Raw genomic sequence first — 107,316 nt, 5'->3', positions numbered from 1 at the left:
AAGGATAAAATTCGAATTTCTAGTCATAGAAGGTTTACACATTGGAAGAATTTCGATAACCCCTTTTTGAATATCAATAGATTGTACATGTATTAATTAACATACGACCTAACAAGTTTTACTGAATGATCATGCAATCAAGATATGCATAACATTTTTATTAATAATATTCGATATCCCTTTGTTTATCGATATATCAAATAACAAGCATTTATTGTAAATTATAAAATGACATTCATAGACTCAATGAGTAGACTGCAATACATTTTAATATCGATACTTAGATTCAGAGACATAAATATTTATGTCTCTGCTAAATAATAGCCCTATAAATAGATTTACAATAATAATATATATCTGCTAGTATTTTCCGTCAATGAAAACTCGTTAAAAATCAAATCATAAGTACATAGTTCGATTTTTCCGTGTTTTAAACAAAATACAAAGTATTTCATTGGTAAAAAAATGTTTAATTTCACAATGTTAAAATGATAACCATCGATAACGATTGTTTAATCATTATAATAGATAAACGTAAGATAAAAATCTAAAAATCATTAGACAAAACTATATAGTCTGAAAAATCAATCAAGATCATTCATTATTTATTCATGGTCGTAACATTTATTAGCGACAAGTTTATTCACGATTTATTAGACTAAATTTCACGACCAAGCTTTGATCAGAAAAAAAGAAAAATACAACAGAGACAACAAGGACTTGTTTGCGCTGAGAAATATTCGCGATGACGAGGAACTCGCGAACTTAGGGGTATTTTCTCGCTCGCAAATAAAAAGTGCTTCACAGTATAGTCTGAAAAATCAATCAAAATTACCTGTTTAGTTTAGTACATATATTATTGACTGTAATAAATAAAAGGGAATTGATATGATGTTGTGGCTTGTTGCAACGCACTTTGAAAAAAAAAAGTTCAGAGTGCGTAAATTTTGGGACAAGGTCAACGCACTTTGAAAAAAATATGGGTTTTTTTTTTCAAAGTGCGTTGAAATGGTCGGTATTAAAGCACTATGAAAAAAAATATGTTCAGGGTTTGATCGAAATAATTTTTACTTTTATATATAATAAATAATTGTTTTAATTTTTTTAATTTCAATGGGATATATTTAAAAAAAGAACTCCAAATGCATTCTCAGATAACTTGATAAACAGTTTCTCGATCAGATTTTTTCCTTTTCTCATAAGAGCAGTTTGACAATTTACACATAAAGATCAACTCCGGGGGCTTGTTTCATTAAAAGGCATAAATTTTGGGCCTAATTGTTGTCTAGTCTGAGGACTTACACCGAAACTTAGTCGGGCGTATTTTGCATTTCATAAAGCGGCGTTGTTACAACGCACTATGAAAAATTACGCACTTTGAATTTTTTTTTTCAAAGTTCGTTAATTTTGGCACCAAGTCAACGCAATTTGAAAAAAAAATATAGTTTTTTTCAAAGTGCGTTGATATCGTCGATATTAACGAACTTTGAAAAAAAATGTTCAGGGTGACACTCGGTGTAGTAAAAATAGTTGATAGTTTTATATACAATAAATGATTGTTTTAACCTTGTTTAGTTTAATGTGATATATTTAAAAAAGAACCCAATGCATTCTCATCTAACTTTAAAAACAGCTTTTCGGTTAGACTTTTTTTTTCTTTTCTTACAAGCTTACGTAGTTTGAAAATTTACATAAAGAACAACTCGGGAGATTTGAATTATCCAAATATGACATAAACTGCATCGCTTAATTAGCAACTGCATTTTCCTTTTTTGTATATACAGCAAATTTACTTCTTATCTGGTACTTTGGGCTATGCCAGAAACAAAATTGATTTAATTTATTTATTGTTCAGGGAGATAATGTATAATATATTTCAACTGGCTTTAATTGCATGTGCTTATAAACAAACATGATGTGAAAAAAGGATACGTTACTTACAGGGTTGGCCGGGAAATACCACTGCTGGGAATTACCGGTGGTAAATACCGGTATTTCCCGTCCCGGTCAATACTACTGTTTTTCACTAATCTGGGAAATACTGGGAAATACAAATTTTTTCAATGCAAAACGTATGTTTATGATAAAAGATATTAACAATAAGCATCAAAAACCAATTTATCCTACTTTCCCATTTCATTGCCAGTTTATGAATCTTAAATTCACCAATCACATATTCCCAAAGACTTCTATAGCTGCTAAAGAACAAATTTTAGTCCAGCTTTTTGAACTTCAAGTTTTCTGTTTTACAGATTTATAATTCAAAGCACAAAATAAACTGTTATAATTACTGTAGGTGTTACAAGTAACAATTAAATAGGCACACATGTTGTTGTAATAAATGACACTTAATTAACAGTTTTGTGCTCCTGTTTTGGGGAGATATATACTATGAGTGGGGCTGATTGGCTTCTTCTTAGGTGTGTTGCATACTGAGGTAGTGACACAGTCACACTTTATTTTTCACAATTTTCTTGCACCATTTTCACATTCACCAATTAACCAGAAAATGGAACTTTTGATATCATGTTTATGATAACTGTATAGATTCACCTATACCTGACTAGTCTTAAAAACAAAATAACAATGTTGTCAATGAATGACCCATGTTTGGAGTATTCATAAGAAGATAACCAATGCATTACTGGGCAGTCAAAACTTGTTAAAATCAAAGAACATTATAAAATGTCAAAAAGCTGACAAGGTGTACTATTGTCTACATCCCTACAGATTTGATTAAGACTAATGTCTAAGTTTGAAGTACTATAATATGTAGTTGTACTTTATTTCCCAGACAGTATTTCCCGGGAAATTCCAGTAATTCCCGGGAATTACCAGTATTTCCCACCGTCCTGGGAAATATGAGTATTTCCCGCTTTTTTGCCAACCCTGGTTACTTATGTATATCAAAAACAATATGATCTTTAAAAGGATCAGTGCGAGAAGAAAAACCTACACCCTAATGCTTATTATTTAATTCATAATGATTTAATGAAGTCAATGTACAAGTAATTTTTTTTTATAATGAAGTGATTTATTTGATTAGAATTTGAAAAGAGGGTTTATGTTGAGACTTTTTACATACCATAGGAGGAAATATTGTTTGACCAGCTCGTTTTTTTTTTCAATATCACTGTACTTAATTTACAACAAAGCGTATTTCTTTTTCCGATCTTAAACATTTACTCCAGGTTGCTTAATATCATACCGTATATGTTTTGGAAAGAAAGAAAGGGGTAGGGGACCTTCTTCCTATTATCAATTAAATGATGTACTGGTTATTGACCTGTATCTTTGGTTAATCCCAACCTCCACCTCCATTCCCGTTCTCAAAGACAGTAAATTAGATTTATTAGTGTTATAACAAATCATCATACTATCAACAAATTAGGAATAAAGTTCCAGAATTTGTGATTTATACATATATTTTCAGAGTGCGCTATAAGTGTCTCGATGCTAAAAAATGTTGATGTACCTTTATAACGCACTTTAATTTTTTTTTCAAAGTTGGTCAACTTGGTCCCAAATTTAACGCACTTTGAAAAATGTTTTCAAAGTGGGCTAACTTGGTCCCAAATTTAACGCATTTTGAAGAAAAAATGTTTAAAGTGCGTTGCCACATCCGTTCTTATACGTTTACTCCAAGTTGCTGAATTTCATGTTTTTGAAGGAAATATGAGGGGTAGGAGGCCTTCTTCCCGTAGTCAATTAAATGATGTACTGGTAATTGACCTATACATGTATCTTTTGGCAATCCAAAATCACATCCCCGTTCTCAAAAACAATAAATTAGATTCACTAGTGTTATCAAATCATCATATTTCAGACTTTGTGATTAATACATATTTTTTCAAAGTGCGTTAAGTGTCTTGATAAAAAAATGTTGATGTACCTTCATAACGAACCTTGATTAGATTGAAAGATTGTAGAACATGCATTTGGTCCATGTCTGTTTATATTTTTTTTTGACGCACAAATTTTTTTAGAGTGCGTAATGTTTTCAAAGTGCGTTGCCACAGTGGCTTAACACTAGTGTCAAACAATGACTGATAAATCAGCTAATACAGAAATAGTTAGAAACTAGAACCGAGTTCGTTGCAAAGCAACGAGAAGGTCTTTCGTTGCAGCTTCAAGTCAAGAAAGGATTGTCAATTAGTCTTGCTAGTTTATTTTCTGATAAGATCTGTCTGAACCAGCAGCCAATCAGCGGTAGGCTGAATCAACCGATAAAAAAGTTTGTGGTCAAAGTGTGGGTATTAACCCAGCAGGCATGCAACGTTGTGTATGCATGATGCAGCTGACAGAATTGAACGCGATGCCATCGGAAAAAAGTCAGTTAAATGATGTACTGGTAATTGACTTGTATCTTTGGTCAATCTGAAACCACATCCCCGATGCCATCGGAGAAAAGGTTATAATAATAATTCAACCCAATTACGTATACCATTATCCTATGTGGTGGAAGAATTCATGGCAACAAAATGTTGCCTGGTGATGACCTTGTGGGACACAGAAGATGACAGGTTAACCAGCCAAGAAATCCATACAAAGACAGAAAGGAAGTGGTCAGCAAAATATAAATAAATAAATAAATGAATAAAAATCATTATAACAATCAGAGTATCCCATTCATTAGCCGAGTTGAGTCGCATGATGGTCCATGTGAAAGTAATGCGCAAAGAAGACCCAGAACAATTGAACTTGGTAAAGTAAAAAGAGATTTACCAGATAAAGAATATCGTTTCTACTGAGTGCAGCGTATTTCACACTACAATCTCATTCAAACTTGGGCTGGGAATTAAACGAATCACACTACTGATGACATTCTGCAACTGCGGGATAGTGGTTGTTTCTTGATGAGGTCAGGGAATTTTTAGCACCATCTACAAGACAAGGAGTATAGTATACGGAAAAAGGGAAGTCAGCTATAAAACGATTGGAAATAGCATTCATTTTGTCTTGTGTGGCTTGGTTTTTAAATAAAATGATAAAAAGATTGATGGACCAAATACGTTTTCTACAATCTTTCAATCTGAAAAAAAATCCAAAGTACCTATCTATTCATTACAAAATAAAAATCAGTCTGTCGTTTTTGAATCTGGTAAACTGATTTACTGTATATATTGTTTGCTTATTTTTCATACTTCATGCTATAATATTTTTAGATTTCATTTATAACTGTAAATCTTTGTAAAGATATCCACCTTTTGCAATTATATCAATGTTATGCGTGAAATATTCAAAATGAATTAAATCGAATGATTTCTTTACCCATCAGTTCAAACAACGTTTATGGAAATTTAATCTTAGAATTAAAAATACAACGCATTAATATACTTTATAAATTCTTAAATGTTGACACACCAAACGATTTGATTCAGTTTAAAACACAATATTCAAATGGGATAAAGTATTAAAATTAATGTCAATTTTACTAGGTGCAATGAAGCATTACAAATTAATAACGCATTTATTTATCAAAACATTCTATATTGTTGAAACACCAAGCAATTTGATTCAGTTTAAAACCCAATCTTTAAATGGGATGAAGTATCAAAATTCATTTAAATAGTATCAGGTTGCAATGGAGCATAACAAATCAATAACTTGTGCGTTCGTCATATGTAAGTAAATAGCTGTATATAAGTGTTTATTACAGATGATATATATTTATTTACAGCTGATTTACATTTTGGTGCACGAATTAAAACTTTATTAATTTTCTATATGTGCTGGTTAAGTACAGTACAACTGAGCGCATTTTTATATGATCCTTAGTTTTATTTATTTAATACTTTGCAATATTTTATAAACATTTTGTAACAAAGATTTGGCTAAAATGTATAGACTTGTGTCAACGTTTTATTTGATTTTCAAACAACGTATACATAAATGAATCTAACATCTAAAATTAATTTTTTTCATACTGGTTACAATTTGAATAAAACAAGAAACCTTGGTCACAAATAATTCATATTAAATAAAATAAGCAAGGGTTTATTCAATGACATTTGTGTGTAATACAGTCAAATATTTGATATAAAGGTGTGTTTCCCATTACTAAATGACATGTATGTACATGTATGATCGGAGTATAGATACATTACTACGTCTAATGCATCGCAAAATGCGTAATAAAGTTGTAACAATTTTCAACCGAATGTATTTTCAAAAGATTTAAAGTTCCAAAGCATGCATTGATATTCAAAAGCCTATTTTTTTGTTATGTATTCAGGAACCTAGCGCATAATGTTTCCATCCCGTTTAATTATTCCAAAAAAAGAGAAGCCGACCGCTCCTCGGAAAACAGTTCGAACCAAAAGTATAGGTGGTTTTTAACCGAGAAAGAGGGAAGTTTCTAAACATGAAGACGCAACAAAAGTTTTTAAGTTTTCTGATTGTAATGTATCTTCTGAAGATTTCGTGTCTCTTATATGGTTTGCTGACGGACTACTGGGTGGAGACAGATGGCTATCACTATGGACTGTTTGAGTATTGTGTTGACAATACAAGTTCTTGTCTGGATGTCACACCTCAGCTTCAAACAATTGAAGGTATACCAAGACAATGCGACAAGGTTTACATAACTTATGAAGTATTCTCTTGGTGAAAAATAATTGTAATAAAATGAATATGTATAAATCGAGACTGTATGCAAGTTGTTCATTCGAAAAAAAACTTCTTTAACCAGGAGTGGATATTTTGAATATTTACCCAAATGGTTAACGTAATTTACACCTTCCACTTTCAAAAACATTTGGTTAGTATAACGAGAACTGCTCCACTACGAATGTAGCATAGTTTTTGATACGGACAGACTTGCATGTACTCGAAAATAGAATCGTTAATCTTAAAAGTTTTACTTGATGACACTTCATTAACACTTTTATTACCTATTAATATGATAAAATGCTGAATGTGTTGAACCATAATTTTTTTGTTCATTTTTGATTATACTCTGTCCGAAAATTTTCGGACACAGTGTTTTTTCTTCTTCTAAAAGTCGAAGAATACAGTTGATTCAATTCTACGGTATTTGTAATAAATTTTTCCAAATAACTTCGGAAGAGACGTCCGTCGATTTAATATTAGTCTCGACTAATCTTGCTGAGATTACTTTATGACAGCGTTGCATGCCCAAACAGATTAATTTTACAAATGTACATCGAATTCTGTAACTTTAATTTTTCTATTTAGTCTGCAACTTTTTTAGGAAAAAATTAAATCCTTTAGGAAAAATAAATATAAATTGACGTCCGTCAATTTATTTAAGTCTCAACTTATCTCGCTGAGAATACTTTATGTACAGAGTCGCATGCCAAAAAAGATTTACATCGAATTCTGTAACTTTGATTTTCCCATTTTGTCTGCAACTTCTTTAGGAAAAAATTAAAGTATGAACTGTGACGCATTCTTTACTTCAATATATCAACATACAAAACGTCTTTGTTCTCGACAAACAATACTTTTTTGAATTATTGCTGACTATCAATGGACGTTCTGGTATGTCGGATTGTTAAATTCCACAGAAGGTTATGTTTGCCTTGCCTTATTTGGACTTTAACAACCCAACACACAGGTACTAATGTTACGAGTGATGTACAATATGTAATCCAATGGCAGAGCTACATTCTAGTCCAGAACCAAATAATAAGTTCCTTTTTTTTCAATGTCGTATCATTTGTTACCTGTCCCTAATTGGCTTAAATCTTTAAAGTACTTTTACTTCCTTTTCTGTACTTCCAGATCATATATTAATGACCCGTTATTGTTTGATCAGCGCTTGTATACTAGTCTTTGTCTGTCTGGTATTTTGTGTGAGTTTATGCTCTGAATGCAGCGATCGGCTGAAGGAAAAGAAGATGCATACGAAGATCAATGTGACTGGAGCATTTTTCCAATGTATGTTTCTTCGTCCTATATTTAATGTATTTGAGTCAAAGTTAAGCAATCTTGAATTATATGTACTGAAGGATGCCTAAATTCTTATAAAAGCCTGAAATTTATATTCATATATTTTATGCATATTAATTGTTATACTGTTTAAAAGAGCACACTCTAACAACTGTGCATTTTCTTTGTTTTCAAGTTGTACTAGAGGCCTGTACAGTGGTTACATTTGTTCATGGAGTCACTGACCATGAACTCTCACGAGTTTCTCAACTCAGCTGGTCGTTTTTCTTAACAGCTTCAACGACGGGTTTCACATTTTTTTTCCTGATCATACTTCTTCACACAACCTTATACTGTAAGTATGTGTCTTGTCTGTCCATCGTTTTGTGGTGGCAATTTTCACCTCAATTCCCCTTTCTCTTCTTTCTAAAGTTTCTGTTACAACACTACTCCATACAATGAAGTAAGTTAACGATAAATCATGTATTGCAGAAAATGCTAATAACATGCCTTATGAAGATGTTATGTAAATAAAAAAAGTTATTTTTTCAAATCTAATCTAAGTATAACACTTGTAGGCAACAAAAGCTGCTGTTTGGATACGTCATCCGTTGGTAATTCTTCTGGTGAGTACACAAACTGGTTGAGAATGTCACAGAAATTACACAGCATCATCTTTTACATAAGCTTCAACTTGGCTCTCCGAATATGTTAAGCAAAGATCGATAGGTTCCAATCATAACTGGAACGCACAGGGACGCAAAGGGTTGTAAAAAGAATCTAAGTATTGTCTTGTAATTAATATATATCAAACATTAACGCACTTCGCTCAAACGCTTCTGATAAAAAAATATTTAAATAAATTATATACTTGTACATTTGTTGTGTTGTGTTGTTGTTTTTCAAAAATTGATACTTAGCTTCTCTGCTTTAATGATAAACTGCTTTTTTCTGTGTGCATTTTGGTCAATTACATTATTTTTTTACTATGTAAATTTCAAATATCAACATTTTGCAGGAACAGAGCTTACATTTAAAAATCCTCCGAAGAGTGTTTCTGTTAACGCTGGTCAGGCAGTCTCTATTGTTGCTTACGTAACAAATGCAAACCACGTTTATTGGTGCAAGGGTAGAGACCATGTGATTCGGATATCCACGTCATTTGAAGAATGCTATAATAATTCTAAAGCTGAACTTACCTTGAAAAATGCTAGACTTCAAGACGACGGGGAATATACTTGTGTAGCAGAGAAATATGGAAGGAATAGAAAAGAAATCAGAGAATCGTTCTTTATATATGTACACCACGGTAATTATTTCTCTTTTTCACATCTCTCCGATTCTGTCTCTTATGTCGTATTCGTCATTACATAATATTCTAATGTGTTTTCATTATAAGTTTAGTTTTGTTCATGTATTCTAGTAAAACCAGTATTTAAAACAAAACCAAAAGATGTCACCGTGCACCTTGGAGATGCAGTAAATCTAGAGGCAATTGTCGTAAACGCGGAAGCAGTTTCGTGGTTCCATGAGGACCAGATTTTGAGTAACTCTAAAAGTAAAATCGCCCTTAAGTTTTTGAATGGAAAGGCATCGTTAAAAATCGACTGCGTAACAAAGATTGATGAAGGAGACTATACCTGCTTGGCTAAATCAGGAAATGACCCCATCAAAGCGAAGGAGGAATCTGTTTATTGTCATGTCAAAGTTATTGATGGTAATAAAACCATGAAGAAAATGAAAAAGAAAATCTCGACATTAATGTAGACTTACAATCGAAACCAGGAGAATTGAGGTTGTGTAAACTGACATCAATTTGTTAAGCGTCATAAATGCAAAACGTGTGCCCAAGTCCACTTTGCTTTGCAAAATTGTTCCATCTAGATATAATTGAATAAATTTTCTGCATTTTTTTTTATAATTATTTTAAAAAAGGTAGAATTATTTCAAGACTGCATACGGTTTTTATACTGAGATTACAATAAAACTACGTCGCATTGTTTATTGCTGTTCCTGTTTAAGATATAAATTATATGGACACGAAATTGAAGTGTAAAGTGTCAAACGTGATATCATATGTTTTTTTTTATCTAAAAATTAACTTGTTCAAATTAGTTCATTTACGTTGTCAGAATTTTCATGTAGTAAATTATCTAAAAATTTAAAATCTGTTTACAGCTGAACTGCCTTCATTTAATGATGTCCCAAATTCCTTGAATGTCAAAAGTGGTTCAACTCTGGAAATAGCGATCAACGTTTGTGGATATCCAAAACCCAAGAACGTTTCATGGTACAAAGAAGGGACAGTTCTCGAGAGAAGTAGACGGGCTATTATGCAGTATATGGAGGGAGACTGTAGACTTCTAATCCATGATACAGTTCCTGCCGACTCAGGCATGTACGAATGCTATGCTGAAAATGCACATGGAAACAACAAGTGTAAGATACCCGTAAAAGTTACAAAGGTAAGGAAAAAATGAATTATCAATTTAAGCATTCCAACAGTCTTGCTTTTTTATAAAAAAAATTATTATACATGTAAATAAGTCAAATTAAAAAATCTTTATAAACATTAAATGTCAGCGAGTCATGACTGGAAGCATGTAAAGTATAAGAAAAATAAAATTCAGAATACCAAAATAAAGTGTACATGTTAATTAATGTTCAACGCCCTAAACTTGATTATTGTTTCTTAGTGTTGCAGTGCCGTTAATATTTTAAAATCTAAAAATCGAAGGCATTGACTCGAAGTAAATAAAATGGTTGGTATATAAATAAATCTGACTTTTACAATGTTTCGTTTGATTAGGAGGATCAAGAGCCTATTCAGTGTACAATTTGCATGGATCGCCGACCATCTCACGTGTTACGTTGTGGCCACGCCTTTTGCTTGGAGTGTATTGAGGGGTTTCAAAATGGATGTGGAATATGTCGGGCCCCTTCTAGAGAGCGCACACGACTGTTTTTGTAATTCTGTATGTGCCTATATCAATCGCCGTCCAAATATCAATCGCCGTCCATGTTTGCAGTCCATAATCTTTTTTGTTTTTGTTTATACCAGTACATGTATATGATTGTATTGTCAGCTTGGAAATTTCAAAATGTAAAAAGTGTTTTTAGAATCACAGACAAAAAGAATATGAAACAACACTTTGCACTATCCTAAGATTGGGTCTGCGTTGAGTTTTATTCTTTTCTTACTACAGCAGAGTTTAGCCAAAAGCAGTGGCCATTTAAAACAATGTGTCTCATTCAACAGAACATATTATTCACTTTGTTGTTTTCATAACTGCTTTACAGCGTTTTTAAAGCCTATTAAAAACACTAAAAACCAACTCTTCGACTGGTTTTGAATTAAATGTTTTAAGTTCATTTGAGCTCAAGGCTCAATTGAGCTTTTCTGTCAAAAGTCCGATGTCAATTGCAAACGATATGGTACGATATTATGCGCATTGAATCGTTGGTTACTAGTACTTACATATAATATGGCAATGTAATCGATTATCTTGATGTTTCTTATGATGTTTGTACCTGTATCATATGCGATTTATGTCACTTTTTGCATTATTCAATTCTTTTGCAAAAAGAAATTGTAATACATTTGGTTTTAAAATCAAGCACTAAAAAGTTTGTCTCATTGACTGTTTGGCGGAAATAAGCAATATAATGATACAAATGCCCTTTTGTAATAAATTTGAACAAAGTTAGCATTATTTCATGGGCGGTGAAAGGGTAAAACGGCGTCAATGCAAAACAAACAATTTATTTATAAAAACATGCTGAAATACAAAACAGACAAGCTTAAAACAAAATTAACTGCCTTTTTTTGCAAATTTAATAGATACCGATGCAAAACAAACGATCACCCATGCAAGAGCCAAATACTAAATTATTGTTGATGGCATGCAAAGAGGTATCAAGAGAAATCGTACCCTACAGAAATCGTTACCCGGAGAAAACGTACCCTTGATATGCAGGGAACGTTTTTATGCGCAGATCCAGATTTTTTTCAGGAAGAAAGGAGGAGTCCGAGCGATGTATAGGTTTGCCAGGGGTGGTGGTGGTCCGGGCCATATATATGGTAATTTTGCGATGTTAATTTAAGATATGTGAGTTTTCCAGAAGTGTGTGTGTGTGGAAGGAAGGGGTCCAGACTTCAGCTTATCTTCATAATAAAGACTTTAAAGCTCTGTGTTTCGTTTGTAAATTGACTTTCAAACTTCGATCAAGCATATAAAGCATTAATAGATATAAGTATTGGATGAATAGTATATTTTGGATGGGGGTGTGGGGTTGGATCGAGCTTATATTAATATTGCCAATTACTGCTGATTAAACAAACCCATATATTACTAGTATACATGTATTACAATACTAAATCCCGACCGGGTACTATAGACCGGTTGAAAGCAACTTTTATTGATAGATACATGACTTGTATAGACGTAAAAATATACAGATACACATAAGATAATTATATGAATAATTAAAATACACATAATACACATAAATTATTTACCCAAACCATTACATTATTAATACCATTATATTAATTGTTTATTTCTCAAAATTATAATGCATTCAAAACTAATAGATTTTAACCGATCTCAGATATACTGTATCGATTGGTTAATTATCGACTGGTTTAACTGCTCGGGCCACGCTTCACTACTGAATTCAACATCCACTGATGTTCCCGAAAATTGAATGACATTGTCTGACATGTACTGTATAATCACTCTTACTAACTGTAAATCCACTCTTTATCTTCTGTACAGAGCTACTGTACCCCACTGTATCCCACCGTACCCCACTGTACCCCCCTGGGAAGCACTGTACCTACTCCTTGACCAGAACTTTTTTATTGTTATAGTACTTGGAATGATCATATTGTAAAAAGAAATATTTCTAACGCCAGGTGCCTGTGTTCGTTATCGGTATACATTAATGTTAACTTTGTTCGGTAATTCAGCAGTTTGAGAGTTTTCGGAGTTTTCGTAAACCTTGTATAACAGATACCGTCCGACTTGTAGATTTTCCCTTGGATCACAAAATTAATTACATCTAATGATTGAAATTATCTACCTAAATATAGTTGTTTTGATTTCCCCGGTTAGTTGTGGTTTTTTAGAATTTTTCTTGGGGTCTTATTTTACATACATGTAAAATACCGTTGTGTCAATTTTCTACAACTATGAGGAACAGTCCCGGTGTAATGAAGAATAATGACCCCCGTAGAATAATGACCGGGGGTCATTTTTCTACGTAGAATAATGACCCCCCTAGCTGAAGAATAATTGGATTTTTCTGAAGAAAAAAGACCCAGGGGTTATTTTTCTTCATGTTAAACATGAAGAAAAATGACCCCCATAGAAAAATGACCCCCCCCCCCGTAAACATGAATAGAAATTGGTTACCCCGTATCCAAGAAATGACTTTGAAGTTACTTAATTTTTCACTCTGTTCAACTGATTTTGAAGTTATAAACACCGAACTTGTAAATATATCGCTGTATATAGTTTTTCATATCCGTAGCAAGGACACGCAAAACATTCTGACATTGCCACAAATTGCATGATTGTTAACAGTTACGTTACTTCTCTCGTCGACATACGGCGGGAAATGACGCAAATTAAGAAAAAATTCATACACAATGAGGATATGTGTGATAATGAACGAACAATAATCATGAAAGAATAATTGTTGTAATGATATAAGCAATATTCATTGATGAATGAATTGTCAATCGAAGAATGATACATATATATATCTTTATGGAAAAAGACTAAGGGGCAGGTAACGTAGGAATATGAATACTTCTTATTTACATTTGTTGGGGAAAGTGATTTTTTAAAAAATCATTCTGCGTTAGTTTTGTTTTCTTCTACGTAATACATGAACATCAATATTCTAAACATTTTTGTAATGTTGTTTTGTGATCATGAATAGACTTTATTCTTTTGGAGCAAATTTGTGAAGAGTATCTGACTATAGTAAATCTAAATAGATAATAAACACTGATCGATTATAATAAGAAAAGATTGTTTCTTAAAGCGTTGATAAGAGGTTAGGGCCCATGTTAGGGGTTTATATCCCGCTTGATTTTGATCACACGATCTTTATTGTATCCAAAGTTACCAATATGCTCATACAAACTATTGAAGCATTAATCATCTTGATATTAACTAAACTAAAGTATGCCGAGGATAAAGAAAAATATATTTTCTGTACGAGTACTCTCAGTACTTTGACGATTTTTCTTATTGGCCGTTAACCTCTATTGGCGTAATCGCTGCTGTCTGTGCCTACTAACTTCAGCTTGGTTATAATGCCTAACAGTGGAGTAAACTTTTCATAATTTTGGTTCATCATTAATTCTGGGTGATGAACTTATATACCCAGAAGTTTGTATTGTGGATATCCTCAATGCAAGTATGATTCATGAACAATATGAAAAATATAGAAGATGCGACGGCGAAGCGCGAAGATACGAAGACGAAAGTGCTAAGTTGCGAAGGCGAATAAGTGATACTACTATTGCTTCTTCGCCTTTGCAACTTCGCACTCTCGCCTTCGAAACTTCGCGCTTTCGTCTTTTTAGCTCACCGAGACGAAGTCAATGGGAGCATATGCTATACCCCCGGCGTCGGCGTCCGGAGCTGGTTAAAGTTTTAGTTGCAGCTCCTGTATCTAAGCTATTACTTGTCCTCTCTTTACCAAAATTACATGAATGATGCATCTGGACCTACTGAATCTGGTTCCTAACTTTCAGATGCTGGAGGCGGTATAGGTTTTTGGAGCAGGTTAAAGTTTTTTGTTGCAGGTGCCCTTTAATAGCAATATCTAAGTTACTGCTGGTCCGTACTTCACCAAACTTGCATGGATGGTGTGTCTTATGATACTGATGCACCAGACAGGCTTGAGTGCTGAATCTGAGCTATAGGTTTCGGATCATGGAGGAGGTTAAGGTTTTTGGAGCTGGTTAAAGTTTTTGTTGCAGGTGTCCTCTAATGATTATATCTTAGTTACTACTGGTCCTAACTTCATTAAACTTGTATGGATGGTGCGTCTTATGATACTGATGTACCTGACAGACTTGAATCTTGAATCAGAGCCATAGGTTTCTTGATGAGGTTTAGTTTTTTGGAACAGGTCACATGTTTTATAGATGATAGCTTGCATAGTTGATTTAACTATATTATAAATGAAACGTAGAGGTTGCTTTAGATGCAGAGCCTGATCTCCATTATCAAGGATGCTAGAGAAATCTCCTACCTCACTCAAACCTGCTTGATAGATAGATGTGGTTGTTGTTAAATGCTTTGACATGATTCCTATGATATAGTATTGTATGATTTAAAACACTATTGTTTAATAGGATGCAATATAATACCATATGTTATCAAGCCTTCGGCATCGGGCGACATAACACTCCAGGGCTTTCCTGTCACCTCGGGGCAAATATTCTGGTATTGTCGTCCGAGAAGACATGTAATATATGTTATATAACATTTTTAAACAAATCAAACTCAGGTTATCAACATATTTATTTAATTCACAAGGCAGAGGCAAATGTTTTTAAAACACTCACGCTTGAGTTTATCACTTTTGTCGTATTTGCCGAATTTTTTCATTAATTAAACTATCGAGTTCATCTGAATTTAGATGAACAAACCGCAGACATTGGCCTGACATGTTGAAAATTCGCGGATCTGTTTAGTACGTTTGCTTAGCAACTGGCTCGTTGAATTTCGAACCCGACGTAATTAATATGCAGAATTCTTGCACGCGATGGTGATATTACAGTTTCAGGAGGGCAATATAACTATTTCCTGTGAAATATAACTGTTTCCGGGAGGGCAATATAACTGTTTCCGGTGTTATTCAGCAATTTTCAGGGCATAGTAATAAAATTATCTCATTTGTGACATAACGAGAAAACTTCTTCAAAAATGGTATATTATAAAATATCGTATCATACGATATTGTATATTGTTATATTTAGTAGTATATTCTCACTATATTACTCTATATAGACGAATAGTCAATAATTGTAATATTAGCTCGTCCGAAAAATATTGACCGGTCAATATTTTTTTAATATTGAACGGCTAGGAATAATATCTCGAGAACATTCCCTCTATTTCAAATAATCGCCTCTGATTTGTTTATTTGTAAACGATGACGTAAATAACTCTTCGCGACTCCAAAACAAGGTGACGTCATAATAGACAGTCAGTCAAGGCAAGTAAACAACGGACGCGCAATGCGACGGTTTGCTATCATAACGGATATAAGGATTTGCGAATTACTGTGAAGTAAAATCAGGTAGAACATCTGTATGTTAATTCTTACGGTCGGCGGAATTTCACCAGTGACCGTTTGATGCAGACTGAGAGGATATATAGGAAATGAACGATGCACAAAATTGAATTCGTGAATTCTTTGTTAAGCTGAGAATTACGGCGATCTGTTTTCAATTACTTTCTTAAATTTTGGTTTTTTTCTTCATATAACAAAACTCCGCTTCGTGTCGGGCAATATTTCGTCCCTCGGGGGCTAATATAATCAATGTTGCCCTCAACCCCAGTCAATATTTGTATAATATGATATTGGTTTATATGATATATTATCATATCACATGAAATTGTATTTTATGATACTTTAATATATATTATTGTATCATATGATACAATGTGTATAATATGATTGTGTTATATAATATTTTACTTTATCCCATGATATTGTATCATTTGATAAGATATCAAATTATATGTATTATACAATACAATATCATATTATTTATCAAATATGATACAGTATCATACAATGCAATATCATACTATAATATTTACATTCACTTTCTTTCCCTCTATTAAATTGCATTGGTTGATTTGAGTGATATTTACGCACAGCACAGAAGACCCAATCACCAAATCTGGTGCGTATGAATACATTATGTATTTCTTCAGTATTTCTCGAAGAACAGGAACTGACTCTTCTCGTGACTTCAAACCGGATAACGACCTGTTATTATACTTACGCTGATAAATATTTCATTGATGTAAATATATGTTGACAGTTAAATGAATTCAATTGATTAATTTCTTAGTTTACCAAAAGTAAATTCATTAATTCACAGAAATAAAAATAAAAATGTGTTATTAGAATTTAAAACGCTGTGCACTATTTTTGTCAGCATATTTCGGCTGTTCCAGTGGCCATTCCGTTAATTTCGCATACCTCGTTGAATAAGATAGAGCTTTTTAAAAACAAATCATATTTTCGGGAAGGAAATACGTGTTTAAAAAACGTAAATAAAAGCATTGATTCATTCTTTTTTGAAACATGAGGTCTTATAACTGCAACGATGAGTGCAAACAAATTTTCATAAAAATTTTATGCACACACCATTGCCGTTATGAGACAACATCTTTCAAAAAATAATGATTCAATGCTTAATTATACAATATAATATCATATGTTTCAATGTTATGATGTATATTGCAATATGATATTGTTTCATATAATACTAGATTGCATTATGTTTTATGATATTCTATTTTATGATCAAATACAATTATAATGTATAACACAATACAATGTCAAATCATACGTTACAATATCATATCTCACAATTTTTTACGATATTTTATGGTTTTATATGATATATATTGTAAGTATGATTAGATGCACTTTTAATTGTATATTATTGTATTGATTAACATATGGACATATGATTATTATACAATTTTTTAACAGATGATATACGATTTAATTTGTGTCAAAACAGAATCCATGAATATCCAATATCATAAAGGATGGTTTTCAAATAATATGATAAAGGTGGTCTCATAAAGGTGATGCCTCATAAAGGTGATGCCTCGTCTCGGTGCGCTTTGTAATCTGTGATTACCTATGTTTATAATTGCGGAGCACTCCATCGTTTAAAGGGTTCCAAGGCATATTTTTGGATTTTTTAAAAATAAAATTAATAAAATTAAATTATCCAGGGGGATAGGGTCCGGACTCCCTCTCTTTGACTGCGTAAAATTATTAATATTGAATTTGCAGGTGGGGCGGACCCCCTCTCCCCCCTCTAGATCCATGCATGAGCAAGGAGTGTCGCATAATGAAATTAGAATGTTATTGTGTTTGGTCCACGGTAATCAGACGGCTGGTAAGTGACAGGAGTCTGGAAGTGCATATGTACACATAATGGCGGACATTACATTTTATGTGGAGTATATAATGATTAGGCATAGTCAGCACTAGTAAACATATGTGTTACATGTACACTTTAAAATATTTATAAACATCCATAGTAAGCGCGATGGCCTAGCGCATGCGTACCAATAATAGCATAGATTAATCGGAAAACCTTGGCGAGTACAGTGCCTGTATTAAATTCTATGTAATCGACCGAGACTTACTGAATGCAATAAAAAAAGGCGAGGGCGAAAGTGCGAAGATGCGAAGGCCAGAGTGTAAAGATGGGAAGGAGCGATAGTAATATCGCTCCTTCGCCTTCGAACCTTCGCACTTTATGCATCACATCTTCGCGCTTCGTCGTCGCATCTTCGCACTTTTGCTCCTTCGCCTTCGCACTATCGCCCTTGCAACTTAGGTCGAAGTGGCCCAATCGGAACACCATAGATATATGTAAATGTAATTGTTAAGATGACAACCATACCCCGATGCAATACCTCAATACCTTGTTATAACGGAAGGATTTTTATTTTCTAAGATATACCCCTTCTTTCACTTTAAGTTTATTTGAATATGAATTATAATTTCTGTTACTTTCTGTAAACTGCAGCAGTAAAAATTACAATAGTGTAAAGACTATTTCACAAATAATAAAATAATATACTGAAAAACTTTAATCTACAAGGGGGTCATTATTCTACAGGGGTCACTTTTCTTCATGTGGAGTGTGCTCATTTTTATGAAAATGACACTTATTCTTCAGGCAAAGGGGTCATTTTTCTACGTAGAATATTGACCGGGGGGTCATTTTTCTGCGTAGAATAATGACCGGGGGTCATTATTCTACGTAGAAAAATGACCCCCGGTCATTATTCTACGGGATATAATGACCGGGGGGTCATTTTTCTGCGTAGAATAATGATTGGGGGTCATTCTACGTAGAAAAATGACCCCCGTTCATTATTCTACGGGGGTCATTATTCTTCATTACACCGGCCGGAATTCAGTAAAATTATGAAAAAGTATCAGGTAATTGCAAAATAAGCCGAATTTTAACATTCTAGATTGCAACAACTAATTCAAACTCATAATTTTTGGAACATAATCGAGGAAAACGTTGACAATTTCAAATTCAAACTTTCATGACCCCGTCTTTCAGTACCCTCAGTACTTTCATTTTTGCAAGCTGGTCTGTTAGCTTTGTATTTCAGCATTTAAAAATAAGTTGTTCGCTTTGCATTTACGTCTTTTTTGCCGTTTCTGCCGCCCACAATATTTCATGCTGTTTCAAAAAATATGCTTATTTTTTTACAAAGAAGCAGATGGCCAGTGCTATATTGTCTTGTTGCTGCTTTAGATTAAGGAGAGATAGGAATAAACCGACTTGAAAAAAATCAGAATCTATAGAGCCATATAATGGATTCAGTTGCTCCAAAAAATTATACGCTATATCTATGGTATGTTAAGTGATTAGTAATTGATCAACATCTGATCTCCGAAAACGGAGTCTTTGGATCCATCATTGGCATTGTGGTAAAACGGCGTTGTTTTTGTTTTGGCTTGTCAATATCAATGTGAGTTATGCCCCTTAGTTCTGAATATATAATTAAAATTAGCCAAAAACATGCCAATATTTTATTCTTAAGTTTCAAAAACATTTTTGAATGTTTATGGGTCATATTTATGTCATATGTTCATAACTGTTTACTTGTATAGCTTAAGATTACTTTTTAAAATGAAAAGTTCACCCATAACTTAGATCGTGCACAACTATTACTGTTTAGAAATATATCAAACGCTTGGATATGTTTATTTTCCATTGTTTGTGTCAGTGTAAGCTCATTTTAAACATTTTAGGGCTTAATCATTTAATCATCTTCAGTAAGAATAATTATGAATTTAACATGATTTCCTAACATTGGAAACGCCACAAGTAATTATCAAGTTTTTCGCTAAAATCATAGGTTTCATAGTCCTTTTTTGAAAGATTTCAGGCAGTAAGGTGGTCGTCATTACAATATTTTATTTTATTTTATTTATTTTTTTTTTTTACACCAGAATAAAACTTAATTAAATGCATAAACGAGACTCCTCGACACGTTTGTATATAGACTATGATACTCAGGTGACCGTTAAGTTAAGACCTATTGGCTTTTTGTTTCGTTTACGCACTTATTATTTTGTACGTTTGGTGATTTTAAATTGTAATACTATACAAAAAAGTAAAATTCAATGCAATTTAATCTTTATTAACGATACAATTCCATGAAAAAAATAGCACTTCTCAAGTATCGTCCAAACATCAAACTTTGGAGGAATAATAGTAAAAATATATTCGCATGCAGCACTTTGCAAGATGATTATAGACCCAACGTTTACATCGAAAAATCGCCATGTTCTGTAATAATGCGCATGTGTAGACTCCGAAAACGGAGTCCAAATTGCTTTTGAAGTCCGACTAGACTGGTCAAATACATTAAGTGTACAGAACAATTCAAACAAAGAATAAAATAATTTATTTGATCTTTTCAACATAACTTTCAGCTTCGATTTTCATTCACAACGAAGTGCACTGACTTCTAAGTTTTTTTTTAAAAATGAGCTTGCTAAATATTTATCAATCTTAGATTTAGTTTAAATGCCTTTATTAAATTTTTATGTGAAAGAATTGTTCATCTAACAAGAATAATATTGAATTTTTTTAATATATCAAGCTTTAGTAAAGGTATAAAAAGTTAAAAATAAATTTAACCGAATTGAAAACATGCTTCCTTGAGTCTTGTGACTTGAAAATAATCAAGATTAAAGGTATATCAAAACCTACATTTCCGAGTATGGAGAAGCGGCAACGGTTACTCAGCTCTTTGGATGTGGTTTATATTATCAAGTTTTCTTGTCTCATTGGTGCTTTAATTACGGAATATTAGGAAGATGAATCACTTCGAGTTATATAAATTTTGTGTTGACAAGATAAGCACTTGCCAAAATGTTACATCGCAGCTTTAAACAATTCAATTCTGAAATTTGGTCAGAATAATAAAGCCATCAAGTAACGAAAATGAAACAATTCTTAACCATTGTATGTATGATCGGAGTAAAGATACATTAGTGCCTGTAATGTATCGCAAAATGCATGTTGTATTTTTTTTTTAAGCTGTAAGATTTTTCAACTGCGCGTATGTTCTAAAGATTTAAAGTTCCAAAACATGCAATGATATTTCAAAGCCTGTCTTTTGTTGTGTATTCGGGAAGTTAACACACAATATTTATAGACCTTCAATCATCAAAAAAAGAAGAAGACGCCGACCAGTTTGAACCGAAAGTATAGACAATTTTCCAGCCGAAAAAGAGGGAAGTTATTAAACATGAAAAAGGAACGACAGTTTCTATGCTTTCTGGTTGTTATGTATCCTCTGAAGATTTCGTGTCTCTTATATGCTTTGTTGACGGACTACTGGGTGGAGACAGATGACTTTCACTTCGGGCTTTATAAGTACTGTGTCGACAACACAAGTACTTGTCTGGATGTCACAATTCAGCTTCAAACTATTGAAGGTATTCTATGACAATGCAAAAAAGTTTACACAATCTATAAAGTATTTTCTTGGCAAATAATAATACATACATTTTAAATGATTTGAAACTGTATACAAGTTGTTCCTTCGAGTAAAAGTAATTTTTTTATAAACAAAAGCGGATATTTTAAATACTAACCCGTAAACATAATTTGATATTTTTACTTTCAAAATCATTTAGTTAATATGAAGAAAACTTCTCACTCAGGAAAGTAGCGTCGTTTTTGAAACGGAAAGAACAACCCGAAAATAAAATCGCTAATCTTAAAACTTTTACAAGATTATATAACGCGCAAGGGCGGGAATTAACATTTTACACATTAATATGTTTAACCGTATTATTTGGTTCCCGAAAATATACCAGTATTCACTATTTATGTAATCATTCAATATCATTTCGTTGCAAAAAATATACCTTGATGCAAATTCATACTGACTTAGATCCGCCAAGCCGTGTCCACTACCTTATTCTCATTTTTGCCATTTCCGTTTGGTTAATCGAAAATGAAAGTAGGTTTTTACTTAATTTACAATATAAGGTAAAATTAAACTAAATTATAGTTTATGGACATCATTTCACGTGTTGAAATACCAAAGGTTTAAGCAGTTTGAATACTTTTGTGTTGAAATTCAAAAGATTTAAGTAGTTAGAATGAATTCAAAACCCACCTTATAAGTATTTATCTTACGAGTATAAAAATATGTTGTGGAATGGAACAAAATTTTTTCCAATGGCAGAGCGCAGCCTTAGTCCAGACAAAAATGATATTTGTGTCGAGTTAACAACCCTAGCATTTTGATATGCCTGTTGATGTTGTTCACTTAAAAAACACACCAAATTAGATCTGGAAAAAAAAATAAAAAACGCGGATCGCAAAAAGTTAAAATAATTGCATGTTCTGCGGTTTATCTTCCATAGGTTAGTCACGGCGCAAACGTTTAAAGTTTGTTAAAATAATTATTTCATTTTAAAAAAATGTTACTATGTCACTTGTTATCTTTGTAAAATTCTTTCAATCGTATGACACAAAAGTTGCTGTGCATGCTTTTGTGGATTTTCAAAAAGATTACAGGTTCATTTATTCATAGAGGTTAGTAGGATTATGAGAAATCAAACTTTTTATCAGTAAATACAAATTTATTTAAATACGTAGACTGATTTCAGTCAATGTTTTGTTTTGTTTTTTTTTTTGATGCAGTGCATTTTGATAAACCTTGAAGTCATTGCTTTTCCTTTGTTTTCCAATGTTTTATCATATTTAACCTCAATATTTGGAGTACTTTTACTACCTTTTTGTACTTTCAGATCATATCTTGGTCACCCAATATTCTTTGATCATCGCCTGTATACTAGTCTTTGTCTGTCTGGTGTTTTGTGTGAGTTTATGCTCTGAATGCAGCGATTGGCTGAAGAAAAAGAAAATGCATGCCAGGGTCAATGTGACCGGAGCATTTTTCCAATGTATGTATACTCTCTCGGCCTTATATTAGATATATTTGAATCTGAGTGAAGCAATCTGAATGATATGTATTGTAGAACATTGCTACCCTAAACCCCTTAGTTCCTATTAAATCCTGAAATGTATATTCACATATCTTATGTGTGTTAATTGTTATTTTTATAAAGAAAACAAACGCACTCCAAATAATTAACCATTGGCTTTGTTTTCCAGTTTTACTAGAGGCTTGCACAGTGTTTACATTTGTTCTTGGAGTTACTGATCACGACCTCTTACGAGTCTCTCAACTTAGCTGGTCGTTCTACATAACATCTTCAACGATGTGTTTCACGTTTTTGTTTCTATTCGTACTTCTCCACAACACCCTATATTGTAAGTATCTGTCGTGTCTGTCCGTCGTTTTGTGTTTTTATGTCTCTTACTCCCCCTTTTCTGTTTTTTATTGTAACAACATTACAAAAAAACAATGAAAAAATTCGTACGATACAATCATGTAATGCAAACATAGTACCAATAACATGGCTCACTATGATGTTATGAAAAATTAAAAAAAAAAAACTATGCATAACACTTGCAGGCAATAGAAACTCCTATTTAACGACAGTTGTTGATTCTTCTGGTGAGTAAACAAACTGATTGAAATTGTAACAGAAATAACACAGCCCCATCAATCACGAAGGCTCTTCGGATATGTTAAGCAATGATCGATGGGTCTAATCGTATTGACACGAACAGTGCTGCAAAAACAGTTTACTTCTTGAATCTAACTTGTGTCTTCTAATTAATTTCTATTAAACATTGACTCCGAAGCTTCTGATAGAAAAAATAATTCAGGTGGCTCACTGCACCGTGAAATATTTTCACAAATCAGCAGAAAATTACTTAAGATAGATATCATAATGGATAAGAAGTATTTAAGTCTAATAGGCAAACAAATGTGCAATTTTGGATGAAAAATTACATTTTCAAAAATTTAAGTCAGTTAACATTAATAAAACCTCCTGGCGGATTCGAACTCATGATCTGCGGTTCAGAAGCCCAAGACCTACGACTATATACATGTACAACTTAATCGAACGATAATAACAGTTTAAAAAACATTTAGATCGCCATCTTGTGACGTAGTGTTTTAAAAAGTATAAGTGTAGGTGTAGTGAGGTACCTTGAATATCTTTGACAGTCCTGTTTGCTGTTTTTTGAAAATTGATAGTTGGCTGGCTTATCTGCTTTATAATAGAATTAATTGTGTATTCTGTATGTATTTTGGATTACATAATAATTTTTTTTAAAAAAAGGATTTTGATTTCAAATATTAACATTTTGCAGGAACAAAACTAAATTTTCAAACCCCTCCGCAGAGTGTTTCTGTCGACGCTGGCAACACAGTCTCTATTGTTGCTTACGTAAGAAATGCAAACCGCGTTTATTGGTGCAAAGGTAGAGAACCCGTGGTTCGGATATCCACGTCTTTTGAAGAACGCTTTAATAATTCTCATAAAGCTGAACTTACCTTGAAAAATGCTAGACTTGAAGACAACGGGGAGTATACTTGTGTAGCAGAGAAATATGGAAAGAATAGAAAAGAAATCAGAGAATCGTTCTTTATATATGTGCACCGCGGTAATCATCTCTCATTTTCTCTCTCTCTCTCTCTCTCTCTCTCTCTCTCTCATGCCGTATTCGTAATTACATGTATATAATAATCTGATGTGTATTCATTACATTATGTCATATTTTGTCTATGTCTTCCAGTAAAACCAGTGTTCTACACAAAACCAAAGGATCTCACCGTGCATGTTGGAGAGACTTTAAATCTAGAGGCAATTGTCAAAAACGCGGAAGCAATCTCGTGGTTTCATGAAGACCAGATTTTGATTAACTCCAAAAATAAAGTCACCCTCAAGTTTGTAAATGAGAAGGCATCGTTAAAAATCGACTGCGTAACAAAGAATGATGAAGGAGACTATACCTGCTTGGCTAAGTCAGGAAATGACCCCATCAAAGCGAAGGAGGAATCTGTTTATTGTCATGTCAGAGTTATTGACGGTAGTTAAACAATTTTTATAATTTAATGAAGAAAGAAAAAAGAAAACTAGATCTTGACATAAATTTTAAATGCAAACCAGGTGAAATGAGGTTGTGTAAACCGACAGCATTTTGTAAAGCGTCATTAATGCAAGTTGGGTTGGATGTAGCGGTGCACTTGTAAGAAGCACTGCAATTTTTTAAAATCCAGGTATAGTTGAATAAAACCTACATTATGATTTTTACCAATTACAAAGAGAGGTAGTACACGACCTAAAAATTGTAAATTATTTCAAGTTTGCATGCGTTTATTTTTTCATAATGAGACTCAAATTAATCCAGGTCGTTAGATTATTGTTGCACCCTGTTTGACATATAACTCATTTGGACACGAAATCAGTGTAAAATAACAAACACGGAATCTTTTTTTTTTTTTTTTTTTTTTTTTAATATCAACTCAAACTGGCTTATAGTATTAACACTGTCAGAATTTTCATGTATTAAGTTATTAATCTAAAACTTTTTTTCAAACATCTGTTTTCAGCTGAACTGCCTTCATTTAATAATGTCCCAAATTCCCTGAATATCAAAAGTGGTTCAACTCTGGAAATAGCGATCAACGTTTGTGGATATCCAAAACCCAAGAACGTTTGTTGGTTCAAAGATGGGAAAGTTATCGAGAGAAGTAGAAGTGTAATAATGCAGTATATGGAGGGAGTCTCTAGACTTCTTATTCATGATACAGTTCAAGCTGACTCAGGCATGTACGAATGCTATGCTGAAAATGTACATGGAAACAACCGGTGCAAGATACCCGTAAAAGTTACAAAGGTAAGGAAAGAATGCACTCTCAATCTAAGAATTCCAACTTTCTTGCTTTTTGAACATAAAATTATCATACTAATACCTGGAAGTCAGACAAATTCAAAAATCTTTATAAACATAAAGAGTCTTGATTGGAAGCAAGAACACTATTTTAAAAAACCTTATAATACCAAAATATATTGTGTACATGTTTTAAAATGGTCAACGCCCTAAATTTATTATTGTTTGTCAGTGTTGCATTGTTTCGTTGATTTTTTAAAATCTAAGGCAATAAATTAAAGTGAATAAAATGGTTGGGGTATAAGTAAATCTGGTTTGAATTTTATCATTACTTCCATAATACTGTTTACAATGTTTTGCTTGTTTAGGATGATCAAGAGCCTATTTCGTGTACACAAGTTCTGATTGGAGTTATTGAGGGGTAAACAAATGGATGTGGAATAGTCGGGCCCCTTCTAGAGAGCGCACATAGTTGATTTTGTAATAATGTATATGCCTACTAGAATATTAATCCTGTCATTGTTTACAGTCCAATCAAAGTCCTTTGTGTGTCATCGTCGTTGTCTTCCTTGTAAACTTTTTACATTTGCTGTTCATAACCAAAGGGTCTTTTCAATCAAATTGTGCAGTATTTATCTATGAATTAAACGCATTCAAACTCGTTAAAATTTACCCTGCATGCATAGAATACCGAGTTAATATAATAAAATTACCGAAATTGCAAGTTTCTACAGAATGCTTGTAACTTCAAAAGTTTTCAGTGCTATTTTGGCCGTACTCTGCGAGACTGACATAATGTGGCCAATCAAATATATGTAAAGGATTTGTCTTTTTCGCTTAACTAGCAGATCGTCTATTGCAAACGATCTGGTACGATATCATGCGCATTGAATGGTTGGTTACTAGTACTTATACATGTATATACTCTAGTGGACGCTGCGGTAGATCAATATGAATTATCTACCCTTTGCTGTAAAAGTCTCTCGTGGTCCATGGCAAAGAAATCGATTATCTTAAGCCAGCTTATTATGTTTATATCTGTATTATATGCGAGTTATGTCACTTTGTGCATTATTCAAATCTTTTGTAAAAAGAAATAGTAAAACATGCGGTTTTACAATGAGCTACTAAAAAAATAAGGATTTATTGCCTTTAAAAATGCATAGATTTAATGACTGCAAAGTAGGTAAAATATGATGCTTAGTATAGGTCTAGACGAAGCCTCATTGAAAAAAAAATTTACTGCATTATGTGCATAAGTGGATGATAAAAGCGGTGAAAGGCAAGTCACAGACGGCAACATAGCGGCTGTAAAGTTTTTTTGTATCTCTTTATTCAAATAATATAACAAAAAAGTGTTGGTCCTCGACAGAACAAAACACTTCTAAGGTTCTTTGACCATACTGTCTACGTAAAAATATGTTTGTTTCACTGAATGCTACGCGGAAATATACTATATTATGTTAGAAAAACTCGTTCTATATCAAATTCGAACAATATCAGCTTTATAATATGTTGTTTCAATAAATACGCATGTCTTTTTTACTAAGAAGCACAAAACCGGTGCCATATTGTCTTGGAATTGCTATTGACAGAGAAAGACGGGAAATAAACCAACTTGATATTATTCTAAATTTTCAGAGCCATATAATGGATTCAGTTACATAAAATATCAATGTTAGATTTACAAAAACCAGTAACTTTATATTTTTAGTTATTTTGAGATGATGACATATCATATGATGAAAATACTGTACTATTGAAATTAGTTCATAACTATATTGTAAAATCTAAGAGATTTAGCTTAATGTATTTATCTTAACTATAACTATATATATCTAATACATGTACACAAAACTAGTATACTTATGCCGTAACTGTACTAATAGGTTTAAAAAAAAAATTCTCTTTCTTTTTTCCACAAACCGGGTTTTGCCAACCTTCTTTTTTAGCCCATCTGAATATTATATTTATTTGCATATATTTTTATGCTTCATCATTCACTATTCTATTAATAAGTGTATTATTAATTTGTCATTTATATCTTGCACATTATATGTATTACCGTGCACCCTGTGGAGAACGCTTACATAGGCATTGCCTGCTGACTAATCAGTTTATGTAAATATATATTTGCATAATAAAATAACTTCAAATCAAATAAAAAAATATTCGCTATATATGGTTGGTCTTTGGTCAAAGTAACAAGCAATGTTGTATAAAAGGCATTGGCAGGCATGTTTGGCCCAAAGCCTGATAAAAAAAAAACCAACGCAGAAATAAGCAAGAAAACCGAGTGCGTGAAATGGCGTGTGCCTACACTGATGCAACAAAATTGTTAAACACAAGAGGCAAGTAGTTCGAGTATTTTTTTATCAACGTTGGAATCTTAAAATTAACATCATAATTCTTGGAACAGTCATAATTGTACCATAGCAAAAGTCTATAATATGAAATAATGTCAGACAAGCAACTTAATCAGCTACATGTAAGTGTGGATATTGTGATTTATTGCACATACACTTGTATGCTGTAATCAAGAAGTGTAGTTTTCTGTTCGTAGTATAATAACAAGACTTCTTAAGAGCAGTTATACGATATGTGATGATAACAGTGTTCAAAATCAAAAGCCCAAAGACAAATTACAAAACAGGAGCAGAGCAAACACAGACTTCTAAAAAAATTAGAGGTAGGATTAGGTGCCATGGAGGAGTAAATATCTTCGGCTGACTGGTCACACCCGCCGTGTACTCTTTGTGGTAATGGGGAAGAAAGGAAAAGAACGTATCTAACGAATCTATCTAACCAGGATGGTATTGCATTCATTATAAAAGCTCATTTAAAGGTATTGAAAGGTAAAAAAAAAAAACTTAACCGATTTGAAAAAAAATTCTTCCTTTTACGAGTTTAGTAGATAAAAAAATATGAAGATTAAAGTTATAACAAAACTGCATGGCAAAACCTACATTTCCGAATATGGAGAAGCGGCAACGGTTACTCAGCTCTTTGGTTGTGGTTTATATTATCAAGTTTTCTTGTCTCATCGGTGCTTTATTTACGGAATATTGGGTGGATGCAGATGGTTACCACTTCGGGGTATTTAAGTATTGTGTTGACAACACAAGCACTTGCCAAGATGTTACGTCTCAGCTTCAAACAATTGAAGGTAAACATTATCATTTTAGTACATCCTTTTAGATAGAATACTGAACCAAGTTTGTGGTTTTTAGTTTATAATTTCAACAGTCTTCCACTAGACTCGGTTCCATATGAGATATCTAGTCCTGACAAATAAAGATGTTTTCTATTATCAAATCAATTATTCCAAAGGTTTTTTTCAATACAATATATTAAAACGGCATAGTAAAGATAAGTAACGAAGCCCAAGTTGCAAACTTTATATCCCCTAAGCTAGGGGTAATGGTGTGAAGTTGGAGTTAAGTATAAATGCATTTAAAAACAAATGATATACAACTCTTATTTCTTAAAGAAAGATTGTTTGCAAGTGTTTGGCTTATTATTTAGCTAAATTTCTTTCTTCAACCCCAACATGTTTTACTTTTTATAAAGTGTCAAATCATAAAATACTCTATGGATTGAGTTTTTTATTATATTTTTATCCATGTATCATAACCAAATAAATAATGCAATGGGCAATGCCTTGCGAAGATCAAAATAATTTTGTATTATTGCCCAATCTGAATAAGCAAAAAACCATAAGGAAGTTTTTATTTCAATTTTTACAGGTAAGAAGACCCATTTAAACTGTTTTTATCAACTAATTACTTCCGCTTATAATGCTTGTGAACCATGAAGACTTGTTGTTATATGATGTCTAATAGAATCTCTCTCTCTCTCTCTCTCTCTCTCTCTCTCTCTCTCTCTCTCTCTCTCTCTCTCTGTGTGTGTTTAAAAGGGCAGGATGACCGTGGCCCTGTTTAGACTATAAGACTATCTTTAAAAGAAAGAGATCTAAGTAACAATATAGGAAAACATTCAAATTTTGAAGTTAAAAGAAATGATATTTTTCTTTACTAAATAACGGTTTATAGCTAAACTAATCATTTTTGAAATAAAGATGGATATGATGATATGTTGATCACCGAGCCTCCTTAAGGAATTGCACAACTGTATTTCAGACCTTTTGTTGGGCACCCGTTATTTGTTGATTAGCGCCTGTGCCTTGGTATTCATTTGTATGATGTTCTGTGTGACGTCAATAAGTAAATGCTGCGGGACTGACAGAAAGACAAAGATACTAGCAAGAATCAATGTTACAGGAACGTTTCTTCAGTGTAAGTGTAATATTTGAAAAAAAAAATTAAGTTTAGTTTTATTTGTTTTGTAAACAATAGGAATATTTGCCAGAGTTTATTAAACACATTACATGAATATGACTATCATACTTATTTGTAATGAAAAGAAATCCAGAATTAAAAATAGTATAATCGTTAAGATTGTTTTTTTTAAGTTATATTAGAGACTTCGACGGTGATTACATTTGCCCATGGAGTGGCTCAGCTACCGCGTGCTCCACAGATTGGCTGGTCCTTCTACATAACCATCTGTATGGCAGTTTTCACGCTGATGTTCTTCTTTATTCTTCTGCTCACCACCTTTTGTTGTAAGCTCCTTATCACTTACTTATCTCTGTCAAACAGGAAGCCAAGATGTAAACATTAGGTGTTTCTATATGAATTGATTCGGCATTATATGATATAGCAAGAAACATTGTACATGTACAGAAAAGATTTTCAGAAAATTTTAATATACTGTTCTATTGTGTTTTCGAATTCTGGTGTCATTTTAAACTATGACAAAGTTTGTAACTGAATAACTTTTTTTTCAATTATGCCATATCTGCATGCTTGGATCCAATCTTGATAACAAATATACAGCCCCACTTACCTTAAATACATGTAGTTTACAAATCCAACTTGTTTGAAATAAAATTATATGTATACCGGTAATCCATTAAGTTCTTTCCGAAACAATTTTTATTTTGATACCGTAAAAACTCTTCTCAAATCATCACTTTCAAATTTACATTTATAAAGTAACGTTCAATCCAATAAATATGTATGTACATGTATAAACATCCTAATTCGATTGAAGCTTTGGGTCATGTGCATTGTATTCTCAAAATTCCCACCAAATAAATCCAGCTAGTCTAAACTGCAGAAATAGAATAAATCAATAAAGTCTGCTAAAAATAGAGATGACTTAATGACTTATCAAGAACCTTTCCTAGTTACATTTATGTAACAGAGTAGAGTGAGATGCATATAACATACAAGGGATTTAAAGGCAAAGTAACTTTAATTAAGAGAAAAACTGTAGATAAATTCAAAATAACAAAACAATAGAAAATTTTCTTAAACATCTATAAGGCAATTCACAATGATTTTCTAAATATGGAAATTATCAGTACGATTTAAGGAATAATAAGTCAATACTTCAGCCAATATAAGGACCACAAAGCGTGTACAACTGCATTCATTGAATACAGAATCCAAAATATATTGGCTGCCCGATATGGACTCAAATAAATTTTTAATCACACTGCACGGTGAAAAGAAAACATTAAAAAAAGTTTCAATGCAACCATGAAAACAAGATCCATAATATAACAGTCTTAAAGATTTGAATGATGAAGACTAACTTCCCAATGTAAAGTGCATTTAAAGTAGTTTAAAATTTTTATCTTATCTAATTTAATCTGAATATTTGTAGGTAACAAAAGATGCTATTTGGATACGTCATCAAATTTTTCTTCAAGTAAGTATTAATTCGCTTAGAATCACGATACTGTATTCTAATTGTTGAACACCACAGAGTTTTATTTATAAACGTTATGTGAGTATAGGTAAACTATGATAATACAAATGTTTTATATTCTAGAAGGCCTACAATTTTTAGTAGGTGTTTTTGAAAATCCCTAACAGTGAATTTTGAATTCAGCTGACTGACTTACACTATGACCAAATACGTTTTATATTCTTAGTATTGACAGTTTCAAAAATAGTTTTTCCTTCTTTATTGCACTTTGGTGTCTTCTGTGATGAATTTTTAAAAAGAACCTGTGATGGGCGTTTTCTCTCAGAACGAAAATAAAAGTTTCGATAGAAATGAATAAAAAAGACTATATTTTTTAATGAAACTTCTGTGGAATCATTCAAAGTCGAGGGGGCCAATTTTCGTGGATTACTTCATTTTTACGGGTTTGTGGGGACGTAATTTCGTGTATTTTATTTTGCCTACAACAGAAAATATGATTTTATCACCATAATTTATTTATTCGTTGAGAATGTTAGTTTTAGGATGAGAGGTAACCAAGAATTCCACAAAAATTGAGTCCACAAAAGTTAATGATTTCACAGTAAACTGTCGATACTTTCATTAGACTGTAAATTTTTTTTTGCAGAGCTTACTTTCATAACACCCCCACAGAATGTTTCTGTTGATGTTGGTAAAGTGGTGTCTGTTTTTGCTAATGTAAGAAACGCAAGCAATGTTTATTGGTGCAAAGGAAAGGACCAGGTAATTCGGATATCATCGACATTCCGCCAACAGTTTGACGAGTCCAACCAAAAAGCTGAGCTCACATTGAGTAATGCTAGACTTCAGGACGACGGCGAATATACTTGTGTAGCAGAGAAGTATGGAAGAAATAAAAAAGAAATCAAAGAATCATTCTTCATTTATGTGCATCACGGTTGTATATTTTACTTTATCTCCCTTTTTCACGTTTTATAATTGAATACTAAGTACGGTGTCAACAGAGAGTATCTGGTTAATGTATAACTGTTTGTGAATTTTAGTGAAACCTGTGTTTACAATAAAACCAAATGATGTTACCGTGCATTCAGGAGACGCATTTTATACAGAGGCAGTCGTCAATAATGCGGAAGTGGTGTCGTGGCTTCACCAAGGCAAGATTTTAAGCAGCGCCAAAAACAAAATAGCAATCAAGTTTGTGAACGGAAAGGCTTCGTTAAGAATTGATGGTACAACAAAGAAAGATGAAGGTGACTATACCTGTTTGGCTAAATCGGGAACTGACCCTCATAAATTAAAAGAAGAATCTGTAGATTTTCACGTCAGCGTCAGTGACGGTAAGATGACAAATTGTACTAATGTGGGGAAAAAGAAACATATCCTATACATTTTCTATACTGTTTCTTTGCAATATGCGAAGTCAATGGTTGAACTGGGCTTGTACAAATAATGTAATACCATCATACTAGTAATATGTTAATGTTTTAATTGAGATTCTAGAACTTTTTTACAGCTGAGCTGCCATCATTTGAAAACGTTCCGCAAGCGGTAAATATTAAAAATGGTACAGCCATAGAGATGGCGATCAAAGTAAGAGGATTCCCAATGCCAAAACAAGTCGCATGGTTCAAGGATGGAGAACCTGTAGTGAGAAGTAGAAAAACAATGATGCAGTATATCGATGGAGCCTCCAAATTGGTAATCTATGATACTGATCTTGCTGATGCTGGTTTGTATGAATGCTATGCCGAAAACGAACATGGAAACGACAAGTGCACAATACCTGTTAAAATTAAAAGGGTAAGAAACGTCTAGTTTGTTTTTCCTTGCAAGGATAAATGAGCCTCACTTTTTGGTATATTCCGCTACAAAACTTCAGATTAAGATTGACATTAATTGTTTTGTTTAGGTTGACCATGATACCATTGAATGTTCAATATGCATGGATCGGCCACCGTCAAATGTTTTGCCGTGTGGTCATGCCTTCTGCTTGGAGTGTATTGGTATGATGAATTTTAAGTGTGGCATGTGCAGGTCTCCTTTTAGAGATTACAAACCGTTGTATTTAACTTAATACGACATAAAAAATGCTGCACAAAATTAGCAAAATATGTTGGAGGGAGAGAGACACACAAACAGAGAGAGAGAGAGAGAGAGAGAGAGAGAGAGAGAGATGAATTATTAAAAAACATAAAAAATTGTCTTTTTATTTTCTTTATGCATATTTACAAGGTTCTTTAATAAAATATCAAGTGCAAATTTTCAACAATATTTAAAATCGGATGACTTGTGTGTACATTCAATTTGTATTGCCAGTTGTTTTGATAAAATAAAAAACCAAGAAAATTACACATATGTATTTAACTAGCTCTAGCAACGGTCGATTAAAGATCCCATTCTGTGCAATCTTTTAACACCGACGAATTAAAGTTGAAGATCCCGAGGCTGCAAGAGCCGCTTTTGGCCATCCTGATACTCGTGCCGACATGGTAACAAATTACATATACATAATATGGTCTTGTGTACGGTTGGTGCCGGTTAGGAGAAATATTTATTTTCTGACAGCCGCTGCTTAGAGATATCTGCACTATTATTGGCTTGGTGGGTAACTACGTGTGTCAATTTTTGGCAAAATGAAACTTATTAAATTTAAAATGATTGATGGCATGGATTTTCTGTATCTTAAAATAAATCAAGAGAACAGTTGCAGTTGATATCAAAAACTTCTCCAAAAAAGTATAATACCTCAAATGACTAAAGAAATGAAATAAAAACCAACGGAATTGTGATGGATTTTCTATTTCACTGCACCAAATGAGGTTGCTTGAGAAAAGTTGAAGCTTATGGTATTTAGAAATTTAAGATGCTAGATGCGCTTATTTGCATTGTTAGACTATATTGATTCCCTTCGGAAGAAAAGTTCTGTATGAAGATAAAAATATACAAATCTAAATTTTACAGGTAGATATGATGGGTAATTTGTTGTAAATTTAGCTTTCTTAAACTAAAAGGAAACAGAACCTTGTATTGTTCATTGTAAACGCTAAAAACAGGTCACGTACTTCTAAATAAGATATACATAACTACGAGGGTCAATCAAAAAATACGAAGACTTTTGTCATAGCTATGTTACTTAACGTCATATCATTACTAAATTTGGTAGACATAATTTAACAACAGTTTCAAACAATTTGCAAGAAAAAAAGTTAATAAATACCTTTATTTCTAAGAATTATTTAGAATCTAATCCTGCAAAAATGAGGTCACGGCGCACGGTCAAAATTTGTGTTATGTCAACAATAAACCATATAATGTTGAAAGTAATATCTCTATAAATTGGGCTTAAAATCAAATAATATTGAAACCTTAAATTAAGTTTTGTCTCGGTATTCTATGTTCCAAATAAAGACGGGATATATTGTTTTGTCGAACAGATATTAGTTACTAACGACAGATAGTCCTCTTTAGAATTGACTAAAAACATCGACGTCGCCGGACGTCACGGCGCAACGAGAGGTACAAACAAAATGGATTTAACCCAGGAAAAAGCCGACACAAGCTGTGAAAATGCTCAATGGTGCAAAAAAATAAGTCAACAATTATTTGCAAGTTTGTGTTTAACTGTAAAAAATTTTGTGGGAGTCGTGGTAATTGTATTTTGAATATAAAACAGTCCGAAAGAGAGTCGAATATCTGTAAATATTTGTTAAAAAAATAAGTAACGTCAACCGACGTTCAGGGTTATCGTTACAGTAAACCAAGAGATAGACTGTTAGAAAATGAAAACTTTGAAGAACTAACTTATGATTCTCGAACAAATGTGTGCAAATAAGATGTTAAGTGGTTCAGTGCAATTTTAAATTGTAAGAAGAGAGGCACAAGAGACTAAGCGTGATATAAAGATGGGGTTTATCTATAAACTGTGTGTGTTTAATATTGACGTCATGTTTTGAACGTTACCGTGCGCCGTGGTGACAAAACATGTTGTTTTTAAAAAGGGGTAACAAAAATACCGTTTCATCAAATGGACTAAAACTTCACACATCAATAACATAAGTGTTGGTGCACAGATAAATCTGATAGTGTTGACTTTAATGAAAAATATATGATTGACAGCCACATTGTCTTCGTATTTTTTGATTGACCCTCGTACTAGTAATTATCTGAAGCTGTTACAGTGATGGCATCGACGATGTCAGGAAAGACATGGTCCTTTCCCACCGTTTCCAAAAGTTCTGATCTTTTCATCAAGGCCAAGAGACTGTTTGTACATCTCACTAGTAGAACCTCGATTCCAACGAGTCTGTATTCCTTGACAACTGCAGAAAGAGCCGACATCCCTGTTAGGTCTACATAGTTGAATGACGAACAATCTATAATAACGTACTTTGTTTCCATACGCTCACACTCTAGATCTGCGGTTTGTTGGCCGTCAGGGGCAGGGGTTTTGTTGACTGTCACCGTTACTTCCTCTGGGTCCTTCCCCATCCCTCTGGGATCCCAAGTAAGTCTATACAAATTTTCTCGGAATGATTCGGCTGTAGCAAAATAAAGTGATGATTCCATCTTGAAAATTTTCACGTTCGGATATGAAGTTGTTTGTTGTGATTCCTCCACGTATAAGTCCTCATTCTTCAATTTTCCAAGCAGCCCAAATTTCCCTCTCTGGCTTTGATAAACAACAAGGAATATACTTAAACCCACGCCACAATACAAAGCATATGGAAAGTCGATGAACACACCACTAAGAAGTGTAGCTATCCAGACGGTAAAATCATATTTGTTAAGTTTCCACAGCCTTGGTAATTGTCGAAACTGTAAGAGGAGGTTCTTGATTGACATTATGATCATGATGGACAAAATAGGTAGAGGTAAATATTGAAAATATTCTCCAAGGAACAATAGAATGAGCAAAATAATGACAGCAGAAAAGATTCCATTGAGAGTGGACTTTGCTTCCATGGTTTTCAGCAAAATAGTTCGAGGTGGTGCAACGCAGGATGGAAAGCATCGAAAAAAAGAACCACCTAGATTGGTCATACCGTAAGCCACTAGTTCTTGGTTCGTATTGATGGTATTTTTTGTCTCGCAGACTTTTGCCATCGAGATGGTGAGAACAAACACAATAATAGCAATTACGACAGAATCTCCTATAATACCGGGTTTGAGTGTCGGTAACGATGGAGGAGAGAGTCCAGCTTCTATACTTCCTACAACAGGAATGTCAAACGTGGGGTTTAACTTTCCAAAGTATGACACAACAGTTCCGCAGATCACAAGAATTAATTCGATGGGAATAGGCATATACAATTTTGATTTAAACTTTTCGTTTATAAAATCTTTTACAAAAATCAAGACAATGATGCAAATAATGGACGTTACTACTGAACCTACGTTAGCAGTGGTGATATTTTTAAAAATTTCAATATAGGTAATGACTAGTTTCCCTGTGCCACTGATTAATGGTATATGAACACCGATTGCCTTTGGTATTTGGCTTGTGATAATATGGATGGCTGCAGTGGTCGTGAATGAACTTACAAATGGGGTAGACATATATGATGAAATAAATCCAAGTCTGAGTAATCCCAAAACCAGAAGTAAAACACCGACTATGAAGGAAGAACCTGCAGCGAGAGCCGCCTTGGCCTCCACAAAGTCTACATCGTTCACTTGTACGAACGTCATGCTGTCGTTAGTACTGTTTGTGCCCCCTGTGTGGGATGGTGGCATCGTCACGTGACTCTCCACGAGATTTGCCGTGAACAAAGCAATCACAGCGTTGGTACCGATCGACACAAACGGGCATGTACCGAAAATAACGTACAAAACAACGGGGTAAAACGAAGTGAAAAGTCCGTATTTAGGAGCAAGAGAGGAGAGTATTCCGAATGCCATACCCTGAGGAAAATGGAGACAGGCGGTAGATAAACCGCTGATTGCGTCTTTGAGGAGATCGTTCTTGACGTCATAATGACGTAAGGTTCTTACGATTGGAAACAACGATAAGAAATAACTAAGGAGAGCAGTTCTTGTGCATTGAAAGTCCGCACAGATATCTCCACATTTGACATCCTCGTATTCTTTTTCTGTCAGATTGTCCAAACTGTTTTGTGTCTTTGGATGACGCAACAAAGACGCATTTTCAGTAGCGTCATCTCGGCGTTGAATTCGGCAGTTCCTGTCTAAACCACTATTTTCCTGACTAATGTTCCTTAAAGAGAAAAAATGAGGAGGATTTAACTCAACAAAAAACTTGTATTAAACAAAAAATTAAGAATTTTGGTTTTTAAGCGTTCTTGAAATTTTGGCATTATAAAGATACTTAGATCAAGTAATTTCTCCTCTATTTCTTGTGAATAATATTGATAAAAGCAAACTTATGAACATACGAATTTAAATCAATTTTGTCTCTATATTATAATCAATCAAGAAATGCATTTTTTCTTAAAATACAACAATATTCAAACTTTTGAACTACTTAAAAAATATTTTGTTAAGATCAGTCGATTTGGAAATATTATACGAAGAAAAAAGTACTGTTATTTACTCCCGATACAATTAACATTAACTCTCTCTCTCTCTCTCTCTCTCTCTCTCTCTCTCTCTCTCTCTCTCTCTCTCTCTCTCTCTCTCTCTCTCTCTCTCTCTCTCTCTCTCTCTCTCTCTCTCTCTCTCTCTCTGGACTTCACTGATTCAGTAATTCTTGATGTTTAGTTTTTAATTGGCCAGATAAGTGTTTATCCAAAGCCAATATAAAAAACCCAAACATCGTTTTCAATCAATGCATATATGTTTCAAATTTTAATAAGAACATAACATAACATGCCAATAATCCCTACCCCGGCTTACTCAAATACACAGAGCTGAGTTAAATAGGCTATTTAGATAACCTTGAAGCAAACTTGCATGACTATCTGAATGCACACGTTACTCAAACGGAATGTACAAGTGTTTTTTGTGTATTTACATAAAGAACATAAATGTATAGTATACTATAAGAGATATGAACGTGTGTCCAAGTTTGTATTCAAGCAGCATAGAGAGATTAGCTATATATCGATTTCCATCTCTATAAATAGTGCGGCAAGTAAACAAACAAAACATTAATATCTTACTTTGACATGGCTTCTGTCGCCGATTTCTTTGTTGTAATGTTATTCGCTGGTTGTACATTGACCCCTAGCCTGTTACCATGTGACCTTTCCTATTTAGCTCACCCGAATATGTATGGTTAGGTTGAGTAAACCTTACGGCGCTTCTGTTCAAGGGACATAACTTGCTGCTACCTGTTGGATGCGCAGTGAATTTTAAAAAAAAACAAACAAAAAAAAAACAACAACAAACAGGGAAAACACCACCCTCACTAGCCAAGTGTTCACGATCGTAAACCTGTTGCTAGCGAAGATGGAAAACATAGATTAAGAAGAAATGCAAGTACATGCATATTGCTTTTGGTGTGTTGTTCAAACTATACTGGATGCATGAGCTTAGTGCACCTTCATTATTGTAAGTAAATGCTTACAATGAACATAATGTTTTACTATATATTGCATTTAGAATCGATCGTCTTACGTTTAGCTTTACTTTAATTAGTAGTTAACCCCAAAATGTATTTGAAGAGACTAATTTCGGTCACACTTAACATTCCTCTCACTGGGCTCTCAGTAACATATCAAAGTATATATACGCACTGCAGTTTGGAGAGAGAGAGAGGGGGAGAGAGAGAGAGGGTTTTTTTTTTTATATAGAAAGAGATATATATTATATCTACATGTATATATTTTCTTTTCTTTTCATTTCAATTTTTTTTAATCATAAACGATGATTTACATTTTTTAAAGTTAGACTAGTACTGATCTTGCTTATAATAGTTCTTCGACCTATCTATCTATCTATCTATCTATCTATCTATCTATCTATCTATCTATCTATCTATCTATCTATCTATCTATCTATTAATTAGCTGAAAACAGTCCTTTTACTTATTTTAATGAGAAGATGACAAATCATTTTTGACTTCAGACTAAAATAAGTAATGCTCATTAATTTGAGTAAATTAAATGAGAAAACTGAAAACTCCAGAGTGACTATGTTTACGGCATACATTGTAAATGACGTAAATTAGGCTGCTTGAAAATTGGTGCAAGAGAGCCGATCATTATCTATAAAAGGGTGTACATTTGTCCAACCGAGTTTCTTGAAACAGTTGTAAAAGAATCAAGAAACACAACCATGTGGGATAGTATAATACAAACACGTAGTGGCGGAAGGGGGGGGGGGGTATTAGGCCAAACTTTTTTTCATTTGTGAAAGTATTTTTAAAAAATCAAAGGAAAAACTGTCGGCACTTACGTGAAAACTGTGTTTTTAAAAAATGTACCTAATTTATGGGGGTAATGGTGTTACAGTTTTTCAATGTGCAATAAAGTACATGTAGGCATGGTAATAGTCTACTCATAACAACGAAAAGCATACAAACATAATTAATTGACATTCAACAAAATATCAAATATATATCAATTTCCTTGATTTATGAAATTGCATCAATTTGACGGATCTTCAAAGACTTATCGACTCTGTTAAATGTTTTTGATTTTAGCAGGTTTCACAAATATAAGGTGTTCTTTAAAAAAAAGTCGTTTTTTCTGCACTGACTGATGTTGATTTGCGTAAAATATGACATGCCCTTAGAAATGTTAAAAGTTGCAATACTCTGTCTGGGTAATTAAAGAATTACTTTTGGTAGAATCATATTAAAATATTGAATAATATGGGTGAAAGTCGATACAGTAACACTTGTCGCCACTCGACCGTCGTTGCATGTCGTAACGCGTCTCTAGTTCGTTTTCCCGACTTCCAACCATGCTGGGTTTTATTTGTTTACGTTGCTAGATTACCGGAAGTAAACAGACACATGCTGAAACGTCTAAAGAGATCAGATCATCAATACATATTCCATATTGTAAAGTTATTTACTGGCCTGTTGAGTGGTTTTAGATTTATTTAGTCTTCAAAAATGACTTTGAATGTATTTAACGATCTCGAGTTTGAAAGCGTCGTCCGAGAATTTGACACCCCTGATGTTGAAGGATGGGAATTTTTCACGGAGAGCCACGGAGTCAAAATATACAGACTTTATAACGAGGTATTAATTTAATTGAAATATTTAATAATTTAATGATATAAATCAAATGATATTGGATAAGTGTATTCATCAAATAACTGCTTCTGTGCTTTTTGGACTTCTTGATCAGACACTGATTAACATAAGTTTGTCAATCAATTTTCCACAGGAGTCGGCAATTTTATCAATTTCCTGTAAATAAATGAGAAACAGGCAAAATCCTACCAGTGAGCTAATAGCTAGTCGCTACATAGCCCTAGTGCATAGAATATATTGTATTGTGGTAGATCTATAAAAAAAAGAATTAGACATGATTTTCTTATATTCACCATGTTTAGTAACCATTGGTTACATGTATTATGCAGTTATTGAAGTGAAATGATTTCTGTCATTTTGGTCCTTCACTAGTACAGCTCAATATATGTTCGGACCATAGTAGGTTTGGCCTTTGGCTGTTCATCGTTTCACCATTAGTCGTTTTGGCCAGAGATATTATTTATTATTTTCAGACATTTTTAACCTAATCGTAAGTTTTATAGTTTATCATAGAATAATGAAGAAATAAACAATGCGAAAAAAGATAGCATTTCTTACAAAGTTTTTCCCTTTCAGGGTAATTATGAATTTTTTTTATTTCTAGTTGTAGTTTTGTACATTTTTAAATAAGTAAAAAGTCTCCTTCTCTGTTGATATGTAAATAAGAGAATCCTTATCATAATGATGAATTAAATGATAAATAAGCCATTCATAAACATAACATTCATGAATAAGCAAATGGTGTCTGAAGATGGTTATAAGTACACAAAGCAGAACATTGAACAAGCACTAAACATTAAATGTATGTTTATAAGATATGATTTTAAGTTTTATAACACTTATATTGTTTACCACTGTATCAAAGACTAATACCTCATTTGTCTGTTGTCTACTGCTATTCACGCAATGCCAGTCAAAGTTTTCCTCGTACTCAGCCGTCTGTATTCTTCCTGTGTAATACCTGTAAAAATAAAACATTCTGATTTCAAAAGTCATGTTTTATGATTAATTTATCTTATTTACATGGTACACTGATATATAGGATTTTATGCCAGTAATTGATTAAAATAATTACCACTGTTGCAGGTTCTATGCTGCCATCTGTTACATAAGTCACACTGTAATGCACAATAGCATTGCAATCGACACACTCGGTTGACTCAACTGTAATAAAAACAAACATGAAAAATGGTTTTTTGGGCATTTTAATTCAACCAGATGCTTAATCACTGATTTTAAAAACTTGGATAAATGTTTTAAAGTACATTCTAAGAATTCTTTTTTGAGTGACTTCTTTCTCTGAAAATGACAATTGCCACCTTAAATACAACCGGGAATCTTATGTAAGACACATTTCAGTTGATGTCAGTTATGCCTTTTAATTAATAATAAATACAAATGAAACTTTAATGAAGAAATGAAAAATTGCCTAAGTAAAAGCATTTTTAAAGGGACAATTATTTTTTAAACAAAAAATTCTAAAGTGGACCTTAATTTCCCATGTAGAAATTAAGGCAGCCATACTTGGGTTTTAAAATTGAAGAGGGCATGACAATGTGTATGTCACAGTAGTTGGTGATTAAAAGGATGTGAATGGAGTACATGTATTAGTGTTGATTGTTTTGCTGTATCTGCCATCAAAAGAGAAATAGACATGTAGATCACTACCACCAATCCTATTTCATTGGTTTGTAATCCTGTATTTGCTTTGCAGAGATCAGGACTATATGAGTACAAAGTGTATGGGACCCTAGATGACTGTCCACCTGATGTATGTTCTGAAGTCTACCTGGACCTGGAGTACAGGAAGAAATGGGACAGCTATGTCTCAGGTAACCACTCAGCATCAATAAACATTTCCAAAAATATATGACAGATTGAGATTTGTGGTTTCACTTTGTCTATTGTTTTCTCCTATAGATAAACCTTCAAAGTTCTATACATTTAAATGGACTGATAAAATTTTAATTTATCTTATAAAACTGGTACAAGAAGAGCGATTTTATTCTTTAGATTAATCTGTAATGAAATTAAATAAGTACATGTACATGAATTAATCTTATAAAACCGCTACAAGATGAGCAATTTTATTCCTTAGATAAATCTGTAAGGAACTTAGATAAGTACTTGTATTACACATGTATGTTTATTATTACAAATGTTCTGGGATACAATGTTTTTCTAAAGATTAGATTACTGTTTGATGGGACACTTTTACATACACTAACAATAGATTTGTTTCTTTGTAGAATTGTATGAACGAGAAGCCAACGGTATGAAAGTCATTTATTGGGATGTTGCCTATCCGTTCCCGATGTCACATAGAGATGTATCCTTTAATTGAAATCAATGACTAATAGCTACACATTTTATAGAAATCAAAGAATTACTGTAGAAGCACATATTTTCGTTGGGTCAAAATATCGTTGTTTTTAAAACCAAATAAAATTCGTTGGCATTTAATTTCGTCACATCATGATATCTTTGTATTCATTATTACTTTGGTTAAAAATTCGTCATGGATTTAATTTCGTTGATTTCTACTGCCAACGAAAATAACGAAATTAAATCCTCAACGAATATTTCTGCTTCTACAGTAGTACATTTCAAATAGATAAGATTATCTTATCAGAAATCTGTATATCATTTTATTCAGAGAATGATGATTAACCAGCAATTTAAAATACATGCTGATACATGTACTTTTCTCTGGTTCAATTTTTACAAATAAACATATCTTTGAAAATTTTACTATTACTTAATCCCCACAACCTGGTGCTCTTACATGCATGTATTACGGAATAAAAATAAACTAATACATGTACAAAAATAGTTATTTCTGACAGCTCACATTTTTCATGAAAAAATTATTAATGTGCTATCTTGGTTTTTAATAATATATGATTCTTAACTAGAAATGTAGTATGTTTACAAGAGAGAATATAAGGAATTGGAACACAATGGACAAAAGGTGTATGCAGTGATGGCCAAAAGTGTGGAGTGTTCAGAAATCCCCGAGAAGTCTGGAGTGATCAGAGTAGACGATTACAAGCAGAGCTGTGTCCTCACCACAGACGGCAAAGTGGGGTCCAAAGGTCAGTGTTAACACACATCTAACAAAATTGTAATATGCAGGGGAAGCAGGAAGGGATCCCCCCCCCCAATTTAATGACAAGAATTATATGCTTCAATTGTCACAGTAGACAAAAGAAAGGAAAATTGAAAATGTATCTTAAAAAGCTTCTTTTAAAGAGCAATTAAACTCCTATTTTTAAATCTATTTAACATTTAGATCCGATGCATTGATGTTTTAAATGTGTTTTTAAAAAACATATTTTGCTTATTTCTTTTCAGCATTTATGAGATACTATGACAATCCAAAAGGCATGATACCCACATGGCTAATCAACTGGGGTGCTAAGGTAGGTGCAAGTATTCTTGTGCTTTTACCCTGACAATTGTAAACAATGACAGTGAATGATGAAATAGAGGGAAAAAATGTTATTAGTTTACCTGAATCAGTATACATACAAGCTTCACAATCTTAAATAATGTTGATGTGCTTATATACAAGTTTCTCAGTTTCAGTGAGTAGAATACAAGGTGGAATTTAACTTTAGGCTTGACAAACTTGAATAACATAATAAGAAATTGAGTGCATAGCTATGAATTACTCTGTTTAAATGGAAAGAGCACAAGGTCAAATTTATTGTTGTTTTATATTTAGACTGGTGTTCCTTCTTTCTTGACCATGATGCAGAAAGCTTGTCGAACCTACCCCGAATACAAGGCTAAAAGGATGGCCGCTACAAGCTAAATATCAGGACTAAAAATAGATAATACTCAGGTCATCGTCACAGCCCAAATATCTGTGATAAAATTTATGTCTTTTGACAAATACAAAATGACCACTTTTATCATTTTACATTCCTTTCTTTCAGATTGTTTAATTTATTGAATGTTAGTTTGTGTGTGCTAAATGAGTTCTACCTATATACATACAGAAGAGTGGACTTGAATTGTGATAGACCCAACTCTTTTAATTTATTGTATGTTAGTATGTGTGTTTTATGACAGCCACTTCCATACATGGATAAGATTGTACTTCTATGTTATATACCTATTTCAGTGCAATGAATGATTATTCTGTGATGGTATCATTTGTTCATGTGATTCAAATTTTGACATCAAATTCAGATTTAAAAATCAAACAATAAAAATAGAGTATGTCTTAATATTTTTTGTTGTATATCAAAGATGAGGTGAATTTTGTGACTACTTTAAACTGTTTATGGTGCTCATTTAGTCAACAATCAAATCCAACAGACGAATGTGAAAAACGGCAAACAAAATGTGAATGGTATTTTGCTCATATGATCGAAGGCTCAATGAGTGAGCTATCCTGATCACCTGTTGTCTGTCGTCTGTAAACTTTCCACATGTTTAGCTCACCTGAGCCAAAGGCTCAAGTGAGCTTTTCTGATCACAATTTGTCCGTTGTCTGTCGTCGTCGTTGTCGTCGCCATTGGTGTAAACTTTTCACATTTTCATCTTCTTCTTAAAAACCACAGGGCAGATTTCAACCAAATTTGGCACAAAGCACCACTAGGTGAAGGGGATTCAAGTTTGTTCAAATGAAGTGCAGCGCCCTCTTTAAAGGGGAGATAATTGAGAATTATTGAAAATTTGTTGGTATTTTTCAAAAATCTTCTTCCCATAAATTATTCAGCCAAGAAAGCTCCAATTTGATTAGAAGCATCCTCAGATAGTGTAAATTCAAGTTTGTTCAAATCATGGTCCCCGGGGGTAGGATGGGACCACAATTAGGGGATCAATTTTTACATAGGAATATATAGAGAAAATCTTTAAAAATCTTCTTCTCAAAAACTATTAGGCCAGGAAAGCTCCAATTTGATTAGAAGCATCCTCAGATAGTGTAGATTCAAGTTTGTCCAAATCATGGTCCCCGGGGGTAGGTTAGGGCCACAATTAGGGGATCATGTTTTACATAGGAATACATAGAGAAAATCTTTAAAAATCTTCATCTCAAAAACTATTAGGCCAGGAAAGCTTAAATTTGATTAGAAGCATCCTCAGATAGTGTAGATTTAAGTTTGTTCAAATCATGGTCCCCGGGGGTAGGGTGGGGCCACAATTAGGGGATCAAGTTTTACATAGGAATATATAGAGAAAATCTTTAAAAATCTTCTTCTCAAAAACTATTAGGCCAGGAAAGCTCAACTTTGAGTGGAAGCATCTTCAGATAGTGTAAATTCAAGTTTGTTCAAATCGTTGTCCCCGGGGGTAGGGTGGGGCCACAATAAGGGGATCATGTTTTACATATGAATATATAGAGAAAATCTTTAAAAATCTTCTTCTCAATAACTATTAGGCCAGGAAAGCTCAACTTTGAGTGGAAGCATCCTCAGATAGTGTAGATTTAAGTTTGTTGAAATCGTGGTCCCTGGGGGTAGGGTGGGGCCACAATAAGGGGATCATGTTTTACATATGAATATATAAAGAAAATCTTTAAAAATCTTTTTCTCAAAACCTATTCGGCCAGAAAAGCTCAAATTAAAATGGAAGCATCCTCAGATAGTGTAGATTCAAGTTTGTTCAAATCGTGGTCCCCAGGGGTAGGGTTGGGCCACAATAAGGGGATCAATTTTTACATAGGAATATATAGAGAAAATTTTTAAAAATCTTCTTCTCAAAAACTATTGGGCCAGATAAGCTCAAATTAAAATGGAAGCATCCCCAGGAAGTGTACATTAAAGATTTTTCAAATCATGGTCCCCGGGGGTGGGGTGGGGCCACAATTTGGGGATCAATTTTTACATAGGAATATATATAGAAAATCTTTAAAAATCTTCTTCTCAAAAACTATTAGGCCAGGAATGCTCCAATTTGATTAGAAGCATCCTCAGATAGTGTAGATTCAAGTTTGTTCAAATCATGGTCCCCGGGGGTAGGTTAGGGCCACAATTAGGGTATCATGTTTTACATAGGAATACATAGAGAAAATCTTTAAAAATCTTCATCTCAAAAACTATTAGGCCAGGAAAGCTTAAATTTGATTAGAAGCATCCTCAGATAGTGTAGATTTAGGTTTGTTCAAATCATGGTCCCCGGGGGTAGGGTGGGGCCACAATTAGGGGATCAAGTTTTACATAGGAATATATAGAGAAAATCTTTAAAAATCTTCTTCTCAAAAACTATTAGGCCAGGAAAGCTCAACTTTGAGTGGAAGCATCCTCAGATAGTGTAAATTCAAGTTTGTTCAAATCGTTGTCCCCGGGGGTAGGGTGGGGCCACAATAAGGGGATCATGTTTTACATATGAATATATAGAGAAAATCTTTAAAAATCTTCTTCTCAATAACTATTAGGCCAGGAAAGCTCAAATTTGAGTGGAAGCATCCTCAGATAGTGTAGATTTAAGTTTGTTGAAATCGTGGTCCCCGGGGGTAGGGTGGGGCCACAATAAGGGGATCATGTTTTACATATGAATATATAAAGAAAATCTTTAAAAATCTTTTTCTCAAAAACTATTTGGCCAGAAAAGCTCAAATTAAAATGGAAGCATCCTCAGGTTGTGTAGATTCAAGTTTGTTCAAATCGTGGTCCCCAGGGGTAGGGTGGGGCCACAATAAGGGGATCATGTTTTACATACGAATATATAGAGAAAATCTTTAAAAATCTTCTTCTCAAAAACTATTGGGCCAGATAAGCTCAAATTAAAATGGAAGCATCCCCAGGAAGTGTACATTAAAGATTTTTCAAATCATGGTCCCCGGGGGTGGGGTGGGGCCACAATTTGGGGATCAATTTTTACATAGGAATATATATAGAAAATCTTTAAAAATCTTCTTCTCAAAAAGTATTAGGCCAGGAAAGCTCAAATTTGATTAGAAGCATCCTCAGATAGTGTAGATTCAAGTTTGTTCAAATCATGGTCCCCGGGGGTAGGGTGGGGCCACAATTAGGGTTTAGATAGGAATATATAGAGAAAATCTTCAAAAATATTCTTCTCAAAAACTATTAGGCCAGGAAAGCTCCAATTTGATTAGAAGCATCCTCAGATAGTGTAGATTCAAGTTTATTCAAATCGTGGTCCCCGGGGGTAGGATGGGGCCACAATTAGGGGATCAAGTTTTACATAGGAATACATAGAGAAAATTTCTAAAAATCATCCTCTCAAAAACTATTTAGCCAGGAAAGCTCAACTTTGAGTGGAAGCATCCTCAGGTAGTGTAGATTTAAGTTTGTTCAAATCATGGTCCCCGGGGGTAGGGTGGGGCCACAATAAGGGGATCAAGTTTTACATAGGAATATATAGAGAAAATCTTTAAAAATCTTCTTCTCAAAAACTATTAGGCCAGAAAAGCTCAAATTAAAATGGAAGCATCCTCAGGAAGTGTAGATTAAAGTTTGTTCAAATTGTGGTCCCCAGGGGTAGGGTGGGGCAACAATAAGGGGATCAATTTTACATAGGAATATATAGAGAAAATCTTTAAAAATCTTCTTCTCAAAAACTATTTGGCCAGGAAAGCTCAAATTTGAGTAGAAGCATCCTCAGATAGTGTAGATTCAAGTTTATTCAAATCGCGGTCCCCGGGGGTAGGGCGGGGCCACAATTAGGGGATCAAGTTTGACATAGGAATACATAGAGAAAATCTTTAAAAATCTTCTTCTCAAAAACTATTAGGCCAGGAAAGCTCAATTTTGAGTGGAAGCATCCTCAGATAGTGTAGATTTAAGTTTGTTCAAATCATGGTCCCCGGGGGTAGGGTGGGGCCACAATTTGGAGATCATGTTTTACATAGGAATATATAGAGAAAATCTTTAAAAATCTTCTTCTCAAAAACTATTTGGCCAGGAAAGCTCAGATTTGATTAGAAGCATCCTCAGATAGTGTAGATTTAAGTTTGTTGAAATCGTGGTCCCCGGGGGTAGGGTGGGGCCACAATTAGGGGATCAAGTTTTACATAGGAATATATAGAGAAAATCTTTAAAAATCTTCTTCTCAATAACTATTAGGCCAGGAAAGCTCAACTTTGAGTGGAAGCATCCTCAGATAGTGTAGATTTAAGTTTGTTCAAATCATGGTCCCCGGGGGTAGGGTGGGGCCAAAATAAGGGGATCAAGTTTTAAATAGGAATATAAAGAGATAATCTTTAAAAAATATTCTGGGAAAGTTTTTGGTCAAAAACTCAGTACTTAGTGTGAAAGCAGAGGTTATGCAGATTTAAGTTTGATGAAACCATGATTCCCTAGAGAAAATTGGGGCCACGAAATGGGGGGGGGGGGGGGGGGGGGGTATATAGGAATAGAGAAAAATCTTCTTACAGGTACAACAACAAAAGACCAATGAATAAATAAGAGGTGGATAAAAGTTGGCAGATTTTCAATTTTTTTTAACAAGATCTACTGTACTTAGTTGTCAAGATACAGTATTTTGATACTGTACTGCTAATTTGATCAGAATTAAGGCAATTGTAGCTCAGGTGAGCAATGTGGCCCCTGGGCCTCTTGTTTACTTCTTCTCTAAAACCACATGGCCAAATTTAACCAGACTTGGTACAATGCATCCTTATGGGAAAGGGGAATAAAATTGTTAAAATAATGTACATAGTACCTTTTTTAATGGCGATATTAGCAAAACGGTGAGTGTCTTAAAAAAATCTTATTTTCAAGAACCATTGAACCAGAAATGCCAATATCTATACCAAAGCTTGTATATATAGTGAAAAATCTAAATTGTTAAAATTGTGATAAAACTGGGGCCCCAAAAGGGGTTCAAAGTTATCATAGAAATATATAATGGAAATTTAAAAAGAAATCTTCCCGAGAACTACAATACTACAATTTGTGATATTTCTATGCAAGCATCCCCAAATAGTGTAGATTCCAAATTGTTAAAATCGTAACCCCCGGATCAATTCTGGAGTCCCAAGAGGGGTTAAAATTTGAACATAAAATATATATGGAAAATGTTTAAATTGCAATGCTACAACTTTGATACAACTTTGCAAACATTCTAAGATAGTGTATATATTCTAATTGTTAAAATCGTGACCCCGAACTAATACTAAAGTCCCATGAGGGGTTAAAAGTTCAACATAGAAATATATAGGAAAGTGTTTAAAAATCTTCATCTCGAGAACAACAATGCTACAATTCGTGATATTATTATACAAGCATCTTAAGATTATGTAGATTTTTAGATAATTATTTGAAGAAGTCTCCAGATAAAAAAAGAAAATTTAGTGATAAGTTTTCCATAGTTAAATACAGGTGTAGTCTGGTGATAAGTTTATCGACACATCAATATTTTATTTGTTCGATTGATCAAGAATCTATTTGAAAAACCATTTCACAAAACAGAGTCCAATACGGGCTTTTAATTATTTTATATGGATATCCTGCAAATAGGGTATTTAAGAATTTATTTATTTAAAATTTGGTCCCATTTGTTGTCTTATATAATTATGAATGCATATATGCCAAATATGTTGTTTTTAAATAAAAGAAATGTGTCTATAATTAAATTGTTATTATTTGTATTTTTAAATCCATGGATTAAATACAAAGAATAACAAATAGTCACTTAAATCACTAAGACATTAACGAAATGCAAAAATTTTTAAAAATATAATAAATTTGATCCGATCCTGATTGAAAAAAAGATGATATATACAGGTCAGAAATGTTTGAAAATTGAAATTTTACAAATATACTGCAGTTTACTCCGATTAATTAATATGTAATATTAAAAGATCAGTAAATGAAAGAAACCGTTTTACTGATAAACAACCTGGACATCGTGCAAAAACTTTTTTATAATATTGTTGAGGATCATTTTAATTACAATCGGGATCGGTTCAAAGAATATGTGAGAGTTTTATAATATTTTTTAGAAATTATTAATTATAAAACATTTCGAAATAGAATGATACAAGAACTATTGTTCAGGTGAGCGATGTCGCCCATGGTCCACTTGGGTTTTTATTGCGCTCTTATCATGCATATCCCCAGCCCCTCCCCCTCCGGTCCTACACAGACAGAGACTTAAGAGATAGCAGAGCGTTGAAAAATTTGAACAGTCGCCCAGTCATCACCTTGATCTCTCCACAATCTCTTCAAATTTTTAATTAAACCCAAAACAGTTTCTTAAATGATAGCAACGATAAGCAGTCTCACCCACGACCACTTAAAAGCACAATAAGATCGCACATTAATCTCTTTATACCTAATGTTAAAATCGCATCTTTGCTCTCAGTAATCTTTCTTACAGTTTTTTTATGTAATATCTGAGCAATCTCAATTTCAATGATCGCACTTACTCGTCGCAAAACAGTCGCCAATCGATCTTCCAGTATGCGCCCTCTGTGTGCTTATTGCAAGAGAGTGCAAGTGAGTAATGATGTCTCTTTCATTGACACAGGCGTAGACTTTAGGCTTTCGGAAACCGCCGACAGATCGAACAAGCATCCTACGAATTTCTCCCACCTTTCTCCATTAATTGAGACGGAAAAGTAAGAAATATCATCCCGTGTACAGAGTAATCCCACTGTTTCGGACTGTCTGTGGATTTAGACAAGGAAACCAATGTCTTTGAATTTGTTTAAATTCAAATTTACCAGGCAGAAATAAAATGTAGATATCGGATATGTTTGTTATTTAGTATCCCTGTAATGAGAGGGGAACGATATTGTTAATGTAGGAGTTACTGAATTGTGAAGGAATTTTGTTTCGGTTTAAAATGCTACTATGAATTCGAAGAAAATTTTATAAAACAACGTGTTCGAATATTTAAACTTGTGTAACCACCACTTAAACTGGCTTATGATATTAATGTTGTGATACACAATATTCATTTTTTTAAACTTATTACAGAAGCTGTAATGGATGAGGCCAATCGATGTTTGTCATTTTATTAAGTAGGCAGGATGGCTGTGGTCATTTTTATACTGTATTGATCTCCTTTAGAAAAAGATCTCTTTATAAAAAATATAGAAAAATATTCAAATTCACAGCTAAATTGTGTGGAAGGTTTCTTTACCAAATAATTATAATAGAAGAGCTTAAAAATCCTACACGATCTTAATATCTAAGATGAATCTTGTGGGTAATTTGTTGACCAGCCAGTCTCATTGGTTGTTGTAGTACCATAAGTACCAGGTACGTTTTATTCACCGAGGACATAAATAGAGGTGTAGTATACGTACCAAAACTTATAAACTTATTAAACTTAAGATTTACTAGAAAAAAAACTTTTAAAGTACATTTGAAATATGTTGATGGTCCATGCATGGATAATATGCATGTGACAGCCTTCTAGAGAGATGTTATTATTGCGTTTGATGATCTACAAAACGTATTGAAATTTTACGGAAGCTTGTATTAGCGGTAGTTTGGTTAACATCTGACTAAATAGGATTGCACGACCGACTATTCCTCAAACATCAATTGAATCGACAAAACAACAGAACAGAACAACTGAAATAGACATAACACTTCATGCGCGGATCTAGAGGGGGGGTCGGGGGGGTCCCGACCCCCCCTGGAAAATGAAAATTTATTAAATTTACATAGTAAAATTATCGCGAAAATATGCCTCGGACCCCCCCCCCCCCCCCCCCGGCAAACAATTATCCTTCGGACCCCCCTGGAAAAATTTTCTGGATCCGCGCATGCACTTATCGCATACGGAAACGTAGAGTTGTTCACTTATACAAGCTTTTATGGAAAAACTACCCCCAGATAGGTTACAAAAGTTGATTTCGTTCTGCATATCTTGCTACATGAATGAGTCATGTACATCTAGCTCGTTATCTTATATCTGAAATGACAGTTTTAAAATGAGATCACCACTACTGGTACTCCGAAAGGTCGAACGAAATGGAATGAAATGTTTCGTTATAATTATCGTTTGAATTTTCCAATTTTCCATTGCTTACAAAATTGCCATTAAATGCAAACGTTTAGCAATTACAACTTTAAAAGCTACAAATATGTAGAATTAAGAAATGCAGCAAGTCATTATTATAATAATATTATTTAAATAAAAGAGTTCACAAAATAATGCATACGATATGCATAAAACATTCATACTTGTCAACACGTGTGTAGAACTATTTCACATGCTGTTGATATTTTCTTTCAGGGATTATGAACGCCATGTAGATCTAACCGAGGAAGAAGAAGGTACAGAGAACCAACAGGGAACAGTCAACAGAGGGCACCACCAGTATAACGACGCCGGACAGCACGGGCAGACCGATACCCGTTGTTAAATAACTTCATCGTTAATCAATTTAATCACCATTTCTATTACAAGTCGACATAAGTTTTGTTTTCGATGTAACTACATGTATTACAAGTACAAGTGTAAAGTTAGTATACTATGTAAAAACTTGTATATTGTATGATTTATATATATTTAAATTTTTTTTGGGGGGGGGATATGTGTTTTAGTATCCGGGGTATTGGTATTATGGAATTAGTATACGTGTTTTTCTTTATTTTGAAATTAGAGATGAGTTTTGTAGATCATTGTAATAGTTCTCTGCTTAAGATCTATTTCGGAAATTCATTATTTTATTATGAAAATATATACATCCAGTGTTGATAGTATATGTAATAATTCATGCTTTATGAAACTTGTATAAATATAATTATCATATTGTAAACTTGTTTGTATAGGTAAATGATATAATTTTATACTGGCGAATAAACTTATAAAATGTCGACTTTGAATTTATTTAAGGAAATGAAACAAGTTACAGATTTCATAAAATGTGCAATTTTTGGGACAAGTAATATTACAGAGTGCATAACATTGTAATACAATTTAGTTTCAAAAATCATAATGTAATGTCGTTTAAAATGCAAAAAGATAATATCTGTAACCGAATCTATTTTAATGATGACGCATGATAAACATATTCACAAAATGATCGTTTATAAAAAGTAAAATAAAACCTAGTTTTGAAAGCTAAACGAACTTAACAAACAAATAAATCATTAACAAAATAGGAAGATAACCAGGAAGACAACACAAGTTGCCCGCCATGTCACACAATGGCAGCCTTTATTTGAACCGGATGCAGGTTGTCGGCCATGCTCGTGCTGTCGGCCGTCTGCGTATCAACAGAGAACGGCAAATGGCTCGGGCGTCTAGATTCATTGACCCTTCCTCAATTGGACAGGCGGATGAGGTTAGTATTAGAATTTGTTTTTATTGTTTATATGTATACGAAACATATGCAAATGGTTAGGACACAAGTTCTGAAACTTGTAAAAAAATATAAAAACCAAAGGATTTTTGTTAAAGTTTTAAAAATGCATACTGTTTCACTAGACGCATTTCATCGCACCGTGAACAAATGTACTTTCTCCTTTTTGACCCCTGATGTCGGCGTATAAACCCTGTGATTAAATGAACTTCTTTTTAGGAATTCTCACAAAGTCCGGAATCACGATGGATTCGGAAGAAAATAAAGATGCGCGAATGCGCAAGGTTCCTTGCTGCGGATTTGGAAAAGAGCTTGTGAGATTTTAATGTTACTTTCATGTACAGTTATCAATCAATAGAAGTCATTTGCATTTCAAACTTAATATTTTTTAAAATCAGAAACCGGCCAATTTCAACCGTTAAGTTTCAATGCAGCACTTATACTGTACGACTCCTGACTAACAAGGGTGTTGACTCTTTAATACAGTTATGCGATTTGAATTTACTCAAACTCAAATTTGCGACCCAAAAATTTTCGCGAACAAACTTAAGGTAAAGTTTGGCACATGCAAGCACTTTTTTAAAATATCAGTTTTAAGAAATTCCTGACAATATTTTTTTCTGTCCGCAAACTCTTCCACCAAAACTTTTATTACATCAAAACTATCTGATTAAGTAATAAATCATTTTCTTTCAGCAAAACCGAGAAGGACACACTATGCTGCTGTGGGTTACCTTTCTTCAAACACAATAGGTTTACCGCCATTGCCAACTCACCGCCATCAGCTGTCACGTGGTCTTGGAAAACAGACACTAATGTCCTACCAACCAATGCTTTTGGAGAAATTGAGTTCGTGGGCTACGATGAAATTCAAAGAAAGGTTAAGATTACTGGATTAAAGTTAACAAACATGATTGACTGTATAGCAAACTAAACCGTGAGTGGCGATATAGCAACAAGTCTGTCTATGCAAATGGGTAAAAAAAAAATGCAAAGATTGGTGAGGACATTAATAAATCCCGCAAAGTGACAGAAACAACAGTAAAATTTAATGCGTTTGGTATCAATGATTCATTTCTACAAGATGTATTGGAAAATTTTAAGAAAAGTCTAAACTAGGCAAAGTTTTATTTGCAATATGCTGCAATTATTCGCATGTTTGGAATTGTAGTCTTACGAACATATCTAGTGCGTAAGTGTTGTTGTTGGGGGTTATCTTATCTTACCAATGTGTAGAATTGGAAATTTTAATCAAGAGATGAATATGATAGAGCGTTGTAATCATTTTAACAATCTTTTTTCTGATACAGTTCTATTTCAATCATGTAAAATCACAAATATCAGATGTTTGATTTAGGAATTTTATTTATTTTGGGGTAGTATGTTCGAATGGACGCGGAGACAAAGATGGGCGACGTGCTCCACTTGTTGCTAGATGTCTGGGACATGAAGAAACCGAATCTGCTCATTTCTGTCATTGGCGGAACAGAAAACTTTCGCCTCAAATCCAAGCTCAAAGACATTTTTCGAAGAGGAATGATCAAGGCGTCTAAAAGCACAGGTTTGCTTTTTCTAATCTTATACTAAATATCTAAGAATAATTTTTAGCACTTACATCAAAAGTATTTGCCTAATTGTTTTGAAGTAAGCTATGGTCAACAAACATCAGCATCAGTAATACAGAATCCTTTCATGTTGATATACACACATATTTAACATCGATAGTGTCTCTATTTTGTGACCGGGGGCGTGGATTATATCCGGCGGAATGAACAGCGGAGTGATGAAGTACGTGGGTGAGGCAATGAGGGACTACTGGCTGACCGCTGCGTCCACCGTTCCCGCCGTGGCCCTGGGGATAGCCAACTGGGGCAGCGTCAAAAATCGCGAGGACCTCCAGGACGATTTTGTAAGGTTTTTAAATCATCTCTCAGCATTTTATGAAAATAAATAATTTCAGTTTATGATTGAACGTTCCAATAAATGCAAATTACACTGCCTCAGTATTGTTTAAAATTTCAAATAATTGATTTAATGAAAAATATTAATTAAATGATGATTAAATGATAAATACAGTTTTGTTTTTAGTACGGATCAAGTTATTTTTAAGGGAAAGGGTCCGACTTGTGATCGTTTTATTCTTGTCTTGTATAGAATGCTCAGTATATTCCAAAGGGTGGAAAAGGGTCTATACCCTCTTGATCTAGCACGGCATGTACATGTATTCAAATTAGATTGTGTTCAAATGTACCCCAAATAGATACTCAGTAAATGCCCACATTACCACATAAAGCTAGCTATTAGGAATGTATCTGGTCTGAGCCTGATTTTAATTTTCTTTCATTTACAAAAGGGTTCGGGGCTATGGCCAGCAACATACACTCTGATTCCAGCTACTGAAGGGAATGAAAAGTGTCTGGATCCAAACCACACCCACTTTCTGCTGGTAGATAATGGAACTACAAATCAAACTGGATTGGAGGTGAAATTCCGGGACGAACTAGAAAGACAGATCGCAAACACCAAGACAGGAAATTCTCAAGGTTCACTCTATGAAAAATGAAGACAAACCTTTACCACAAAAATTCAATCTCTTTTACAGTTTTTTTTAATTTACAGAATTTTATTTTACTAATAGCTGATGTTAATATTCCAATGATTCGCCTACTCCTAGAGGGAGGGAGAGACTGTCTGGAAAGTGTACAGACGTCGATAAGGAGCGGGATACCTGTGATCGTCGTCAAGGTAACTGGTTGCCTGGTAAACTTCGCTGAGTACGAGTTAGCTTTCCTTGCATTGAAACTCAATTTTTAGAGAGGAAAATATAAATAGACATACAGAAAACCATGTTTATCAATATGTGCCAGTGATGAATAATTTTGATTTCTAATAAAAGGTTTAAATAATTTTTTTTTTCAGATTAGCTAGTGGAATAAAACTATATTTGCTTTAAGCAGACTCATTATAAGTGTGCACGCTATATTTATGTTTTACTGTGTATAGTTGAGGTGAACAAATATCGCAAGGTAATTATCGCAAGGTTATATAGTATTACCGGAACGTTTTAACAACAGTTACTTTGTTAATTTGCGCAAATCGTGTTTTCAAAGACTCAAAGGTTTCTGTATATTATCATAGTGTAAAAAAAAACTCACGTCAATAATAGATAAACTGCAAGCAAATAAAATTATGATGCCATATTCACAGTCTGTTTTGCAAAAGGTAACTGTTGTACCTCATATCTAAGTCGTCAAAGCATGTAGGCAAGAAACAGTTACTCACCCTTTCTTTGTTGCGGCCTACTGTGTCTATGTACTCATCTGTACTGAAGATGCACAAACTTTAAAACATAAAATTCAGTAAATATTTTTAAAAGTTTCACGTACATTTTATTTTACTTTAAAGTTTATTTTTTAGCAATTCCAAACTGAGTTAAATGGCATATTCTTAATGAATGAAAGTTTGCTATTATTTCACAATTTTTTTTTTAATAATACTATTTTCTTTTTGAATTATCATGTCAGTGGTCGGGAGGTTTAGCTGACTTGCTGGCGTCTGTGTACGAAAGTGCAAAGGTACAACATGTAGTGGAAAAGCTCCACGGCGCCTCCAGAATGAGGTCAGTCATCATCTTGGATTGTTGTTGTGCGTCATATCAAGAACATTTCACTCAAAATTAAGTCACCAGAAACGATTGGGGGGCTTTGATTATGATTTGTTTGGCCTGATTACTATTAAAAATTAAGAATCTCTTATAACTTATATAGCCGAACTTAAGTTCAAGAATAAATATATGTAAAATGTTGGCGTAAAGGGTATAAGGTATAAGGTTGTGGCGCGTTGTAGGCCGTAAGGTAAAAACGAAGGGTAGGTTTGCCGTATTCCCGAAGGTCTACCAGTATACAGTTCCAGAGAAATAAACAGGCAATTGATGCAGGATCATTCTGAATTTATTGGACGCGAATCAACGATGGCAACATTATAACAATTTAACAGACAGACATGTTAAAAACGAGTCGGATATGGCCAGTATTGGCCTCCGGACTCAAGACTCTGGGTGAGTCGGACGTGGCCGAGGCTGGCCGCCGTATTCCAGACTGCGATTGACAATTGTACATAACTATATATAAGAATCTGAACAATGAGTATACATTGACAGGTGATGACATAAGTAAGCTGAGTGAAAGGTTCACAGATATAAAATAATTAAATAAACTCATTGAGTCTTTGATGTCCTAGAATTGAAAAACTGATAATTGCACAATGTTGTTTTAAGAGATTAACAGTCCTTGAGACATGTCACTCTGTCTCTTTGAAATCACATATAGAGTCCGAAAAGTGTCAATCACTAAATGAAATAAGTAACTTTGTAAGAAATAAACTGTCAAACGACATTACTTATTATTATATTTTCATGTTAAATACTGAAATCTGATTGGTTAAGACGCAGTTGATAATCCATTCTATTACCCTCAGCGTTAGCAACACACTTGGCAACGGGTAACACAACAAATTGTTACATGCGCATAAATTATGCGCATACGGTCCGCCATAGAATTCACGTCATTCCAATATAAAAGCAATATCGTTTTCTTTGAAATTAAGACATTCAGTATAATAAAATAAATAGTGCCTGTTAACAGGCACTATTCATATAATGGTGCTGGGAATATTTTCTATGTTTACCATTTGTTTACTATCAAGAAAATCTGCTTCGTCAACAAATTAGGATTTTTAAGGCATAATGAAATATCTACTGAAAGCAATATGAGCTGCATTTTTTAGAATTTTATTTTGCTGCAAAAACCTGCTAGTATGATAAGTCTGCAGGTAACTTAAACTCTTATGATAAATTAAAATTTAAAAGAATCATTAATTTCGTTAGATGAAAGATTTCTCTTCTAAGGAATATATAGCAGATCAATTGTTTGTACAGGACGACAATAATTCAATTTTGCTTCACTTAAGGCCTCTTTACGGCTTTTCCAATAAAAAAAATGGCCAACGGAACTTTAAAAAACCATATTTTTGTCAATTTAGTAAAAAAATAACATTTTCGAAAAAAAAAATTTCAGCATGAAAATTGCAGCTCATGTTGCTTTAATGAATACTCGGACAATAGCTACTTTGTTGTCCCCTCCTCGAAAGCCACTATTTCCCTCGGCTTCGCCTCGTGAAAAGTTGGTGTCTCGGGGGACAATAAACTTGCTATCACCCTGATAGCCAGTGAATTGGTACATGTATATAACATATTCTTTGCGTTATATCAAGGTCGCGTTCCGTCACCGACAACATCATACCCAGCAAACTGAGGAGGGCGATAGAGAAAACGTTGGGGAGTAATAATGTGGAGGGGTACTGGAACATCCTACGGGAGTGTGTCTACGAGAGAGAACTGGTCACCGTGTTCGACTATCACAAAACACTGGAGATTGACGTTGCCATTCTCAAAAGCCTACTCAAAGGTAAGCACATTTTACTTGAACCATGCACAGATTTAGAAAACCCGGGTGTCACCCCCCCCCCCCCCCCTTTGAAAAATGCAAACTTATAAAATTCTCATAGTAAATTACCAAAAACAATTTTTGCACCCCCTGAAAACAATTTTTTTCTCTCTCTCCCAACCCCTAGAAAAATTTTGTGGATCCGCGCATGTGAACACATTATCATCTAACAATGGTTTAAATGATGAATGGATAATGATGTCAACACGTTTTCTTGCAGCCAATAAGGATCAAGAGTTTGATCAGTTGAAGCTGGCCTTGGCCTGGAACAGAATAGACATTGCAAAGAGCGAAATCTTCACCGAGGACAAAATATGGCCTGTACTTACTCTGCTTATTATTGCCTCGATCATTTATGTTCCGATAAAAAAAATCCAATAAGATAAAGCTTTCAAATTGGTTCTTCACTGGTTTACAACTTTATGATGATTTGTTTTTTTTTTACTTTTACTGTACAAGGTCAATGCTGAAAGAGTTCAAAGTCATTTTTAATGTTTGGCGGCATATATATAATTTTTACTAAATAATTATCTGTGACTTTATTATTTGTATCATTTTATCGAATGTGAATATGCTGCAGTTGTTTAGTCCTACTTACGATAAAGGCAGTGATATATTTTTCAAGAAATTTCTGATATCATCATGTTTATATTTAGCCGGGAAGTCTGCATGAAATCCTGTATTCTGCCATCAGACAGGACCGGGTGGACTTTGTGGACCTATTTCTTGACTGTGGAACATCACTCAAAGATTTCCTTACAACTGAACGTTTACTCATGCTATACAGTACAGTTAGTATATTTGTAAATCATGTATGACATGTGCACAAGCACTTGAGCTTAGCAGATAAAATCAGAAAACACAGTATTCAAAAACGTGTCGTTATGATTTCTTATTGGTAATAATAGAGATTTCGACTGGAGGTAACTCAATAATTTGACATAAGCATTCATTTTAACTCTGATTTTAATGATTGGCTTTTTATTGTTGACATGAATTTTTAAACGTAAAAGTTAAGTTTAAAAAAATATTATTTTAAAAGAAAAGTTGTACGTACGTACAGTATACATGTATATGGGATTCTCTAAAATTAGAAAAAAAAACTTGTCATGTACAATGATCATAATGATATTGTTGTATATCATAAGCGGTTCGATATTTATAAAATGCACGTGTTACATTATACCCCTATCCGACTGACGATATATATTATTATTAATAGACCAATTCACTACTACTGAGGTTCTGTTCACTTTTTAGATACCTGATCACTCACTCCTTAAGGAACTGATATGTAGAGTCAAAAGAAAACATAACTGCGTAAGTTTTATTGATATGTGATACATGTTCTGAAGTTAACCAAAAGGAAATTAAAAGGCGGATTTATAATTTTCATAGGATATTACTACGTTGAAAAATTATAATTTCATTGACAGTTTGGGACGGATGTAACAATAAAAGACATCAAGAGATTAATAAAGATGTTAATTGACATTAACGTTGAACCGTACACAACCCGACCAGCCAATCAAACGTCACAATGTGAGTGTCATTCATTTTGTCTTTAAGGCCAAATAGACATTTAACAATTATTATAAGTCATTATGAGGTATTGAAATGAGTGAGATGTTGTGATGATACATCATACTATTCAAGTCTATTTATTCTTGGTTGTATTATAGCGAGCGCAGCGAGGCGGCGCGAATCGCCGCTCGCGTTGCGAGCTCCATAGACAACGTGTACAAACGGAGGAAATTCGAGTTGAAATCTACACATTGTTCAAAGAAAATTTTGCCGAAGTCAATTATGGTTTACTGTAAACCAATTGAGATTTATTATTGGGGGAAGGGGTGTTGGAATGATCTTGGAAGTCAGAAATTGATATGTGGAGACTTTTTTTTCAGTTGGTCATTTATCAATCCAATTTTTTTAATTTTAAATTAATTTTTGAAATTTATGAGAAAATGTTTACATCAAAGTCGGCAGTAACAGGAAGAAAGAATCCAAGCTTCCCTTTGAGGATCTATTCTTGTGGTCTGTTTTGATGAACCGTCAGGATATGGCAAAATTGTTTTGGAGGCAAGGAAAGGTAAATATTCTTTTTTACGTGTATGGTTGAGTTGCTAATTTTGCTTTATATAAAGAAAGGTTGGTATAAAATACTTGTTATATTATTTTTCAATATTTTCACCGGTGTGAATCTATATATAAAACTGAAGAAAAAAGCAGCAATTATAGTAGTGATCTTTTTTCAAAATCGTCCTTTTTTTGGTGATTTTGGCCGTGCACAGTTTGTCAAGAAATGCTTTCGCGGTGTGGAATACAAACAGTATGGTGTCTCATCACAATCATGTTCTTCATTGAAGGATGCCACGGCGTACGCTTTGTTGGCGTTTGGGATTTTAAACGCAATGGCGACCAAGACCGACGATACCGAGTTACGTAACAGTCTGACAAGGAACGCAGAGTATGCACCATTGATGATCTAATCACTAAAAATACATAGGCTGTTTTGAAATAGATATGAATTACCCAGATTTATGGTTTATTTTGAGATGGAGTTGGAAATAAGTAACACATTACGATAATGTCATTTTGATATCAAGACTGCAAAGATAAGTTTAACTATTGATCTCTGTGTATGCCTTGCTCTGATTATTGGTATTGAATTGAGATAAGGTGATCTAAAATAAATCTGGCTTCCATAATTGAATAAAACATGAGAGTTTAAGAGCATTTTTATCACGATTGCGCTTGTACAACTTGTAAGATAATATATACATGTATATTGCAAAGAATCAATTAACCGTTCGCTTTAACCATAAAAGCTATAAGCCATTAAAGTACAAATTCGTCAACGACAAAGTCTTATCTTAAGACTAGCGACCTTATTTTATAAAATTATTAAATTGTTGCTTGTTAATGGGGGAACACCCAACTATCAATCCACAGAAACCTGACGTTTTAAATTTTTCTCATAATAAATATAATTTCTCTCGATCTAATACTGTGGAATCGTTTAAATTCGTGGGGGCCAATTTTCGTGGTTTGCTTAAATTTTACAGGTTCGTAAAAGATTCAAAAGAGATATGACTTTATTACCCTAATTTATTAATTCATGGAGGATGTTAATTTGTGGATGAGAGGTACCCACGAATTCCACGAAAATTGAGCCACAACGAAATCTAATGATTCCACAGTAATACACAAGGTACCAATCGCCGCCATCTTGGATTTAATATAAACTATCGCATCAGATGGCATTTCGCTTAAAACTCATCAGTAAAATTATTTTGTGATCCTCTCTGTCTCCCGATCGGTCATTCAACATCTAAGCTTACAATCAATCCAACCATAATGGTGCATTACACCTGTCTTTAAGACAAATCATCCCTCGTTCTGCATCTACTGTCTTAGATATGCGATAAATGTCTAAAGGGTAGGCGGAAGTTGTCACCCATAGTTAAATGAGATTTCACTGCACCGTGTGTTTGTTTCAAATATTTAAAATGTATGCAGTTATAAACTCTGTGTACTAAACGTTATGATTGACACATTGTATAATGAATTATCCCTTTTGAATTCTTATATCAGTGCTATATTTGGAAGAGATTTCCAAAGTTTGACGCAATTATGTTAACTTCCGTCCACCCTTTAGCCATTTGTCGCATATCTAGGGCAGTGGATGCAGATTGAGAGATTATTTTTATTAATGACTAGTGCAATGCACCGTTTTGGCTGAATCGGTTATAACCCTCAATGTTAAATGACCGATCGGGAGACGGGGAGTATCGCAAAACATTTTTACTGATGAGTTTTAAAGAAAAAATTCAACTGATGTGACAGTTTGAAATAAATTCAAGATTAAATATAAGGTATAGGGTATTTATATTTATTATGAGAAAAATTTGAAACGTCAGATGCCTCTTTATCAGTCATAAGAAAAAACTAATGTGTGTAATAGGATTTCGAAATAATAAATATTACAATTTGGGATGCTAGTTACATTTCATTTGCTAATTTCTGTGTATGCATTATAAACATTGTCAGCTTAATTCTTTTTTTGATATTAAAAAAACCAGTAATTAACTTTACCACACAAATAGAACAGTTTCTCTACCCTTAAATATCCACAAACAATCAATTAGTGGAACGCACGGTGGCTTACAATTCATATTCATAAACAAAAACCTGCATTTAAGGGAATTTGGCGACCTTGCGATGGGTGTTTTGACCGAATGTTTTGAAGCAGACGAGAAGAAAACCAACGTGTTGCTGATTCGCAGACACGAGCAGTTTGGTGAAGCAAACTGTTTGAAGATAGCGGTCAAGTCCGACAACAAGCAGTTCATCTCACATCCGGCTTGTCAGGACTTTTTTCGCAATGTCTGGATGGGGAATTTGGCGCTAGAAAATGGCACTTTTCGGGTATGTTTATTATAGGAAAAGCTTTTAAAAATTAATGTCCTTGATATCTTTTTTTATTCAAAACCTGTCATCACTTTAAAGATTTTACCAACCGTCATTTTGGTTATGGGTAAAGCGTTTTCAATATCCCTATGCATCGTTTAGACGATTTGCATCCTTTTCCCCTTTATATAACATCTGACACGTTTAGCCCCATATTGCAGCTGCTCATATCACCTGTTTTTCTGGGACTTTTTCTTCTGAAAGTGAAGGAAGTGTACTACTACGTGAAAGAAGATCAGTCAAACAAATCCATCAGATCAAACAGCCCCAGCATAAGATCCAGACATGGAACTCTGGAACGACAGATGAATCTCGTAAGTATGAATGGCATAAGAAAGATAGACGGAGTTAGGTCCATAGGATATGATACCACGTGTGATAAACGTCGTATTCAGAGGGCTTATTTGAATAATAATAAAAATATTTTTGTTAACAATATTATAAATTATAACGTTTCAGTTTAATTTACACAGAAACGAAGGATGTTTTTTGCCTATGGTGACGGAGTTTGGGTACTTGGGGATATAATACTTTTTACAATGTCAAAGATTAACTAATTCCTTTTGTTTTCATTTAAGAAACGACTTACATCCGAGCCAATCAGATCTTCGGCGTACTGCAGTGTCAAAGAGGGATGGTCACGACAGAATTCAGAGTGAGAACTGCCATATGTAGACACAAACCACACTGAATTCATTGATTATAACTCAAACATTCAAAATTAAGAAAATATTCGATCGTGTATTTAAAAACATATAGGTGTACAGTGGTTGCATTATGAAATACTATATGATTTAAGTACTCGTATACACGTTTACCTTTCAAGCTTCTAAGTTACAAATCCAATTTGTAAACTGCACATTTAATTTTGTTTCTAACAGAAGCATAGAAGGATACACGAAAAAGAAGCTGCAAGGAATCAGATGGCATCTCCACAGGATCAAAAGCATTTACACAGCACCTGTCATGATTTTTGCGCACAGTGTTGTAAATACACACCATTAAAATGTTTTAATTAGTATATCCAATTAAACGTTTTATAAAAATACATCTTAGAAGGTTAGAAAACTTCATTTAACATCTTGCTACATTTTTTTGTAGATTGCTTACTTTATTTTCCTGGGAATTTTTAGCTATATGCTATTAATAGAGTTCTCTCCTGAAATGGGATCCTGTGAAATCATCATTTTCATATGGATTCTGACCTTGATGATCGAGGAGATGAGACAGGTATGAACTTTTTCTTCAAAAAAGGAGAAAACATATCAAACCTCCTATCAAAATAAACAGTAAAATTAAGCATACTTTTTTTCATTGCTACATTTTTCACATAAAGGCGTAGTGCAAAAATGGGTTAGGGCGTTAATTACGAAACAAATCTGTAAGTCATATTTCGAATCCCGTCGGGATTTATTTGATTTAAATATACTTTAAACCAAATTGATAAAGACAGCTGTTCCATACCACCTTAAGGTGGAATGTTTTATAAAATTATTATTTCTAAAACATAATTTCGTTGTTCAAAGAATGATACATCCACTAATTTATACGATTCTTTTTTTATTTTTATGAGAAAGCGAGTTTTAGAAATGATATTGCTTATTTTTTTAAATCTGACCGATCATTATAAAAAACAATCTGATCCCGATCTGAATTGTCAAATAAAAAATCAATTTCTCTTAAAAGAATTTTTACTTTACATTTCTTCTCTATACAAGACAAAAATGTTTTTTTTTTTATTTTCAAAAATAATATTTAAAGATAATAAAAAGTCTTGCTGACATATCTGGACATGAATTTTTTAATATTAATATTATGCATTTATTCACATCAGATTTAAAACTCTACAATGTGTGACTTGCAACCAAAACAGATATTTCCATTTTCGCCGAAAAATAAAAATATCGTATGAAATAATTATATTCTTTGTTGAACAACGAATTCATGTTTCAGAGATGATACTCCGACGATCCATATGATAAACGTTCAGTTTATAATTGCACATTAAGCGTGCCTATATATAATGATGCTAACTTTCATCCATCTTGATACCTGTTTAGTTTTGTTCCACATCACAAGTAAAAAGAGACGAAGAGTTCACAAGGGTTGCCCTTTGGCAGAAATTTCTGAAGAAAAAGAAGGAATACTGGAGTGACAGCTGGAATAAGGTGGACGTGCTGACAATCGGCCTGTTTATTCTGGCGGCCATTCTTAGGTTCTGCCCGGAGACAATCAGCGCCGCCCGTGTTGCCTACAGCTTCTGTCTTATGTCCTTTTTCTTCCGAATCCTGCATGTTTTCACGGTTCACAAAGAGCTTGGGCCAAAGATAATCATGATTAGAAGAATGGTGAATATCATTCCATTCTTCTTTCTACATTAAATTTTGCAAACTTATTATTCAAGAAATCCTTTTAATTCACAGCATGCCATTGCTAATATACGAAATAAACTTCCCATTGTTAAATCATATGTTTTCAACATGAAATAAAGTAAAAGGTAATGAAATTCACTCTCTGAAAGCAAAACATTTCAAAGTATCCGTTAACAAACATAAAAAACCAAGACAAATTGTTAGTATTTGAATATGAATTGCTAGTTTTTTGTCTGCCTTTATCAGATGATAGACCTGGTGTTCTTCTTGATTATCTTGATGGTGTTCGTCCTGTCATACTCGATCTCTACATACGCCATCATGTTTCCCAACTCTGTGCTTAGGGTATCTTTGATCCGACAGATCCTCCGTAAAGGCTACTGGACACTGTATGGAGAACTCTTTCTGGAGGAATACGAAGGTAACATAGTGAGCCCCGACCCTCTGGTGTCAATAATATATACTATTTTTAAAAATGAAAGCTAATGACCTTGAAATATAAAACAATATTTATTGCTGAACAGTTTTTACTGAATATTGTTTTCCTTCTTTCAAAATTTTAAACAAAAATACCCGATCATTCGAGAAAAAGGTTTTTTCAGATAGGGAGCGGAATGATATGTAGTAAATTTGTCTGAGATACTGCTTTAAATATAGGTCTTTATTTCCGTCTGCATCGCGTTTTATCGATAACATGATTCTTTTCTTTTAATGAATATTTTTGCATTAATTTTAAGGTATTTTAGATATCCTAGTAAAGTACTGAATAAAGATTAGAATGTTGATACTGTTCTTTTATTAATTTGATATATGGATAAAAATATACGGCGAAATAATTATATCTTGTCTATCACCAATGGTTTGCAATGAAAAACATACCTACATACATTTCAAAATTCTATTCTGATAAGGATTTATTTCCAATGCATGTCAATGTAGCAAGATTAAACTGCCGAGATAGTGACGACTTGCCAAAAGGTAAGAATCCGGACGTGAATCAAACCACCTTACTGAACCGCTTTTAACTTAAAAGGTGTCTAAAAAGCAAAATACAAAAACAAAAAAACTTCTATTTCTATCTTTAAACCGGGAAAACAAAATTTGCAAAAGAATATGATTTCCTGTTCAAATTCCTTTATTGATTCTGTTGTTAAAATGAGTTACATTGTTGATGAAGATTATTGTTCTTGCTTTAATAATTGTGTTGATAGAGTTACATTGTTGTAGTAAAGAGGTCATTATTATTATGAATGTTCAGCAATAAATTTATCAGCACATCAACTGTCTTTAATGTTGAAAAGAAACATTACAGTTAAATGTCCTGTGCAACCAACATGGTTACAAATATTGTCATAATAAAAATAAACAAACATCAGTTTAAAATTACCTAGTACAATAAACATATTCGATTGCCTGTTTTATGACTAGCAGGCGGTGAAGACTGTACATATAATGCGACAATCTACGCAACAAACCCAGAGCGCCGCTGTCCTGAGGAGCGGGGTGTGGCGACTCTGCTGATGGCTGTATACGTTTTGTTTGCCAACGTTTTACTCCTCAATATCCTCATTGCTATGTTTAGGTGAGGTTATCATTGAAAGAAGTTTATAAAGCTAAGTAACAGCAAGTTTGTACTCTAACGGTGAATGTTAATAGTTTTAACTTACCCATAAATTCAACGCTTTTAAAATTTTAACTTTAACTGCACCTTGGACAATAATGTTATCGTTCTTCAAAACACTCCTTACGCATTTTATTTACTACAATCTTTATGAAATTTCTATTTTAACGATGTTTGCAATGAAAATTATTTTCAAAAGTGCCCTGTATTTTAATTGGTCTCTCTGCTGCATTTTGGGTATTTAGTAACACCTTCCAGAAGGTCCAGGAGAACACGGACAGGCTGTGGCATTACATGAGGTGCTCACTTATCTACGAGTTCTACAACAAACCCTTCCTCCCGGCACCCCTCAGCCTGCCCATCTATATCATTCTGATGATGAAATGGGTCCTCAACCGTGGATGTGGTGTATGCCTGGACCTCTCTCCAGATCTCAGTTAATACATAAAATACATTTAAAATTATGATTTCATAAAGTTTAAAAATTAGAAATAACAGTGACAACTTAAGAGAATTGCTGTATGGATAAATGAATTTTAATTTGTCTTTTGCTACGGTGAATTACCATGTACAAACTTTGTGTAATAGTGAGTGACATTTGGAAGCAAGTGAAAATGTTATGGAACAATTAAGTCTTTAACAATTCTTTTGATTTGGTTTGATTGTTGATTTTTATTGTAAAAAAAATTATAATTATTTATAGAATCACAAAAAAAACCAAGCAAATACAATAAAAGAAAGCTGCAGTCCTTTATTTTGTGTAATAAAGTTTATACTGTAGGTGAGGCCCAGGACCGGGAGATAATGCAGTGGGAGAACGTGATAGCCGACGCCTACACCCAGAGACTGAAACGGGACAGAGAAAACAGCATGGAGACCAAAGTGTTTGAAATCAGTGAAAGGTATTTAACTAAAACGGATAAACTATATGTTTTGAAAGAAGTGCAAAAATGATAAGATATATGGAATATGGCATATAATTATATGAATATAATATGTTATATAATTGATGCAAAATTATTACATTGTACTGTATCATTTATGTAGTGTATTGTAATGAAATAAACTGATTACAACATAGTGTTTTAATGATATGCATTTTTGTGAGCATTTTGTTTCCAGAGAAATGTTTAACCCTGTTTGTTGATTTCAATTTCTTGTAGAGTTGAAAATATAGCCGGGAGAATAAGCGAGACACAATCCTCAAAGGACATTGTTCATCACCTTGATCGACGAATGGATTCAATGGAAGAAAAGGTACAGAAGGCAAAACGTCGGAGGAACGATTATCAATTCGATGAATGATATCAGAAAAATATTCAGTGTACAGTTGCAATTTAGTTTTTTAGGGTAAAGAACTGTATTTTGAAATTCAACAATTTTATTTTTATTTCTTTTTCATTTTGAAGATTTCATCGATTCTTCAGTTCTTGAACGCGGAAAGAAATCGTAAACTCTTAAATAAAACCGAAAAGAACAAAGAAATTCCAGCTGTTACTTTTCGACATAAAAGCTATTGAAATAAAGGTGTATTTCTGTTCTGAAAAAATATGTACAGAGGAAAAATATGGCGCCAAGGAATATATACCGTTTTAGTCTTAAAAAAAAAGGTTTCTTTCAACGATATTTTATTAACGATTGTGATTATCGATTAAAGAAAATTAGAGTTTCAATTTAGATTGCACTTCAAGTATTCTGACTTTGATCATGACCTTGGACTTAAAAATCAAAGAAGATCATTGTGATTTATTTTAAGATGTCATTGCAAGAAGTGTATGCCTTTTGTGATACAGTATAGAATCAGTTAAAAAAAACTCAACGGCTAATTGCGATGTCGTTTCGAAACTACAAAATTACACACAGTCAGGATGAAAGAAGAAACAAAAGAACAAACGATTGCCTCACTGACTCAAAGAAGGTCTCCATTTGATAGTGAAAGCGGCAATTATGATTTATATATCAACATCAGTGAATATTCAAAATGTGCAATATGATCTGTGTATGCTGTAGTAGATATTACATTATTATTTCAATTCATTCAAAGTGCTAATGAGTGTAAACGACCAATGTAAATAATTATAGATGTCATAACGAAAAAACGGCATTTTGATCATCTATTGGTTTTTACATTGATTGTAAAATTGAAAGTGTATCTACATGTACCTGCTATATAATGAATATGCCCAGTTATATAATGTTTGTATAGTATAAATACTTTTTAAATGTTTTACTGAATATTTAAAAACAGCTTTCTATTAATGATATAAAAAATAAAAACAATTCATATATACCAATTGATGTATTTTATTTAATTATAAATAACAAACTTTAGCTAAATTATCATTTGCAACGGTTCATTTCTGATCTTTATTGTGGGTGGTGGCAAAGAAAAAACGCTGCCTTAATCTTCTTGACCTCTCGAAACTACTGAACCGTCTTTCGATAAAACTGTTAATATGCCTAAAATTAAATGAAACAACCGTTGGGTAAGTATAGAACCATTTTAACAAGATCTTGGACTTTCAATAGGGCATTGCTATCTATTTCTTGTGTAAAAACAAGTTAAAAATGACGCGGTTTCAAGCGAAATATTCACCGATTGCGTAGTCTTAGCTCAAAAGCCAGACAAATTTTTATTTCAAAGAGCCATGGCTGAGTGGCTTGCAATGTTAAAGATAGCAATGATGATATTACAAGATAGACACAAGCAAACAGAACATAAACATGTCACATCATAATTTGATTTGACTTATTAAGCCACATTCGCTCAGTTGCCCATGGGGTTCAAAACCGAGGCACTGAAATAACAAGTACAGTAGATACAAATATATTGTAATAAAGATATTGTCATTTGTAACTTTATAAATGATGCGCTAATCAGATCGCAGACTTGAACATTATGCACTTACCGATACATTCTGATTTTGATGTTAAGTATGGTTTAATTTTTTTACATTCTCATATTCATTTATTATTGAAATTCATCTACCAAAACAAATTACAAATCCATCAAATACTTTTCATTTTAAAAATTCACAGCTTTTACGAAATAGATTTATCAAAAATAAGATTGAGATAGAAATGTAGAAAAAATAGTTTATGATAAAATAAGTTGCCCTACGTCCTACAAAAAGTTTTTAAGCATTGTTTTAAAGCAGAATACCATTATGAGTTCCGGTCTGGGTTATCTATAGAGACCGTTTGTTACATTAGTCATCAGAGAGATCCATCAGACGTCTATATCCACGCCGTCTGGTTCACGATATGGCAGATACCTCTCGGCTGTGTGTCGCCACATTCAGAGTTAATTTGACATGAATTCAATATTCAACCTTGTCAGGAAGAAATCAAGGCCCACAGAAGTACGCGGACTATCATGTTTGTCCTTATTTTCTATAGGTATAAAGGTTAGCAATGCAGTGCAGGAATCCGTGATATTAGCATTGACTGTAGCCCAGACATTATCAATCTGATCGCGGTCAATTTTTTTGTGGAGCCAATACACAGTGTTATTTTTATCAAAAGTCAGAAAGGGCATTATCACTTTAAAAAAATGAAATTTATCGTTTATCGTTCTTGAAAAAGAAAGTTGTCGGGCTGAGTGAACTATATTTACACAGCGCTTTAATGATAAAACACGCACCTGTTGTCAACAAAATTAAAAGAAGCAATCTGCAGATTAAAATACAGATCTCTACATGAGCGCACAGCTTTTGTACCGCCGTGCGCTTATGCAGAGATCTGTATTTTAATCAGATTGCAATAGAAGTTAGTGTTGAGAAATTCATACTCGTGATCTTTTCTACTACTTACATTTATTTTAAAACGGCGTTTCCTTAACTTACCATCTAGTTACAAACGAGGTAAGCAAAATTTGATTTCGTTACAACGGTAACTTATTTCTTTTACATTATTACATGAAACCCGTAACTTTTTAGTCACATGTATTTCTGAATTCATCGCATGCAGTAGAAATACTAAGAATACTGAAATGAATCAAAATTGATTTCGATTTATGCACAGAAATAGTTTTCCATAGGGCGTCCTGTAGCGTCTCGAGGGGACCTGATTTACCAGTGAGAGACTTGCATGTTGCTTGAGTTGAGTTAGCGATCGAGTAAAGCACCCCGAACACTATCACAATACAATACATGTAACAAATGTTACTATCGATATTTTTTTTATATTTCGTGTTTAATCATTTTAATTTCCTCACGTCTATAATACCACGCACCTTGATTATTTTAGAACCATTTTAACAGGAGCTTGCTCTTACTTTCATGAATATACCTTTTTCAGGTTTAATAACAAAAATGGTATGATTTTTTTAATTTTTAAATCGCATCTAACATACATAAATATAGTAAAATTATGTCTGTAATACTAGTATATGTTTCTGGTTAAAAACATTATTTTAAGTACTGTACATGTATTAAACAAAGATGAATATCTAGAAACTACTTTTATACAACAGAGATATTGAACATCCCAGCTGGCAAGCCTTTTAAAAATATTTATTTTGTGTTGAAGATAAATGCGAGTGCCAGAATGAATTAATTTTCTCGCAGCCGTCAAATATAAGGTTTCAAATACTTTTAGGACCACTGTCAAATCTTAGGTCTCCTGAATGTATTTACGTATATATAATTATTCTCTTTTGGTCTCCAGGCAATTGCTGGTGATGGCTAAGAAATTTTGTTCAAGAATTGCTGATTATATGCATGCATCCTTTGATTTAGAATGGTTTTATAAACATGTGTCTATAGCCATTACGAAATGTTGTACTCCATATTGCACGATATACCTACCACCATTTGATCAGCAAAAGCACGATTTAAAAAAATAAGGGGCAATAACTTGATCGTGACACAATTGAACGACTCCTTCACAGTTTTCACAGGGTTTTCGTTCGATTTCATTAATATAAAGATCTTGTAAAACATATTCCTCTTTCTGAACATCCCCCACATATACTACCCATATCGAGAGAAGCCTATATACATGCATCATATCAATTTTTAACGGTGCTAAACATTATAGGCAAGGCCATTGTGGCAATTGTACACAAGATTTTTATTAAGTTTACAGCCACTGATGAGATATTAACCTTTACAAATCTTTCCACTAGTACACCTAAATTTATAAATATTCATAAAAATGATCCTACGAGAAAACCTTCGTTGCAATAAATTCTTAACTATAGGAAAAACAGTCTGCTGGAAATGCATGATTATCCTAGGGAATTCAATTTCCGACAGTTTTCGATTATAAATAAAACAATTTTAAAATCTCGTAGGAAAATAAAAATTTAATACAGAAATATTCATGTCCAAATTGAATTCCTACATCAGTTAATGTGCATTATATCAAATAATTAAATGAAGTACCGATTTTTAGTTTTTTTTAATGCCTATGTTTTTGTATTCAATATTGGAGCACTTGAATAATCAGCAAGCCAACGGCGAAACAGCTAGAATTCGTAAAAATTTCAAAGGAGTAAACCAAACGTTACTAAACGATAGACACGACCACAGTTATTTGCAACAACATTTATTATAACAAATTCAGAATACCAGTTTAATGGATAATTCAATGATGATACCTTTGGCGACACATTCTCGTTTATAATGAAGGTTTCGAACGGATGTCTGCTTTATTGGAACCAAAGTATACAATACCCAGTCGTCAACTGTTGCTAATGATTTCAGGCTTTACAAAGGAACGTGTGTGTGCTATTCATTATTTATTCGCATATTTTTTCAATAAGACACAGAATTTAATATTTGTATCTTAAGTTTAAGTTGAAAAGATATCACTATTTGTCCTTTAAAAAAATACTAAAATATGTTGTGTGTACATGCACATGTAAAAGAATTCTCTATTCATTGTAAGTTTATTATTAACACAATATACAGTTTCTAGTGTTCCACTTTTAATTTTATTTTACATATGATACGTTATATACAATATATACGTTTGTAAAAACAGAGCAAACCCTTATTATCACACACACACACACACACACAGACACAAAATAAATTAAGAATTGTAAGCACTGTATCTCGCTTATTCTTGATTAGTCAACTGATATTTAAATTTTGAACATGCCTTATAATTTTTTATTTTGTTATTTTGTTTAAGATCACCTGAACCGAAGGTTCAAGTGAACTTTTCTATTTACCTGTTGTCTGTCTGTCTGTCCTTCTGACCGTGAACTTTTCACATTTTGACTTCTTCTCTAGAATCACTGTGCCAAATTCTAAATTGTTAAAATATAGGGCGAATCTGTTTTTAAAAGTTAGATCATTGCGAAACAGTAAAAATAGATTGCATGTCTTAAAAAATCTTCTTCTAATGAACTACTGCTCAGGAAATGCCAATATTTACACTAAAGCTGTATATATAGTGAAAATTCTAAATTGTTAAAATCATGACCGCCGGACAAATACAAGAGTGGTTCAAAAAATCCGGCCTCTATCTTCAGCGGTAGTACCCCATAATATGTATAGGAATGTTCAGTGCAATCTACTTTTTTAGGCTTAATTTTCCTAATGAGTTAATATTTCTTAATATAAGAGTATTTTGGATGTCCATTTGCCATCTGAGTTCGTGTTCTAACTTGCTGTTTTGCTGATTAAGTGAGTTATATCACATGGCTGCGTATGTTGATGAGTGTAACTAAATCGACACTATATAGGATTGACATAATGTCCCGGCTCTTACCTCGTTCACCACATCGGGATCGGTTCCACAGAAAAAAACATTTTTGGTGATTCGGTCGTCGCCCATTACCATAAAACGGTTCCAAAGTCGAACCATTTTTGTTTGTGTCTGCCGTTTGAAGTTGTCCATCTGCAATTGTCTTGTATTAATTGCAAGTTAAAAATTAATAAACAATTAAAAACAAAAATACATAATCTGCGTTCAGATATCATTGCAGAAAAACTTTACATAACCTGCATTAAGCGATCGTTGCAGAAAAACTTTACATAACCTGCATTAAGCGATCGTTGCAGAAAAACTTTACATAACCCGCGTTATTATGTATTTTTACCTGCAATGACGCTACCCTTCATATCCCGCATGAATCACAAAAAAGCATTTTAATGTTTAAATAATTCGTTATTGTAGAATAAGTAAAGAGACATGCATTACTGCACATGTGAGCGTTGTGTCATATTGGCCTATTGTTTAGACTTTGGATCGTTGGGCAATCTCCATTTTAATAGACTGGTTGGTAAAAGCCCAAGTTCTATTGTAACAATTGCTTCTGTATCATTGACAAATTTGTTGCATATAAAGAAATCAGAAAAAAAGATGCTGCAGCAATGAGAACTGCCAATAATTGAGTTGGAAAATAGGAGACACTTTTGTTTATGAACGACTAATGTTTTCCTCAGACCGTTCCAAATTTTTTTTTAAAGAAGCAGTAATCTTTTCCATTGTATCATAACCTCAGTGTTTATACAATGCATTTTAAAGATAAATATTTCTTGATAAATTGTTAACATTTTTCTGTTTGGTCGCACGAAGTTAACAATTATGGAAATGCATGTTCAATGCATAATTTTAAGAATAAATTATAGAAAAAGAGAGAGAAAAAAATAAGTACAGAATTGATGTTCAAAAGGGGGGGGGGGCTAATTAATAAATCTTAAGTTAAAAAAAACACAGCTATTTAAAGACTTTGGATTAAGAATGGGATTAACAATGTGTATCGATTCTATCTTGACTCAAATTTTTAATAACAGGTAATTTGAAGAAGAAGAAGAAGAAAAAAAACAATTTGCATTGAAACTTTTTTTTAATGGGGATTATATTTGTTAAGACTTTTAACTTTTTTTAAAAAAGATCTTCGTTAAACAATCCATAAATATGTGTGGCAACGCACTTTGAAAAAATTACGCACTTTAAACATTTTTCCGAAGAGCGTTAAATTTGGGACCAATTCAAAGCATTTGGAAATTTTTTTTTAAAGTGCGTTAAATTTTGGATCAAGTTAACGCACTTTGAAAAAATATGAATAAATCACAAATTCTCGAATTGAATTTCGAATTTGCTGATAGTATGATGGTTTATTAAACTTTCATGTTAAATACTGAAAGGACAAATGCGGTATTATGCATTTTTTGACCCCAAAATTAAAGTTTTATATAGAGCTTTAAAAATAAGGTGGAAGATAATTGAAATCAAATTGAAAATAAGTATGTAAAAGGTGTTCAATGCAGCGACGTCATAATGTAGACATGACGTCATGAAGATAGTCTAAATTTGTAAATTTGATGGTTTGTAGCAAAATATGGGTGTTTTCCGACGGTTTTTCGACTGGGAAACATCGAGCGCAGGCTTGCTCAAGTACCATTTTTTAATATGATGTGTATAATTATAAGAATAAAAACATATGTTAAATTTGTACTTGAGCAGACCTGCCCTCTATAATTCCGAATGCAAAATATAAAGAAAAAATGTCAATATTTTCATTGGTTTGCAAATTTGCGGGAATTGGGTCATTTATGTGACGGCATAGATAAACAGCGAATTGAATGAGCTATGTGACTAAAATCAAGATAAAAATGAAAGGCATCCTTTGTACTACGATTTATAAAGATTTGATTTTTATACGATAATATTTAAAAATTGGTAGAAATTGGGGGTAGATATTTGACCATACCGAATATAGTCCTTTGATTTGTTTAGACGCAGTTAATAATCCGTTCTATTAGCGTCAGCGTTATCAACAAACTTGGCAATTGGTAACTCAACGAATTGTAAAATGCGTGTAAATAATGCGCGTACGGTTCGCCATAGCATACGTCTTTCCAATATAAAATCAGTTTTCTTTAAAATTAAGACATTCAGTATAATAAAATAAATAGTGCCTGTTAAGGAGGGTAAGAGTTGAAATTGACACCCCGAGAAAACCATTGTCAACCGACGCGAAGCGGAGGTTGACAATGGTTTTCGAGGGGTATCAATTTCAACTCTTACCTTCCCAATCAGGCACTATTTATATATTGTTAACGCTACTGAATTTAATTTACAGTATTTGAGAACGGGGATGGGAAGGGGGGATAACAAAAAATACAGACCAATTACCAGTAAATCATTTAATTGATTAGAGGAAGAAGGTCCCCATCACCTCAAGTTTTCTTCCAAGACGTATGATTTTCAGCAACATTTTTGATCGGAAAAATAAATATGCTGCTTTGTAAATTAAGTAAATGCAGTGATAACAGGAAAACGAGCTGGCAAAACAATAATTTCTCCATTGGTATTTTAAAGAATATATAAAAGTTTCAAAATTAACCCTCTTTTCATATTCTAATCAAATAAATCACCTCAATACAAAAAAAATACAATAACAAACATTAAATTATTAAAAAAACAAAACATAACAATAACATAAACATAAGAATGCTGATTTTTTTCTCTCGCACTGATCTTCTTAAACATCATATTGTTTTTGATAAACATAACTAACGTATCCTGATGCAGCTGGATCGTTAGGATTTGCTGCAGTTTTAGGATGTGAGTGGTTTGCTTCTCATTGGGATCCATCACATAAAGGTTTTCATATTGCAGTCAAAGAGCTTTTTCCAATTGTGTTAGCCATAGAAACATCGGGAAACAGTATCAGAGATGATATGTCTCATAATATGGCTGTTGTTCAGATCATCAACAAACAATCCTCAAAAGATAAAATAATCACGAGATTAGTGCGTCGTCTAGTATTAGCGACTTTAGAATGCAATATACACTTCAGAGCAAAACATATACCGGTTAAACATAATGTCACAGCTGATTGCCTCTCTCGATTTCAATTTCAGGCAGCATTTCAGTCAGTACCTCAGTTAAACCGTCTTCAGATACCAATTCCCAAAACCAGCTTAATCATTCCAATCGTTTGTCTATGACACTTTCAAACAGCTCAAGGACAGCATATAAAAGGTCATGGGTGTTGCTGTTAGAGACATACCCATCTCTCAACTCGCTACATATATCTCCTACTTTGTTATGTAATTTCATTTCCTCTTCGTTCATCAATGTATACTCACCTAACAGTATTGCGTCACACGTCAGCAATCAGATATGTACATAAACTGCTTGGTACAGCAGATCCATCTACTACTTTTCTGGCAAAAAAGGTCATGTAAGGTTGCGTTCATATTGCTTCCTGTAAAGACTACCCATTACAGGTCCCAAAAAATTACACAATTCGATACAAGGTATTGTGTCTAACAATAGCAACCATTAACAGAGAATTCTTCTAAAGTCTATTTTCAATGCATTTCTGCGTCTAGGTGAATTTAGTAGTCAAGTCAAAGGGTCTAGCAAGCATGGTGATTCAACGAGAGGACGTTTCATTTTAACGCATCCATCCAAATTCTCTTAATGCAGTCTTAATTGTCATGAAACATTTTAAAACAAACAAAAGAAATCCAGTTGAAGGTCCTAAAGGAGAAGACTACGTGTCCAGTTCACACCTTGTATGAAAATTCGCAAATATTTGGACATCAAACTCTATCCTAATCCTAATTTGGCTTGTCAACTCTTGTTGGCGTCGTGTGGGTTTTTTGCAGACAATGGTTTGCTTTTTGTGGGTAACTCATTAATTTTGAACGCTAACAATTTCTGTGGTATAATGTATTATAGCAAGGGCCCTAGAGCAGTGTGTAGGCCCACCGGCGTGTGGACATGCCCTAGCACTTATCATGCTCCAGTTATGGGCAAATAGCCGGTCATATGGGGGTCGTAAGCTTTGGTTGGCATCTAATCTAAGAGAAGAAGCTGAAATTAAACCGGGTAAATTTAATTCAACAGCTTTGGTCGGCAATAAATCTAGAGGAAGAAAACCTTGAACACAAATCTATGGCCCTCCTGGTAGGGAGTTGAGCAAAGGGCCAATCACCATCTCTCATTAAACAAGTGTTACAGAAACACAGACAATAGAAGTTATTAGTCAGAGAATCCAAGTTCAAAGCCAACCCTGTATGATGCTGCATAGTGAAAGTCAGAAGAAAGCTAAGCAGAGGAACTGCCCCAGAACTAGGGAACCTATTAGATTTGGTAGTTGGAATGTAAGAACTATGTAAGAGGCGGGAAAACCAGCCAACATAGCGGAGATGGAAAGATACAGTCTTGAGATAGTTGGCTTGTGTGAAACAAGATGGACACAGGCTGGAAAAATTGAAAATAAATTCGGGTAAAACTATTATTTATGCAGGCCATGAAGAAAAAATGCACCGCATACCGAGGGAGTTGCAATTATGCTATCTAAAATGAAACAGAAAGCATTGATTAGATGGGAACCAATAAATTCCAGAATAATACGGGCTATGTTTAGAACCTCAAATAAAAGAATAAATTTAAATGTCATCACGTGCTATGCCCCAACTAACGATGCAGATTAGGAAAAGAAAAAAAGAGTTTTATACATGTTCCATACTACAAACAACTATGAGAAATAGAAATGAAATGAAAATGACACTCTTGATGGGAGATTTAATTGCCAAAGTGGGTGCTGACAACCTAAGATACCAAAGAATCATGGGACTACATGGCAAAAGAGTGATAAATGAAAATGGAAATTGGAGATTCAATCTTCCCACATAAGAATATCCATAAAACCACATGGGTTTCTCCCGATCATCGAACAGAGAACCAAATAGGTCAGTGCCAAGTTTAAAAGATCACTACTGGATGTAAGAGCAATAAGGGGAGCAGACGCTGCATCTGATCATTTCCTGGTGGTTGGAAAACTCAAACTTAGACTCAAAAAATGTATGCAAAATAATAGCAGAATGAAATATGATGTAATGAAGTTAAAAGAAGGCAACACCATAGAGAGCTTCAAGCTTTTATTGCAAAACAAATATCTATTCTGCAGGACCATCATACAGAAGATTATACAGTTGAAAGTAGCAGAACAGATATTAAAAAAATGATAAATACAGTGTGTGAAGAGGGAATCTGCAGGAAAACAGGAAGAACAAACCATGGATTTCTTAGAAAACACTGGATAAAATAGAGGAAAGGCGGAAAATCCATGAGCAGTGTTTAAATGCAAAGACAAGATCAAGAAAAGCAAAGTACGAGACCGATAATAAAACAAAACATCGAGAAGTGAAAAGAATTGTAAAAGATGATAAAAGACGATATCATGAAGACCTGGCAATCAGAACCGAGGCTATTTCAGAACAAAGAAACATGAAAGAAGTTTATGACAACTATCAGGAAAGTCATCAAAATCGGAAAAACCTGTAAAAGATAAAAAATGTTAACACCCTAGGTACAATGGAAGAACAAAGACAGAGATGGGCAGAACATTTTAGGGAACTACTTAACAGTCCAGCGCCAGACACAATGTCAGAAATTCGACCCGCAGAACCCACCTTGCTCTAGACTGTTCCATTTCATCAATAAATGAAATTATTAAGGCCATTGAGACTTTGAAAAACGGAAAATCTCCAGGTCTAGACTTGATACCAGCGGAGGCATTAAAAGCAGACCCACAAATAACAGCTAGAATTCTGCTACCCCTCCTTACTAAAATATGGGAGACGGACGAACTGCCACAAGACTGGAAAAAAGGATATATAATTAAACTTCCAAAAAAGGAGATTTGAGCCAGTGCAAAAACTATCGAGGCATTATGTTACTCTCTGTACCAGGAAAGATCCTTAACAGAATAATCCTAGATCGAATTAAAACAACAGTGGACAAGAATCTACGAGACCAACAAGCAGTGTTCAGAAAGGAAAGATCGTGCAATGACCAAAAAGCCACATTGCGCTTGATAATAGAACAGTCAATTGAATGGAACAGCTTCCTCTATATCAACTTTATAGACTTTGAATTTTTATGGAAACTACTTGACCACTATGGCATACCAACCAAACTTATAACTTTAATAAAAAATATGTATATTGGCATGAAAAAAAGGAGAACAAGTGTATTCAGTGTTCAAAAATAATTATATTCTTTAATAAGTAGCAGACATAAACATTAAACGTAATAGGTATGAAACAGTATCATATAAAAACCCAAGGGAGTGTGATAGTTACCGTTAATATGATTTGATTGTGAAATTTAACCCCAATCCCCCAAAGAACGTCAGTATCTGATCTATGAAAGTTAAAGTCTGACTGAATACACCCTGACTGGTCGGGCTCTACAGTCCCGGCACGCGCATACCACGCCCGGTCGGGTCAAAGGGAAATAACTCTAAAATAACACTAAGGAAAAACCATTATCAATATATAAACATAAACGTTCTGGTCCAGTCCAATATACCAGATAAGAAATATATTTACTGCACACTCAAACAAGAGGCCCATGGGCCACATCGCTCACCGGAGGAACAATAGGTAAGATAAAATCAGCTTAATGGAGTCATAATACAAACAATCTGGACAATGTACAATAATACATGTAGAACCTGTATAAATAAAATCCATTTTTTCCCCTAGCTATTCTTATGTTTATAATCATTAGTCTCTTTTCTAACAGGATGATTTTATAGTCATATCACATGTTGAGTATTGCAGTTTTCAAAAAGATCCTTAACAATTGTTTATAAATGGGATATAAAGCTACATCAAACTCTGAACCTTCTTGTGAGGCCGAAGAATTGTCCTGGAGCCAAAGTCTTAACAATTATAAAGAACCATCTGGCTGATTAGTTTCCGAGAAGAAGATTTTTAAAGATGTACTCTCTCTCTCTCTCTCTCTCTCTCTCTCTCTCTCTCTCTCTCTCTCTATATATATATATATATATATTACTCTACCCCCAGGGGTCATGATTTTTTACAACTTTGAATCTAAACTACCTAAGGATGCTTCCACACAAGTTTCAGCTTTCCTGGCTGATTAGTTCTGAGAAGAAGATTTTTAAAGATTTACTCTATATATTTCCCTATGTAAAACTTCGACCCCCCATTGTGGCCCCACCCTACATCCAGGGGTCATGATTTTCACAAGTTTGAATCTACACTACCTGAGGATGCTTCCACACAAGTTTCAGATTTCCTGGCTGATTAGTTTCTGAGAAGAAGATTTTGAAAGATTTACTCTATATATTCCTATGTAAAACTTCGACCCCCCCCCCCTTGTGGCTCCACCCTACCCCCGGTGGTCATGAATTTCACAACTTTGAATCTACACTACCTGAGGATGCTTCCACACAATTTTCAGCTTTCCTTGCTTTCTGGTTCTTGAGAAGATTTTTGGAAAATATATCGAAATTTTTTATTAATTTCAAATTATCTCCCCTTGAAAACGGGTGTGGCCCTTAATTTTCACAACTTTGAATCCCCTTTGCCTATGGATGATTTATGCTAAGTTTGGTTGAAATTGGCCCAGTAGTTCTTGAGAAGATGTTGAAAATGTGAAAAGTTTACGGACAGACAGACAGACGGACGCGGACAAAATGCTATCAGAATAGCTCACTTGAGCTTTCAGCTCAGGTGAGCTAAAAAGGAAAATGCAGTTACTTAGCGATGAAGTTCATATCATATTTGGATAATTTAAATCTCCCCAAAAACGAAAAGAAAAACTTCTCATCTAGAAACTGTTTATCGAGTTAGCTGAGAATGCAATGGGTTCTTTTTTAAATAAATCACATTAGGCTACACAAGGATAAAACAATCATATTGTATTTAAAAGTATTAATTTTTTTGACTTAACCCTGAACATTTTTTTCAAAGTGCTTTAATATCAACGATATCAACGCACTTTGAAAAAAAAATATTTTTAAAGTGCGTTGACTTGGTCTCAAAATTAACGCACTTTGAAAAAAAAATTCAAAGTGCGTAATTTTTCAAACTGCGTTGTAACATACGTGTAACGTAACTCTTGAGGTTCATTATTCAAAGACATGTATACTAGAATTAATGATGGCACAACTCGCACCCCCCTTCTTACAGGAAACGATATATTATTCATCATATATATCATGTGTAGTCCATAGCCTCTCTTTGCTATTTCTAGAGGATTGGCACAGTATACAGAATACAATTGGTCCTCTCGATTCCCCAAGATGAATGAAGGCTCTACTGAGTAACCGAGAAGCGTGGTACCAATCCATACATATCTGAATTACTTTTTTTTAAAAATAGTTTCTTGGCGGTAGCGGAAGCCAATGTGCTGAAAATATCGAATTTCCAATTTTTCTGTAACAATTACAGATTTATTGTCACTGATTTCAAATTTTTTAACTAGATAGCGATGTTAAAGATCTTATATGAACAAGTTCGTCATTCATAGTTCATTTGTTTTATTCCTCCTTTGTCTTTATTGTACCTTAAATAGTGCATGGTTTTGTATAATAATAGTGCACATACAACTCCATGTGTCATTCTGTGAGTGTAGAATAAATACTAGTATTTGAATGATTTGAGTTCACTGTTATCATTAATAGTATCAATATAATTGATAATGATATGCTTCATTAACTAGATGTTCTGGGCTATTAACACGACTTTATTATCGGTGTTTTCAATGTGCAATGGGTTTTTTTTTTAATACGGTATTCATTTTACAGGTTAAACGATCACATTAAAAATTTACAGGTATTTGAGTGATTTATATATAAAAAAACAACTTGTAATTAAGTTATCTTTTATTTTGGTAGATGTTTTAGATATAACTGAAAATATATTATTCGTATACATAGATGTCATTACTAGCGATGAACACCCTTAAAATGTCTGGTAGCTCTTGGGTGTACTGTCTCAAATATCCATGACCTGGTTTTGATCGCTTGCTTGATGATCAAATCCCTTTGTATCTGATGAAATCATATCCCCTATCCCCTCGTTTGGCGACAATAGAAAGATAAGAAGCGGATCGAAGATCTGATTTTTATCAAATTGATGAAATCCTTTCGTATCTGATCTGGTCTATCCTGACTACAAATCATTTGCATTTACCTGTTTTTCTCTTTCTCTTTTAATCATTAGTCAATATTTTTTTATCTTAAAAATATAGTATCTGTACAGTTATGATGCATTGAAATTGAATTCAAATTTTAATTGTTCTTTGTTACAGTTATTGTAAATTTCAATAATATGAAATAATGAATCGTTTGATGTCATTTTGAATTTAAAAAGTTGAATTCCTAAAAAAAACAATAGTAAAGAAAATTACTAAAATACCAGTAATCAAATTGACCACAGAGAAAAATGCGCACAATAACGCAGAAAATTCTGCTTAAATAATGTTAGCATCACGGGCACATAATTATTTCCCCAATTTTATGGAATTGATGTTTCATGTCCTATTCTATGAAAATCTATTAATCATCGCGAACCCGACGTATTTTGCGACCAACCATCCCAAGGAATGGAAATAAATATTGTTGTCAGCCTAATCGAACACTTCAGTATTATGTCTAGATTGGCTCTTATTTGGTTACACTCGGGTTTTCCTGTTCCACTACAGGGGAAAAAGTAGTTTAATGTGAAAAATAATCAGAATTAAAGAACACATACTGGTCTATGATTTATGATCTACAGATTTATTATATGTATGTAAAAATTCGTGTTTTGTGAATCAGTCTTTATGACAAAATCTTAATCGTCTTTAAATTTGCTACACGTATAGGAAATTATATATGTATAACGCATTCTATTACACAGAATGCGTAAAAAGACCTACACATTTTAATAATCAGCAATAACGCTCTGATTAATAACAAAATAAGCAAGGGGAATTCGTTCTCATCCGGAAGTCTCATTATTTCCATTTTGACAATGAATTACATTTCCAAGGCTTTACAGATAATTCCATACTTGCTCAATGGTTTGACAAGTCTTAGAATGTCGGTCAGTCGGTGATTGATAGGGTTCAGGGCTTATAAAAAAATAATTCAGAATTACATTTAATTATGGCAATAAGAAGATTAATATTTACTTACATTGTAACTTAGAAATCGGCGGGTCTCGGAGGATGGGAGTAACAAAGGCTTGGTTTTAATAATTATATCCGTGATAATGCGATTGATTTTCCCCATTAAATAACGATACTCATTTCAAACATATATCTACGACATCTAATAGTTAAATGTATGACACTAATTATTTATCTGAAATGTGTAGCAAAAGTATCTTTTACGTCTTATATGTTTGCGGTTTTATAATTCTGTTAATCCGATTGTGCATTTATTTATATTTTGCCTATAAACCATATCATAGGCGTCGGAACCTTTATATACATTGAATGAATCAATCAATTAATCATTTAAATTTCCCACTAAGTGTTTGAATCCGAAAAAAATTTACCCAATAAGAGCTGGGCATTAATTTCCAAAACTACTTTTAAATTTTGCTGCTTTTCAAGATTTCGGATAAATCTTAAATCTCTCTCTCTCTCTCTCTCTCTCTCTCTCTCTCTCTCTCTCTCTCTCTCTCTCTCTCTCGCCACCTACTTTCAATTTGCTTTCGAAGCCTATGCATAAGGTGTTTTGCTAATAATCTAAGAAACACGTCGACTCGTGCAAAACATTCTCTCTTGTTTGATTCGGTTTATGAATCACAAGGTTAAAAGGTAAGTGTAAATGTACCGTGAGACCCCAGTCACCTTAAAACATTATCGCACCCAACAGTGACCACTAGAAAAGATTAACTTCATTGATGGAAACATGGAAATAATCGATCAGTTGATATCACGGAAACGTATGCATTAAGCTTGCATGACAAAAAGAGGAAAAAGTTCGGCTAGGTCTCAAATAGAAAGGACACGATTTCCTCATTGAGTCTCCTGTTTGGTCTATCTAATGGTCGTTGAGTTTGTGATATTCGTGTACATCACTTTGAACAGGAATTTTTAGATCTCTAAACACGCCAAACACATTAACGTGTAAAGAAAATACCTACATGTTAACCGTTTATAAGAATTAAAAGATTATGAAATACTGAGATTTTACTGGAATAGAATTGGGAACGCATGCTTTTACAGCGAAAATAAAAAGGTGACAACACTTTCACATCAGTCAGCAACGTTACAAACTTTTTTTTTTCATTTTTATCTTCATCAGTCGATATTTCCTTTTTCTGCCAGAGAAGCTAAAATCTACTGCCTTATTCAACCCAGTACAGGAGGAAAACTATGAATACCTGAGTTATTCTATACATTAACGACTTGAGGACAGTTTGCGTACATAATGATATATATGTACGTAATTAGGTACCTGATACCAAATACCTATACAACAAGATCAATGCTAGTCATCATTACCGAGAAATATAATCCCAGTGACACAATTTCTGAAATATATATTTACATATACCGAAATAATTTGCTGACGTAAAATTTCGTTTCAATGCTGGTACGTACAATACTTCATTGTACACATTCTATAAATTTTACGCAAGTATAGTAATTAGAACGGGGGATGGCTTTTACGAATTGAGAGGATGGTCAGCTCGATAAACAGATAATACGGGCTTTATACGCTGCATTTACACAGGAAGTGCCATGGCGGAAGACTAATTTCCGCTGTCTTGTCTTGGCACAATATAAAAATACGTGACGATCTAACGATCTATGACTTGAACCAGTGCCGTTTAATTAATTGATCATCCTTGACTCTGAATATATTAGGCCATTTATATTGATAGTTACTTGATGTATAATGTTCATAATTTTATATAATATATAAAAGCCTTACATAGATTTTCATTTGGCGTTATGCGACTTTAGATTCGGTCTTTTGATGGAAACATTGGACCTTATTATTGGGATAATTGGATTTTTATGTACAGCAACATATCGAGTTTTTATAAACATAGAAAACTTCTCCAACTTTTAGACTTGTCTTGTAGAAGCTTGGACCCCTAAGTAAAGCATATTCTAAAGCTTCAATAAAGGATAGTTTAGAAGCAAATAAAATATGAGCAAAAAATAGTATCACAATTCAGTGAACCGAACCAATTATGATTGATGAAATGTTTTGTTACACCATAATAAAGGTCTTTCACTTATATAATGTCTTTAAACACATATGAAAGACCAATAGCCAAACACATATTAAAGACCAATAGAATTTATGTCCAGCATTCAAAGACATGGATCAGGGAATTTCAAGAGCTAGGGATAGGAACATATTTTTAATTGAAAATTTTACATATCAGAAGACAGCGTGATGTTAAGATTTAACAGTTGATGCATGTACATAATACTGAATTGATGAAAATTCTCAGACACTGTGGAATCATTCAATTTCGTGGTGGCTCAGTTTTCGTAGAATTCATGGGTAACTCTCCTTCACGAACTAACATCCTCCAGAATTTACAAATAAGGGTTATAAAATCATATTTTCCTTGTAGGTATAAGATACTACACGAAATCACGTCCCCATAAACCTGTATTATTTCAGTCATCAACGAAAATTGGCCCCCACGTATTTAATGATTCCACAGTATAAATATGACAGTGCAAATATAAAATATTAGAAAACTTTTGTTCTTATTTGATAGGGGTTGTACATGTTAACATGCTATTTTATGACATAGAAAAATAGTAGGAGGAGACATAGGAGGAGGATTTAGGGCACATTTTGATGACAGAGTTTTGCCAGAGATTGAATCCGCCACCCCAACGCATTCCAAATTATTTTTTAAGTACATTTGTACGTATGATATGCTAGGATTTGTCATTAATTTGATTAAAACACAATCACTCCACGGTTTAATGAAGGGGGAGGATGTTGATCACATGACATTGGTATAGAATATATAGTAATAGGTAATGAACATTCTGGAAGTAAAGTTGTTTGAATCTTTAATACAATTTATAGATGTAAAAGCATCTTCATTTTGATTTGCGTCCCAAAAACCCAACCTTTTCAGTTCATTTTTAGTAATGACATATTCTGATCAGTTGTATTATGTAAAATTTCCTAATTAAAAAATATAAGTTGGGGAACTTGAATAAATGTAGAAATACAAAATCAGGACACAGCTGTGAGAAATCTATACAATGTTTTGTATCAACCTAAAGAGTAGTCAGGCACCTAAAACGCATCATATAATGTTTTCCTATCATGGCCCATTAAAAGTGCAGCGTGCACAGATGGCGCGCCGCTTTCTAGGTCAATACCTTAGTAATGTCTTATCAATCGGAGAAGTCGTTGACATACTTTCGAACACTTCAAAGAAAGCAAAAGTTGATTGCAGTGCTACTCACAATCAGATTAATATCAGCAAACTATTAACTATAAAGGCTTGTAATACATACCCGTAAAATGTCCCCCATAAACCGCCAAATGCAGACGAAATGTCGGACTTTCTTTATTGTCGCTACTTTTCCACGAAGCAGTTATTAGCACAATTAAACCCATGCTATATTTATATTGCTCTTTGGTGCTAGAAATCAAATGGAACCGTTTTTCCTGTGAAGTGGATTGACCTTCTGAACTTGTACAACAGAACTTGACTCGACAGGTCACCATCTGTAAATCTTTAATTAATTAGAGGATCTATAAATATTCCAAATATTTCTCAACTTCAAGTATTCTTTATAATACTTCAATTAAAAGGGTAGGAACTTTGAAAACATTAATATGCATTAAACAGCTCGCATATCTGAAATTTTGTTATTTGACAAATTTCAATCATCTAAATGTACATGTACGTTTATATGTTACACAAGAACAAATGTATGTTGTACAAGTACTTATATATGTTGTACAAGTAAGTACATACGTGTATGTTGTACTCGTATTTGCTAATACACAATGATTATAATCTAAAGGAAATTATTTTATTTGTTGATTTATAGGCGTTGCTGCCATGGTAGAATAAATACAAACCCCGCTGGATTGTATCTGTGTTTTAAGTTTACTTAAATTACTTAATAAAGTGTGTTAAGTTACTTCAATTGTCGTTATTATTTTAAACTAAAGTATGTAACGTTACTTCAACTGTCGTTGTTATTGATTAGGGCTTTGCGCAAAAGGAAGGCAATTCTTCATGTACAACTGTATGTGTGTTTTTTTTTTGTGTGTGCCAGCACCCACTACCACTGGGCCATACTTTGCTAATACGGTATCGGGCTATTTATGGAACTATGTGTAAAATTCACATCTTGCCTTCAGCTACTTCAACACTAGCTGACCTCTTTGTGAATGTCTCATTTTGCCCTCAACCACTACTACGCGCTAGAACTATGGCTTTCTGTGGGAACAAATTATCTTGCCTTCAACGTTAGGTAGCAAGGGACAGTTTCGGATAAAGTAGCCGTCAATATTTTTGTAAAATTGAGAGTTGCCGTACTTAAAGGCTTATGAGTGTTGCTAGAATTCATGAAATGATTTTTAATGATTATCTTTAGTTAGAGGGGTGTCTCTTGTTTGAAATTGATATGCAATATGTAGGCCCCATATGTTAGGTACATGAGAATCAGAAGTAAAATGCGAAACCTGCGGCTATGACTGTTGTGCTGACTTTATACAGTGAAATTGCAAGTTACAGACGGAAGGTAAAATAACACGAAAAGTAGGTGGATGGGACATTGTAAACTATACACCGGTAAGTTTCTGACATGTGATGATGCAACATGCACACGGTACGGAAGGTCAACCCACAATGGTCCTCTGAGTTGACGCCTCCTCTAACTTCCAACTTTTGCCACTACAGCCATTTCTATGAAATTCTTATTGTACCGTCAACCAATATTATCCTTGTCCTCCGTCTGTGAATCGGTGTCATACCACTAGGCCAAGGTGAAGTGGTTTTATCCCCAGTAATGTGCAGTAAACTAGGATCTATACACATACACTAGAAATCATTAAACTGCAACAATAAATGTCCTTTACTGTAAAATTGATTCTTTGGTAGCATCAACAACGATTTATATATTTATCATCTATCATTTATCATTAAATTATTCAGTGGTGCCACTGATGTTCGGAAAATTAGTTGTACAACCTACAAAGGGAAGTAAAAAATAGTAGTTAAAGGCCCTCAGTTAATTCAAATATTGACTGTAGAAATATAAAAAAAAAAGTTAAGCTTATGTCAGAACACTTTATCATGAAACATGTTAAACTGGAAATCGAGATCAATGATAAGGTAATGAGTGAAAGTGTGCAACAGTTATGATTACAAAATTTGTATTTTATTTCTTGGAACATAAAAATTATCTATAAATTGGAAGAAAAAACAAACAAACAATAGAAATCTTAATCATGTGTTTGGTCTGTCCCACCCAGGTACAAGTACAAAACAAACGTCGGTAAATAAATGTTGCAGGAGATTGCTTCCTTTGATGACAGCAGTGACTTGTTGGGCAGGTCATGTACTTATGAATTAAAGTGGTTTCAATGGGAACGCACTCGTTTCGTTGTTTCCCTTACACCAGTCGGATTGTAAAACAATGGGTATTAAGCAGGACCCCCGGAGTCATCCAGTACTTCTTTATTTCCGGTCTCCCACGCGCCTACAAAGATAATAAGTACATAAAAAAAGACGGAATTTCAACCTATGTTTTAAACTAATTGCCGCGCACGGCTTGTAAGTTGATCTACCTATTTTGTATGGCAATACATTCCTGTTATGTACAGATATCGAAAACATACATCAGCTATAACGTTGGGCTCTCAATGAAAAGTACTAGCATAGATTACCAAGTCCTGTGACATTGATTCATTTACTTTTAATTGTTGAAGGGAGCTCGTCTGGCTGGCAGCGATCACTTGTTTGATATCGTTACATCGGGGTCCATTGGAACTGTACAGTGCCTATCCGCTGAAAAACACTTGATTATTAAAGGTAGGTCCTTTTCATGCTATAATTACGGAGTGCACGAGGCAGCAAGAAAAGACGATATTAGCTCCCACGCAAATTAGATTATCAAGAATTAATTCGCTATTGTTCCCGCACTCTTCTTGTCCTTATAACGAAGTTACGAGTTTATTTTAATTAATTTATTTTTGTCTTTAAACAGAATGCTCAAGACGTAGTAACACTAATTATTGCAAGAAAATTGAATAGGATATCCGAAACCTAATTCTTTCGAAAAAAAAAATTGGTCGTTTTTCGATGCAGTTGTTGGTAAAATAAATGTAGTTTATACAACTTATTGACAAAAGAAAATTATCTATCAATACTGTCGATAGTTGGCGAGCTGTAACCTAATTAGTATTATTCTATAAAATTTCATCTGGCCTCTTGTTAGCAAAAATTACAGAATAAAATAAACCTGGTATAGAGATCAATGTTTTACTATAAAAATAATAAATCCTGTTAAAGAGGTTCGCTCCTTAGGTTTTGGGTAGCCATTTTGGATCACCTCTAGTCTGAAACTTCTGCATCACATATTAATGCTAGTAGTATATAATTTATATTTTACAATGCCAAATAAACTATATTGAATAAAATTGTTTTTTAAAAATTACATTTTTACAGAGTTTAATAAGGGACTATATTTTGTGGCGGAAGGTTTTCAAGAAGGGAATGAACAATTTATTTTCGTAACTCTTTAGCTTTAGAGTACTGTTACTTTAGCTTCCTAATTTTCAGCGCAGACAGAACTTCTAGATAGTTTGTGTATTACGATATGCTCATGATGTTCCAAAAAACATATTTAAACAATATTTTTTAGATTTCTATCGATATATTTTGGCATGTTTAGCTTATATTTTACAGAAGTTAGGAAAAAAATAACCGCAATTTTGGCCTAAAATTAGCTTTTTTCATGCTATATCTCAATTTTTTTAAATGTGACCCCTACTTGTTTTACTTTAAAATGAGACATTAAATGTATGTCTCTCTGTGTGCAAAGTTTTGGAAAGGTGACATTACTATAATTTTTTTTTAATTTGCGTTATAATTTGATTACTCCAAAATTTTGTAACATCTGTTGTTGCGTTCATTATGTACTGGCCTTTGAAGCCACCAGTAAAGCAAGAATTTTAAAACTTTGACTTAGATTTTATTTTTATAGTCACTACATGTGTTCAACTTCATACTGTATTAAAATCATAACTACATGTAAATAATAGTTCAAACTATAGATATTTGTTTGATATCTTCAAATTATCAATTTCCATGCCAAATTTTAGCAAAAATTTCAGGAAAATTATCATTTCTGTTTGGGGCCCTATATTTCCAAAAAAATGGCATGTGACATGGGTCACAAATAAAATAAATGAACATGTTATGTCCCCATCTTTATATTCAAGAGGTTTTCGGATGATTGACATTACTATTATTTCAGGTGCCAACCTCTTTAATATTATTTCTTTATATTAAATATAAAAATACTACTTTTTTCCCTTGTGACTTGTTTTTGTTTACACTACCATTTACCAACCTAATTTTTCACTGTCTTGACAATAGTTCTGTGTTTTTTAATCGTATTTGTAAGCAACATATAAACTTTTAAATATTAAAATTTTCAGAAGGTTCCTCACTTTTAGACTACTTTAAAATAACTTACTAGACTCGTAATTCACTTGCAATTTTCAATATCAATGATATTTGGGGCGACTTTTTTTTTACATTGTATCTAAAAAGTTTCTCAAATCGGTCAATTTTTCTTTACATTTTAGACCTCAGCCATTTAAGATAACAACGATTATGCATATATATTGATAAAATTTGCTTGCAACATGCATATTGATTAATCTGATTATTTTAGATTCTTTAATATTATCATGGGATTTGGGTTTTTTTCTGTAGGTGCCCTAAGTAAAAGAGCACTATTCTTCTTTCACCCTTTTCTCAATGCCACAATTCCCTTGTACTTTCTATTTCTAATAAAATCTATATTGTAGCGTGGCACTGCCTTTGAAGCAGGACCTAAACTAGACAAAGCTTGACGGATATCAAATGACTATAATTATTCGAAGTGTTGGTTGTGTTGATAAATATAAATTATAAGTAAGTGCATTGTAAAAGAACGAGGGGTACTGTATCTACCTAAATGAAAAAATCTCGACCTTATGGTGGGTTGTTTTGAATTCTGGCCATTGTTTTATCAATCATGTAAGGAACATACATTTATAATTTTCAATATTTTCAATTGATGATATTATTTTCATTGGGGAAATTGTTTTAATTATTTTAAACAAGTTGAGCAATGTTACCATGATAACATAGCTTGAATCTTTGCCATAACACCAGGATATGGGGAGTTGCGAGATAAAGTGTTGAACGAATCAATAGCGTATGAGGATTAAATTTAAGTGATGTATACACATGTAAGGAGCATTTGTGATCAGCAATTAAATCTTTTTATTTTAATTAATATTTTTTTGTTCCTTTACCATTCACAAAATGTAGCAAATGTTATTATTTAGCAAATTTGTTGTCCTTTTATACTTTGTCTTATCAATGATAATGCAATTAGCTTTATCTGCGAATACATGTATCTTTATCATACACTGTACCCTAATGGGTTGGTGAGGGTGGGCTGGGAAGGGGGGAGGGGGGGGGTCATCATTTTCCTTGCTTTAATTGTTGAACAGAAACATTTACACTTGTAGTTAAATTTCTACGATTATAATAAGTATGTTAGGAACAGATTTCCTTTTCAGTTATATGGCTTTATAAAACAATTATAATTTGGTCGTTCTGTTCGACCTTTACATTGTTATACAGGTCTCGTACCATTTAAGGCTTCAGGTTTACTTATAATTACGTCTTAGGGAAAGCTGTTATATACGTTATATATTATACATGTACAACGTATATGTATGGCCGATTTATCGCAATTGAATGTCCTATAAAATGCAGTATGAATTATTAATGCTTATCAATATTAATGATTAACAATAATAATAAATGATGAACAATAAATAAATAGTTAACACGTGCTACATGTTCCAGTCAAAAAGAAAAAAGGTTTGGTGTGCTGGTTATGTTTGTTCGCGTTCATGATTTAATAATCTCTTTTTGCAATATAATTCTACCTCAGATAATGCAATCCTTCTAAAATTTCCTTTTCACTTCACCCATTATTTCAAATTTCGGTAAAATCCCTTTCATTTAATACTCTTACTGATTTGTGTTTGAATTCCTACGCCAAAATAAAAAAAAGTGAAATATCCCGTTACAAGTAAAATCCACTCGTTCTTAGGACAACGACCTTTTTCATTTGTTTTTTTATTCTGATATAAGTAGATCATAAATCGTTTATCCATTTCCCGCCGAACATTATACGAGGAAATAGATATGGACTCGGTAAAAGTTTGTAATCATGGAATTGAATGCCTGCAGTCTTACTTCATAACGATCTTACAATCTTACACTCTTTTAATATGGTTACATAGTAATCTCATAAACTGTAGCATTATAAACCTTAAAACGAAAGAAAACATGACCAAAATCGTGATAGTCCCTTTGATGTATTTTCAAATCTTGGAATATAGTATCACAATATTTTCAAAGAATTCATATTTACAATTTTCGAGATAGAATGATATAATGAACTGTTGTTCAGGTGAGCGATATGGCCCATGAGCCTCTTGTTTAAAAACGTTATCAGCAAATTTATTTGACCGAAATGAACACTAAATACATTTTATAACAAACCAGATTTGTCAATGTAATAGAGCATTGGCCGATTTCTGCAAAAAGCAAAACTCGATGATAAGACATGAACACAGAGCATAAGTTGTTGTTGAATGGACTTTACAATTATCCATCGTTCCTTCCTCTCGATTTGTAGTGGCGGTGTCTTTCTGTGTTAATGGTTGCCCGGGGAATCCGCCTTAGTCTTTGCATCGAAAGTATAAAGGTTTCAAGAAGACTTAGAATTTGAATTATGTTGCACATTGAACAATCTTGTTTTGGATTTCAAATTCAAATCTTTACTCGTTTTAAAGCTGAATTATCTTTTTATGAAACCTCTGAAGAGATGTAATGTTCTTAAAAATCGCATACAACATCACGCTAACAATATGTTTTTTCTAGTTTTTTCTTTTAATGGGTACAATGTACATAAACTAGAACGTGTAAAAATAAACCTCAGTTTTTAACAGGGTTTTCCGGTTATTGAACTGGTGGAAATGGCGGGCGGGCGGGTGCCAAAAAGGCACCCTTATTGTAAGGATAATTCCTCCTACAGTTTTTAAGATAGGAAGCTGTTGTTTTGCAGATCAGTTGCATATATCAGAGATGTGCATACGATTTAGATTTCTGGTAATAGTGTGAAAAAAATGCCAACTATTTTTGGCAAAATATTTCATATTGGGTATCCTTATTGAACGAATAGCTCCTCCTACAGTTTTCAAGATAGGAAGTTGTTCTTCTGCAGATCAACTGTACGTGTATCAGAGATGTACATTTTACTTGAATTATGATTTTTGGTAATTAATGAAAAATACCAGCTGTTGAACTCAACTATTTTGTTTTAAATGTTGCATGTAGAGTATCCCGTTTCTTTGGAAAGGTAGTGTTTATCAAATCAGGGTTGACAAATGGGTTATAGGTAGTTCACACAAAAGAAAACCCGAAAAAAGACACATTGACACGTTTTATTCTTGTTCTTAATGGTTTACTGTAGAGGTTTAGTTTAATTAAGTTTTTTATCTGATTTATACATTATTTTGAATACCTTTCAGGTGGTATTAGACACCTCGCAATATTAATGTGGATAAAAGTACATTGAAATCAAAATTTACAATATTTGCCTAGAAAAGTATTTAATTTTTTTTGGAAAGGTTAAGGTGGCTCACTACACATGGAAATATTTTCTCAAATAAGCAGAAAATTACTCTCAAATCAGCAGAAAATTACTTAATTATGAATGATATCATAATGAATAAGAAGTATTTAAGTAAAATAGGCCAAAAAATGTGCAATTTTGGATGAAAAATTACATTTTTGAAAATTTGAAATTGATTCAGTAAACATGAACAAAAGCTCCAGGCGGATTTGTACTCATGAACTGCGGTTCAGAAGCCCAATTTTTTTTACCACTGAGCTTCGACGATATACAATCCAATCGAACGATATAAACAGTTTAACAAAACATTTAAATCGCCATCTTGTGACGTAATGTCCTAAAAAGTATAAGTCTAGGTGAAGTGGGGTACCTTATAAGTATTCTAAAACCCCTGTCACTGTAGGGTTCATGGCGTACATATTCGCAACCGATGCTCTAACCCATTGCTCTAAGCTCTTTGGTAACATATTTGTGGCAGAAAAACCCTATAAAATTAAACTGAATTTTATTGTTTATTTCGATAGGAAGCACGTCACAATGTGGATTGTCCCATACCACCTTTATAGACATTAAGCAACGAACGTTTTTGTACAGATTTGAAGGAATTCGATAAAGAAAAGCTTCTTAATTCTTTATTGTGCAAGATCGCGATAAAGAAGTCAATAAAATTAAAAATTAACAAGCGTGGGTAACCCCACAAGAGTTAAGTATTTTTTCACTCTATTTTTCATTGTAAATTATGAGCCATTTCCAATCGACAAACGCATCCCATAGAAAATGTGCATTGATCTTTATTGGCGTGCGCTGAAATTCAGCGTGAAAATCACCAAGACCCTCAGTGAAATGGATGCATTAAATGTTTTGGGATCACATTTAATTTGTTCTATGTCTAAATTTTGGGTACGGACTTGGCCTATTCATTTATACAAAAACTGTATATTACTATGGAATGTCACTTTCATCCATTAGGCTCGTCACAGTGATTCTGTTTTTTTCCGGGTTTTCCCACAACCTTTCAGAGTGTGATAATAGATGGGCAATATTATTGAGTTCCCAAACTTTAACGTTGAGCATATAATTACGGTTTAGGGAGAATCGTATGGAATGAAAACACCCAAGAATCATCATTACATCTTTCTTTGTCTTTCTCAACAAAATTAATCTTGTCATGGATTATAACGCAAGAAGACGATATAAATGTAGAAATTGCATATGTCGCTACGAAAACCGTCGTAAAAGACACTTCTAAGTACAATAATTATCACATCTTCCTAACAAAATTGATGAGAAGCATGTAAAATCAAGTCTTTAGCCGTCCCAAAAGAAAATAAAAAAAAACACAAGATAAGGAAATGTTTGAATCTACCAGCCGTTGTGTATTCACTGAGCAGAAGAAAGGATTGTCTTTGTCCAGCAGATTTAGTAATCAACTCTGTCTTACTTTGTGAGAATAATATTTACAATATACGTGTTTACCCAGTTCACTTTTTTTTATTTTTTAATTACTTTCAGTATGATATACGATTTCGCGTTTTTGACTGAAACTTGATTGCCTTTGTTTACTTTTAACTGGTAAAGTATTGAATAATGGTAAATGGTAAAATGTTTTGTATCTCATGACATTGAAGAAAGTCCTAATACTATAAAATGGAGAGGTAGGGAGAAAGCGTCGCATCTAGGTACACCTGCGTGTCAAATCGAAGTACCGTTACAAGACATATCTAGAGGTAGGTACAATTACGCTTCATTTAGAGGTACGGCTACACGACATATCGAGGTACGACATATAGAGGTACGACTACACGACATATAGAGGTGCTGCTACACGACATATCGAAGTCCGACTACACGAAAGATCGAGGCACAACTACATGACTATCTAGGTACAACTACACGACATATCGAGGCACAACTACATGACTATCGAGGTCCGACTACACGACATATAGAGGTACGACTACATGACATATCCAGATACGACTACACGACAGATCGAGGCACAACTACACGCACGACTATCGAGGTACGACTACACGACATATACAACGACATATAAAGGTAGGACTTCACAACATATAGAGGTACGACTACACTACATATCCAGGTACGACTACACGACATATAGAGGTACGACTACACGATATATAGAGATACGACTACACGACATGACACATCTAAGAACAAATAAGCAGCATATATAGGTACGATTGCGCCTCCCGTCAAGGTACAACTACCTACGCGTCTTATCATAATATGCGACACAGTGGAGAACACGTAAGCATCTCAGTGCGACTCCGCCAGATATATGTATTATTACGCGCCATAGTAATGTTCTATTACATGTTGCAGAGAGATATGACTAGAATGATGCGTCTTACTCGAAGAGCCTGTATTGATCAATGACGAGTCTATTGTCATTTATTTCAGTGTATGAAATACACACTGTGTCATTTTTTCATGACAAAATGAACAATTACATGAGTATAATGCCTTTCTTTTCAATATTTTTGAAAAAGGGGAAATTGCATCAATAATCTGAAACAAGAGAAGGGAGTAATGGAAACTTATCGTAAACACAGACAATCAGTTCCGTTCTTAGTGTAAGAAAGTCATTTGCATTGCTCTGGATAAATGTCATCATTATAATGCTTTTAACACCAAAAGATCAATCACTTCTAAAACCAAGTCATCAATCATTCAAGGATTATCACCATTTATGACCACATAATTAAGCGTAAATAACAAGATTAACTCGATGAAATATGGTTAGAGAGTATAAGAAAACTATACCAAAAGCTTTTGCCAAGAGGATTTCAAACACTTGCTACAAGGAAAATAGTATCGTATTCACGCAATTAACCCGTTCCATCAACTTAACTGTACATCAATATTTTACGTAGGTTCACCGAACTAGAATGGAATAGAACAAAATCTTTTTAATGAAAAAATACCAACATGATTAAACAAAATGAAAAATTTTAACCACACTCTTAATCAATGAAAGCTGTTTAGTTTGATAGAAGATTTGATAACAGTTTCGTCAACAAACAAGACCATCCCAAACATTTTGCATTCATTAATGAAAGAAAATTATTTTGTTTCCATTATCATCAGCTCCTATAGAGATATGTACAATTATTCTAAAATTTAAAGATGAATTATTTGAATGTGATACATTATTGATAATGTGACCTCGAATTGTGAAATTGTATGTCCGCCTGCATGATTCATGTTTTACCACTATGAAAATGAAACACATTTTACTCACCAAAATTTAGTTCAATTATTAGATGTGGCAGACTGTTATTCGACACCATATTTGGGGTGGTTTTTTCATTATAAATAGAAAATCAAACCTTATCTAGATTTTGAATATTGATACTTATATGTCACTTCATACCCACTGATACTTACCTAGATAATAGCTTCAAAATCATGACACTTCGAAGGCCACCTTAACATTGCCTTTAGCTACGTAGAAACCCACAGTGCACTAAATTGTCGATAAACTTTCTTAAAAGTGACATAAAGACGCAAATGAATCATGAAATAACAGTACTTCTGTGTTGACTTAGTAAACTTTCCCCTACAGATGTAGGCTACTTCCTCGATCTTTGAAAACAGAGTCGCTTTGCTGCCACAGGGTGCTTGAAAAGTGAGAAACCCGATTAAGTCATTTAGGACTTTCGTACAAATTTGCAATAAATAAAAAAGGTCGACAATTTTAATGGCATGAAATAAGACGTAGTGTTGGTTTACCAGAGAGAACCACTGGATAAAGGAAATGATGTATAGAACTAACTTTCAATCATAAGATTTTCATTAACCATTAGAGCATAAGAGATCTGCTTTGCAAAAGTACACGTTTTCAGAACCTGCCATTACAGTAGGGTTATTAGACTTGTCATAAGGTTGATTAGGGTGGGTTTTAGGAGCATAATGATGACCAAGCCACCACTGACACCCAGGGAGATCAATGTGACTGTCAAACCTATTTACAATGTCCCGTTATAATTAATCAATTTGGGATTTCAGTCATCCTTTCTAATTATCCTCGACTCATACAACCTGCGTGTTTGGTCACTGTAACGTTTTGTTTCGCCCTACCCGAGAATACATCGCCAAAACACGTAAACGAGGTGCGTATAAAATACAGGTAATTAATAGGAACTATGCTAGGCTTGCGTCATCATTAACTTACGATGTAATGTGTTTTTAATCACCGTTTGATGTTTCATTTCAATCTGACAAAAGAAACAAAACTTCCTAAATCCCTACTGCTCTCATAATCATGATATCAACTTCCTATGTTTATGTCATGTAATGCTTGTCTTTCCTTTGGAAAATTTAAGAATCAATATTCCATGTATCAAAGTTTAATTTACTGTTTTATATTTGTTAGCACCGGGCAAACAAATGCACAAATACAAGAGCTTTCGCTGGAGGCCCACTGGCCGTGGTTGCACCCCGCTCGCTGCTTCGTGGTCTTGTGGTATTGATTTTACTTTTCCATAACGGAAAACCACTGTCAACCCTTTGTTATGATTTTATCAGCTCTTCTCTACCTTGATACAGTTTTTCTTGATTGTATATTTGAAGAGTTCACCTGTTAGTTCAAAGTTTTGCATTTCTATAAGCTGTATTATTGCATACACGTAAAGCTATATCTAGAAACAATCTTGATTTTTTTTTATAAGATATTAATTTTGTAACTCTTAACTGAATACTCTAATAATGAATTCAACGCATCGCATTAGCAATTTAATAGGATTTTGAAACGAACTGGAACATTTCAGAGTTTCAGCAACGGTGAAACACTTTAGCAACTAAAACAACTTCGGTGATAACACTTTAGCAACTAAAACAACTTAAATATGTCTAGCTTTACTTGGTTTGTATGAGTGCTTCTCTTCATAATTAAATATTCAGTAATTAAAAAATTAATAGTGCTAACAATTAATGGACGATTAGAAAAAATTCTACACATCTTTTCATGTGTATTTACAATGAACAGTTAACTAAACAGTAAACCAAACAGTATCAAGTAAAATGACGTGGAAGTCAATTGTTTGGTAACTTAACAATTAGGTACACACAAAAATTCAGCGAATTTCCTTTATCTTGATGGATAAAGCATTTAATAAAATTAATTGATGAAAAGATAAACCGTAACAACTTCGTTTATCTGATATACCCACTGCGGCCAATGCTCTTGTTAAGTATAGTACGGGAATGATGGAATCCATTAACAAACAGATTCGTGGATTCGATTATCTAAGATTGCTGTTGACGCATCATCTCCAGCATTGACCGGAGTTTGACAAACAAGGTGACACCTTATCCAGCAATATTTTGCGTGGCGAACCAATGTAATGTGTATTTACTTTTTTAGTGTTTGGGACTTTACAACCCAATATAACAATTAGTTTCCGCTCGAGTGTGGACGACGAGCGGTGATGATATTGTTTGATACGCGTTTGGCTCTATATGTTGAAACCACATGAACCTGTAACAAAATAAAACCACGTGTACTCTCAATAGATGGATCAATATTTTTATGTTGTACGTCCTTTCAAGACATTATATCTAAAGATCGTTTAACATGGAAACTCTTAATTATAAGTAATAATTTTGGTCAGAATTTCAAATGGACATTTGATTATGTGTGTGTGAATTTGGACAGGGCTCTTTTTGTGCAGTGTCCTCCACCACCCTGTAAAGATTGGTAATACATGTACTTGTGCTCGGATTTGTCCTGCGCATGAAATGAAGTCTCATCCTTCAATGCACGCACCTAACAAAATCGTTCAAAAACAGATCGAAAACCTTCATGAAACATGATCAATTACACCCTATAAACCCGAATTCAATCCTTATTTGTGGGAGATTTACTGTAGCCTGTCAAAAATAGTAAAAGACTGCGAATGTCTTAAACAAAACAACTCAAGAACGGTCATAATTTTTCAAAGTCTTCAAACTAGACACCAGTAGACGTCAGTTGCTGAAGGAGTAGACATAGCAACGTCAATCCAGAAAAGTAAATATCCGACTTGAGTACCTTGTTAATTTTGGACGAATTTCTGTCAATATTTTCTGCTAATTTGACCAGGAGTTATTGAATCAATAAAGGACAAACAACATGAGTAATTTATCTCTGATGACATTGTTTGCCTGTCATTAATTTCTAATGCCATATACACAGTTACAATGTTCATCCTCTTAAGCAGAATTTTCATTGTCTCTGAATTAATACACGTCGATACACTTATCATTTCAACTCGAACGCTTCCAGTCCGCATAATGGTTTTCTGTCCTCTTTAAAGATTCCAATTTTAAGGCCATTTTTGATACTATCTAGCATTAAGTTGACAACATAAAAGATTTTTACAGGAGCAAATTTCACATCAAACCAATGTCTTTGATATTTTTTAGCAACGATTCGGTATTACACCTAAGATCATTATGCTGACAATTCAAAGAGCAATGCAAAACTTTATGGACATTTGCAATCCAATAAAAAGTGGGACTATTTCAGGTTTATGAATTATTCATCATAGTTATCGTTCTTGCTGTGATCTATGAAATGTCTTAAGATATTTCCAACACACTATACGACAGAAGCACACAATGTAACTTTATTTGTTACTATTAACAGTAACCGAACTATTCTTGGCCCAGTCACCTTTTCAATAATTTGTTCCAATTATTTAGTTCTTTCTTGTTACAGATGTAATTGTGACGTTGAAAACTAAAATTAAGAATTTGTTTAAGTGATCCAGAATAAATTGAAAACTATTTCCCCTTTAATAATGCTATTTGATATGTTCAGCTCACGTACTTAAAGATTGATTTTGAATAATTGTTCAATGCCTTAAAAAGTTATCAATCGCAATCAGCATGGAAGGTAGATTATTTTGGATTTTTTACGTTGATAAAAAAATAGGACGATTTGCAATTCAGTTCTTTCTATTTTTGTTAGATTGCATAGACTTTTGTTTATAAAAGGAATAGAAACCAAAGTGTTTCATTCTTTATGTCTGGAAAAAAAACAACCTTGAGTTAAAATGGTATTCTCAAGTTTATATATAACATCACTTATCATAAATGAAACCAAACATGGTTCGTATCTAGATGTAATTATGATTGCAATGATTGTAATCCTAAAGACCTTTACCCCGAGTGTCTCGTATTACAGTTCCAATGTAATGAAGCCTACATACGGCTAACTGAATCAGGAAGATTCACTAAATATCAGCAAAATCCAACTTTGTGTAACATTGATTTGATTTTTACATGTTAATAAAATTCATAACCAGACTGTGCAAGTATACAAATTGATAGGTTGTTTTCAGAAGTGTTTGTCTTATATATGTAATTAATTTTAATTGTGAAAGATAATAGATGCCACTTAATCAAGTCGGTCATGCTTTTTGAAACAACCGTGAATTTCTTTTGAGTAAGTGAATTTATAGGTTTTGAAAACACACTGGAATAGATAATTAAAGTGTAATATTCTATATGAATGCTAGGAATCGATTGTATCTCATATCATATGGTCAAAATCTCTAAAATTTTGTAAATCATTACATGTAGTTTTCATTTCCATTACTTTCATTGCTATTACCATCAGCATGATCCCCAGTTTCATCGTCTTATTATCAAAACAAGAATAATAAACCTGATTTTATCTGAAACAACAACAAAAGATGTCGCCAGTAATTATTGTATTTTATGCACCTCTCTCTAATTTACTTTTTTGAGATAAAAGTTATTGTTGGAAAATTAAAAGCGTATCAAAATACGTTTGTTTTAGAATATTCATTATAAGGGTCGAATGGTTAAGGCAGTTATTAGTCCATATTGATCTCCTTATGATTGCGTTCTCTGTATTAAGATACAGGAAATTGCTCTATTTTTAAAGTTAAAATATATATAATTTTTTTCTTTAAGAAATGGTTATTATAGCTTAGAAAATCGCATCTGGAATTTGAAGGTAGACCTGATGGTTAATTTGTTGACCCTCCAACCTCCTTAATACAATAGGTCACTAGGGTTCATTTTTTTACCCATGACGTCACAAGATACCAATGACATCCCCCTCCTGTCTTTAAGTGGCTTCCTTGTCCATTATTTCAGGTGTTGTTTCTTTGTATGGCGCATGGATATGTTAACTCCCACGTAGCCTGTGAGCTCAATCTGAATCAATTAGTTATATAGAAATTCAAACACTCGCTCCTATCTAAAGGGGGTATCGGACTTTACATATATATGACATTCAGTCGCAAGGTATTTCATTCTTTCAGATTTATTCTTACGGGGATGTCGGCACAGAGGAACTTGCTACTTGCAGTCGTTGGATTGTGTTTTTGTTTTCAACTGTTACCTGTGAAAGCATTAAACTGTAATGACATCTGTATGAGCGGCATAGCTTCAGATAGTTGTAACTGCAATGTTAAGCTTCCATTTCGTTGGGGAAAACGGTCGACTCTTCGACTTCCATTTAGATTTGGAAAACGGAGCAGCTCGAGTATGGAATCATACGGTGACGACAGGTGAGGTGTTATTTAACGTATTATACCAATTTTATTTTGTTTGATTTTTGATTTGGAGGTTTGTGATTTTCATTTGAATTTCTTCGGTTTTTGTTTTTTGTTTGTTTGTGTTGTTGTTGTTTTTTTTTTTTTAATCTTTCGTTTATTTCGCATTTCATCTATAACATGGATTTTTTAAAGAACAAATTAAGATATAAACCACTGGAACACATTTAAAGAATTTCAAACGAAAATTTTCTAGCCTTCATTCAACAAAAGCAGATGAGAAATTTTTTTGTCACGATTCAAATTAAAAGCAAAATGAGGACAGGCATATCTCGATGTTTATTAAATTCTATGTGAAATCCTAATGCTACATATTGAAACACTGTCTGTCTTCAAAACTTTGTGAGCTGCTCTTTTCCACAATGAGAAAATTGAATTGGTTTATAGCCTTAAGTCTTTCAGTAAAATATATTTAGAATATCCCTATCTTTTAAAGAGTGTTGAATGAAAATCTTTTAATAAAAATATCATTATTAAAATAACTTTAAAAACTATAAACGTATTATATATGGCGTGTACGATATTTGGCGGAAATTAGTACATGTATTTGAACATGTTAGCTTGGATTTTAATTAGCGTATTCCTGAATTTGACTATTCTTATACATACATGTACATGTATATGCATGGCATTTAGCGATGTACATGTACTTGATTCGACGGAAGCCACATTCCGCCAAAAGTACGTTTACAGTATAAGTTGTAGGAAAATTAATGAGAATAACAATCGTTGATAATACCCTTCAGAAAATTTCGATTCTTTTTATGGATTCTGTTTAATTTAATAAACCTGAAGAAAAAAGAAATATATTTCGGTTGCAAAAGTGATGAGCATTTTGCGAGAAAAGAAAAAAAATCATGTCTTTTAGATCAAAGATTATCCCCTTTCAGATTAAATTTAGTAAGCTTTGAAATGTGTCACTGTAACTTATATGGTAAAAAAAAATGAACAGAAATTAATGTACATGTAAACTAATTTGAATGCCAAAAAAGTGTCTGTAGAATGTAGAATCCATTTACTACTTTACTATTCTTTTTCGAGGAGGAACTCTTCAAAAGGAAAAGAAATTACCAGCCCCGTGCAACTTCATATCCTTGATTTAGTAATTTTTAACAAACACAATATTGGATGTCTATTTCTATAGAAACCAATCTGTTTAAATTTAAGACTGTCATAAATGTCTTAGCTTGTCATCGTAAAATTTCATTAAGCAAAGGACTCCTGCTAAATCCCCCAAATAATGGCCGACACGAATTTCCGTTGTAGATGGCTACAATAAGATGTAATTAGTATCTTGGCAATCACATTCCTATTTTATTTTATATTCATCCGAGGTTTACGTGTTATTATTTGTATTTTAATTTTCGGTTGTGCGCAAAAGAAATTTAATCATCGTGTATTTCTCGTAATGGTTAATCAAATTAATTTATTATGTATCAGTATTGAATATCAAATCATAAAACTGAACTGAGTTCAAATTCTGCTATATGTCACGTGTCATTTTTATTTGTTTGAATTCATATTTTCTATTTGATCGAGCTTACATTGTTAGGTATCATAAAATGGTGCGAAAATTACTCATATATGTACCTCATTGAAATCTTTTCAATATCACATACATGTAGCATTAAAACTAATTATCCGAGTACCAGTATTTCGTTCTTACATACATGCACTTGTGATGTGTTTTAATATCACAGCACTTGTTCGCTGGGCAAATGTCAATACACAGAAATGTTGTAATAGCCCAAGTATTGTAGCCCGAAATGTATTTAGAATATTTTGGAATGGTATTTTCTGACAACTACATGTATTCACTTTTTCGACAAAAAAATATCCAAAGTATGTTTGTCAAATGTTGTGATAAAAGGGATTTTTGCAGTCTTTTTTTACGTTTACAACTTGGTATTAACCTTTTTTAGCAGCAGAATACAAATACAGTCATTTTTTTAAATTTCATATCAGAGTCATCAAGTATCAAGATTAAAGGAATAATACATGCGAAGTTTTACATTTTAAGTTCAATTTTCATCAATCTATATATTCAAGACCATCGAAAGATACATGTATAATTATAATTTATTACATGTACACTATTCTAGCTCTTTCCTTTGCGACAAAATGGGAGTGAACTCAAAACTTGATACCATAAAAAGGAGTTACTAATCTATGTAATTTCAATGGTGTTTACAATCATGCCTTCTCTGTCTTTTCAGGGTTGCAAAACTTCACGCTTTAGCCAGAATTTTGGCAGCTGCTGACTACCCGGAATATTAAATCAAGAGAAAATGTTGCAAAACTGTGTGTGAAGACTGAAGTGCCTGGTGTGAAAGAGAGTTATCACAATTCTAAAAGAGCCGGACTCCATTTTGTCAATTGTACCAATTTTGTTGTCCATGTGACAAATGAATAACTGAAAATCATAACTATGTCATTGTTGGATCGGTGATCAAAACCCACTGTCAGTAATGGTTAATAAAGTTCATTGTATGGCAAACAGCTAACATAAGATATGAAATATTGTTTTGCTTCAAATTACAAATGTCACATCACATAAACTTGTATTAAATATTCCATGAATATATATCAAATTGGACTTCATTAATGTAATTTTCGTTCGTAGCAAAAAGAGCATTTGAATATTGTCTAATTCACAGGACTGTAGTAGAGCGACACGTTTAATTTTCTATATTACTATTACATATGTTTTTGCCTCGTTTTGATGCACATGTATCGCGTTTGTACAAATGCATGCCGCCATTGCAATCATTTTCTCCAATCAAATTGTTCGAGTTGCTAACGCGTACTGCACTTGCATCTTGCCAAATTTCAAGTTTATTCAAACTTGTACTACATGTTGGTCATTTATATGCATCATGCGTATATTGCTCAACAGACGGGCTTGCGAAACATAG

The 107,316-nt window shown here is 33.4% G+C and overlaps 6 protein-coding genes and 2 long non-coding RNA genes across 11 annotated transcripts; 6 read left to right on the top strand and 2 right to left on the bottom strand.

Moving 5' to 3' along the window:
- Window positions 1-6,298: 6,298 nt before the first annotated feature.
- LOC128185618 (neural cell adhesion molecule L1-like) lies at window positions 6,299-11,659 on the top strand. Its single transcript, XM_052855220.1, has 8 exons — window positions 6,299-6,554; window positions 7,747-7,902; window positions 8,090-8,248; window positions 8,472-8,519; window positions 8,912-9,202; window positions 9,317-9,610; window positions 10,072-10,358; window positions 10,703-11,659. Exons 1-8 carry the CDS (start codon window positions 6,365-6,367, stop codon window positions 10,862-10,864), a joined length of 1,587 nt encoding a protein of 528 aa, XP_052711180.1. The 5' UTR covers window positions 6,299-6,364; the 3' UTR covers window positions 10,865-11,659.
- Window positions 11,660-21,050: 9,391 nt separating this feature from the next.
- LOC128185610 (muscle M-line assembly protein unc-89-like) lies at window positions 21,051-26,711 on the top strand. The gene is made up of 8 exons (XM_052855208.1): window positions 21,051-21,657; window positions 22,984-23,139; window positions 23,351-23,509; window positions 23,715-23,756; window positions 24,464-24,757; window positions 24,890-25,183; window positions 25,707-25,993; window positions 26,356-26,711. The coding sequence occupies exons 1-8, from the start codon at window positions 21,468-21,470 to the stop codon at window positions 26,410-26,412; spliced, it is 1,479 nt and encodes a 492-aa protein (XP_052711168.1). The 5' UTR covers window positions 21,051-21,467; the 3' UTR covers window positions 26,413-26,711.
- A 140-nt stretch (window positions 26,712-26,851) lies between these two features.
- Window positions 26,852-34,811, top strand: LOC128185602 (peroxidasin homolog). Its single transcript, XM_052855195.1, has 8 exons — window positions 26,852-29,153; window positions 30,127-30,282; window positions 30,459-30,611; window positions 31,721-31,765; window positions 32,412-32,702; window positions 32,809-33,102; window positions 33,279-33,565; window positions 33,675-34,811. The coding sequence occupies exons 1-8, from the start codon at window positions 28,940-28,942 to the stop codon at window positions 33,837-33,839; spliced, it is 1,605 nt and encodes a 534-aa protein (XP_052711155.1). The 5' UTR covers window positions 26,852-28,939; the 3' UTR covers window positions 33,840-34,811.
- Window positions 33,959-39,040, bottom strand: LOC128185580 (sulfate transporter-like). 3 transcript variants are annotated; one of them, XM_052855184.1, is made up of 3 exons: window positions 38,884-39,040; window positions 37,307-37,979; window positions 36,835-36,975 (listed from the first exon to the last, which is right to left on the bottom strand). In XM_052855184.1, exons 1-3 carry the CDS (start codon window positions 38,889-38,891, stop codon window positions 36,967-36,969), a joined length of 690 nt encoding a protein of 229 aa, XP_052711144.1. In that variant the 5' UTR covers window positions 38,892-39,040; the 3' UTR covers window positions 36,835-36,966. The 3 variants fall into 3 exon arrangements, with proteins under 3 accessions (XP_052711130.1, XP_052711136.1, XP_052711144.1); XM_052855170.1 differs by having other exon boundaries at window positions 33,959-37,979; window positions 38,884-39,036; XM_052855176.1 differs by lacking the exon at window positions 38,884-39,040 and having other exon boundaries at window positions 33,959-36,975; window positions 37,307-37,429.
- A 1,655-nt stretch (window positions 39,041-40,695) lies between these two features.
- LOC128188648 (phosphatidylcholine transfer protein-like) lies at window positions 40,696-45,165 on the top strand. The gene is made up of 6 exons (XM_052859829.1): window positions 40,696-40,913; window positions 42,643-42,760; window positions 43,178-43,257; window positions 43,852-44,023; window positions 44,283-44,350; window positions 44,656-45,165. The coding sequence occupies exons 1-6, from the start codon at window positions 40,785-40,787 to the stop codon at window positions 44,743-44,745; spliced, it is 657 nt and encodes a 218-aa protein (XP_052715789.1). The 5' UTR covers window positions 40,696-40,784; the 3' UTR covers window positions 44,746-45,165.
- Window positions 45,166-54,003: 8,838 nt separating this feature from the next.
- Window positions 54,004-70,429, top strand: LOC128162763 (transient receptor potential cation channel subfamily M member 2-like). The gene is made up of 27 exons (XM_052826142.1): window positions 54,004-54,150; window positions 54,388-54,482; window positions 54,865-55,048; window positions 55,549-55,730; window positions 55,915-56,077; window positions 56,522-56,711; window positions 56,807-56,913; window positions 57,693-57,787; window positions 59,440-59,633; window positions 59,893-59,993; window positions 60,329-60,463; window positions 60,933-60,992; window positions 61,109-61,214; window positions 61,652-61,761; window positions 62,039-62,139; window positions 63,875-64,100; window positions 64,304-64,456; window positions 64,721-64,797; window positions 65,024-65,129; window positions 65,244-65,372; window positions 66,203-66,490; window positions 66,761-66,935; window positions 67,943-68,096; window positions 68,381-68,571; window positions 68,917-69,037; window positions 69,299-69,392; window positions 69,545-70,429. Exons 1-27 carry the CDS (start codon window positions 54,004-54,006, stop codon window positions 69,653-69,655), a joined length of 3,795 nt encoding a protein of 1,264 aa, XP_052682102.1. The 3' UTR covers window positions 69,656-70,429.
- Window positions 70,430-70,500: 71 nt separating this feature from the next.
- Window positions 70,501-88,443, bottom strand: LOC128179972 (uncharacterized). Its single transcript, XR_008243172.1, has 3 exons — window positions 88,371-88,443; window positions 74,859-74,997; window positions 70,501-70,595 (listed from the first exon to the last, which is right to left on the bottom strand). It is a non-coding gene; the product is annotated as an uncharacterized LOC128179972 (long non-coding RNA).
- Window positions 88,444-90,628: 2,185 nt separating this feature from the next.
- LOC128186889 (uncharacterized) lies at window positions 90,629-106,992 on the top strand. Of its 2 annotated transcripts, XR_008243991.1 has the most exons (4): window positions 90,629-90,646; window positions 90,802-90,904; window positions 104,108-104,356; window positions 106,618-106,992. It is a non-coding gene; the product is annotated as an uncharacterized LOC128186889 (long non-coding RNA). The 2 variants fall into 2 exon arrangements; XR_008243990.1 differs by lacking the exon at window positions 90,629-90,646 and having other exon boundaries at window positions 90,756-90,904.
- The last annotated feature ends 324 nt before the right edge of the window (window positions 106,993-107,316 follow it).

This window comes from Crassostrea angulata, chromosome 1 (assembly GCF_025612915.1).
Source record: "Crassostrea angulata isolate pt1a10 chromosome 1, ASM2561291v2, whole genome shotgun sequence".
In the NCBI taxonomy this organism is placed as follows: domain Eukaryota; kingdom Metazoa; phylum Mollusca; class Bivalvia; order Ostreida; family Ostreidae; genus Magallana; species Magallana angulata.
This window is presented reverse-complemented; position numbering and strand designations above follow the sequence as displayed.

Bases quoted from the DNA above. Each gene is read 5' to 3' on its own strand.
- LOC128185618 (XM_052855220.1), top strand. From the start codon at position 6,365: ATGAAGACGCAACAAAAGTTTTTAAGTTTTCTGATTGTAATGTATCTT. The intron at 7,903-8,089 runs GTATGTTTCTTC...TTTGTTTTCAAG, and splicing joins GACTGGAGCATTTTTCCAAT to TTGTACTAGAGGCCTGTACA. The intron at 8,520-8,911 runs GTGAGTACACAA...AACATTTTGCAG, and splicing joins ATCCGTTGGTAATTCTTCTG to GAACAGAGCTTACATTTAAA.
- LOC128185610 (XM_052855208.1), top strand. From the start codon at position 21,468: ATGAAAAAGGAACGACAGTTTCTATGCTTTCTGGTTGTTATGTATCCT. The intron at 21,658-22,983 runs GTATTCTATGAC...TTGTACTTTCAG, and splicing joins TCAGCTTCAAACTATTGAAG to ATCATATCTTGGTCACCCAA. The intron at 23,140-23,350 runs GTATGTATACTC...TTTGTTTTCCAG, and splicing joins GACCGGAGCATTTTTCCAAT to TTTTACTAGAGGCTTGCACA.
- LOC128185602 (XM_052855195.1), top strand. From the start codon at position 28,940: ATGGCAAAACCTACATTTCCGAATATGGAGAAGCGGCAACGGTTACTC. The intron at 29,154-30,126 runs GTAAACATTATC...ACTGTATTTCAG, and splicing joins TCAGCTTCAAACAATTGAAG to ACCTTTTGTTGGGCACCCGT. The intron at 32,703-32,808 runs GTTGTATATTTT...TGTGAATTTTAG, and splicing joins CTTCATTTATGTGCATCACG to TGAAACCTGTGTTTACAATA.
- LOC128188648 (XM_052859829.1), top strand. From the start codon at position 40,785: ATGACTTTGAATGTATTTAACGATCTCGAGTTTGAAAGCGTCGTCCGA. The intron at 43,258-43,851 runs GTATCCTTTAAT...CTAGAAATGTAG, and splicing joins TCCCGATGTCACATAGAGAT to TATGTTTACAAGAGAGAATA. The intron at 44,024-44,282 runs GTCAGTGTTAAC...ATTTCTTTTCAG, and splicing joins CGGCAAAGTGGGGTCCAAAG to CATTTATGAGATACTATGAC.
- LOC128162763 (XM_052826142.1), top strand. From the start codon at position 54,004: ATGTCACACAATGGCAGCCTTTATTTGAACCGGATGCAGGTTGTCGGC. The intron at 64,101-64,303 runs GTATGTTTATTA...CCCATATTGCAG, and splicing joins TAGAAAATGGCACTTTTCGG to CTGCTCATATCACCTGTTTT. The intron at 69,038-69,298 runs GTATTTAACTAA...AATTTCTTGTAG, and splicing joins GTGTTTGAAATCAGTGAAAG to AGTTGAAAATATAGCCGGGA.